The 144179-nt window shown below is 40.2% G+C and overlaps 2 protein-coding genes and 1 long non-coding RNA gene across 5 annotated transcripts; 1 reads left to right on the top strand and 2 right to left on the bottom strand.

Annotated features, from left to right (window-relative positions):
* Positions 1–37690: 37690 nt before the first annotated feature.
* On the bottom strand, positions 37691–59601 carry LOC146545626 (uncharacterized). 3 transcript variants are annotated; one of them, XR_014880723.1, is made up of 5 exons: positions 59495–59538; positions 58078–58306; positions 41201–41410; positions 39989–40078; positions 37691–38752 (listed from the first exon to the last, which is right to left on the bottom strand). It is a non-coding gene; the product is annotated as an uncharacterized LOC146545626 (long non-coding RNA). The 3 variants fall into 3 exon arrangements; XR_014880724.1 differs by lacking the exon at positions 39989–40078 and having other exon boundaries at positions 59527–59601; XR_014880722.1 differs by lacking the exon at positions 39989–40078.
* A 12-nt stretch (positions 59602–59613) lies between these two features.
* On the top strand, positions 59614–115019 carry UXS1 (UDP-glucuronate decarboxylase 1). Its single transcript, XM_010728139.4, has 15 exons — positions 59614–59819; positions 72266–72293; positions 75198–75246; positions 77085–77128; positions 80513–80573; positions 85500–85680; positions 91919–92023; positions 93271–93330; positions 94235–94356; positions 103359–103478; positions 107538–107581; positions 108709–108769; positions 110141–110198; positions 112552–112655; positions 114194–115019. The coding sequence occupies exons 1-15, from the start codon at positions 59723–59725 to the stop codon at positions 114323–114325; spliced, it is 1266 nt and encodes a 421-aa protein (XP_010726441.1). The 5' UTR covers positions 59614–59722; the 3' UTR covers positions 114326–115019.
* A 6600-nt stretch (positions 115020–121619) lies between these two features.
* On the bottom strand, positions 121620–124801 carry ECRG4 (ECRG4 augurin precursor). The gene is made up of 4 exons (XM_010728130.4): positions 124581–124801; positions 124164–124211; positions 123531–123688; positions 121620–121997 (listed from the first exon to the last, which is right to left on the bottom strand). The coding sequence occupies exons 1-4, from the start codon at positions 124669–124671 to the stop codon at positions 121836–121838; spliced, it is 459 nt and encodes a 152-aa protein (XP_010726432.1). The 5' UTR covers positions 124672–124801; the 3' UTR covers positions 121620–121835.
* Between the last annotated feature and the right edge of the window lie 19378 nt (positions 124802–144179).

Raw genomic sequence — 144179 nt, 5'->3', positions numbered from 1 at the left:
GCTGCAGGACTCCACACTTCCCTTGGTTGAATTTTGTGAGGTTTCCATCATCAGTCAGTTTCTCCAGTGTGCCAAGGTCCCTCTGCTTGGCTGCATGGCCCTCTGGTGAATCAGCGACTCTCTCAGGTTTCACAGGGGTTTTCTTTCGTTCTTTCACTTGCTCCAGAGTAATCTCCTCTTACAAAAACAAATCCAAGCCTCTTGAATGCTTTACAAGGTTAATTTACTTGTACAAGCAATTCATAATCTTAACTAGCAGAAATTCAGTCTCTGCTATGAAATCTTCCCAAAGGACTCAACTTGTTTTCTGTCTGATCCTGATTAAAGCATACAGTGCCTTGTTGCTACACAAATTCTCATAAATATGTTCAGTAAGTGGAAAAAAAAAAAAAAAAGAAAAAAAAACACATTGGAAAATAAACATATCAGAGTTTTCATTTTATAACAGAAACTATATAACCATTTCAATACAAATACGCTATTTTTTACTTATCAGTGAGAAAACACAACCAATATTAACACACTCCACCAAGCAGAAACAATGTTATTTTGTCCAAGTTATTAACTTTACCTAAGGTGTAATAAAACTCTCGCCTGACTAAACAGACTTCTTATTGTTTCCATCCTAAATAACACTCTTTTATGCTCCACCAGCTCTTTCAGAAGCAGTCCAGCATGCCCTCACCCCGTTCTGCCTTCCTTGCCCAAGCTTCAGATAACGTCATGCTCTGCAGCAGAGCAGGAAGCTAGATCAAAGACCAGATGTTCCTTCAGAGCCTGCATTCTCTGTGCTCACTTCTCCGTTGCAGGTGGAGATTATTAACATTTGCCAGGTTCATAAAGAGGATGCAAGCAGCCACACTGTAATCTCTGAGACTCCCCAAAGAGGGGACATAGAGCACATCCTTTCTTCTCCAAGGAACTACCCAAAAGACTCAGGAGTTGCACATCTTCATCTTGTACAGCTTGTGCCAAGGAGGTCTAAGTGGAAACTGGTGTATGTCTGTAATGAGGACTGTGAAATTCAGCAGATGTGCCAGTCATTGCATTGTTCATCTTAATTCCTTAGAGAGTTTGATGTCTTTTGATCTAATACCTCAACACATTGAGGTTGTACAGGTTTCATGGTTACAGGAAAAGTCATAAAACTACAGACAGTAAACTCTGCACTGAATCTGATGTCTGTTGCACTTAACATCTGCCCCACTGCAGGCATTCACTGTGGTGATGCAGTCACAGGGCTGAATGGTGGCATTCTCCTATATAATTTCATTAAGATCTGGAGAAGTTAGCACTGCTACCTCCACACGCAGCCCTGAGATGTCCCTGACAAAAGGAGAGAGAAAGAATGTAAACATTGTCTCGCAAATGACATGCAGCTGTTTCTTCCCTTTAAGCTGAAACTGCTTCTCTTCTGACCACAAAGGATCAGAATTGCATGCAGCCAACTTGCCTGGAGATTGCACTCACATCAGGGAGCCTCCACCTCTCCCATGAACATCAGTGTCCCACTTTCTGAGGTCTTGTAGGACAGCAGATGTCTAAGGATGCAAAAATAAACAGCAATCCTTATATATGCCAGGGACGGTGGTGATGTGCCAGCTGCCTTTCAGCCAGCGCCTGCCTTTGTTACATTCTCCTTCTTGCTTCATGCCAATGTTCTTAATTAGGATACACCTCATTTTGGCTTAAGGATCTTCTCTCGAGCAGGATAACCTGATGGTGGTCATACAGGAGCCATACTCCTACCTCCTTCCTGGGCACTTGCTCCCAGAGCTGAGTGTGAATCGCAGCAAGGACACCCATATAGGGCAACTCCCTCCACTCTGGTGGCAGTGGCAAGTCTGTCCTGAGGAGACTATCTGTCTCTGACAGGCAGCAGCACCCAGAATGCTGTTTTCCTCTGTCTTCCCCCGTGCTTCTCCTATTTCTGCATTATTCTCATCCTTCAAGCAGTAGTTTTTATTCTCTCCCACTGTTACAGATCTCTACACTGTATTCCATCAGGTATGGCATACACTCATCAATTTTATAAGAGATGTTAGGAGCTTTTATAGGTGATCAAATAATACACATTTGAAAATATAAATATCAAATATCCTTAGCTTTTAAAATCTGTTAGGATCTCATATTTTTAAAGCCTTTTTTAGTTTGAAGATAGAAGCAATCTGACAGATAAATTCCCTTGGGGACCTGCAGAATGCATTTTAATTAGTCAAGAAATGTCATGCTTCTGCAGAGAAATCATTTTGTATTTGAGAAGATTTACAAAGCCTCTAGAAACTAAAATAATTTAAATCTTTGTACATTGATTTCAGTTTCTGTGTTTGCCTATAGATCTGCACTGTTCCTGATCCACAGAGATTTTTCCTCTCTCTGCCATAGACAGAATAGGAATGGCCATAATTCAGCAGCTGTTGTTCCTGAAGCAAGAAGAAATTCTACTCAAAGTGTAAGGGGAGTAATATTGCTATTACACACAAAAAACCAACACACATAGAAAATCTGAAAGTAATAGTAAAATCTAATCAAAGAAGAGAAAGGCAGAATTCCCTCTCCAGCTTCAGAGAATCATGGCACAACTAAATTTTTTTGGTTGCCTTGCTTGTGCTTTTGTAATTAAACATACAATGGATGTCTCAATAACCAAATAATAAAAAGCAGTGAAGCTTTCTATAAAATGCACTGCATCTTACAGTAAAGGAGGCAAGGTAGTACCTAAGACGCTCCACTGCCATTTGAAGCATTTACTATTTTGTTGTTGTTGATTAGGTAATAATTAATTTGAAGACTTTCTTTAATTGTGCATAGATCTTGTTACATTTAGGACTGTTACTAATTCTCTTCAGTAAGACACTTTATTCCCTGTTCTATATGCATTCTATACGATGTAGTTCTATAATTGTACCTCATAATAACATCATGCAGTGTTACCATATATGCATATCCTGCATATGTCCCTCTTGCAGTAGAAAAAGGAAGAGGATAGATGGTCCTCAACATGAAATTAGGAGGTTAAGCTGTGGTCTTTTGGGCCTACATATTCTAAGGGCTAAAATGAGTTAAATTAAAGAGATATTTTGTCCCCTTCCTTCCCCCAAAAGCCACTGAGTTTTGGGCTACGTATTGGCATTGCTTTGGTAATAACACAAGGACTAAAATGCAATTGTTGGTGCTACATTTTAAGATGAGTGTAAAGTAAAAGAAATTCTAATTACCCTTTCTCATGACAATTTTTTTAAACTCTTTTTGTTATTGACAGGCACACCACTCCATGTGCCGTCATTGCAGACCTTCACTGTCTGAAGTCAGCCCTATCGAGGCACAGACCAGTAGGATAACACCCATCCAAATCTTCTCTTCTTCGAAGAAAGTTCCAAATGAGAAGGACCCAAGTTCTCTGAGGACTTCTCATGCACAGATTTTGCATAGCAGTTCTAAAAGACAAGGCTGAGGAATGACAAGATAAGTGGGACTTTTCCTGAAGTGATATCATTTACAGATCACTGTTTTCCATCAAGCGAACAGAAGGAAAGACACGTTTCTTATTTAAATGAAGCATGACTGCTAATTTGATCTGTAACCAAATTGTATTCTGTACTGTTTTCTTTCTCTCTTCACCCCTCCCCCCCTCCCCCAATTCTGCATAAGCATAAAGATTTTTTGGCAGTTTTAAACTCTATGTCTAGGCACTTTTTTGAATTGTTAATGATGCATGATTTCTGTGCTCATGTCTGGAAATCCACACAGTCAAGAAAATTATGCAAGTTTTATGAAATGTGTAATTGGAAATTAAATACCAGTGGGTTGGGATTAAATCAAAATCAGTATTAAGCTGTATCTACCCCCTTGAAAATTCTTCCTATTATTTCTTTCAGATTGTGTTGCAAAACAAGAATGACATTTAAAGATCTTTCACAAATAGCTGTAGCCTTTTGTGCAGTTAGAGTAGGGTTAAACTGCTCTGTTTGTTTGCTTTTGCTATGGTCAAATTTTCCATTTTTGACCAGCAAAGAACAAGCTAGTTTATGTAATTGTTTAGAATTCCCTTGCTTAATTGATCTGCCTCTCTGACAACCATTTGTCTTTAGGGATTATGCCTGTTCTGCCACTAAACCTCTATCCGTTTATTGCTGAATGTCCCGTACAAAGATAGCTAACCTAAAGCAATCAACTTGAAACATATTCTTAAAAATATTACCTTCCAATTCATGTCATGAACATTTATGAAAGCCATAAGTTTTGAATGGGTTTGACAAAGCTAATTCCCAGAGCCATAAAATATGCAGGAAAGATGTTATGCATTCGGAAACCACTGTTCCAGCTTTTAAACTGAAATGACATCAGCTCACATGTTGGCACCTATACAAGCATCCCAGATGCTGCTATATTATTGATAATTAAGACTACTTTTTTTTTCAGTGATTTTGTTATAGTACGGTAATTCACGTACACAGTAACATAAACATGAAGGTAAATTTGATTCCTAAATAACACTTCATTTATCAAAACGTGTTTCTAAGTGGATTTTGCAATTGTATTTACCATTGTTATCTAAAGGATTTAGAGGTAGCTAGAGATTTCTGGAATTTATTTTTCTGCTCGCAGAACAGCATAACAACAATGAATTTCACTCAGAAACAGCAAAGGCAGCACAGTTGCCACTCTACTGTCTAATCACTGACCATGTTGTTTATCAATGTTTTATGATATTTGAGCACATAATAGCTGAAAATACATACTCTCAGCTACTCTTCTCTCAAGAACGAGCAAGGGATTATAACAGTCCATAAGATTAAAAGCCTAAACCATGATAGCAGAACTGGAAGGAATAAGTGAGCCATTGCTTATTTCAATATGATATTACAATTGGTTTTGCAAATTTAGCCTGCTGAAGTGGACAAAATATCCTGACACTCAGAGATGGCTCAGCAAGCTTCCTTCTAAGCTTTAAAAATAGAAATAATTTCATATAGGATCTATGTAAGTGCAGTGAATTTAAGATTAAAACCCTTTTGATGATGTGAAAGCAAGCTGTTGAAATAAAAGTTGTTCTGACCCCCTCGCTACAGAAACATTTGCCTCTGGTGCCTGTTCTAATAAAAAGAATTGCCTCATGCTGTTCCTTTGCCACTGCTCTTATTCACCCATACTTTACCTGCACATTACAGCCAAGAAGGTGGATGGGTCTCCCTGTATTCAGCTCCAAAAGGGTCTTATCCATGCTCTGCTTTTGCAAGCTGTGTGAGTCATTTATTGAATAAGATATCATTAATACTAGCAAAGTTTCTTGACCCTACTGTTCCCAATAGGATACCACTTCTAGCCTTTCCTTACCTTAAACTCTCATTAAACCTACGCTAATACCACCCACTCAACTGCTCTGAGTGTGGCCTTCATTGTGTTTACTATTTAGGCTGGCCTGAAACCATTTTCTGTTCAGAATATGATCAAAAATGCTCCTTAACATCCTTCTCACGAAGTGGAAAAAAGGCATGACTCCACAGGAAGAACAAAAAGCACTTACGACCTTGTTTTAACCAAGCTAATTTAGACCCTGTGAGGAATCCAACCTTATCTGTATGGGTTTCAGTTACAATTAAATAAGTCAGCAGTTACATAGGCCCAGAAAATCACTGCCAGCCATGGTCCACTGGGTTAGAAATAGTCTGAGTGCACATTTCTGGGCAGCTCTCACACCTCCAGCTGCAACATAGAAAGGCTCACAGGACCTCTGCTTTCAAGGACTCTTGGTGCTCGCTTCTCAGTGCCTTGCAGAAATGTTATTTGTTCAGTTACTCTATTATGTATAAATACAAGAATGAGTTCCACTTTTAGAAGTTTCTGACAAAAATACTGCATCTGTGTTATCATAAGCATATTCACCATCATCCACCAGCTACCACTACTCAGTTCTCTCCGGCCTGGTGATGACAACTTCTGCTCTGTGCAGAGTGAGGAACTACAAAGCGTTAAGTAATCACGAATCGCAGTTTCTGTCATTCAGTGCTGGTTTTGTATGAGTAAAGGCATTGCCTTTTATTTTTTTTTATTTTTGCTCTTTGCCTACCATTATTTGGTGTTTTTTTTTTATTCTTCTGCCTTAGGGCAAACAAAAAAAAATTTTGCAATGTAAATAATAATTAACACCCAACTCTCCCCCCACAAACCCCCCCCCCCCCAAAAAAAAAAACACACCCTAGCTTTTGGAGGAGAAAGAGGAGAGGAATTCACATTTCTTTCTTAGCCTACGTAGCCTACAGCCTACTCTCATATCAAACATACTTTCAAAAAGTTGATACTGCTGAGCTGAAACTTCTGCTTTTCTACCTCTGGGTTCTCTTGGCTCTTTTATCAGAACTGTTTGATTTTTAAAGGGGAAAAATTAATCTCACCTTCATAAAGAAGCTGCAGCACAAACTTTTTAGATGGATTTACCCTGAAGAATTCATGATACAGTTCTTCCTGTCACTGAGAACAGGTCTACCTAACCTACTGCTGGGGAGAGGTTCTTCATAAAACTTCAGGGTCTTTTTTTCCCCCTCTCTTCTTACTTTAGTTGAAAAATATTTTCCAGATAACTATTTTTAATAGAGGTCGTTCACACATATTTTTTTACTCACAAAACACAGGAAGTCAGTGATATGTTACTCATTTGAATATTTCCCTTTGACCTTAGGAAGACTTGTGCTATCTCAAGTATTTTTGAAACTGTATTCATTATAATAGGACAGGAAAACCATATCACAAGGAAAGTGGGTGAAGATAGAATAAGTACACTTTTCTTTTTCAAATTTGCACATCTTCATGTCTTCTTTTTCACCTCAACAGTTGCCGTTTTGTTTAATTATGTACAATAGCATGCCCGAATCTGGCTACTTAGCTTTTGTGGTTTTGGTCCAATACCCACTAGACAGTGGGCTTTTTAGTCTATCTACAGTTATCATATAGTTACTTATATTATTCAAAGCCCTTTTCTTCTATATTGGCTGAGAGTTTGCTGTGAGTTGTGGAGAGCAAGAACTGTGCTTTCTTTTGGTTGAAAAGTACTTAGTATGCTGTGGATGCCACCACCAACAGAGAAATAATAACAATCTTCCAGTCAATCTTTCTCTCCAGCTGTGTAGTTTAACAGTTTATCCTCCAGAAACTTAGAAAACTAGGATTTTTTTTCTCTTTTTACTCCTTTTCTATTGTAAAGTCTGAATTTCTGAGTAACCAATGGATGTTTCTGATTCCAGAAAATCCAAAAATGAAAATGAGGAACCTCTTTATCATCACTCACATCTGAGGCCACGGAACAATGACAGCTTCTTGCTTCAGAAGACCTCTACAGTTCTCAAGTTTATGGCATACCACACACTTACCAAATTTTACCAGTGTCTAGGTTTTTTCTCTCATGACTCCAGTCACTTTAAAATTACACATGTGAACAAATATTCTTTTCTAGAGTCAACAGGAACACATATAATATTCCAAGAAAAATGTCAGTCACCTCCCACTAGATGTCTAAACTGAATATACCCAGTTACCTTCTGGAGATTATCTAAATTTCAACACTGACTGAAGTTTTATAAAGCTCAAAAGAGTTGAAAGAAGGTGATATGTTTAGATGACCTAAAAAGAAGTTTATCTCACATAGAACATTAAGGAATGATTTTGTTCTGTTCAGAAGGAGAGAAAGATTTCCAAATGGATACCCCTAGAAATGAAAAATACCGTTCCCAGCAATTCTCTTTCATTTATGCCACTCCTAAGTGAAAAACCTGCAAAACTGTTTTCCAGTACGGCCTCGATCAGAAACTTCGGTGGGAAAGTTGGGTAAGAACTTTCACTGACTTATCACCGTGATTTACTCTCACTATGAAAAACTAAGGATAGGAAAAGTTTCAATGAAATGTGTTTGTCAGGGTCTCAGAACTTTCACTGAGCTTTTGCAATACAAAGTTCAAATGCTTCAAAATGCAAGTAGGACATTTGACCTTCCTTATGATGATGAAGTTATTATTTGTGAGAATCATAGAATCATTGAAAAGGTTTGGGTTGGAAGGAACACTTAAGATCATCTAGTTCCAAACTCCCTTGCTATAGGCAGGGATACTTTCCACAAACCAGATTGCTCAAAGCCCCATCCAGCCTGGAGCCCCATGGCAATCTGCATCATACTACTCACATACTGTTATTCATCAGTATTTTGGGTAATGTTTTGTATTTCTATGAAAGTCAGCAGAAACCAAGAGGATGGAAAAGATGCTCAGAATCTACATGAGCTCATGGAACTGACCTTAAAGAAGGAAGTATGACTTAAGTCCTGCTTTTTATATTAGATGGCAAAAGCAGCACAACTGCTTAAGAAATGTCCTTAACAAGGCTGACATTGTAGCCCTTTTTAATCTGTTAATTCTCAGTGCAATTAGGCCTCTTGAGAACACAAGTGGCAAGGCTGGACCCTGCTTGTATATAACTTTGTGGCACTACAGAAAAATACCCATTGTCCTAGTTCTATTCCATAAAGTCGTTCTGCAAGCACAGATGGCCAAGCTGCACACATTGTAATGTTCTGATGTTGGGGTTTTTTTTAGTGTGTATGTGTCTTGCAAAATACACGGTACAATGAGCAGACTGTGGGCAAAGTATTCCAAAACCTTACATCTCTGCACTGTTTTCAAAGTCCTGTTTTTCTGTAAACTATCACAAATATTATAAAAATATATTATTGATAAGCACAAAAAATAATTCAGTTGCTGTCAAGAATTTATTACTCTATGCTGCTGTATACTGTAAATGGGACAAGATGTTTGATTGTGGACCTGCATTTTGAAGAGCTGTAACATATATTTCCATTACCTTCTTTAGACTGTAACCTTGCAGACACAACGCTTTTCATCAGCCTACAAAGGCTCAGCCCTTTTCCCACTGTCACTAAATCTTCCCAAAATACGTGGTTATGGAAAGCCTGCAAAGCATTTGCCTGTTAGACATTTAAAAGACCAAATTACAAATGTTAATGCATTTACAACAGCAAAATAAATACTAATCAATTTTTAAATTTTGTAATGATCATTTTCAGTGTGGGTCAGCATTTTTGCCAGTTAAATTCTATTTAACAAGGGGGTTGAGATTATTTTCTTTCTTGGGATAATAATGAAAAGCAGAGAAAAACACAAAAGCAGAGGTCTGGAGGCCTACTTTTGCAGAATGACAGGATGATAAGCAACAACAGCATTGTGCTCAATACAATTAACATCATGGGGCTAAAATACAGCTCCCCAGGCAACTTCACCAACTTTCTCAAAGAATTTGCCTGGAAGTACTGTCTTCTCAGCATCTTCTGGAGGGAGTGATCTATACAGACACAAACACATTTCTTAAGTGGTGTTTAAGTACTATCAATGTACTAAGAAAATGCACTGACAAAATCTTTGCACATCATTATCACCACACACTTAAACTCTGAAGGATGTTTGAATAGTACTCAAGATACACTCTGTCCAGAAGTGTTGCAAATCAAGGAATGAGGAAAACTCACTCTCAGTGGGCAGATGTTCTTGGTGAAATGCAGTAAATACGGAGGGCCCAATACATGGCTTGAGAATCAGAATCTGAGATACTTTTTTATAAACCAGAATGTGATACTGGATGATGCTAGATTATAAACTCATGCTGCTGCAGAGTGCTGAACAGTGCCATGTAACCAGTTTGAGATCGTCTTCAGAACTGTTAACATAACTTCTTTCAGAGCATTTAAAGTCACTTTGGTTCTTAATTTACTATTTGTCCTCAAAGCCTTTTTAGTTTCAAGGGTCCTGTCCTGTTGACACTGATGAAGAGATGACTTTATTTGTCCTCATTCACTTTATGTAGCTCGGCTTCCCTGAGCTGTTGTCACACTGTGGAGCAGCTTTATATGACACTTGCCACTCTGTGTGCTTTGCACCACAGAATTACAGAATCACGGAATCACAGAATGGCCCAGATTGGAAGGGACCTCAAGGATCACAGAATCACAGAATCACAGAATGGCCAAGGTTGGAAGGGACCTCAAGGATTATGAATCTCCAAGCCCCCTGCCACAGGCAGGGCCACCAACCTCCCCATTTAATACTAGACCAGGCTGCCCAGGGCCCCATCCAACCTGGCCTTGAACACCTCCAGGAATGGGGCATCCACAACCTCTCTGGGCAGCTGTTCCAGCACCTCACCACTCTCTGTAAAGAACTTTCCGCTGACATCCAACCTAAATCTTCCCTCCCTCAACTTAAAACCATTTCCCCTTGTCCTGCCATTATCTACCCTTGTAAAGAGTTGACTCCCCTTCTGTTCGTAGGCTCCCTTTAGGTACTGAAAGGCTGCAATGAGGTCACCCTGCAGCCTTCTTTTCTCCAGTCTGAACAAGCCCGGCTCCTTCAGCCTGTCTTTGTAGGTGAGGTGCTCCAGCCCCTGATCATCTTTGTGGCCCTCCTCCGGACCCTCTCCAACAGCTCCCTGTTTTTCTCATACTGGGGACTCCAGACCTGGATGCAGTACTCCAGATGGGGCCTCACAAGAGCAGAGGGGGACAATCAACTCCCTGTCCCTGCTGGCCACCCCTCTTTTGATGGAGCCCGGGATACTATTTGCTTTCTGAGCTGCAGAGAGCACACTGCTGGCTCATGCTAAGCTTTTCATCCATCAGGACCCGCAGGACAACCAGGTTCTTCTCTGCAAGGCTACTCTCAAGGACCACTCCTTCCAGTCTGTATAGTATTTTCTACAGTACTACCCTTATACAGCTTAGGAGTTACTTTCTCAGTCTCATCTTGATAGACCTCCAGTTTGAGAATTCTCATCAAGTAGAAGAGGAGTCACAGCACTAATGAAATATTATGCTTTAGTGCACAAATAACTCTCTTGGGAGACGGCTTTACAAATCTTTTCAGTTTTTGCACTGCATAATCTTTCTGGGTGAATGCACGATTTTTCTGACACGGGTAGTTTAGGATAGAATTAGAATGCATCTCACATATTGACATCACTATTTCTAGTATAATTTTGTACCAAGAAAACACCACAATTTGTCATATAGGGAACTATTTGTAGCTAAAAATGTATAATAATTCTTCTTTGAGTGGCCTGGTCATTCGATGTTTCACATTATTTTTGCCTATTTGTCAAAGAAAAGGAGTAACACCAATAAGATTTTAAGAAATTAAAATATGAGCTGTCCAAGTATCAGCTCTTTTCATACACACAACTTACAAATTCTATTCTAATGTTTAAAACTCACAAGTTGATTTTAATTAAAAGTCTCAGTGACTGTAAAAGATAATACATGGAGATTCAGTCTTAAGAGAGATGCTGAGCGCAGCTCTGCATAGTTCTTACGTCATTTACATGGGGATAATTGGAGGTTATGAAAACTTCTTCATGGAAATGAACGACCGGTGACCACAATGAATTTTAATATCCAAATTAAACTTTTGGTCTAATGTGGTAATGATTTACTCATTTGTTATTCTTTTGAAGAAGTAGAGCTACATACAGATGAAGTAAAGCAGGGTTTAGCCTTAACTACCTTCAGTGAGCCCATTCGCTCTGTTACAGATGCGTTGCTACTTCTCTGCTTTGGTAATTACTGTGTATGTCTACCTCAGGTGCTACTGACACCTTTCTTTTCAGGTCTTCAGTTTCATTCTCTCGTTTCTTCTTTGTTCTCAAAGTTAGCTAAAAATCTCTTAGCCTTTGCTATTATTTCTTCTTCTGTTTTTGTTTGTTTTACTGAATCACTTGGGTTCACTATAAAAATAAGATGAACAAGTATTAGTGGGCAATCAAGTAGCAGGAATTACAATTAAAAGTACCTTTACAGTCATAGACTATAATCCTATGTGTCCCCTCCCTTTTCCTTTGTAAGGCAGTTTCATGCCACTTACTTGAAACTAAGCCTAGGTGAGTAAGTTTCCATATGGTTAAGGTCTAGAAACTGGCTTCAGACACATCCAGTGGCCTGCAGAAATGTGCTGACAGGAGCACAGGACATAGCCAGTGCCACAAAACCTCCTGTGGCTCAGTGCCTCCCTGTAATGCTTGAACAATTCCTCCTTGCAAATGTAATCCCAGACTTCAGAATGCTAGACAAATGTGCTGTTCTCAAAGATTTTGTGAGACAAAGTATAGGGGAAGGTTATGTCTTCTGAAGCCCATGAATTGCCAGTCAGCCTGCAGGTAACCTCCAAGTATATCTGCATTCAGGCATTTTTGTAAGAGATGCAGCTATGAATCTCTTAAAAGCAGACAGTGACGGGGAAAAGATTTTTAGTCACTGCTTCCATCTATTCACCTGATCGTGTTGGAGTGATAATGCTGTGAATGCATATTGAGCCATGTAAATGTCATCCTTCATTTGAAAGGGATGGAACAATATCTCTGCAGGTTACCTGCATTCAGGTCTGTGCTATCAGCTATTTGACACTCGAAGAGATGACACATTTTTGTGCAGCTGGAAACAAGCTTTTCTTGACTTAGAGCACAGGTTAACCTCTTAACAGCTTGGGATAGGAGGTCAAATTAGGCAACCAAGTTAGGAAAATTTTCATTGTGAGGGTAGTACAACCCTGGCACACATTGCCCAGCAGGGCTGTGACACCTCCATCCATCCTTGGAGCTTTCTGGTTAGACAAAAGCACCTGACGTACTGCTGGTGCCAGGGGATTGGAATAGATATCACCAGTGGTTTGCTTGCCATGACCACAATAACAGGTGAGTCCGGAAAAGTTTCTCACATTTCCATACCCACATGGTATTCCTTCTCCTTATGATTAATCCAGGCCTTCGATTCTGGCTGTCTCAGGCAGGAACTCTCTGTCTGGTATTTGCATGCACAGTGCCTAGTGCTCTATCATTGAAATCCTGACCTATTTTTAAGTTGAAGTAACATAAGCATAAGTAACCAAAGATTTCACTCTACATCTCACAGTAGTTTTTTGAATACTGTAGTTGCCTTTGCTTATTTAGCTGTCTTCATTGCCAGCTTTTTTCCTTGAAGCAAACTTCCCTAAGTAGACACTTGTAACAAACATATCAATCACGGAAGCATAAAATTGTAACGCCTTTATTTTGATTCTTGACTGTTAATTCGCTTTTTCTAGAAGGGTTCCAACAGTCAACTTCTTTTTTCTTCTCCTACACAAAGTTTTATACTCACAGGCAGCAAATATTTATGAGTGAGGCCCTGGCATCAGTGAATAGGGCATCAGAGGCGGTAGGAAGCTGCGGTCGCCGTGTGACCCCTGCTGGCAGCAAATAATTAGTCAGGAAAAGGGCAAGGGAAACGGGTTTGAAATGAATGATTCAGTATAGTGCATAAATCAAAGAAAGTCAGTAGAAATAGAGGAAATAAGTAAAAGGCCCTGTCACAATGGAACTGGAGACACAAATGAGTAAACTGTGATCATTAAAGGTGTCTATTATCTACTTCATTTTATCAAGAAGCTGAGCCCTGTGCTCTAACCTGCAGTGGCCACTGATGTTGCTGCGTGAGAATTTCCAAAACAGCACTTAAAGGTCATGTGGAAGTGACAATCTTCTACCAGGTTCCTGCAGTTTCCTGAGATTTTTGGTGTTACTGCTAGGCACAATAAATCCAAGCTTCAGTGCCACAGAAGCACACATTCCAGCGCACTCCAGAACAGTCCCCTGCTTCCCAGAAGGATCACACACTCATCAACAGTGCATCACGGTGCATTTCCCAGTGGACATTTTCTTTGAGATAAATAAAGCTTAGGAGACACAGAGCAGAGAAATATGCAACAAATTATCTGTGGTTTTGTTATTCAATCACATAAGTGTGTAATAAATACCTTAATTTGAATAATACAGAATTCCCCTTTCAAAATGCCATTGATTTCCAACACGTTTTCAGACGTGCTTGCTGATAGTGGCTTGCTGATAAACAAGTAGTAAGATTCATTCATTCATTCAAAATAAATAAATAAAAGCTACACCAGGACAGGCACTAGGGGTGGGGTCTCAATCTGCAATCAGCTTAGGTTCTCTCTGAATGTGTAATTCCTATACTGCTCATTTAGCTCATTCAAGCTGCTATGTGTTTGTCATGCTAAAAGCATACACACAGTTCCCCTCAACTCATATAGAGGGAGTTTGCATGTTCACAGATTATAAGTTATGTCCACATCCTTGTTATCAGCTTGATTCTTCAAAATCATTCTCCATTTTACATGTCAATTTCATTTTACATATCAGCATATCAACAATTTTCTACATCTTCCAATCTTAACTCATAAGAAGTGCTCCCCACCACATACCTGTGTTGCAATGGAGACCTGAAAGACGTAAAATCTAGTTCCTAAAGACGATGCCTGTGAGCTGAACCAAGCTATGTGGCAGGCATGAAGCAAGAGCGCAGAGAAGAGAACAAAAGAAGCTGCTTCTTTTCCATTAGGTTATGAAACCCAAGAGTACTCTGGCTTTCAGTAGGGTTTCCAACAAGCTTCTTTAATTGATCACCAAAGGGCTGATCTTAGGTGAGCATCTTGGCCTGACCATCTTACTTTCACAAGTTTAGGGAAATTCTGATGCAAGACAGAAATTACCTGTTACCAAGAAACTCCTGACTTCAACCACTACAAGACAGATGATGTACCATATGGAATACAGGTGAAGGATACTATCAAAGCCATCTCTTCCCAGCAGAGTCCCAGAAGATGGTGCATTAATTTAGATGCACCAGATTGCATTCAAAACAGAGATAGGCCTTTGCTGAGAGAGATGGATTTTGATTTACTTCTAAAGTGTTCCCCTGCTTCTGCATCTGAAGTTAGATCTATGTGCACTGATCAAGTGCTCTTTCCATAAGGAAACAGAGGCCTTTTCAGAAGGATGGCTAAGGAAGATGACTTTTGTAATGGATGCAAACGTGTACTGGGAAATAGCTGGCCTTTAGATGAAAGCTAAAGGCTTTTGAAGAATTGTAGCATTTGGTTTTCATGTTGTGTTCAACCAGCTGTCGAGTAATGTTCTGACATGCTATTCATAGAATTAATATTTCAGGGGACAGGCAGGACAAGGGGAAATGGTTTTAAGTTGAAGGAAGGAAGATTTAGGTTGAATATCAGGGGAAAGTTCTTTACCAAGAGAATGGTGAGGTGCTGGAACAGGCTGTCCAGAGAGGTTGTGGATGCCCCATCCCTGGAGGTGTTCAAGGCCAGATTGCATGGGGCCCTGGGCACCCTAGTATTATGGAGGTTGGTGGCTCTGCATGCAGCAGGAGGCTTGGAGCTTGATGATCCTTGAGATCTCTTCCAACCCAAGCCATTCTGTGATTCTTTTACTTAAACCTTAAACACAGAGGCAAAAATTTTGCAGATTTGTGCATCTTCAGACCATGATTGTAATTGGTTGTCTATAGTGTAACCTTCAGTACCCAAGATCCTAAATATTTTAATTAACAACAACAAAAAAAAGCAAACAGAAATTATTTTTGAGCAAAACCACCAGGACACTTAATTCAGTCAGCGTTCACAGAACAGATGTAGCTTGACCACTCATAATTTTACCAGATTTTTACTACAGAAATTGTTGTTCTTGATCCAGAATATCCCGAAAGAATAAAAATAGATGTAAAAATGTTTTGTGTATTGGTAGGCAGAAGGAACCTTCTGGCAAATGAGATCATCAGGACAGATCTCTATTCCTCAACAGAAGGAACTCTGCCTGACAGTGTGGACAGGTCACAATCAGTGCGCAATGTGGACACTGATGACCACAAAAGCCCTGTGCCAGGAACTAGTCAGCCGTGGCTTCTTTATTCTCTTTTCTCACTTCTCACATTATGCTTTTACAAATGACTCAACCCTCTTAGCTGTTTTTGATGTTTTTAGCACTTCTTGTATCGCAACATTTCACGTTTCCATCCCAAATCAGCTCTACTCCTTTATACTGGAACCTCTCCTCTTGTAACCTTTTCTTTTCAGAATGAATTAAGATAAGCACAAATGGGCATATCACTCTGGGAAAGTGTGTCTTCACATACATCTAATCAGCAATAACTTCAGTACATTGAATTCACACTTGAAGCAATTTAAATTAAATTAACTTTCAAGTGCAGCTATGCTTGGAAAACATTTTAGTTTTACTTGCAATTATATAATAGAAAATACTTACAACAGCAGCTATCTTATCATCCTTTCTCTCAAGAAGGTAAAAATTTAAAGCTATACTGAAACAACCATCAGAGGGTGCATTTACACCATCAGTTTGGTTTTTTACTTATTTTACTCCCCGGTCCTGGTACTCTGGCTGCCCATTCTGTGCCCATGCCAGATCTTGGAACTCCCTGCCAAGCTCCGCTGGGTCCCTCTGGAGATTCAATCCTAGCTGTAAGGATATGGATGTCTCAAGGGGCAGCACTTCCAGCTCACAAAACCTGAATGGAAGTACTCAAACCAACCCTTTCTTTAAAGGGGGGAACTTATCTTTAAAATATATCGATAGTTCCACACATGAAGGATATTTGCATCTTTGCTGACTCTTTGAGATAAGAATGGACTTGCAAGGTAGAAGCAAATTTTGACTTGCTTCTACATGGCCCATGAAAGAAGGAATCAGAGGAGAAGCTTTTAAAATATAAATGTGGTGATAATTTAGATTGCCATGGTGCCAGTTCAGGGAAGCACTTTTATTCAGGCTGGCATTGCATGTCTCATTTAAGTTAGTGGGTTTGCTTAAATCAGGATATAAAATATAAAAAAGACTAATAACGCACACTATTTATACACAAATTATATTTATACACTACATTCTAGGACTGTTAAATATGAGGTTGTTAACGGAAGAATAAAATGCTGGGAACTTTGGGACAATTATTTTCCACTTTTTTACGAGTAACACACAGTAATTAGTCATCTTGAACTTTGTTAGAATACTGAAGAAAATTATAGATACACGTGTTTTGTATGTATGTACGTCTATACCTACCTCCAAACATACATGCATATAAAAAATAGAGTGACTGACAGGTGCCTTATGATTGAAGATTTAAGGCACTTGCTGATTACTGAATGAACAGCTTGATAACCTGAACTTGTTCTCAGCAGCAGCTTGACAAAATCCATGCATTACAAGGCCTAGTCAAAGCTAGAGCCAAATTCTCAAGCTAAAGAAAAACAAAACTCTGTTCCCAGAGAAATTCTCCTGCCTTGCATGATGCTAACACTACTTTCAGTGCAAGTAGCCACCAGAAAATTCTTAAATTCTTTACAGATCATTCCTGGAAAGTGAAAGACTACAAAGGAATCATATTCATGTATGTCTGTGTGATGGTTTACATACCTCCCAGTCAAATGTTTCCACTCACAAACAAAAAAACCTTCTGTATTAAAATTGAATAAATTGAAACTTTCAATCAGGAGAAAGAAAAGAACTCCTCCAAAAGTTAAAATGGGAGATTTATGATTCTGAAGCTGTGGTATTTCTCATGATTATTGATTTAGTTGTGACTATTTCTATGGATATTAAAGAAAAACAGTCAAATTTGACTGCTGTGTAGTCCTCATTAAGATAGTAAGATAGCCTGTCCAGCTATGAAAGCTGCAGAAATAAGGTATAAAGTCTTATATCATATAGAAGGAGATAGAAATTGAACTTGGATAAGCTCACTGGCACATGAGCGAATGTTCCTTACCTCATTTCACAATCCTGTTTCCCACGATTAAAAGAGTTATAGTCAGGTCAGAGGGGAAGAAACATAGTCAGTTCCATCTTCAAAGTTTGGCTGCCTTTCAGTTATGGCGGCCAAAACACAGTGAAAGTAGCATTATTATGCTGGAAAGAAAAATACACTTTTCCATTCCCCTTCTAATTAAGAAATAAATAAATAAACTGAGGGTTACAGTTACTTGTGTTTTTCTAAAGCAATCTGTTCTTGGACTGAAACCAAGGTAGAATGTTGTAACCTGAAAAGTAGCGACCTGAGAATTAAGGGCTTAAACTTTAATTCTTAATACCAGTGGAAATTCCACTTCCCCATTCTGACACCAAATTATATTCTTTGTGCTGAGTTCAGCACAACATGTTAGGCAACACTTGAAGACAGACTTGTCCTGAAGTGCTCTGCTGAATGGGATATTTTCATATCTGTAGCCTATGTGCAGGCCCCCACTGCTTTATCCTGTTAAGCACAGTCATAGAGCGATGCCTGGAAGTAGAGTCTGACAGCAGGAAACATGTATTTTTATAGCAAACACAAGATGTAGTAAATTGTAATAACGGGTTTTATCAAATGATTTGCATCACAGAATTGCTGAGGCTGGAAACCACCTCTGGAGATCATCTAGTCCAACCTTGTGCTCAAAACAGGGCCTACTAAAACAGCTGAACTCTGCAGCAGAAGGGCTTGATTACTCTCCAAGGAGGGAGATTCCACAATCTCTCTGAGCAATGTGTGCCAGTGTCTGATCATTTTCACCAAAAAAAACGAGCAAGTACACTACAGCAACAACAACAGTGTTGTTTAAATGGAATTTCCTGTATTTCACCTTATGCTCAGTGCTTCTTAGAATCATAGAATCACTAAGTTTGGAAAAGACTACTAAGATCATCCAGTCCAACCATAATCACATCCCCATCATATCTACTAAACAATGCCCCTCTGTGTCACATCCACACATTTGTTGAACATCTCCAGGGACAGTGATTCTACCATCTCCCTGGACAACCTGTTCCAATGCTTGTCTAGACATTCTTGTCCTGTCCCTGGACAACACTAAGGAGAATCTGGATCTGTCTTCTCTACTTTCCCTCATCAGATATCTGTACCCATAAATAAGATCCTCCTGAGCCTCCTCTTCTCCAGGCTGAACAGTCCCAGCTCTCACACTATCTCCTCATAGGAGAGATACTCCAGTTCCAAATCATCTTAGTTGACTGTCGCTGGAATCACTCCAGCAAGTCCATCCATATGGAGAAGTCTTGCACTGGACCCAATCCTCCAGCTGTGTCTCACCAGGGCTGAATAGAGAAGAAGGATCGCCTCTCTTGACCTGCTGGCAACACCCTTACCAGTGCAGGTTGGGATGCTGGAATGACTGTACAGTTTTCTGATATTTACAGTATTAATCTCCCACAAAAGTTATTCAAAAAGTCAGTGTCTTCAGATGTATTTGATTATTTTAACAGAAAAATCAACTGCTTATGTACCTAACAGTTATGCTACAGAAGCTAAAAAAAGATCTCTGCTCAAGAATGAACAGCACAAAGAAAAATCCAATCTCCTCAAAAAAAAAAAAAAAATCCTTTATCTTACAGCGACATGGAAAACACAGAAACTCAGACATCTTTAGACAACAGCATCTCATTAAAAAAGAAACAATAAAAATCACAGGTAATCTAAGCTAATCATAGTATCTAAGATAATACAATTGCAGAAAAAAATAAAATAAAAAATCAATCATACGGAAACAAAGATTTTCTCAGTTTTCCAGTGTATTTCTGAAGCTGTATGGTAAAACATATATTTTCAATTTGCTTGAATGAAATTGGAAAAAAAAAAAGAAACCATCACCTGTAAATATGGTCGGAAACATCTTTCTTTTGCTGAACGCAGATATGGTACAGTATGTACTAATAACTCCCTGTGATTGATGGTAATGCTTTCTGTATGTGTTCTTGGGTATTGCTTCTGCGATGTGCAATGCAGAAGTATCCTGAAGAGTGACAAAGGCTGTAAAAACCTCTGTCCTTAAAGGTTTTTAGGACTGAACTGAGTCCTGACAAACCTGGTCTCATCAGATAGTTGATTCTGCTTTGAAATGTGGTTGGATCAACAACACCCCCCAGTTTTCTCCAACCTGAATAATTCCATGATTCAGTGGTACAGAGATTATTAGATTTCTTATTCTGTTATATATACCATGTTTGGAGACTTGAAAGGCTATGCATTCCTATACTGAAAAGAAACACTTTTTGCAGCTTTTTGCTGCATCCAAAGGAGCAAGAAAAAATATCACTTGAAAGTGGAAATGTCATCAGAAAAGTAATTGCAATCAGTTGTATTATAACTATTTTTTTCTTTTTCTCATATATGCCAGCAAAATAGGAATAAACTCTATGATGACCAGCTGAGGAGATTTTCAATGTTTGCAACCTACCAAAATGAGATATGGGAAAATATATCAGAGCATTATCATACAGGACATAAATATTCTCTCTGTGTTACTGCAGTAGTATCACACCTCCTGAATTTTCCACTGCCTTTGGAGTTAGGAGTTAGGTTTATCTTTCCCTGCACTCTCAAATTTAGAAAAGTACAAAATAACTCCAGAAAGAGAGGTAGCTTCTTTGTTTAAAACATGTGCTTTCCTAAATCTGCTTGCTCTCTGGATAATAATTTCATAAAGACAGAATGCAGAGTTTCATACTGTGCTAACGATTTTATGAAGCAAGCACAACTGAAAAGCTTTGAAGAATTAGGTGGAATAGGAAGGTGTCCACTTCATAGAAGAAGGTATTACATAATAAGAAAACCTTTCACAATGCTGTCCATAGCCAAACAACCTGTATTTCACTTGAAACTTCACAGTCTTCCCTTCTAAGTGTTCTGCAGAGCTCTAACATCAGAAAAATAATCTCAATACAATACTGAGTAACCTTTGGATGAAAAGAACAGGGCTTAAGTTTGGAATCGAAGAACCATCACTGCTTTCATCAGTTTTTTTGTCAAAAGTGAAGTTTGCAAAGAAGTTTCCTCTGAAATTTTCCATTAGAAAATAAGTTATTTTCTGATTTAAATTGCTTAGATAAGAAAAAAAAAGATTCAAGAATTTTCTAGTCAACTGAAACTGCTCAACTTCACATACAACTTTGTGTGTAAGCCTACTGAGCTATTATCCCTAGTGCTTCATTTTGTTTTCTTTAAGGTCTCCTAAGTGTCTGGTCTGCAAACCAAACAAAATAGTGAATTACAACAATATGAGTAAATTTAGAGGTAATGGAAACAATTCAAAAGGCAGACTGAAACACTCAATTTGCTAACTACAAAAATTCCAAAGAAATTGGGAAAGTTAAAGGATTTTTCTCCCTTTTGTGCCTTCACATGAAGATGGTTCTGACCTTCTGCCACAACCTCCAGCTCCACCAGCTCTCTTCTTCTCAGGAAAAACTTCTTTACAGAAAGGGCTGTTAAGCACTGGCATAGACTCCCCAGGGAGGTGGATGAGTCACCATCCCTGATTGTGTTTAAAAACCATTTGGATGTGGTGCTCAGGGACACAATTTAGCGGAGGGTTGTTAGAGTTAGGGTAGTATGGTTAGTTTGTGGTTGGACTCGATGATCTTTAAGGTCTTTTCCAACCGAGTGATTCTTCGATTCTATGATTCTTTCTCCTACTTGCCAACCATTTCCCCACAATCCTTACCAAGTGAAGTAACCGACTTCTGACCAAAATAAGGCTGTGCACATACAGTCCTTTTTCAGCAGTTTAACTATGCCTATTGTAAAAGCCCATTAATTGTTATATGAGTGCATTTCTGTGTGCCCAAGCTTTTGCAACCAGCTATGAAAACTGAAGTAAATAACAAGCAGGTGAAGCTGCATCAAACTCTGCTGCACATGTTCATCTATTCAGGACAATAACCTACATTAGCATTTTTGATCTTCATTACAGCAGTGTCATTTTCATCCTCTTAGTCTGGAACAGTGGAATTGACACTCAGCACCAGCACTCACCAGTTGCAGTACTGTAGGCAGACAGAAGAATTAATATATAGCACTTATCCTTTTGACAGGTTTATCTGCAGACAGCTTAAGACAAAGTACATTTAAGTACTGGTGTGTCATTTCTAGGCCTCCAAATGGCCTCTGAATGAGGGAAATCCTGTGAGGCCTGAGTGAAGTGGCTTCCAGCATATCAGCTCCTTCTTGACATCCCTACTGGGCAAGGATTAAGGCTTTTACACCTTTATTTCTGCTTTTATTTCTGAATATTCGGGTGCTTATATGCCTTATGAGACCTCCAGTCCCTTTAGAGGCCACATTTATGTCAGTGTCTATGCCATAGGCAGAGTCTGTGCATACAGACTGAGAGCAAAATTATTTACAGAACAAAATCTTCCTTCTTCATCAGTGTTTGCACAAGGAGCTCAGCCAGGAGGACTCTCCACATCACCTCTCACCAAACACAGTCTTGCTTTCCAGCAAGGCAGAGCTGTCACCCCAACACCCACCTTGGGCACCATGCTGCTGGGTGCAGCAAGATGGCCTCTGGCAAGGCTCAGGGCTGAGCCTCTGGGTTCCTGTGCCAGAGATCAGGAAGGTGAGCACGTCTGGGTGCAGGACAATCAGGAGCAAACAAGTCTCTTGGGGAACACACAGTTCTTAACAGCGATTTGCAAAGCCTCCCTCTTCTTATTTATATCTGGAATGACAGAGGGCAAAGACTAGAAGAGAGAAGCGTTGTGAAGCAGTGACTGGAGACCAATAAATTCTCTGCATTAGAAAGCAAACAAGCCAAAAGAAGGTGCTTTCTGTTCTGTGAATATTCCCTGCAGGTCTCATTAACTGTCAGAAATTAAACAAAGATATAAACATTTCCCACAGTTGGCTCTTGCTGCTGGGAGCACTCACACTGATGTTATCATTTCTGAAGTGATTCAGAGCAATGTGCAGGCAGCACTCAAGTGAGCCATGCACTGACAGCAATGTAGTCTGCTGTCATTTTACATTTTAATTACGCTTCCTGTGTGCCACAGCCACCAGCCTACCTGACCTTCCTGGTACTGGTTTCAGACAGGCATGGTTTTTATGTTTGGTTTTGATGAGTTCTCACAGTGACCTTGCTCACCCTGGGGAGAAAGAGGCCGAAAGTTGCCCTTTGTTGCTGTGACTCTTTAAACTCTCTGTCGGCAGCTTTGGCAATCCTATGGTAGACAGTTCTTGTTTTCAGGACTGTCTCATGAAGCTCAGCTCTTCTGGCCCTGGAGTAAGAGGAGAGCTATGCTAGAATACCTCTTCTGTTTCACGCTTCTGAGGCACAGGTACTCAGAATTATGTCAGAGGCAAGCTGCCCAAACATTCTCAAAAATACAGATGAACTGGGGAAGATAAACACAGGAGCAGAAAGAAGCAATTCACTTTGCTTGGAAGAGAGAAGTGATAATATGTTAATTGTAACAAGATAGAGATAAAGAAAAATTAAGGTAATAAATGCAACATTAACAGTATTCCGTGTGGTAGGGTTCACAAGACTCTTAATTCAGAGTATTGGAGGATTCTCAAACTAGTGGTGTGCCTGAAAATTTCCTCCCATTAGAGCTCTATATTCACTCTTTCCAACAACATTTTGGCTATAAGCCGACAAATGCTGAACCTCAAAGATTCTTCCCTGAGAGGCAACCGAGCCCCAGGATCACAGCCCACCCTCATCCTGCAAAGCTCAAAGGGTTCTCAATTAGGATTGCTACTTATCTGTGGGATTCTGGGGTGATTGTCTTCTAGTAGAATCAAAAGATGATTGACTTTTAGTCAGTTATTTTCCATGATTCAAGTTTTTTCACCTTTTTTTTTTTTTTTTTTTTTTGCTATGATTCTTGTTGTGCAACCCCCCACCCAACCCTGAACAAATTATTGTGTCTTTGCCAATTAAGCACATCATAGGAACTCTGGATACAGTCAAGGGAGGCACAATCATCCCGTGTCTTAAGGATACTGATAACCAGGCATGATGCAGGGTCAGGTTCCACCACACTCTTTAGATAACAGAGGAACGATGCCTTGGCGACTCTTCCCTGACCCATAGACTGGACATATAGATAACAGCAGTACTCAGATAACAGCAGCTCAGAGCTGCTCTACCACACACACATTGGTCTAGCTGAACACAGCTGTGAGCAGAGGAGTCTATCCTCTGATCAACAAGTCCCTCTTAGCTTGCAAAGGGAATGCTCCATAAAATCAAGAGGCTACCAGCCAAGCTGAGAAACAGCTCAACAACTGTGGTTTTTGTGGCATCAACCTCTGACTCTACCTGGCATTATTGCTCTGTAGGGAAGTCAATCACAGAATCACAAAATTGCATAGGTTGGAAGGGACCTCAAAAGATCAATGAGTCCAACCTTCCTGGTAAAGCAGGTTCCCTACAGTAGGTTGCACAGGTAGGTGTCCAGACAGGTACTGAATATCTCCACAGAAGGAGACTCCACAGCCACTCTTTGCAATCTGTTCCAATGCTCCATTACCATTACCCTATAAAGAAATTCTTACACATGCTTGTACAGAATTTCCTATGTTCAAGTTGTATGCCATTGCTCCTTGTCATACTGCTGCACACCACCTAGAAGAGCCTGACATCATTCATTTGCCTCCTACTTCCCTTTAGATACTTATTAATCAGATCCCCCCTCAGTCTTCTTTTACCCAGGCTGAATAGACACAGGTTATTCAGCCTTTCCGCATACAGGAGAAGCTCCAGGCCTTTATCATCTTTGTGGCCCTCTGCTGGATTCCTTGTAGGAGATCCCCATCTTCTGTGAATAGGGGAGCCCAGAACTGGACACAATATTCCAGACGTGACCTCACCAGAGCAGAATAGAAAGTGAGGATAACCTCCCTTGACCTGCTGGCCATGCTCTTTTTAATGCATCTCAGGATCCCATTGGCCTTTTTGGCCACCAGGGCACATTTCTGGCTCATGGCCAAGCTGTTGTCCACCACGATACTCAGGTCCTTCTTTGCAAAGCTCTTCTCCATGAAGTCATCTACTAACCTGTACTGATACATGTGGTTATTCCTGCCCAGGTGCAAGATTCTACACTTGCTCTTGTTAAACCTCATCGGATTCCTCCCCACCCAATTCTCCAGTCTATCCAGGTCTTATTGAATGGTAGCACAGCCTTTCAGTGTGTTAGCCATTCCTCCTATCTTTGTATCATCAACAAACTTGCTGAGGGTGGACTCTGTCCCTTCATCCAGAGCGCTAATGAAGAAGTTGAACAAGACTGGATCCTGCATCAGCCACTGGGGAACACTGCTAGTTACAGGTGTCCAACTAGACACTGATGACATCCCTCTGAGCGTTGCCAGTCAGCCAGTTCTCAATCCACTTCTATGCCCACTCACCTACCTCACACTTTCTAAGTTTCATAACAAAAATGTTACAGGAGACAGTGTCAAATGTCTTGCTGAAATCAAGGCACACAGCATCCACTGCTCTCCCTGCATCTACCCAGCCAGTGATGACATCGTAAGAGGCTATTAGGTTCGTCAAGGACAATTTCCCCTTGGTGAATCTATGCTAACCACTCCTGATAACCTTATTCTCTTCCAATTGCTTGGAGATAGTTTCCAGAACAAGAGGTTTCATTACCGTTCCAGGGAGAAAAGTGAGGCTGACTGGCCTGTAGTTCCCCAGATTGTCCTTCTTGCCCTTTTTGAAGACTGTAGTGACTGACTATCCAGTCCTCAGGCACTTCTCCCATTTACCAAGACCTTTCAAGGACTGAAGCAAAGAAGGCATTCAGAATCTCTGCCTTCTCAGCATCCCCTGTTACCAGGGCACCCATCTCATTTAGCAGGAGACCCACATTTTCCCTAGTTTTACTGTTGGCATATTTCAAAAAATCTTTTTTGTTAACCTTTATCTCCTTTGCGAGGTTTAATTTCAAGAGGGCCTTAGCCTTCCTCATTGTATCCCTACAGGCCCTGAATAGTTTTCATCTGCAAGAAGAGAGCAGCAGGATTAGTAGCAAGAATCTAGGGCTCTAAGTCACTGTGGATGAGATGAAACAAGCAGGTTAGTTTCTGACATGCTTGTTCTCTATTTGCTTCAAAAAACAGGATCAGTGCTGTTCCACACATTTCTAAAAGGAAGTAAAATAAGTATGCTGAATTTCACCATTGCGGCAGTGTTACAATTAATACATCAGCTCTGCCATATCAATCAATCTATCGTAAGCAACAAAAAAAAATATCTCCCTAAAGAATACAGTTAATCTAATCAAAATGAATTTTCATCACAATGGTCGAAGAACTTGTTAAACAGGACAAAACCCAAATATAATAAGGTCAGCTTATATCTTAATATGGGCACCATGCTTTCACCAGTCCGAAGGAGAACTGTGTCCCTCTGATAGCTTTACTGTGCATGCATCACTGCAAGTCACACAGACAAGATTAGTTATTCTTCCATGAAACAATAACTTAACAAACTCTGTGTGTGATATTTAAATTGAAAGAGGGTTCCTGAATGGGGTACCTGAACATAACTGCAAGAAGAAGTTCAGAGAAAATACTAAAGCAAATTGACATCTCTGCCTACAGTCTCCATTAGCTGTCAAGAGATTTGCTTTTGTCTGAAAAAGCAAAAACAAGTTTTTAACATTTCAAAATATAAAATAAGTCTTCAGTCCAAATCTGTTTCTGAATCCAATCTAAAGCTTTATAAAGCTCTCCTGTAGTATGGCTTTATAAATAATATAGCTTTAGAAGTCTTAGAAGCTCTATGCAAAAATAGCTTGGAATTACTTCTTTCAGAACTAAATCTAATTGGATATAACACATATTCTCTGAACATTTTCTCATTTTAAGCAAGTAAGAAAAAAAAAACACGGTCAGCTGGCCAGCAGCTCAAAGTAAAATGAATACAATTTCTTATGACTGCAAGTTAAATCATAGAATTTCACCTGGTCACTGGTTCCAACAGCTATTAAATACAAATAGTCACTGGAGTCAAGCAGGAAATTCCATATTCCAGACGTGTGGAGTTTACCTGTGTACAGTTTGTGTAAGAAAGAATTTAACACATTCTCACTGCTCAGCTCTGTGTATACCAAACAGATGAGTGTTAAGAATGCCACCACCTCTGAGGAAGGCACTCACCAGTCATCTTTCCCAATACGGATCAGTACTGATCCTCCATTTCTATCACATGCACAGTCATAGTTTCAGAAGCCCGGTTAAATTCATCTCAGTCTGCCTCTTTCAATACCCATGTCTCCTTCCTTCACCACGCTCATTTCCTCCATCATACAACATCTGTACACCAGTGCTCTCCCTGCATTGGAGTGGCCATGTTCAGCATAGCCTTCTCCCTTCACAGTTACATTTCTTTAATGCTGAAAAAAGAAATGAGAAGAAAGAAAGAAAGAAATAACAGAGATGAATAAAGTTGGATTTTGTTGCTTTATTTCCTCAAGAGTCCAGATTTTTCTCAGGAGCTCAGGAAAGAGGTCTTTACTGGCACAAGGATAACATACTCGGCATACAAAGTCCACAGAGTCAGGTATTTCAGTAAAATATTTTCCTCTAAAATAACAAGAGACATGATATTTCTCCTCTTCTCGTGTTCATAAATGAAGAAAATAAGGACAGACATCTTGCATGAAAGTATGAGTTCTTACAATATCTAGGTAAAGCCTCAGTTTGCGCATAAGGGACCAATTTAGTAAGGTAATGACAGGATGAGAGCACAAGGATAAAAATGGAAAGAATAAGAGAAAAATAAGGAAAAGACCAGAATCATCCATGGCATAGGCAAGCACAAGACTACATCATGCAGAAGGAATCGCTTAATCAGGTCTGTTTCCAAAAACGCAGCTTATTTTCCTGTCCCTGAACACAACCAGTCCTCTTCTATCTACTGCTTTTTGGTGCACAACTCCTAAGCCAAGATGCCAAAATCATGTCCTCTTGGAGCAAAGTGGTATCTCCTTTCCAGCTTTCTTCCAGACCTTCAGTACAGACTGGAGCTGATGTGAGACTGCTACATTCTTCATGACACTAGAAGTGAAGCCATGATCAGAAGTTTTTCTTCCATGATGCAGCCAAAGAAAACAAAACCACACAGCTGCCTAGTGCGTGCTGACAGGAATATCCACGTCTGCACAAAAATGTGATTATAGACAGAAGAAAAAGAAGAAAATAAGGTAGCACACAGTTTTAGCAGGGAAAGAACAGTCTATGTGGAAGTAGAAAGCAGTAGTATGCAGGCACACCTACTTGGAGACCCTGTACAAAGGCAACTCCAACTCAGAAGGGTTAAAGCAAAGCTATTAATGTGCATGCACTCACAGGGCTAAAAATCTAGACCACCAAGTAATCCAGCACAAAGGCACCAGTGAGCCTCTGGAAAATTTCCATCTATTGTGTAATACAGTGCTGGCGAGACAACTCAGTCATGCCTGAAAAGGGTTGGTGAGGGGATACAAGCATACAACTGTTCTGCAGAGAAGAGAAACACAAGACTTGCAGCAACATTTTAGAGCTAATCTGAATACACAGAGCAGATGATAAGAATTTGCTTTTAAGGTAAGAAAATATGCAGTACTGGTCAAGATTTTCTTCAGCTTCTGTTCCAGTACTGGACAAACCTACACATGACACGTTTTTAAAATGAAATGAAATGAAATACTATGGGAAGCTATAAATAGGGCGTTCTATGAATGTAGAGGCATGAACAAGAGTGCTAACACACAAAATGGAACCAGAATAAAATTCTAAATGATTGAAAAGGGAAATGAAAACCTCAGACACGAAGAATAAAACAAAGGTGTCAAGTCATAAATTAAATGCATTCTTATCAAAAATCAGTTGAAGATGTGCCCCTTTTGAGACCCTCAGAAGATGGATAAATATGTAATTATATGTTGGGAACATTCAGAGGTATGATATCTAATAAGAAAAGAGGTACAGATGTGCTTCCAGAAGTAAACTGTGCTTCCCTGCTTTCTAAATCCTGGGGAGGTTGTGCTGTGATTGTCACAGAAGCTCGTTTGTCAACTTTCACAGTATTTCAGTGTTTTTGGCATGTAATTCTAAAAACACTTGAAAATCCCAACCGGATTTTTTAGAGGTTCTGAGTTTAGAGGTTCTGGAATACTGTCTCAGAGGCAGGGTTTGGGGTATCTGTAGTTAAAGTGTCCCGGCTTTTAGTGATGCTTCCATGGCTTTACAGCATATTGGTGCGAGGAATGGAAAGGAAACAAGAAACTAATTTCAAAGCAAAATTGTTCCAAATAATAGAAAGCTGAAGAATAGAAGGATTTTTAAAAAGCAATATCTGAAAAATGTGTTGGTTTGTGGGTTTCTTTTTGATTCTTTGTTGATTAATCTATTGCTAATATTCACAAGTGTTTACATCCAACTATCACTGAGGTTAGCTCACTTTGGCATTTTAAATATATTTAAATTTTGCAGTCACTGCAGTTACATGGTCCAGGCAAAAGAAAGCTTGACAAAAATAATATTTATTTGGAGAACTTGTCTCCCAGAAGAGACAGTTTATTTACAGGTTGGCTTAACCTTCTTGTATTGAGCACTGTGCGTGACAAAAGTTATGCAGAGCCCACAGTTTTCATTGGTAGGATACTCCTTCCATAACTTGAGCCAGTTTAGAATTACAAGTTTTCCCACCACCCTTCTGTCATCTAACTATGAATTATCCTTTCATCATGCACATTGGTTTCTAAGATGATAAGCTTTCTATCAGATAAAAGAAATGCCTTCTTTCCTTTTTGAAGGCAGGGATGCAGTCAACAATCTTCAACAGGAAATGATCCAGCAATCTTTGGCAGGAGATGAGGAGTGGGACCACAGCCAAAAGAAAGCTGTTTTGCAGCACAGGTCTTCAGCAGCTCCCCTTTTTGTGACAATGAATAGCACAAAGGTTAATGTGGTTCACAAGCAGGGAACTTACAGACCTTTGCTACTCATTTCTCGTGATGTTCAAGAACAAGTGTGAGGACAACAGCGATGCAGTACTGGGCGTGAACAGGCATAGGGAGGTCTCAGAAGCTGTTTTCTGGCTGAAAAAGGCAGAGAAGAACTGAAATAAAGTGGGGCATTTGAAGTAACAGAATATCAGATTACATAAGAAGCTATTAATTGGCTATAACCCATCTCCTGATCTGAAAAATAGGTGCCCAGTGTGAGCTGGCAGTTTAAACACTTCCTCTAACCAAGAGAGAGAGATTGGCACCTTCAAAAGGCAACATCCAGTTATTTTAGATACTTATCCTAAGACGATTAGAATTGTTATGAAGATTAACAAAGATTAGCTGCCTAAATCCAGCTGAGATGAATTCCTCCTTTCTTCACGAGCTGAAACCACAAAGGCAGCTTTTGTGCTTACATATTGACTTGCTGGACAGCCTCTCCATGAAGAGTGGAGATTCCTGCCAAGCGTTTGTGTAGTGAGGTAACATTTTGGTGCAGACCTTGCAGGCTGAGAAAAGGAAACAACAGGCAGCATCCATCAGTGTATGGTCTCTTCAGTAAGAAATCGCTTTGACAAACTAGTAACCTAACATGAAAGTTCCTACTTGAAAAAAGTGCTCTGTAGTGGTACTTCAGTAAACTGTAAGAAGAGGGCTATAGATAAACATATAAAGCAAATTTTGCTCAGGCTGCCTGTCAACAGTTTTGATGGGCCTAGTGAGAAGAAGAGGAAGGGCTGCCTGGGATAGAATTATGGAATCATGAAGATTGGAAAGACCACTAAGATCATCTAGTTCCATCACCAACCCATGCCTGTGACCGTTCTAGACCGTATCACTCAGTGTGACATCTACTTTTTTCTTAAAAATCTCCACCACTGACCTGGGCAGCCTGTGCCAGTGCCTCAACACTCTTTCTGAGAAGAAATTTTTCCTAATATCTGACCTCAATGTCTTCCTTGTAGTGAGGGTCCCAGAAATGAACACAGTATTCCAGGTGCTGCTTCACTAGCACTTGAATACACCAGGATGACCGCCTCCCTGCTCCCGCTAACAACATTGTTTCTGATACAAGCCAGGATGCCACTGGCCTTCTTGGTCACCTGGGCACAGTGCTGGCTCATATTCAGCCAGCTGTCAGCTAACACCCCCAGATCCCTTTCCTCCACACAGCTTTCCAGCCGCTCTGTCCCAAGCCTGTAGTGATGTATGGGGTTTTTGCAACCAAAATACAGGACTTGGCACTCGGTCTTGTTGAAGTTCATACATTTGGACTCAATCCATTGATCTGGCCTATGAGGGATAGGATAGGAGAGGGATAGACAGGAAATGCTGTGCATCTGAAGACAGAATATAGACCAGTAACTTGGTGAGCTTCATGTTTCCTTGGGGGAGTGAGGATAACACAGTTGATGAGAGGCAGTGACCACCTGAAGCACACCCAGCTGCCCCCGCCTGGGCACAACTGAGCAAATGCTGATGTTGTCACTTAGAGTTTGTTTGAATCTTGATCCTCTTCCCAGTATGATTTCTTTTCCTCTTGGGATGGCAATTCCTGAATTTCCATTTGGAGACCTTTTACAGAGGAGTGGGACTGAGTGTGAATGGAAAAGCAGTGCAAGCAGTGACTGCCAGCAATGTGCCATGAAGTCAGACAGGGGAACTCAGGTCAGTGTCAGGCACCATCCAGTGATCATCCAGCAAGATCCTTAGTAACAAGGCAGGTCCAGGGTCAAGCCAGGAAGCCAAGCCAGCAGGTCTTGATCAGAAACAAGCTGCCATTATCGGACAAGTAAGCGAAGTCTCAGCTTGAAGGCCAGGAGAAGGGAGAGGCAGGCTCTTTCCTCTTTTTTTCTTCTCAAGAGATGACCAAGGTTCAACACTGTAACTCTTCAGGAGGGAAATACTTTGCTCTTTCTCAAACAAACACAGGTATGTTCATGCTCACACATTCTCTGCAAAGCTCCAATGCAGGCTTTTTTTCACTTTTGTAGCACGAGAAACTCACAGTGGAGACTCACAAAGACAAAGAGGCAAACCATGTACATGTTTTCCTTACTATCTAGAAATATCTTTGGGCAGTGACACATCAGTTAGAATATACGCAATTTTAAGTACAAATGGTCTTGGCAGCATACATATTCAAAGGATTTAAGTCTCAAAACAAAGCTCTCTCTTCTATGTGGGTCCAAAGTACACTTACAGGTTGAATAGGAAGTGAAGGCAGAAAACTGAAAGATGTTTCTTGTTCAGTGTTGTACCACTGAAGTTTGCATCAGTGCATGAATGTTTCCATACAGCCTCTAAACAAACAAACAAATAGTAATTAAACTGCTGTCTTTTTAGGGAGCTCTGAGGCATTAAATAGATTTGGTTGGAAGTGTTTTGTTAGTGCAATTACATTACGAGCTTCCCATCTGGTTTGGCCAAGATGATAATCTACATCTTGAAGAAACTCCTGCTTAACTAAATGTCTTTTTGTTCCATTATTCATTTGAGCAGTCTTATTAAAAGCTTCAACATTTCTTCCTCTCTGAAAGACTTGGATATATATAGCCTGAAGATATGGCACAGCTTACAAAGTGGATTAACTAAAAATATATGGTATTTTACCCATTCTGAAGAACATTACTTGCAGCAGGCAAAACTGTCTGAAACAACAACAAAAAAAAGACCTACAATCTAATTCAAATTCCACTAACTTTTTCGGGCCCACAGTATCCCAGTGACTTTTGACTGCAATATTAGGAGTTTATCCCACGCTGCTGTTATTAAAAAACTCTTTTGATCCAATTTTATAGAATAATTACTACTGATATTTTGATATAGAGAAGACTCATCGTGAAAAGCAGCTGTTCCTATTACCTATGGAATGAACAAGTAGGGATGTGAAGAACTAATTAAATTCCAGTTGAATGTAAATAACTCCAGCAAGATGGTGCCGTAGTATCTGAGTGTGAAGACAACAGTGGAAACGAACAGAATTCATTTGATACAGAATAGGTACTTTTGTTTTTCGAGTTGACTCTGTCAGTTCAGAGAACTATGAAAGAGCAGGCACAGCCATTATAAAGACTGGGGCTGATTTTCACCAAACATGAAATACATTCTGTTTCCTAGTTATCCAAGAAAAAGAAGATTCTTGGTACACTGGGTTCAACTGCTAAGAAAATTGATATGCTTTTCTGAAGAACTTAATTGCTACTTCACTAATACTTCTAGGGATGGGATGTTCTGTATGCTGAGCTGATAACAAGGAGGTATATCTCCACTAGCTTGACCAGACCTACTTATGCTCAAAGATTTGGATTACTTTATTATTTAAAAAATATTGAGTGTTGGAATTTTTTATACAGCAAGTCTTACTATAAATAGTATGTATGCCAGCAGAGTAAGATCAAATAACAACCTCTGCTAGCTTAATTATGCAAAATACAGTGCTGAGTACTGTGAGCCAACAGTGAGGATCACAATTATGTAGATCTTTATATAGGATAATGATATCGTGCACTGTGAGACAAGCTTTTCATAAATCTTGCTTGTCTGTAAGTATTCTGCTTTGGTTGTGAAAGTTTAACTACTCACATTAACCATTTGTGCAAGTTCATTACTTAATGTTATTACCCTAAAAGTCATTCAAAGAATGAAGTGGTGCAGGTGCTTTATTCTGTATTATAATAATCTTACATTCCAGATGTCAAAATCAATCATTCATGCATACTCTGGGTGATTGCAACTGATTGACTCAGGTTGGGATTTTGAAAATGCGCTCAAGAGCTCAGGCAAAAATAGATTTTGATGACACATTGCTGAGTTATAAGTACTGTTTGCAGCTTTTAGGATGCCGTGCAAATACCTTAGGATAATACATATTCAAATCAACTGTAAAAACTGAAGAAATATTTGAGTTCTACCTCAAAGATAATAAATAGGTTCATTTGAAAAATTAAGTGAACTAGAAATTATCGTTAGGAGAAAGATACAATCTTTAGCCAGTCTGGCACCACTAACACAACAGAATTTCCTAAGACTGATTTAAAACTGTTCATTGCAGTGTGAATTACTATATGTACCAGATGTTTTGGTGGCTGATGTGAAGGCTGGACATATTGTAAGGAACCAGCATAGGTCTTATATCCCCTCTGGTCCTCATTGGTACATGCTGCATTAAGAGCATACACTGCTTTGTATCACTCTGCTCTCTAGATTTTAACACATACAATGCAAATTCTGGTACATGTCTAACACAAGTTTTCTGCCTCCTGTCCAGCCACTCTGATCTGCATTCTGCCACCTGGCAAAAAGGACTGGATAGGAAAAAGGCTGTTCCATAAAGGTCATGGAAAGATATTTTTTGGATTTACATTTTGGGATGAAATAGTACCCATTTCTCCCCGCAATTCTCAAAATAATATTAGGATAACAGCATAAGCAGTGATTTTGCAGGAAGGAGTACAAAAGTCTCATAGAATGACTAATGTTGTGAATTACAGCAAGATCCCAGAATATTATCACTCTAGATGGTAAGTGAGGTGAAAGAATAAATCTCATAAAGTATAACCACAAATATTTTGTCTCTGGTACTGTAGAAAATGATATTTTCTCTTCTCTTCTCTCCCTGGACCCTTGTCTAGCATTAGATACAATACAAAGCTCGCAATGCTAACACTGCAGTTCCAGTGAAGGGAGAGAATTTTAAAATTACTGAACTATGCAGAGTGAATCAAATGGAAAACAAAACAAATTCTTTCAGATGGGTTCATACGTTTCCTTCCTGGCTGATGCTGAGAAATATTGAATTGCAAATTCTGTTTTTACATTTAGATATACTTATGGTTTCACAGTACCTGAAGTGTTTCACGGAATGAAAGGAACACTGCAATTATATCCCTTAAGAGTTTAAACTTTGCATTTTAAGTGTGTATGAAATCAGAATAGATTTCCATAGCGTGGCTCTCAGATGCCCTATTGCATTAGAGGGTTAGAATTTTGCCATCTAGGCCATTTGGTCAGGCCTCTGTTGGCTTTACACTCCCTGTGGACTTTGGGTTTGGCACATGATCACCCAGTCTCAGCAAAATCAGGAACAAAAATGAAATGAGAAGTACAATTAAAAAAGCTGTAGGTTTTTTTAAGCAGGTAAACTAGAATTTGAAGATCCCTTCAGATGCAAGTTCAGTGCTGGTTTTCCACTATTGTTTATACACAAAGATTAATGTTTTTGGAATATTTTTTCCCTTCTGCTCCCATTGGCAATAGTACATAATCCAGTATAAAAACTAGAAAAAAGCCCAGATTATGTTTAGCGTGGTTGTCTAAGCAAATAAAGCTTGTGGAATTGTGCTTTATATTTGGTGCTCTCTATTAGATACTAAAACTTCATGCAGTGGTGAAGAGGAAGCAAGGAAGTGATGAGAAGGAACAGCCTCTGGAAACTGGGTTCCATCAGTTCTGTTGCACACCGAATTGCTTGTTCCTCATGGTTCCTCATTGGTAGATGGTCTTACTGGACAGCTTTCTTCCTGAATGAGATTACTCTCACACTTGTGTCTTTGAAGATTTAGTTAGAACTACACCATTGAAAAACACATTTTTGGAACTGAACAACTAAGGCTGTCTTTGGATCATATCCACCTACTTCTCTTTCTGAGGTTTTTTACATCTCTAAATCGTCCTAAAGTATCTGTGTTCTCCAGAAATTACAGGCTGAGGTGAAGAAAGATTCAACCCAGCACAACCAAAGCAAGACCATCTAGTCCCTGAAAGTTGATCTCTGACCCCTCAGGAAGACCAATTGTGCAATCTGGGGGCAAGTGGCTGTCTGTCAGACTATGTCATCAAAAACTACCTTGAATGATTTATGGCCTATATAAGCTTGAGCATCCTGCAAGGGAATTCATCAAACATCACACTGTATCCATACTCCTCTTTTTACACAGCTTGTTTATCCAATCAGTCTCTTAGCAGCAGCACTTTTTTGCAGTGTTTATCACTGATGTGCCATGGCCCAGTGTTCACAACACAGCTCTGTTCATAACCTCCATATTGCTGCCAGTCGTTGGCAGAAAGACCACACCCTGGCATCTAATACTTACTGCACTGTGAGGTGGGATAGAGACATTTATCTCTTGCTCATTTGTATGACAATTGTCACTGCTAAAAATGCAGTTACAACAGTCTTGTTTGTCCAAGAAAGCTTTATGTTTCCCTCTTCTGCGGTGGCCCTTCTGAGTGGCTGCAGAGACACCAAACTACGTACCCTAAAAACACTGACTGCTGGCACTGCCACACACCACTTATTCCCTGCAATGGGATCCCGAGCTGTAGGGACGGAACAGGACACCTCTCACCCTACAGAAGTAGCCCTCCAAACAGTATGAGAAGGGGCTCCCAGGCACTCCATGCTTGTCAAGGTGAGCAGGGGACAGGTAGGGCTGCTAAAGCTAGGCAGCTGTGTCTTTGTGGACTCTCCTGCTGTCAGATAGCTAGGACACGTAATGTTAGTGGACAGTTTGATCTGTCCCCTCGTGTGGCACCACTCACCTCATGCTCCTGACCAGGCTCAGAGGGTCTCCTATTGAAGGAGAAGTCTGCAGACCTTCATGTGGACATTAGTAGACCATGAGGATATACATAAATAGTATCCTACAGTGAACGGCAAAACCCTTTTTTTTTTTAAATAATGACTCAGAAGACCTCATTCCTCTGCTCTACAAGGACTCTACCTCCAAACAAACAAACAAACAAACAAAAAAACTACTGCTGATGAAACGAACTCATTATATTCCACCTAGAAACACTGCTATATATCCTTCCTGCCAATGTCAGAACAATCTGACAGGTTCCAGTTGTATCATACTTCACACTCTCAAAAACCCAAAGAACACTCACTCATAAAAATGGAAAAATACCTAGTCCTTCTTCAGAGTATCAGCCCCAGGCAACGATTCCATGGCATAAAGTAGGAGGCAAAGAGAGATGAGTGGGACAGCATCAATAGGGGAAAAGTCATACACCTACAAAGAAGTAATAAATAACACTCCCATTTTTACGATAAATTTAACTTAGTTCCTTGCCCTTTGCAGTGAAAGGAAACATCCTCTTGATGAATTACCACTTACATGTATTCTCTGCCTTTTAAACTTGGGTGCCATTAGTTTTCATAGAGGATGATAGTCCTGGAAAGCACTCAAATAAAGCTGTTTCCACCTCCAAAGTGCTGGCTGGGCCTGCACAATTTCTTCCTAATGTTAATCCGTTCAGATTGCAATGTTACCAGGATGAAAAGCCTACTTGCTGCCCTTTGTTCATCTCTTCAAGCAGCACTTTTCCTCGTGAAGAAGGAGAAGGAAAATTTCCATGAGCCATCTCCAGGGTGAATTGACTCCTTTCCACCAGGAGAAATGGGCAGAGATCTCCCTCCTTGCTCATCAGATGCAAAAAGTGGCAGCAGCCAGCTCAGCACCATGCTGCCTTTCAGTGCCTTTCCCAGTGGCCCAGCTACATTCCTTGGGTGCCACAGCTATCCTCCTGGCTGCTACTGTCACCCATCCCAGGCTCCCCACCCGGGATGGGGACATGGGACAAAGGCACTGGTGCTCCAAGATCCAAATATCATAGAGATCTCCATATCTATTAAAATGCACTGCATTAGGGTGAATATACACATTTCTTATTGACTGATTCTGTCAGTTTAAGAGATAGAAGCTATTAATTTTAAGTGAGTGGTCCATTAATTTCTTGTTATCCTATCTCTGTTAAATGAAATGTGGATGCTAATATTTGCTAATGAATGCACATTGAAAAATTACCCTCAGCAGGATTTAGCAGGTCCCGTACCTGCTGTTAAATTCTAGTTACCAGATAAATATAATATTTGTTCAAGATGTAGAGTAGCAGGTTTGTATATGGGCATGTGAATGTTTTTTACAAACATATAGGCAAATAAAATATACAAATAAACCACATTGTTCAATTTAGTCACTGAAATGAATTTGTCTTTTTTCAAGCAATGAGAATTGATCAGATTAGCATACAATTAACAATTAACAATAGTAAGAGTTTAAAATAATTACTAACCCTTCTACATATCTTGAAAACACTGATGTCAAACTGAACATTTCATTGTTTTCAATTAGAACTGGCTCCAACCCACCAGTTCCTGGCACTCCAAGGAGATTAGCATGCATAAAAAAAGAAGAAAAAATAAATTAAGACTTAGGTTTAGATTAATACAAGGAACAAAGTTGGATGTTCAAGGGGCAAACTGGAAAATTCAGAGATGCCATCATGAAAACAGAATGTAAAATGTGGCAACATTCTGCTTTTCATAAAACAACTCAAAAAAATGCTGTGCTAACCAACTAATTACCATCTACTTTTTCCTGAAGTGTTTTTTCCCATTCAAACTATACATCTGTGGGTATTTTTAAGCTACTACTTCAAATCCATTCAATTGCATGATAGCATAAGTAACACGTATAGCAATGTAGTTGGCATTAAAGGGAAAATCAAGTTCAGAACAAAAGTTTTAATTCGATTTAAATGTAGAAATATAGTGCACAGTAGCTATTTCAAAAGGATTTTGAATGATCAAAAGTTAGTCGTCAGCATAACACTGATGTGATCAAAGGGAATACAAATGTCCCACTGTACGTGGATCAGCAATAACCCACAAGTAAATAAACTATTGCGCTCATTCTATACCAGCCTGGTTATTGAAAGCAGGTTCTTAAAACACCGTCTATGTTGAAATTATCTGCTTCTACATAATCTTGTCTGGATGAGTGAAATACTAAGTATTTCAACAAGCTATCAATGCAGGTGGTGCAGGTGGTGCAGGTGGTGATTCAGCAAAGCACTTAGGTTGGAAAATCTCATGGGGTTTAGGTTCCTTCTGAAGTATTTTGCTTGCATTACACAAGGACAAGTTTCTCAATCTGTTGCAGAGCTGATCCACCAAAATTTTGACAGTATTTAGATGGAGGTGATTGTTGTATTTCTGATTTCAACTGTTTTTCTCAAAGGAATCCCGGGATTATCCACGATGTTGCTGAGATGACAAACGACAGAAGAAAAAAAAAATACATGCTATATATATAAAACATAGATATAATTGTCATATATATCAAATATAACATACATATTATATATGCATGTATATATCAAATATATATATAATTACTATGACTGTTATTTGTCTCTTCCTTTTTTGTCTTAGTAAATAGCTTTTATCTCAGTCTACAAGTTCCACCTTTTTTTTTTCCCAGTTCTCTCCTCCATCCCACTGGCAGGAGGGGGAGTGAGTGGGCACCCTTAAGTGAACATCTAAATGAGGGCATGTAAAGGTAGTCAACACACCTACAAACATAGTAACAAAGAGTTTCTTCTAGACACTTCTGTCTTACAGTTGATGCAAAATATTGACCCCCATCTATGTGAAGGTGATCATTTTTCCCAATGTAGGACAAGGGAAGAAGGCAATTTATAAGCAAATGGCATCCCTATCTTCATGCTATTCCACTTAACAGGAGCATTCCAAAGACTCTAAGGTGATAGTGAAAACCTTCCAGGAAGGATAAATGAGACACAATAAATTATGTTTATACACTGAAAACTGGAGAATTTGTTAGGCCACTGTTTTGTGGGTTTTTTTTTTCCCAAGAATAAATCAGAAAAAATATGGTATATTATGGCAAGGAGTTGGTGTATTAGGGGAAAAAAGAAATAAAGAGGTACTTAAGCAATGAAAATAAAAAGAGATTAAAATACTTCATAGAAAGTGAAAAGTGAGAGACAACATCAATTTTAGCAAGTACGTGGTATAAGAAAAGGAGCTCATCAGAAATCAGGGTTTTGTCTGATAGAGATACAGGAGACAGTGGACAGCTCTTACTTCAGATCACACTTCAGCTGTTCCCCTGGCTGCAGACCAAACTTTCCCAAAGGTCCATGAATAGTTTTGACCCTGAAGCCTGTTAGGGGTTGCAATGCAGTTGATGCACAGCAGGAACACAGCTTCTGATTTTACATTCTTCAAAGGGACTTTAGCTTTGCACACAGCCAACAGCTCCACAGGCCAAATAGCTAAGTGCACACTGACAATAGCTGGAGGAATTCCCTCCACAGCCTCAGTTCTGTACTGAGGCAAAGTCCTATGTCAATGTAGCCATAGATCCCTGTAATACACACTTTGGCAAATGTCAAGTAATGTCATGTAAAATCTGCTTGTCTCTTAATTAGGAGAATTAGTATGGAACCATAAAAAAAGTGGAGATTGAAACACAACCTTTTGATGTGAAATGTTGGTCATTTGCATGTTTGGCAGGAATGTAAAATATTCATTTCAGAATGAGGAGCCTCTCAGAGGAGGAAGGGACTGTGGAGAGAAATCTCATTACTACTTTCAGCTGAAGATAACAATAAAATTAATACAGCTTTATGATCTCGCACTGATTTCCGGACAGACATCAAAATTTATGTAAGTCACACTGGATAAAAACTTGCCAGCAAGTTTATTTAAAAGCAGAATGAACAAAATCTGTGAGGAACTGCATAACTCTTTAGCCATGTTTCTCCTGGTTGAAAAGACTTAGATGTTATACCCCCTTCATGTCACATCAGAAAATAAGTAAATTCCTTTTCAGTCAGGTGAGAGTTTTTCCAGGCTGAACTTCCTCTTTTCAGCAAATATTCTCAGCCTGGAAACAAATCACAGTCTATTCCTCCTATTAATGACCACAAAACAGATTTTTGCTTCTCTTCAGGAAACTTCTAGAGAGATGTTGTGCATAATTAAGATAATGAATTAATAAAATAATAAAAAAAACCTTTGAATTCTAAGTAGAACTGGCAGAATTTCAGTCTCCCCACTGGAGACAGCATCACAAAGTCCAATATGTGTGCTCCGTTTATCTTTCCATATGAGCTCAGGATCAGAGAGTATTATCAGACTTTAGGAGTCACATTGCCCTTTGCATTCAATAAATGACTTCAGAGCTCTTTCAAATTATATTAAAAAATCTATCAATTAATTGTAGTCTTAACCAGTCTATAGAACTGGTATAAAGTAAGGATTCAAAGATACACATATCTAGTTTCATAACCTCTCTTTAATTTGAATAATTAGTTCCACATAATTACAGTTTAAAATACATAATCAAAATTTCTTTACCATTATCTGCAAAGCTTCAGAATAAAATTGCTAAGTAGCAGATAAGAATGCTGCCTAGGAAAGATACATCAGTGAGTGGCATTTGTTGCTTTCTGTTTCCTCTCAGAATCAGTATAGCCAAATATGCTGAGAAATTGACGCCAAATCAAACAAGGACAAGGAGGAAAGTGGAAAGTAATGACAAAGCTGCAAATGCTATAATATCTTATATGAAAAATGGTGTGCTATCAATTTTTCAGGCTTATTTTGTTTAACACGTTTTCCAGCTGTCTACCAAGGAACGGAAGACAACCTTTCAGTTTAACAAATAAGATAAACACCACTTACCCTCAGTCTTCTATCAGGAAAATAAAACCAATGAGCATAGAAGCAGGTAACAAGTTACCCTCAGGAATATCAAAAAGTCAGTGCTGCTAATCATCACAGATACTTCCCATTGACTGAAAAGAACTATATGAAAATGTTGAAAATAAAATTCAAAAGTTTTCAAAGTTTTCAAGGTTTTGAATGGCAGCAAATCTGTTTTTCTTTATTTTTCTGAAAACAGAAAAAAAACGAAAGAGAGAGGTTAAGTTTTGCTTTGTTTTGATTTTTTTTTTTTTTAAGAAATTAAATATTCCAGCAATCAGCAGGGTCTTATTTACGAAAGTATAATGTAAAGCTTCATGAGAATTCACTCTCAAGTACCATTTTTCTTGTGTCAGAATCCCAAGCATGAGTGTTTTCCAATAGGCATTTCATGTGGCTACATCAGTATACACTCTGGTGATTAATTAAGACCATAAAGCATATCTGGGGCTTTATTGGAATCAAGGAGGCTAAACTATATAGGAAAACATGGCATGGAGAACACAAACAAGAGTTTCTATGGTACCTCTGAAGTAATTTTTTTTTCTTAGTATATTATTTCTTTTATTTCTGAATTTTTGTCTTATTCCTCTATGGCTTTTAAAAACAAACCTACCACCGAACCAAAACCACACTAATGAAATTACAGGCTTAAAATAATAGAAAAAAATAAGTTGATGTTTGTCAAGAAATCATTCCATTCACAATATCAGGTAGGCAAGCACCACATCCAAATAATCTCATTTTTTAGTTTCCAGTGGTGTAATTTCACAGCGGAGTTCAAAGAGACACAGTAAATCCCGAAGTAAACAGAACACAGTGTAGATGTTCTACAGAACACTGACCATTTTACTTGACAAATCTTCTCTTACCTTCTATTGTTAGGACTGGATCTTAAATCCTAGTATATTCCAGAAGCTAAATACTACAAGATTTGTTATTTGTTGACATGTACACTACATTTCCTGTGAGTTACTGGGAAAAAAAAAACAACAAAAAACAACCATGAAGAAGACAGCTGATGTGGGAAGTGCCTCATGGTGGAGGAGAGAATGCGGGTAATCTGTAAAAGAACGTCACTATTCAACCTTTGAATGTTGTCCTCTCCATCATTTTACTCACCTTGTCCATTCACTCATGCTAAAATTTGAAGACATCACGTTCATAAAAAATTGATGTGCATTCCCTCATTCTGAAAGACATGGCCTACTCAAGTGTTTTCAGCTGTAAATCTTTCTCCAGAATATACTGTTTGGACAAAGTAAATACATAAGAGATCATTGCCAAGCTGCAATTATATGTAACAATTGCCTATGTTCTGAATGCCTTAAAGAGAGAGCTCACGTGAGCTTTCTGAGAGGAGTCATGGTGTGCTGCAGACGAGCTCCAGAGCTTCCTTCCAAATTCAACCATTCTGTGATCTTTAAAGATAGAAAAAAGAAGGAGAAAAAAAAAAAAGAGCAAACGTGCTTGTTTGAAAATATCTTTAGGCAGGAAAAGTCTTATTCTGAAACACAAATCCTGTGTTATAAGGATAGTCACTAAGGGAGTTCACTCCCCTGCCTAGCAAAACACAGATACATGCACATAATCACCATCAAATGCCAGATTCTCTCAAGGTCGAAATATTATGGATTCTTACCTGTGAAACATCCTCAATGAGGAGAATACAAAATGTAACAGCAGCAATTACCTATTTAGTGTTCAAGAATGCTTCAGAGACATGTGAGCTCTGGAACAACCAGGTTCTGAACAATTGAATCTAGTTGTGGGTGTCCCTGTTAATTGCAAGGACAAGTTGTACTAGGTGACCTTTAAAGGTCTGCTCCAGCTCAAACCATTCTATGATTCCATGATACTATGATTCTCATCTATGATTGAGCTCCAACCAGCCTGCCATGGGCAGAGTTGCCAACTACTAGATCAGGCTGCCCAGGGCCCCATCCAATCTGGCCTTGAACATCTCCAGGGACAGGGCATTCACCACCTCTCCAATCAATCTGTTCCAGCCTCACCACCCTTACTGTAACGACTTCTTCCTTATATCCAGTCTAAATCTCTTCTTTTTTAGTTTGAAACCATTTCCTGTTGTCCTATCACAGCAGACCCTGCTAAAGAATCTGTCTCCTGCTTTCTAATAGCCCCCTTTTAGATACTGAAAGGCTGCTATCAAGTCTCCCCAGAGCCTTCTCCAGGATGAACAGCCCCAGCTCTCAGCCTGTCCTTGTAGCGAAGGTCTTCCATCCCTTTGATTAATTTTTGTGGCTCTCCTCTGGATGCACTCCAACAGGTCCACATCTCTCCTGTACTGAGGACTCCACATCTGGATGCAGTACTCCAGGTGAGGCCTCACCAATGCAGAGAAGAGGGGCAGGATCACCTCCCTGTACCTGCTGACCATGCTTATTTTGATGTAGCCCAGGATATGACTGGCTTTCTGGACTGATCAGATTATCAGTTGGCATAACTTCTGGAGAGGAGGGTTAAATTATGGTAGGCATGGTTAATAGTCTAAGATTCTTGTTCGGAAGGAAGTATTAAAAATATGAGGAAAAAAAATACATTCAGGTTTTGTGTTCTCTTACAATCTCAATAAAGAGTTGGGAAAATGGCGTGATTGTTATATGGTACATAACTAGAAACAGACTGATCAAGTATAGCAAATGAGGTCATTCTTCATATTGTTTGAAACACTTCAGTTTTGCAATTCGTTGATGTTTGATCAGTGTTAGTTTACATTCATTTAATTAAACACCAGAAATACAGTTGGTGTGAATCATTCAACACCTACTATTTTAACTAAATGCTGAATAAAGCTTTGAGCAAAACTACAGGAGACAAGATTTCTTTTCCTGATATTTCTAACATTATAAACTGAAGCAGAAAGAAAGTTTGGGAAGTGCACTTTGTCCTCTTGTTATTTTGTTGTTGCCGTTTGTTCTTTTTTAATGAGAACTGCTAAACATTCTCCTTTGCACATCACCTGTAGTGAAATAGTATGTACATCGAATCATCAAATCATTAATGTTGGAGAAGACCAACGTCATCTAGTCCAACCATCAACCCAACACCACCATGTCCGCTAAACCATGGCCACCAGTGCCACACCTCCATGCCTTCCGACCACCTCCAGGGACGGTGACTACACCTGTTGCAGCAGTTCAGCCCACAGCATTCTCATGTGCCAAACCCATTGCACTTGACCTAGTGGCAGTGAGAATTTCCATGATACTTTTCTACCTTTCTGCCTCACTGATCCAAAGCCAGATGAATCTGGATTGAGAAGAGAGCACTATATTATTTTAGCACTCTAGTGCCATGTGGAATAGTGCCACAATCCAATGATGTTGATTAACCTTTTCAAAACAATTGATACATTTATTCTTTCCAGCCATTTGATGAAAATGTTCTACTAAATATAGTTAAAACCATTTTAAAATTTAATTATTCCTCTTAATTTTTAACATGATTCAATTCTGTGACACAGAATAAGCATTAAGAAAGGAAATAACAGACATTAGTTCCAAGAAGCATACTTACAGTATGCCACCTATTAATACCCTGCAAAGCACCTTCACAAGTCGTGACATTAGTGTTTACAAACAGGAAGAAACTATTATTTTTGCTGTTGTACAGTACATGGCATGGATACAACTCACTACTTCCCACTTCAGAATAGCTCAGGAGAATAGCTAATTTTTAAAGAATCTAACAGGGGAATCCTCATTAATAATCTCTAGAACAAAATAAAAAACATTTCTGTGTCAGAGGTCTCTGGTCCAGGAGGCAAGATCTCTCTTTTCTATATTGAAAGACAAACTGGTTTCACTTAAGTTCTCAATGTAAAGAATACATAGCAAATAAAGCCAAAATGGATACAGAGCCACATTCCAAGGCCTCCAGTTTTTTTGTGTTTGGCAGTTCCTTCAGCAAGCCAAGGGACAGGAGATGAAAGAAATAAGTCAGAACTGGGACACAGAAAACCTTAATCCACCTGAGTGGGTGCTATAAGGCATGTGGGAGAGGACAGGCTTTTATTATGTGGGCCTTCTTGTTATTGCTAGCATTCAGTTTAGTTTCAATGAACATATGAACATGCAGGGAAACTAAATGTTGGTACTGGTAGTCTCCCTGTTCAAATCCATGTATTACCAGGCTTTTACTTCCTTGCTGAATTTGTCCTGCATTCTGGATTTTTCATGTATTTCAGTTCCATCTCTACGACATCAACAGAAGAATACATTGTCAGGAACTCAAAACAATCTTGTGCTAAGCTGTGAGATGGTACCAGTAAAGCATATCAAGAGGATAAATATACTTAGAACGACATGTTTAATAGCCAAAAATGGAGGGACAGGGAAGCCAGCTAACTGCACAACAATGCACTTGCTGGTTGGCAAACTGCATTCCTTAACAGCATTCTTATTAAGTTGTTGCTGCCAAATGTTGTTTGCTTTAGTTGTCAGAACTGTCTGCATTAATAATGACCAACTGCATGGAAGCTTCTTGCATCAGGAATGTTTTCACGTCACTGCCACAGACACTACTTCAGGGCAGATGAGAGAGCACCTCGTGAATGTATTCACTGAACCATCCTTTTTAAAGCACTTAGGCTGGGACAATGTCTCTATGGGTCCCACTGGTCTGACCTGCAGCATCTCCAGGATGTAACCTCTAGACCTAACACACTCTGCATCTGAGTTGCCTGAGATCATATTTGCACTATGTGCAGTTGAGTTAGCTCAGCTGTAAAGGCAGGCTATTAGCAGTACTTATGAAAGCAGTGAGCTGAGGGACTCGGGGGAGACCCTCCAGACAAGTGTAAACTTACTGCCCTCACATAATATGGTCCCAGAGGGAGAAACTTCTTGGTACATGAGGAAGGCTTGCAACACAGAAGTGAGGTTTCTGGTAAGCCTTGTACAGTCTTCCAAAAACAACACTGTTACCAGAAGAAATAAAACAAAGGAAAATGTCTTTTCCTGCAGATTCTCTGTTTTTATCTCACATGTATTGCTGCTTTTATTTCCCCTCCATCAATACCAGCTATGTATGCAGAACAAGGAATACATAATTCAGAGAGTGTCTGACAGGGAAATTTCTATCATGAAGCTGATTTGCTTGCAGTTTGGTACTGTGATTTAGTCTATGTGAGTTCTGGCTATGGCTGGGAAGTTGCTGCCATTAAAACTGTGTGAAGGACTTCTTGCAGAAATGTAACTCAGTAACTGTTGGTGGATCACTAATATGTCTTTTCCAGATAAGGTCAGAAACAGATTTAGTCCTGGGCAGCTAAATTGCTTTTGAGAATGGCAATCTCAGCTTTTAAGCAAGAACACTACATAGGATGTATTAAAGTCCATCTCAGCTGTAACAAGGTATTACCAAGATACAGGTTTAAAAAGTGGAAGAACGATGTAGTGGTAATGAGAATTAAAAGGGAGAGGAACTCTGTGATAAGACTACAAAACTCCAAAAGGAGAAAATGTCAGTCCCAACAGGCTGGTCAAGGTTATACAGAGTTGTGCAAAAGGGTAGAAAAGAGCCTTGCTGGCAGCAGTAAAGCACTGACTTGTCCCCAGCTGTGTAACCCACACTTGGGCCCCTCTGGCCCATTGTCTCCACTGTGAGACTTGTCACCTAGTTGCATTTGTGCATCATAAGGACAACCACTACTGAAAGCTGTTTTGAGAGATGTGGAAAAAAAGAAGAGATCCTGCATTTAACTCCAAGTTTTGCATGCTTTATGTAGGAATGAGGCAAAATCATAGGTAATTCAGGTGAGGGACAAAGCAAGATCCTCAGTTTGAAAGAAACTCTGGAAGGAGTGAGGACCTCCAGCCAAGCACATTCCATTCCTTTCATCACCGGAGTTCTGCTCACCTTGGATGCAGTTGGCCCTAAGCCCAGGTAGGCATATTCCCAGGAGGGGAGGAGGGATGTGCCAGCACCCTCTGGACTCCTGACATCAGCATTCAGTGTGGGTTCTTCGTCTAAATGGTGATGAACTCTCAGAAAAATGAGAAGAGAGTTGTACTTACAAGTGGAATTATGCATTTTCAGGAAGAATGTGATATGCTTTAAGACCAGTTATGATTCTGAGTGTTGCCTTTGCTCTATGGTCACAAAAAGCAGGCAGCTGCAAGGATTCTCGTGAACCACGTAGGATATTCCTTCTAAGAAAAACAGGAAAGTGAACTGATACACGGCTGTGCTTAAAAGTGAATAAAGATTGTTACTGTTTAGGTGGCACCTGTACTATTTGTCAGTGACACATAGAAAAAATGTTCATTTATATAATCAAAACCAGACAAGCCTTTATTCTGAATGCTGAAACCAGAGACCTTGTCAATGAAAAACTTTGAACCGGCATGTGAGCTAAAGCTAATTAGCTAGCTAGCTACACTTTGTGGAAATAGAGAATAATAGTTAAGCCATCAAATTAATTCAGGTGTAAAAATTACTTAAAGATTGAGGAAACAGCCCTGTTACAAAGTCCATGTAAAATCTCTAATAATATATAGTCATTCCTCCAGACTTACAGAAACCACCCTCAGTATTTCAGTCCTGTAATATAGACTTTGCTAGTGTTGTGCAGCCACTCCAACCTGAAGCACCAGGGTACCTTAGGCTGCTCCAATATTTTCCTCTTTTTCATGAAACAAAAGAGAAGATAGTTTTGATCTCATTCCATGAAGATAAATGGTATAACAGAGGGAAGGAACAGGCAGAATGAAGGATGTTCAGAAGAGAACTGGTTTCTCTGGGAACCTGGCAGCCACAGTGCTGATACAGGACTTAATCACCCAAAAACTGAAGCCTAGACAGTATAACACTTAGATGTCTGACCCCAAAGTTGAACTTATGCTCCTGTGTTGCAAGTTGCTTACATAATTTATGAGGAGAAAGAGCTAGCTTAGGGTAGAATCCATCTGCACAATGAACTATAAGGTGTTTCCAGTGGCCTTGGCATTGAATAAGTCATCTTTCCAGTAAGCTCCGGACTTCCTTTGTATCTCCCTATATCACACTCATTTAATATAATTTTTCAGTTTGTTAGATTCCATTCAATCCTGCAACATAGTTATAGCTAAAGTGGGGTCACAAAGAATACAAAACAGTTTCGAGAAATGTTTACATATGAATTGAAGATATAGCTGTTAGTAAATACAACTGGCATTCATAAATACAACTAGCATTCAACGAATGCATTTTACAGCGGAAAGCATGGGATACCAAGAGTTTCTGGAAAAATTATTTGGATTTTCTAACTTTCAGTTCAAAAACAGGAAAAAATCTGCAAAAGTGACTCAGTTTCCATCAAAACAGCAAGACAACACTCACCTTAAACATCCATGAATCCTTTGGTCTTAAACCCCAATCCAGAGTAAAGTTCAGGACCTATACCAGTTCATCTAACCATTAAACGTGTGGCTTAACACTGCATTTATAACAAACCACTTTTTGTGAGTCACTCTTTAGAAATTTACTTTCTTTACTTTCCTTGCTTTTAACTTGGACCTCAAGAAATTCACATGATTTCTTGTATGAGGCTCTTTACTGACTTGGCACTGACCCATGCTAATAAAAGCCATGTCTTGCATATGTGGTTCCCATTAAATTCACAGAGAGTAGGTAGACAGTTAATAAGTGTATTCTGGAAAAGGATCAATGTATTAAATATTGATATGTCTTATTCTGAATAGCAACCCCTTAGCTACTGTTTTCCTTCTCTCTGAGTAAGCTTTCATCAGGAAGACTGGATAGAAACAGTGCTAAAATATTAAAAAAATATTTCTATATCTAAATTGAGCAGTGAGTAGGCAGGTTATAAATAGACCTTTCTTAATTTTATCAGATTAAAGTAGAATTCTATCAACTATTTGATTCCTTCTCCTTATGGAAGATTTTTTAAATAACATTCTTCTTGCTCTTACGAGGAAAACTGGATAGCCAGATAATAATTACCCTACTTTCATCTCAAAGTTTTTGCCAGAGGAAGCTGAGCTATTGCAATCTAGTAGTGATCAACACCTCATCAAGCTCAAGAAGCAATTAAACCACTGAAGTTTAAAAAAAAAAATCAGGCATGAACACTTTCTTAGTGACTTGCATTAATTGTTTCAAAGGCTTTTAGTCACCTTCTTTAAATCATCTGAACTGTAAACTGGGAAGATCTTTCATGTGATAGTAATGGTAGCGCATTAAAGGATTCAAAAATTTCTCTAACTACCTGTTTTCCAATGAAGGATTTCAGAGGATACATCTGAGTTGGTATTTCAATGGGTAACATTTTGCCTGGTTTACTATATTCAGAGATCTACTTTTCCATGCAGTCCAGGATTACAAAGAGGAAAGGTGCTTCATGAAGGAAGTGTATGTGCATTTGGTGGAAGATTAACTCTTGAAAAGCTGAGGAATAAAGCTAAAGCCATTAAAAACATATGTATCATCTAAAGAAGAAAAAATACCTATGGACAGGCTCAAGACTAACAGTAGAAATTTGCACACAAAGTCACTGAAAACACAAATTTGACATTATAAAGGACCATTGTACCAAAACATATCTCCTATCACTCTATCTGTTCTGCCTCCTTTTTTTTATTTAACTAATGAATCTCCACGGCTTGCAGAGCTTCCAGGCCAAATGGAACAACAGATGGGAAAGAAGTATTTACAGGAGCAGTGAGATGCTTCACACAGGCCTACAGAAAGCCTTACTTCCTCTAGTCTGATATTATAGCCATGCCCCCACTGCATGTCTGTGAGTGAGCATGGACACAGATCATGATGCCAATTCTACAAACACTTATCAGTATCACACGCCTTCCCATGGCCCTTCTCCCCTCCCTTATGTGCACACCAGCTCTGTATCTTACAAAAAAAGACCTGCTTTTTTTTTTTCCCATCTTTGCCAAATACCTTAGCCTCACTATATGTGGAGAAGATGAAAATTTTGGCCAGATATCAAACACAAATCTCTGGACTATTGCCCTCCCCTGCTGTTTGACTGTGGCATGCCCAGGATCTGCATTCAGCAACCCTGAGCCACAATTGTGTGTACTTGAATCCCTTACCAGTCAGTAACAATAGCAGAGGGGTGTGCTAGATTATAAGTGAGAGATGGGAAATACAAAGATTTTTCTGCTGTTGTATCAGTTATTGCCTGCTAACTGTGATTTTATGTGTGGCCTAAGACCCAAATGACAGTCAGTAATTTGGTATTAGGGAGCCCTTCAGCTCCCAGTGAAGGACATCAGAATTATAGATAGTAGCTCAACTAATTGCAGGATGCAAGATAGACTGCAGCTACTGCTAAATATATGAGATTTCTCTGTTCCTGGTGGTGAAGTGTAATTACATCCCAAAGCAGATGACAATGTTGAAGGGCATTGTTTTAAAATCCTTAACATATGAGTTTTTAATATAGTTTTTATTTGCATTTGTTTGTATCTCTATTTAGAGACCACACAGAGTACCTAAGCCCTGAAGCATAAAAGCTTTAACTGAAGCTGAAAGAACATGAAGGGTTCCACCTGTAAGAATATTACGGGTTCTACAGACTACTTGACTCAAAAATTGAAATAAATGACATAGGTAGTGAGGAATTTCCTATTAGAATGACTGTAGAAGAGCATCCTAATCTCTGATCTCTAGACAGAACTTGCTGATGCAGTCTCTCCATACGGTCATTTTCTTTAAAACAAAAAACAAAAACAAACAAAACAACAAACAAACAAACAAAACAAACAAAAAACAAAAAAACAACTAAATTCAGAAACAATGCATTTCAAATACTTTTTCTTATGACAGAACCATACAGAAAGCAACTGAATGGTGTGACAGATGGAGTATAAAACTTGTTCTACTTGCACTTGCTCTTTGGTTGGCTAGGTTTAGCAAATGAAGGCTTAATGATATACATGAGTAATAGAAGTCTACAGCCAAGTTCAATTTTAGGTGAGAATGGGGGGGCTGAGCCAGTGCACACTACCAAAGTGCCATTCATGTGGATGACACCCTTCCTTCTCTCCTCATGCAAACAACCTCCTCTTTTTGTAAATGCCAGCTAATGGGATCAAAAGGGCTCAGAACTCCACTGTAGATCTTCATTGTCGGCATCGTTCTCAATATTTTGAGGAAAAATGTGGATGCTTAAAACTTCTGCTTTAAGATATTTAGACACAGATTTTTAATTTTAATGGAATGCTTTCTTTTCGTTTTCTTCCCATATTATTCTTTATCTTGTCTAGATTTCTCTGCTTCTGAGGCTCTGCTCATTTCTCAATGTTAGTTGGTACTTTGCTCTCAAGTTTTGTAACAACAATTAATAACTCCAGAAACAGAGGAGCTAATGAAGTCTAGTTGTAAAGGAATCTGTCTTGTAGTTGGATTGTTTCGTATTTAATAAATTTATCAGCTCTGATTGAAGTTGTCACAGTCCATCACATCCTGTCACATCCTGTTGAATTCCTTGCTACTTAATTAGACTTGAGCTAACCTCTATCTTTTCTATCCAGCCACCATCAATACGTGTATAACAAAATATCACCTTTGTGGTCTATGCTGTTTCAGATGAAACAAGCTGATTAAAAAATTACTGAGGACCAGAGAGACAGGGAAGCAGAGAAAGACTTCAAGAGCCACAGACATACATACATGCATGCTAAAAAAATCATAGCCCCCACCAACACAGAGATTAGGGCAAAATGTATAGTAACAACTCATTTTATCGATGCTGCTTGATTCTTTTCAGGAAACTGGTTTAAGCTATCTTCCAAGAGATATATTTTTCCAGTAACATCTGTATGGGCACAGGAAGTGAATCCAGTACAGCTTGGTTGGGAAATCTTTCTGTGCGTGCAGTAGGCAAGCTCCAGAGCCACGCATTTGCTGAAATGACTAGTAACTTGAATCGGTATAATGATTTACTTTTAAGAGGCACTAGTTTGAGATTCTGTTCCTACATATTCAGCCTATCACACGTGCACAGGAGAAAGGTTTCCATGCCTTTTACTTCTACAGACCCCCTACACTTCAGATGTAAGCCTCCTGATGAAAGGCTTCTTTTTCTCAGAACCTTTTGCAAAATCCTTCAAAGCACTTAAAACTTCAGGATCTAGGAGTACTTTCAGAAGTAATTCAGGTGTATGTTTTGGCTTTGCCTCCACCACATTCCTTCCACAATTCACCATTCACTTCACAGTATTGTTTCCACAGGAAAAAGGGAGGGTTGAATGAGCCAGTAAGGTCATAGTCTATTGTCTAAGACTGACCTAAACAACTTAGCTTAATTGCCAAGTTGGAAGCCCATGATAAATGTAAGCCTATTTATTTATAAAACCTTTCCATGGAAGCACTGGCATAACAGGAAAGGATATTTTTTTAATAATTATTTTTGATCTAATGTTCAAACACAGTATGCCTTAATCCTTTTGTCTATTGTTGGTTGCTTTTAATATGTATTGTAGCAATAAATCTTCAGTTCCAGTAGCAGGCACAAGGTAAAAATACACACGTAAGAATTACCACATTTTTTTCTACAAATAAGTTTCATACTCAAAAGTTCACACTGCTTTTACATGCGTTGGAGACCTGTGGAGGTATTGCCTTTACCAGGAATTAATTTACAATGTGTATAACAAGAACATTCAAGGATTTGTTTATTAATTTTGTTTGTTTGTTTATCGGACTGCAACACAATTTGCAAATTCATTTAACAGGTATTCACTGAGGGAATTTATTGTTTATGTAAGACTATGATTTAACTTTGGAAGGCAATAATGAAAGTTTATTTGGTCAAATCTTATTAGCTGCTGTAAAACTTATCTGGAAATTACTAATCCTCCTGACTTCAAAACATAAATTTGATACTAAAATTATCTTGATCATAGGCTATAATTCTAAAGGTGGAAATTACTAAAGAGAATAAGGGTACACAGAAGGCTGTTCACTAGTGATTTTATGCACATGAATATTTCTATTGAGATTACTAAAGTCAGGTCATATGTGCATTCACACGGTTTTGTATCTATTCAGCTGTATCAAGGAACAGAACAAGAATAACACAAGGACACACAACAAAGGAAAATGTGCTTTTGTTTACTTCGTAAATACAGAATTACAGAATGGCTGAAGTTGTCAGAGACCTCTAGGTCCATTTGGTCCAGTCTGTGCTCAAACAGTGCCACCTGAAGCAGAGTGACCAGGCATAAGTCCAGGCAGCTTTTGGAGATCTTTAAAGAGATCTTCACGCTGCCTCTCTGGACAGCCTGTTCAATTCTTCAGTAAGTTAAAGCATTACCTGATGTTCAGAGGGAGAATCCTGCATTCCAGTTCATGCACATTAACTGTTGTCCTATCACTGGGCAACATTGGCTCTGTCTTCCTTGCACCCTCTCTTCACATATCCACCCTGAGTCTTTCCTTACCCAGGCTGAACAGTCCCAGCTCTCTCAGCCTTTCCTCATAGGACAGTGTTCCAGACCCTTAGTCCTTTTCCTGGCCATCCATTGGACTGTCTCCAGTATGTCTATGTCTTTCTTGTATAGTACAGACCAGAATTGGACACAGGGCTCCATGTGTGGCATCACTTGTCCTGAGAGGAAAGATCACCACCGTTGACCTGCTGGTCAGATTCTGACTAACAAAGCCTAGGATAATATTGGACTTCTTTGTGGCAAGAACATGTCTGTGAGATTCTGTTTGGACACATCTCCTCTGCATCACTCCATTCAGAAGGAAAAATAATTTCCTGTTGGAGAAAAAGGAAATATTTGGCCCTGATGAAATCCCAGATCTAGAGTACACAGGCACATCTGTGCATAGAACCTATGCTTCCATGGGTCACACAGCCCTCTGCTGTCCAGCTATTAAGGAGCCTGCAACAAAAAGCTGTTTTGTTTGCAGCTGTTCTAGATCCCTCTTCATAAGATCATGCAATTTTATAGCTACAAGTCACATAAACTCAGTAATATTTTTACATTACATTTCCAGAAATGTGTGAGTGTCTGTCAGTCATCCTACCTCTCTGACACTACAGCTAGGGAAATTTGTAGAAGAGGAATAATACCAAGCATCAGTAGGAATTTGAGCACTTCATATACATTTCAAGTGGGCTGTGATATAGACTCTTCCAACTAGTGCCTTTCTATCAACCTTACAAGTTCTCACAACATCTTTAATGATGTTTACTTTCTGCTTTATTTGTCAGTAATGTTTTGTGATGAACAGCGCTAAGATTCTTTCCTGCCTCAGAGGGAAATGCCATCAGTAACGTCTCTAGAGTGCAGAGCAGATGTGCTCTCCAGTCTCTTGCAGCCCAGCTTCCTCAGTTACTCAACGTTATTCTTTACTCACAATTAAATTGATAATCTTCACATCTGTATAATGCAGAATCGCTATCACTGAGTTGGCTTGTAAATCACCTGCCTGGAGCTCACATGAGGAAAGGAGAAGAAGACCTTTTATATATTATACAGCTAAAATAGCTATAGTCACATCCAATCTGCATCATTACAAATAAAGATTCCAAACAGCTTCCCTGTCCCAAACGTTGCAGCAGCCAGCATGGACTCCCAGTATAACCCAAGAGGATTTTCTTAAAAAGCCATTCTAAGCCACTACTTCGAGTTCACATTATAGATAGATACATAACTGATCCACCCCAAAACAGCCTTTTATTTTTTTGGGCTGGGCAATGACATACTGTTATGACTTTGAAACCAATCCAAAATAAAGCCATTCAAAGTCACTGTTTCCCGCATGCTATAGGGAAGAACAACGCCAATTAAAAATCTCCAAAGGATTCAGGGAAATAATGAAAAGTAAAAGAGGAGTGAATGATTAACGTGCTTGCTGACCCAGACCAATAAACCTAGCCTATTTGATGGATGATTAAAGAACTCTGAGGAGCAGTGCTTTCAACTGCTCACAAGGTTCTGCAGTTTAACCACTCTCTCTGCTACTTCATTCTTGTTCAGTTATCTTCTGCACTTTCAGAATAGATACAGCATCTCACAATCTTTTTCCAACTTTGAACATGTACGGGGTCATCATTGGTTACCTTGGAAAAAATGTGTCATGAAGAACAAGTACCTTCTGTAGGTAATGCTTACCAGACAATTTGTAATTGCTGCTTGACTTTTATTTGTCTCTCTACGCTATATCCATTTCAAATCCGGAGATGGAAACAACTTTTCTAAGAGCTTTCTGTGTTGGGTTTCTATGTTCTTGATACAAAAAGGAGTCTCTCAGCTTTCACAGAATGACATCTTGGGACTAACAGAGTACCCCAGGAAACTGATTAACAAAGTAGATGGACTACAAAGATTTTTAACATACAATTATTTGCTTGTATGTTATAATTCATTCTTTGCGAATAGCTGATTAAATAATGAAATGATTCACCTAATTTCTGCAAATTTGTATTCAAGCAGACATTTCCAAATTTGACACCCACTTGTTTGTTTGTTCACATTCTCTGGATGGCCAGCCTCCTACTTTGTATGCTTTTGAGGTCTAGGATTGACTCAATTCTGCATTCATGTAATCCTAAGGGCAGCTGTGATCCATTCGTATTTGAAACTGTTTATCGCCATCCCATCCAAATATTAAATAATAACTCTCCGAAGCAGTTTTAGCAGTTTTTTTCTCTTTTGAGATGCTAATGTTAAAAGAATTGACACAATTCCCAGAACTGCATGTTCCCTTTTCTTTTGTCTTAGAAAAAAACCCACAAACTCTCTAACTTCCATCTTTCCCTAAAAAGAAACACTGCTAGATTTATCTCAGACCTTTTTGTCTGAATTCTCCTCACAATGACCTAACAATAGGTCATAACCTATTGTTAAAAGTAGACTTAATTTAAAAACAAAACAAAAGACAACACTTGACATTTCAAACTTTGTTGTAAAAACCTGTTTCCATGTTTTTACTATCTGAACAGGGCCAAACGCCAATTTTTTTTCAAGATTATCTAGGCCTCTGTACAACTGCACTGTTGTGCCTATGCAGTACAAAAGTCCTATTCCATAGAATAATCTATAGCTTTCCTAGAAGAAGATAAAGGTACCAGAAAAATTCCTTCAAGGAGTGTACCACTAGCCTGTAGATGAAGATGGGCTGCGAGGGAGGACAGAGCTGTCCAACTCAGTCTTGTCTACTTTCAGCCTTAATTGACTAAGAGAATAAAGTCACAAGAGATGATAGTAATATGGTGGTAATAGCCTGTTTTTAGTTTTGCATTTTTTCAGTGCTTTGCAGCTCATTTTCTTATCTCAATCACAGCAGTTCTCTCTGCTTGGGTCTCACTGCCCAGAGAACATTTCTGTTTGGCAGATCATATTGTGGAACGTGATCTCTTGCAGAAGCATGACTGGGACAGAAGCACAGGATCTTCTCTATTTCCATAGGACAGAACAGCTTCCCTTATATAACGTCATGCAGAAATTGTTCATATCACAGCACTCCTTTTTCTTCCTTATTCTGAAACAAAAGCTGGGTAATTGCACAGTTCCATAGTTCTGATTTGGTCAGGCTTCAAAGAAAAGGATGTTGCAGGGGTGTTGTTAATTCAAAATTCATACCAATCATTCAGGCATATACAACTGTGCCTTCACATTTTTAGTTATTAAGGAAGACATAATTATAAAGCAAAAAACATCTTAAAAAATTGACATAATTTCACAGGCTGTGTTTTAGTGAGAAATCAAAATGCTCTCATAAAGCACTTTAAGAACTAAGGATGGAAACTGTAACATGGGAGACAGGGTTTATTGCTTGCAAACAAGCCCTGAGAGGTTTGCCATTAGCTGAGGTCATACTGACAGCCTCGCGGAGATAATGACTTAAGGCAGATGGATGCTTGCTTCCTGATGCATAGCAGTCTCTTAAGAGGCAGCTTCCAAAACCATGCCATCCCTCAATCTTTCTCTTGACACATTTAGCAAGCCACTACGTGCCAGAATCTCTGCTATTGGTGCCAGTCTTTGGCACAAGGTTGTGGGGGTGACCAAACACATCCTGAAATAAGCACCCTACTGTTGCCTACTGTTGGACTAGAGAAGTTCATAACACTTAAAATATACTTGCCTATTGTTATAGTTGACATATAATGGACTTTTAAGCACACTCCTCTGCAGCCTATGTTAAGTTCAACATGCTATGGATTACTTGCAAAAAAAGCATGGATACAGTCAGATGTTGCATGTAACAAAGAGCTGGCCCTTAAGGGAGCATAGTTAGGCTGCTTCCATGTGGTTCTAGTCTCCTCCATCACGACCCTCCATGGAGCACTCTGCTTCCTTACTCTGCTTTTCCAATCTTCATGGATTGCAGACTGTCTCAATATGCTTCTGCAGCAGAACTAGCCTGAACACAGAGCATGGATGGCACCAAGCAAGATGTCTTACACAAGCAGTCCAGTGGACTGTGCAGTTGAGCTTCAGGCAGGGCAATTGTTAAAAATGTCTTTATCCCTAAAGGCCTGTGGAACACGAGTCGAGCATGTGAGTACCGTTATTCAAAATTCTGACTGAAAACAATGGGAACCTGAGTTGCAGGGCTCACCTTGTAAAAGGGATGCAGTAATAACTGTAATACTCTCTAGCTTTCATGCAGCACTGTTCAGCTGTAGATTTTTAATGGCCAAACTTTCTCCTGGTATAAACTGTTACTATCTGAGTGATTGCTCTGCAGATAAACTCAGTGCAAGATTGTATTTTAAATGATTTTTATGTTTATACTCTCTTCTTCACATGTCTATAAGCAAGTGGAATAAACATGCAAGTAAAGTATATCAAATACAAACCAAAAGAAACAAAAGTCAAGAGGAAAGGAGTTGGCTTTATACTTACAGCACAGGAGTAGGAGATAGGAAATTTTGATTCTCAAGGCTTCCCGAATAACATTACTGCCACTCTGGGCCACAATGTGATATTCTTCACCGTGCTGAATGGCATCTTACTGCACATTATCCTTTGAAGATCTACACTTCTTCGTGACTTTTCCCACATTTTACTCCTCGTAAGGAGTTAACTGGGCCTTTGCTGGACAGAGGTCACAATAAACAGCTGTCCTTCTCTTCTGTAAGTAAATAATTGAAACGAGTCATTTAGTTCAAGAACACTTATTCTTGCAGTATTCTCCCGAGGGAGATGAATATGAAAAAGAATATTTGTCTGAAACTATTTGAAGGTCATAATACTGAAACGGAATGCTTTTGATGGAAGTTTTCTTTTCAGATTGCGTTTTACCAAGAGAAAAATACTTTGACACATGATAAAGGTTTCTATCACTCCAGACAAATACAAACCAGTGGTTTGCAACAGGCTGTAAGGCCTTCAGATAGAAGTTGCAGTGAAACTGTAAGCGATTTTTGAGCAGTTTAAATTTTATTATCCTATACAGATACAAATTAATAAACTATTTCTTTCAAACAGGAAAAATGCCAGTAAAGAAACAAACCCATAGCACTGTACAGTCATCATAGCAAAGAGATGCATGGAGAAACAGACAGAATAATAGGATCATTAAGGTTGGAAAAGACCTCTCTGATCATCAAGACCAACCACCAGCCCACCCTCAGTCCCACATCCCTCAGTGCCACATCCACACAGTTCTTGAACACCTTCAGTGATGGTGACTCCACCAGCTCCCTGGGCAGCCTGTGCCACTGCCTCACCACTCCTTCCGAGAAGAAATGTTTGCTAATATCCAACCTGATCCAACCTCCTCTGGTGCAATTTGAGGCCATTCCCTCTTGTCCTATCACTGCTACCTGGGAGAAGAAGCCAACCCCCACCTCGAAACGACCCCCTCTCACGTCTTTGTAGAGTGTCAAGTCCTCCCCTCAGCCTCCTCTCCCGTTTGGGCTGTGAGGACTTGAAGACCGCTCAGTTCTAAGCCCTGCTATGGGCAGGGGTACTTCCAACTAGATCGGGTTGCTTGCACTGAGGCAAATGGAGCTTTCAGGACACCAGGCACTGACTGCTTAGAAACAAAGCGTGGCACACGTGTGAGGTGTTTTTTCGGGTGTGCAGCTTTCCTGTGACCAGCAGGACACCCAAAGGCCACTACCGCGGGAGGCAACAGGAGACAAAGCCACACACACAAAGCAGCACCGTAAAAGACCGTGTCAGTGGACCAGAAAGGCAGCGGGAGCCTCAGGCTCGCTTTGTGGAAGGCGGGCGCCCCCAGGCAGCCTGTAGCCCAGAACCCGCGGCTTGCTGTGAAGGAAGAACAGACAGACACACGAACGAACGGACTCATCACCTCCGCCACCTCAGCGCTCCGCCCACACCCACCGTTTGCAGTTTGTCGCGAACCGCGCATGCGCACTGCCAGGCGGCGCGGCGCCGCCGCCGCCGCTCCGGCCGCCTAGCGCAAGCAGAGCAGGGGAAGGAAGGGGAGGGCGGGCGCCGCTGCGCCTGCGCGAGCGGTTCCCGGGCAGCCGGGCGGGGGGAGCCGCGGGTGGCGTGCCCGGCTCTGCGTGCCCTGGGCATGGTGAGCAAGGGGCCGCTGCTGCGCTTGCTGACCGCCATCAACCGCAGGAGAATGAAGCTGCTCGTGGGGCTCGCCTGCATCGCCTACGTCGCCTGTGAGTGAGCGAGCGAGCGAGCGAGCGAGGAGGGGGCTCCGCTGGGTTTCTCTCTCGCCGCCCCGCGGAAACTTCCTCCGGCTCGGCGGGGCGGCTCGGCGCGAGCGGGCCGCGTTCCGCGGGGTGGTCATGCCGGTGGGACGGGGTTCGGGTTGTGCCTGTGTGCCGAGAGGCACAAAAAGTACTCGGGGAGATCATAGAATAGCCGCTGAGTGGAATGTTTACGGCGTGGGTTACAGGCGTGAGTCAGGTAGACCCTGAGATTTACCGTGCTGGGCTGTGAGCACTCTTCCCATTCTCGTCCCTTTCGCACATTTAGCGTTAGCTTGTTGTTGTTTCAGTCTTGTGTGGATTTTGTGTGGCCTGCACGTCAGAAGGCGGGATCGTGGAAGCTCTGTCAGCATCGCTAGATGCTGTCGGTGCTGCAGGGCGCGTGTAGGTGAGCTCTCCTTGGAGATGGGTGTGTGCGAGGGCCGCTCAGGATCCTCCCTGTGCATTTGGCAGGGCTCAGAGGTACAGCTTGGGCATGTTGGAGGAAAGATGGTGTTTCCTACGCCAGAACTGGAAGATAGGAATTCCCATTGCCGCCACATGTTACTGTGTTTGCAAGATCTCATTATTTAGTCACTGTTGAAATTGCTGAAATCATATACCAGCTCTCACTCTTAAGACAGTTTCCTAGTATCACTGAGTGGTTTGAGTTAAAAGGGATTTCATATCCCACCCATCCCAACCCCTGCCATGGGCAGGGCTGCCCCTCACCACCTCAGGCTGCCCAGGGCCCCATCCAACCTGGCCTTGAGCGCCTGCAGGGATGTGGCACCACAGCTTCTCTGGGCAGCTGTGCCAGCGCCTCACCTCCCTCTCAGTAAAAAATTTCCCCAGCATTTAACCTAAATCTCCCCTTTTTTAGTTTATTCCCTCTTGTCTTGTCACTACCTACCCATGTAGAAAGTTGATTTCCCTCCTGCTTATAACCTACCTTTTAAGTATTGGAAGGCTGCTCTCAGGTGTCCCCTGAGCCTTCTCTTCCCCAGTTTGCTCAAGTGACTTAGGGTGCCATGCGTAGTAAAGCTGGAATTGCTTAATGATGATTCTTCTGCTTCTGAAAGAATTTGATATTTTGCAAAAGAGAAAACTTAATTTAGAAAGCAAAGCTATCAGGCATTGGGATTGCGTGGCAGTTGGTATGGCTGCTAGGACCCGGCTATTGAATATACTCTGTGGACATGATCATTTTTGCTGTCTGGGTAAAATCTAGCCTTAAAGAAAAGGAAAACTGCTGTATTATTTTTGCTGTTTGGGCTGCAGGTTATAGAAATCTTCTCTCCCTTGTTTCTGGTCATTCTTTGAGTTTGAAAAAATCAGGAGAGGACTGCAGATGGGTGTGGCAAAGGGCAGCTTAAAAAGAGTATCTGGTGGGTGTATGGTTTCTGCACATCTGCCATGTCCAGTTGCTGTACTATTCCATCTTTTCAGTAATAGGGTAGCGGAATCATTAGTTTTTGTCCTGGTGTCTCCATGTAGTATGTTATTTTGGCAGATGCCAGTGATGTAATAGATTGTAGAGAGACTATCTTTCATTATCTTTTCTGTGAGAGTGATTATGATTCCATCCCCCTATCCTGATGGTGTACTACTTGCAATATTACTGAATCATCACTGTGCTCTGCATGCTGTCAGATATTGCAAGATTAAAATAGCTTGAAATTTGAGAAAACTGAGCTGCTCGTGTAGGTGTATGTGCTGGCACTTCTTACATTTTCTTTCTCAAGTGCTCTCCAAATGACTAAGTGTTTTCAGGCTGTGTAGCCTCCTTCCAGTGAATTTCTGTTTGGCGTCTAGTGCATGGGGAACCAGAGTTGGAGCACATTGCTTCAGGGAATGGAATACTTGGAAGTATGTGGAGTTTTGGGTTGGTTTGTTTGTTTGTTTATATGAACTAGGAGATATGATTTTTTTTTTTTTTTTTTTTTGTTAGTACCATTTTGTGAGTTTGCATGTGAAACTATGGGAGAATATTTGGAGAGTATCTTTTGGAAAAATGTTTTATTTCATAGAAAGCTTCTGCCTTTGAATGTATGTTAAAAATGTCTGAAGAACTTATTTTCTGGAATCAGTAAACCAGAGGAAGAACTTATCACAGGCTGTTGACAGACAAAGGGCTGAGGCCCTCTCGTTCTCTGCAGTCTTTGGGTGGCTGTCTTGGTAGGTTCACAGCACAAATGTTGGATAGCTAGGCTGGCTTAGGCATCCCTGTTCCACATCTCCCTTTTCCTACCAGTCCTCCACATACAAGGACTTAAACTGCTGTCCTGTGAACCAGCTAACGGAGGTCTGGTGTAAGATCACTTGGTGAGAAGTCAGCTTCCTTTTTAGGTTCTTTACGACATAGGTATTCAGACAGTTGTTTTGGTCCAGCTGAGGAAGTGGTGCAGTGGGAAGATGGGGAGCTGTGCTCATTGGTTCTACAACTTGGGTCTTATCTAAGGAGCCTTACTGAATTTGGTTAAAGTACCATTGCGATGTGAGGTGTGCAATAAGGCTAATCAGGTTTAAGATACCTTGGGTTCTTGCGGACTTAATTTCCCTAGTAACACTTAAAGTTAGAAGAGTCCTTACTTTCAATCTCTGTTTGAATTAGCGATATTTGATGTCTCATTTTTCTAAATGTAATTTGTATTAATTTCAAAAATCATTGTTCATTTAAATCTGGTGATACTGTAGCTAGTGAACTGTCCAAATCTCTCTGTAGGTGGTATTGTTCGTTTGTTTCCAGAAATAGCTTAGTTAACTCACTTGCATTGCTGTCTGCATGGCTGCAGTGTGCTAGATATAATGGGGAGCCTTGACCAACGTGTTACATCTTTGCTCTGATTTAATCTCCTGCAAGATGCTGCAGATGTGGTAGTGTCAATGAAAGAATAGGGACAGAGTGTGAAGGTAGACCAGAACAAACCCTTTCAGTAACAGGCTGCACTTCATCATCTTGGAGCCACTGTGAAACCGCAGCTTAAGAACATGAGGTGATTAGAAATGCCAGCAAAATGGGTTTAATTGATTTTTGTTGTCCACTGCAAGAGAAATGCAGACAAATCATAAATGAGCAGCCAATTTAAAAGGTACTGAAAAAAATATAAAAATATCTGGTATAATATGCACATATTTACTGAATTTAAAAAAAAAAAAAGCCTGTCTTTTTGTGGTTCAGTACATCAATAAATAGATACCTTGAATTCCTTTCCTTTGAGGTTTTAAGTATTCATTCTGCTTTATACAGGCATACTGAGGTGCTTCAGTGAGACTGTTTTTGTAGAATTGGGTCCTTATGGAAGTTGTTGGAAGTAGATTTTTGAATGTTGGCTACAAGATTTTACAGACCAGAGTTTGTCCATCTACATGGCTTGCTTTAATCTTGATGCTGCTGTGAGTAATCTGATGTCTTGGTGTAACAAGGGAGTTGCGTGATCTTACTGAAAATAAAGGAAGAGCTCTATTTCTGGTAAAGTAGAACACTTCTCTTTACTCATTCATAGATCAAATAGTTCTCTGGAAGTATGTCAGTAGCTTTGCTCATTTTCTAAGGGAAAAACGAAGGAATAGTAGGGTGCTGTCATGAGATCCAAGATTAAGACTTTTTTCTTTTATAAAAGAAATCAAAGAATGGCTGCTAAAGCAACTTAAAACATCAAAATAATGTGAGTAAAGCGTGTTTTGCAGTGTAGGAGCTTGATGTCTCTGAGCACTGTTAATTTCAGTGATTGCTAGCTGTTATTTTATAATGTTAGCCGTTTTTTTGTCCGATTTCCATCAAGTAGGAAGAATGTTGTGTCCCCTTCTCTCAAGATAACAAGGCATGGGTAAGCTTCTAGGCTTAAATCTTACCAGCCTCTTGTACCTTGTGTGTTCAAACTAAGGATTGAAGGAAACTTATTTTTTATTCTGATAAGCTTGTAATTTCATTTTTCATAGCAGAAAAAATAGCTGTGAAATTGTTCTTGTCTTACTGATTCAAGCTAGCTGTCTGGAAGTTATTTGGCACTGCTTTTGAGAATAGCAGGAACAGTTCTTCGTTTCCTGATTGTTTTATGAGACAGCAGCATTGACAGGCCAAGGATGATTCAGGAGTGGTCTGATGTGACATCAGGCTTGCCTGCTTTTTGTACCAACATGCCACAGATTCTCTACCAGAGAAGAAAAAAAAAAAAAATCCAAAAAACAAACCCTAACCATTTGTTTGCTGGCTTTGAACTAGACATTGCTGTGTAGCTCATGAAAATTTGACTGAGCTCTGGTAGCAGTTTGGAGTTTAAGTCGGGAATAGCTGGTCAGCAAAGCAGGACTAGAATCGTCGTTGTTCAAGGTTGTTTTGTGAAATTTTTTTGGTATCTTGGAGAAATTCACTCATACCATTCCCAGTGTATCTCTGCTTAGGATTTGTCTTTACTGTGGCTTGTGCAGGAGGTGGTGCTGTCGTTGTTCCACTGCAGGACAGGCACTCTTGGAGCTTTCATCTGCTTCCCTCTCTGCATTTTTGCAAAGGAGTGATGTTTCCCTGTCATTTCTATTGCCCTTCTTTCTTGAAGGTTGGTTGGCCAAAGCAGAGTTTGAACTGGTGGTTTTCAACTTAAGGTCTTTGGGCCCTTGGGAGGGAGATGTAGGGGTTTCTGCGTCAGCTTACTTAAAGGGGTTTGTAAAATGAGGTTTTTTTCAGCAGCCTCACAGCATGCTACAATGGCCAGTACCATAACTGAGAAAATCATAGCAGTAAATAGTAATCTGTAGTGTTTAATAGTTTGGCTTGAGTCATGACCCTTTACTTGATCCCTATCTCTGATCTGAATCTTGCTGTCTCACATGACTGCTCAGGTTCTGGGGTTTGTAAAGTGTGTATCATTTTTATCTGTAGTGTAGAATATTCTCTGCCTCTCTGAGCTTCTTGAAGAATGTTTCCCCATTCTGTGACCATGTCTGGGGGAGAAAAGGTGCTTGGGCACAATCTGTTTTAATTTACTCCTCTTTTTAACAACAAAACCAAAAAACATCTAACCCTTTGCTCAGCCACTATAAATCCTTTTCCCTTCACTGTTCTGCATGACAGTTTACAGCTTCTGAATGACTTGCATTTGATTTATGACCTGTTGAAGCCGATTTGTAATGTTACTGATGAGGTCATCTAATAATTAACCCAGTTACCTTTTGCCAGACCCCTTCAGGTGAGTTGACACAGTGACCCCTACCTTTCCTTCCTTAGAGTCCGAAGGCCAGAAGTTGAAAACCACCAGTTAAAACGATACTTTGGTCAGTCAGCCTTCAAGAAGGAAAAAATGAGCTTTGTAAAAGAGAAAGGAAAACGCTTCCTATTTGCAGATATTTAGGGAGGAAAGTAGATGTCTTGTTTGCTTGAAACTGCCTTCCAAGTTCCTGAAATATATTAAATACCTGTGCATGCTTTTATAGTGAATGTGTTGGAACTGCATTTAAGTGTATTTCAGGCTTATGTGACACATTCCTAAATCTGCACCTCTCTGGGGAAGAAAGCAACCCCTTCTGCTTTCTTTCTTGCTTTGTTTTCTTTGCAAGTTAAAAACAAAATAGTGTTGTGTTAAAGCAGAAGGAGACACTGTTTCTCAGCAAACTTTCTGCATTTCAGTTGTGTAGATGAGGTCTATCAAAAGATAAATGTCATTTTGTAAGGAGAAAGTTGTTGGGTTTTTTTTTTTTTGAGTGAAAGCTGCTGTTTGAAGAAAGACAGGATTTTCAGTTCTTTCACAGTGGTGTTAGTAATTTAGACTGCTTAGATTTCATATTGCCAAAATAATTCTGACCTTTTCAAAATATAATTATTGCACCGTACTCCAGTTAGGTATAGGTGAAAGTCTCCTCAAAGAATTCCTACTTTTTGTAGAGAATCAACCTATGTGCAGACCACTGTTGTTATTTTGAGGCAATAACTTCAAATCTGAGAAGTTTCACGATGTCCAGGCACACTGAAGTGTACAGAGTGATGAAAACAGAAGATCCTGATTGGAACTTCCAAATTGCGTTGAGTTCTTTGGGGTGAAAATCAGATGCATTCTGTTGTTGTGTAGTTGCTGTAAGTACCACGTGTTTATGTATGTGGTAGTGAACAATCAGATAGCATTACCTTGCTTGTGGCAAAACGCAGGGTAGACAAAAATGATACGCTAAAGATACAGGAAAGAGTAGAAACACTGAACAGAGAACTAGGGAGGGGGGAGGGGGGGGGAGAGAAAGACCTGGAAAGAATTTCCTAGCAATGAAATGAAGAACTCTGTTCAGCCTTTAAGTGATGATGTGAACTGAAATGTTGTAAGCAATAAATATGCAATAATAGTTAGGTTTCTATCCAGTGTGACATCCAGTTAACTCTTGTAAAGAAAAAAAAACAATTGCCTGATATTGTATCTGACAGCTGTAGGAGTGTAGCAGTTTGGCACAGTTTAAGTGTTCCTTTTTGAGAGAAGGCACGAAAACATTATTTTGGCAACTGCTTTTCCTTTGCTGGAAGATGAGTAGCTGTGGAATGGCGTACAAGGATGTTGTTAACCATTTTGAAGCCCCATTAAAAAAAAAAAAAAAAAAAAAAAAAAACCCCAAAAACACTGTATCCTGATGTCTAGGTTACTTCCCATGAGGGGAAATCTGAAGGTTGTATCTTCTCTCTTTGGGGCAGGAACTTTAGATCGGCTAGGTCCAGCCACCTGCAGGGCTGCCCCCTACCAGCTCAGGCTGCCTAAGGCCCCATCCAGCCTGGGCTGTAGCACCTCCAGGGATGGGGCATCACAGCTTCTCATGTCTACCTGATCCCTGTGTGCAGTGAAAGTTCCTGTCCTCTGCAAAAGTGGATATCTCCATTCGCCAGCTGCTTGGATTTCAGCTTTCTTCAACGGTGATTTTTCCAAGGATTCCTCATCATCAGCAAATTAAATCCAATATCACCGAGGATCATGATCGTACTACTTATTCTTCACATTCAGAAGAGCAGCTTTCACTTGGCTGCAGGACTGTCATGTCTCCAGACTGTACTGAGATGCAATGTTAAAATCTCAACCTCTTCATTTTCTCCATTAAGAGTTACTTCAAGATTCCCAAGCGGTTGCTATTTCTTCCCTCCCCTTTCCTGTAGCTATTTGCTTTTAGAGCCCACAATATCTTTTTTGAGCTTGTGCCAATCTGAGTATCAATCAGGGATCCACCATGCTATAAACTGAAGGTATTTGATAAGAAAACTCCTGTGCAAAGGCATGAGATCCCAAATCCACTTCTCTTACAGGTGTGCTGAATTCTTTTCACCAACTCCAGTGGGAGTTGGACGGGGACCTCCATTAACTCAACACCATAGATGATTTTTCTGTAACTTTTGACTACAGTCAAGCTCACATTGAGCAAGGCAGCGCTATTGGGCTTAAATATCAGTGTCAGCCAAAGGCAAAGAGAGATACTTCTGGAGGAGCCAGAGCATACGGTCAAAAATGTGTAAAGGGAGGAAAAAGAAATAGCACTTTCCTGTAGCTTCCTTTATATCACTACATATGCAATTGAGATCTGCAAAATAATATAAGGCTTTTTCTTTTTTAATGAATCTGTAATCAACATTTTGAACTCCCTCTGCTTACTTTTCCATTCTGTCAAGTTTTCTCTGAAAGGAAGCAGCTTGTTTTTTAACCAAGAAACCAATGCTGCTGTGTAACCATGGTGAGCCTGATTTAAGAAAGAGGAAAATAAATGCATAAATCCTGTTTTTAACATCATTGCATCTCTCTGAAATAGGTTTGGCTGAAGCAATTTGCTCTGAGCCTTCAAAGGTTAAGATTTTGTTCTAGAAGTTCAGGTAACAACTGTATATCAATTCAGAGTGTTCTTTCATGCTGTTTCTTCTTATAGCAGAATCTTTTTGTAACAGACGTTGGTTTTATTCTCTCCTAATCTGAAGAACAGAGGATGTAAGGAGGGCAGTACAGGGAAGAAAATCCTGTGTTTTGAACTAAATCTGCTTGGGCAAAAGTTTGCATAAAAGTTCCTTTAAGTGCCTTGGAAATGCGAACAACATAGTCATTGTGAAGGAAAATGGTTTTAAAGGAACTGCATTCATTGTTGCTCAGAATGCAGTTGAATCTTCACGAGCTTTAGGATCCTGCTTTTTTAAAACATTAATTTTAAAATGCACATGGTGCTGAAACTAATGAAATTGTCTGAAGCAGTCTGAAATGACTGAAATTATCTCCAATCATTTGAGGTTCAGTGTTAATTACTGCAGTTCCCTTGTGATAGATGACTTGATATTAATGTCATATTCTTAATACCAGAGAAGAGGGATCATCCTGGGGAAAAGGCACCGATTTCCTTTGAGATTCTTTATTTTCCTACCTTTAGAATGATTGTGCTACTCTTCTGGTTCCCCAGCCTATTATGGATGAGCTAATTAAGACATGCAAGGATAGTAAGCTGTGTTCTATAAAAAAAGCTATACAGCAACTATTACTGCAGATGGCAGACTGAAAGGGCGTTCCAAGCAAAATATGCATCCTATTCCTACATTTTCAGGATATAAATGAACGACTTTTGCCTGCTGTGAAGTATAAGTGGTCAGAGCCAAAAGTCTGTCTGGGTTAGGTAGGGAAATGTGCATTTAATAGTGGATGCTGAACAACAAATAGCTTGGGATTTCTATTGAACTTCTTTGTACTTTGATTTAATAGGTTTTGTTTTTCAAATCAAGCCAGCCCTGCCTGCGTAATGTATCCAAAGAATTGCTCTTGAAATGTGCATTTGGTGAAAATAGCTCAATCATTGCACTGCTTTGCATCCAATGTAATTTCAGAAATGGACTTCTGTAGGAAGACTAAACGAACTGCTATATTTATAGGAATATACATGTATGCGGTAGGAAGATAGCCTTTCTTTTACTTATTCTTGACTGCCTGTCTTTTTTTTTTTTTTTTTTTTTGAAGTAGTTTGAAGAAGTCTTCGAGATCTGCAACAGTTTTATGAAATTATGCTTACCACATAGCTGTAGCTTTATCTTTTAGGGGCAGGAGGAAAACAAAATAGGGAGGAGGGAGGAGTAATTAATGTTTAGTATTTAAATTCAACCAGCCTCTTTAATAAGAGTGCTGTGACCAAGGCTTTAAGAAACAAAGTCCCCTTTTTTCCTGGAACAATAGCTCTTTATCACTTCGTCAAGTTATGGCATTCTTCTTCTTTGAAGTGTGACATCTGTGAGAGCTATTACCGACTCTGATGTATTCTTAATCTTAGTGGTATTTGTAATTAATCCTTAGATAACTATTGCAAGAAAAGTGACTGTTACTTTACAGAAGAAAAGCAACGGGGGAAAAACATCACAGATCAGATAGAGTCAAAACAGAACTGCACTTTTCTCCTGCAGGCTATTAAACCTGGTTTCCCCGTGTCTCTGAGCAATCCAAATACTCTAATCTCTTCACTAATGGCCACATATTATACCTTAATGAATCACTGGGCGAGGTTTAAAAATGGTCTTTTGAGAGAATAAGCAGAATTTCTCTCCCTTCTCCCTTGTAATGAGTGTCTTAATTGTTTGGTTACAAGTCATGCACCTGTCTGTCTAGTCCAGTTAATGATGAATTCTTCACTTCCACAGTTTCAGTAGATGGCAGGAAGGCTGTGCATGCTCCCTAGATGGATAAATGCGAAGTTCTTCAGCATATGCACTGTGTGCAGCTGTGGAGGAAGACTGTTAAATGTCCAAGGTCTGAGTGTTGGCATAGGACTGTTACACCCATAAATACTTCTCTGTTTCAAAGTTTTGGCTTTGGTTTGTTGTTGCCATTCTTTTCTCAAAGACTGACTTTTGTGATAAAGTCTCAGTTATGTTAGAGTTTGCTCAGATTGGGTCTATTAGAGTCTGATGCTTTTGAATGGGTTTGCATGTGGTGCCTGATTCATGACCTTGTAGTTAGGGAAGCATTCCTAACCATCCACACCTGCAGCTTTTGGTTCAACCTCGTCTTGGTTGGCATGGGTTCTGAGGGTTTTTGTCTCAGATTTAGGCTTGTAATTCTGCTTGTAAATCTTTGCTGATTTGGGCCCCTGGCCTCTTAACCTGTGATCCCTTCGACCTTGATGTAAACTATATGGAAATACACAGTAATCAAAGAGAGCCTTCCTTAGAGCTGCGCATTCAGAATCCTTTGTGAGGACAGTATGTCCAAGCAAACTTCTGTGGCACCTCTCTGTATGGGATACACTTTGGTGTACTTCAGGTTTTTCCATACAGAATTTCCCTTGTGTTTCATTTTGCAGTTTCATTTTTATGTGTTACAGAAGCACTCAAGCTTTGTGGAAGTTTCAAGAAGGTAATTTAGTCCTACAGAGTTCTTAATATCAAGCATAGTGTATTGAAAATATATGGATGCTTTTCTGAGTTCCCCATCCCTATTGTGGAACCCGAGCATGCCCGGTTAGCCCATTTTCTTTAGCAAGCAGTTTTTTTGTATGCTATGTAGCTTCACTGTCTTTGTTGCAACAAAACTGGTAGAGTGGTGGTTGTAGAGCAGCTGGCAACTTGTTTTGTGTCAATTCCTGCTTCCCCAAGCAAACCCAGATGTTTCCTGCCACTGCACAACCAATACCGTACATTGTGTGTACGAGTTTCAGCAGCCTAGAAAATGAAACAATAGTATTTCTGAGAGATCTATGGCTTGACAGTTGTGTACCTGTAGTTGTCAAATGATATTCATTCACGGAGAAGAAAGAAAAAAATAAACCCTTCTCCACTAATATTATCACAGATAATTCTGAAATCCTAGCCAGATGGTGAATAAATGGAATGTAACCTTAGTGCTCAGTGCTCTATCTCTTTTCCCCACTGAGAGTCTAATTAATGTAAAATCCGCGGTGTTTCTTAGTTCAGCTGGATTTTATTGATCATCTGTCCAAATGTGAAGCTCTACCTCTCTCCTACCCCAAAGACTGAGGTTTTATGATACCGCTGCAGATGCTGTCGTGCCCTCCTTCAGTGTGATGATCCGTCGTGGATTCATTTGTATTACTTGGCAGCGCTCAGTAGTTTAACACAGTTCAGTGGCTTTGCCATCCCCTGGAGGGTGGAACAGTAACTGCATTACTGCGTTCTCATGTGTGTTTTTTTTCTTCTGATGCCTGTGTCTGCAGTTGCAATTTGTTCTCATCTTTATAAGACCTTACTGACTGCTTGAGATCAGTAAATAACGGTTGTGAGAATGTATCTGCAAGGCCTGAATGCAGACAAAGTACTTAATTCAGCTGCTACTTGAGGCCTGAAGCTCTGCTTGCTAAAACTGATGTTGCCTCAGAAACTTTCTATGTGCATAATAATACCATAACTATATACAGGCTACTACTTCTAAAGGCCCAGGGTACCCAGACTGAGCCTCGTCTCTTTAAGACCAACTGTGGAATGATTTATTGAAGATATTCTGCGTATATTTTTTGGTTCCTATTGTTGCAGAGTTCCTTACATAACTGTCCCACATTAACCTTATTTATGTTGACAGTGTGAAGTTGTCGACTCTGTTCTGCAGCCTGCTTTATAATGTCTTTTTTTTTTTTTTTTTTTTGACTTCCAGCTACATTCTGTGTCCTAGTTGAAAGTGAAAGTCAGTGTTGTGATAGTCTTTAAACTCTCAGTAGTTTCAGATGTGTTTTCAGGTAAAGAATAGACTTGGAGCAAATGGACGCAAAGAGCTGGTACCTGTTTGCTGTATCATTTTATACTGTTGTCTTCCTTGAAACTGTTTTCCATACCAAAAGTACAAGAAATGAGCATTGCTTGCTTAGTGAGGCATTTGGTTATATTATTAGGTTTATTTTGAGTTTAAATCACTGTTATAAATAGTGAATAAGCATGCACATTAGCACATGCAACCGCCTTTAATGCAGGACTGTTGTGACACCTCTGAACTGGCTCAGCTGTTACCAGTGGGGACCACTTTTTATTTTTACTGTTCTGCAGTTTTCAATCTCAGTGGTGCAGGTGCATGGGGCTTCCTTCTTCTGACGTTTTTTTCAATGTATTTAATAAACAAGCTTAGAACTCTTTTTAATGTGCGCAGTGACAAATTATCGTTAGTGAATTCTTGTATGTTTTATGTAGTATAGTTTGGGGACAGTGATCAGAAATGTGGCTCTGCTATCAGAGAACTTAAGATGTGCACTGGAATTGTCTTCTTTAAATCATTCAGTTTTCCTCCTTTTGTCATCTCATGTAATCATCAGAATTCCTCTTGTACTCCAAAACCACATTCTGGACACTTGTTTTGCATATGTATCCGCCATGTATGCAACTTAATTAAATCATGAATATATCTAGCATTGTTTTAATTTCCTTCTGATGATGATACGAAAAAATTAACCTCATACTGCTGTTACATGACTCTAATGTTCTCCTTTTTATTTTCCAGCTGTCTGGGGCAACTTTGTCAATATGAGGTAATGTATGTATTTGTATTGAATATCCTTATCTGAAATAAAACTGTTACATTTATCACTGTACGTCAAGTAGGAAGAAAACAGAAGAGTGGCTTGAGCTGTTGCTGGATGGTTGCTAAGCAGCTGATACCATCTTTTAAATACAGTGTGTTCAGTCACAGAGCGGCGTGTGTCTGCTCTAATTCTCACCCAGGGTCTTCTGCCCTTCAGCGTGCTCCCTTACACATATTTTATCCTGGGAGGTGGTTTAAGGCAAGTTGCTTAGCATAGTTGAGCACATAGGCTGAAATTCTTCCTTCCTTCATCACAAACCTGACCCATATCTTAGTGGCAATGCAGGCTATAGAACTGGAAAGTAGCAGATCATCTGCTTACCGTAGTTATGCTTCTGTGCCTAGAATTGGAGATGGTGTTTTGAGGACTTCACTCCCCACACTGCCCTACCTCCATAGTTAATTGGGAGAGAATAAGGTGGTTTAAGTACTGAAAAGCAGAACATCCTGTGTTGTGTCCCCCATAGTTTTTGCCCTTGGAAATAGGATGGCGTAACATATAAATGCAAATGATGCACATTTCACAGTACTGCTGCTTACATGTGAGTGTCATGTGGGAATTTCACAAGGAAGTTGTGGCTGGAAAAGAAGGTGAAGAGAATAAGAGGACACTGTTCCCTAGAGCAGAGTCTTTGTGGATAGGGGACAGAATGTTTCACAGAATGGCCAGGGTTGGAAGGGACCTCAAGGATCATGAATCTCCAACCCCCCTGCCACAGCCAGGGCCACCAACCTCCCCATTTAATACTAGACCAGGCTGCCCAGGGCCCCATCCAATCTGGCCTTGAACACGTCCAGGGACGGGGCATCCACAACCTCTCTGGGCAGCCTGTTCCAGCACCTCACCACTCTCTGTAAAGAACTTCCCCCTGACATCCAACCTAAATCTCCCCTCCCTCAACTTAAAACTATTTCTCCTTGTCCTGCAATGTTTCACCTCATTGTTCTGCTAGTGAAGGACTTAGTTACTCTGTTACCATGCTCGCTGGCATGGAATGAAGGGAGTTTGAGGCAAGGTAAGAAAATCAGTGAATTTTCTGTGGGCTTTCATTTACCCAGAATAGCTTTCTATGGGAAAGCTATATGCCAAGCTGTCCACTTTACCCTTCTTGCTGTTTCCCACTGTTTCTAGAAGCGTTCAGCTGTTAGTCCAACAGCTGCTGAGTTGCTGTGGTTTGCAGACGGACTTATTTAAATTATTTGTTAACTCGTGATCATCCAACTATGGCAGTTCAGCAGCTGTTAGGTGTGCAGCTAAGCGTTTCTGGAGGAAGGACAGGACCTCAGGTGTTTGAGGAGGACAGGATGGGTCATGGGATCCAGCACGTTGATTCCCTGATAAGCTATCCTTAGAAATTGTCTGCATCAACCCTCTTGTTTGGGGAGACCCTTACAGAGCTATTTCTGAACATCTGATACTGACACTCAAATAATAACAATGTTAGGAGGAAAGGCTCATTAGAAACTAACCTGTTTTTGAATAAACAGTGGTTTGAGCTGTTTCTTTGGGGACCTTTTGTTGTTGGTAAAACATTTGAAGCATTCACACAAATTTCTTAATGGTTCTTCATAATAAATTCTTACTATGTTAACTGGAGTGTTGTTTTTTTTTTTACTTTACTATTAAAAAAAAATGCAATTCTTTGTGAAAAGATGATTCAGAGTCTGTGTGTTGCAGCCTTGAAATGTACTACACTGATATGACAAAATTCATCTACTCATTGAGATTTTTGCCTCAGTAGTATAACTGAACTGGCTTTAGTAACGGAGTTTTACAGGAGGGTATGAAGGGAATCATTGCTCTGGCTTTGAATAGCATGGCATATGTGTACCTGTTTAACAAAGGGCCTTCTGTTTCCTTAGGTGTAATGACTGCAGGTCCCAAGTAAAGGAGCTCTGTTTTATTTGAAAGAACTCCATTTTAAGTTGGATACCAATGAATCCTCTAGTATGCAAAAAATTAGTACTGTAAGGGTTGATAAATAATTCCCCTTTCAGAAGCTTTAGTTTGGGGGAGGAGAGGGGAAAAAAAAGAATTACACAAACTTAAGGAAAATCATATAATTAGATTCAAGAGTTAAAATATTAAAGTGTTCTATGTTTACAGAAGTTCACGTAAGAATGAACACAACTAATTAAGTTGTTTTACACAACAACAAGTCCACACAGATTTATGCAAGGAGCCAAATCCTAGGCAGTCCTGTGTTTTTACAAGTTATCATGACGTCTTTCATTCTTCTGTGTACAAGCCTGGCATCATTTCAGAGAAGTACCATATGTGAATAGTCACTGTTGCCCATCAGCTGATCACATAGTTTCAGTATAGGTTTTTTCCTTGTTCCATGGAAGTTAAAATTCAGAGCTAGGGACATATACTGTGGTTTATGGTTGTGTTTTTTTTTTGTTTTTTTTTTTTTTTATTAAAATTACAGTTGTGGCATTAAGAGAAAATGTTTTGTTAGCATGCAGTAAATGTGAGCCCACAAAAAGTTGTCTTAAGCATTCACATAATGGAACTACACTTAAAAATATTACTTCTGACTCTCTGTGCAATGACTCGGCACTTTTGTACAGTTAAATTGATTTTTGTCTGTAAAATAAAGCTGTCATCTTTAATTTTATTACTTTTTTCCCATGGGTGTGGTTCAGGTTTTGACAAACTTTGTGACAAGGCTGTAACTTTTTTCAGTGGGAACTGAACCAACCAACTGAACCAACCACTTTCATTTTCTCTATTAAATAATATTTTGGATAATATAAAGCTACTGTTTCAACAGGAAAGGTATAATGTAGGTGCAGTGGAGCAAGCATTGCTTATGAATAAATTATGTGTTTTTTTTCTTGCCAACAGGTCTCTTCAGGAAAATGGAGATCAGAAGGTAGAAAGTAAAATAGAGGAGGTTAGTTTTCTAATGGCCGTTTGTTCTGCTTTAAAGACTCAATTTTGTTCATTTCATATTGTAAGAGATTATCTAATTACTCTGTGTTCCACTAAAACCATTCAAATCATTATACTTGTACGTAACAGTATTTGAACTGTTATTCTTTGTAGTGGAGTTACTAACATAGATCTGCGACTCTCAGCTGTTTGGTTTTTTTTTCATCTAAGCCTTTTTGGGGAGCTGTAGCAGTAGAGGTAGTCTCATTTGCTGCAGTGGCTTTGTAGATCACTCTTGAGAACTGACTTGAGTTACTGAATATTGGACATATGCAGATCTTTCCTCTGTCCCTCTTCCAAAGTGCTTCGGTAGGTGTTTGGAACCTCACAAATACGTTTTGCTTTAGTGGTCGACTAATGAACAAATGTAGCTGTGTTGATTGCTGAGACTAGTTTGCACTAAAAATGCCTTAAGGACAAGTGCTGGTAATTTCTAGAGTAGATATTTCAGCCTCAGTTTGTTCTGAAATACTGTGAAAATTTACAAGCAATCCTTTTTCAATATGCTTTTAGACTTCCTATATAATAGCAATAAAATAATAGACATAAATGTATTTGAGGTGAGTACTTCCACTACTTTCATGTGTGTTTGTGTGAGATTATACTAATTTACTCCGATCTACGTAGTGTCTTGGGTTCCTACAATTCCTGTAGATGCAGTGAAAAGCTTACTGCAGTTGCTTAAGGTCAGGAGAAAGACTGTTCTTAGGTCAAGTCTTCTGCATTTTCTTTTTTTTTTTTTTAATCTGGAAAACATTGCAACAAGCATTCTGAAAATCCCAGTTGTTTAAGAATGATTAAATACTTGAAATTTGCTGGGTAGATCAGAGTTGCTTCCCTGATAAGTCAGGCACCTCTGGTTCTTGCTTTTAGAACTTTAGCTGTATAGTACTTTAAACTATTTGAATGACTATGACTTTTTGGGAGCTGTTTGCTGTTCCACAGAGCTAGATGCTTGAAGAGTAAATAACAATAGTGTATTTCCTCTGGACGCAAATGTGCAGCTTATTTCAGTTCATTTCTTAATTTTCTGAGTTATTTGGCTCTAACTGGCAGTATTTGTAGAAAACAAATAGGGGTTGATATCTATTACTATTTAATACCATTTCAAGTGTTAACCTTCTGATAGCTTTCCATTTACATATGATTGTAGGTGGTAAGTCCATTGTTGAAACTTGGCAGGACTGTTAGAAATTCAGGTCTTGTAGTAAAGAACCTGGAACAGATGCTGACCTAGGTGCTTTTCATTCAATGCAGTGAAAATACAAACAGAAGCATTAGTAGATGAGCTATATTTTTCTAGCAACTTTCCTTTTATCAATATTTTTTAAAAGACTTAGACATATTTTACATTGTTTAAGTTTTTTTCAAGTGCGGTGTTTCTTTAATTTCACGTTTTCTGAGAGAGTTACAGCTACTGCTCTGGACCTAATGCTTCTGTATTTATTTCTGTTTAAGTCAAGTAAGAATCATAATGTTAGATATTCTTATCCCCAAGACTGTGGTACTCATAGCCTTGGATGCTCTTTTGAGCAACTGCCTTACCTCTGAATATGCTTTGTTTTCAGTGCTGTGCGAAGGGATTTCATGCTATTAGATGTTTTTTTTTAATGAAAATGATTTAAGGATTTTTGACGTAAAGAATAGTTTGAGGTACAAGTTTCTAGGAATGTCTTCTCTGAAATTCTTCATTAAAGACTGTTTGCCGTGATTTTTTGCTCCAAAGTCACTCTATCTGAATGTTTTGTGATGTGAACCTTGTCTGTTCTTCAAAGTTTAAATATTACTCATTTATTTTAGGCTGTTGCACCTCTAAGGGAGAAAATCAAAGATCTAGAAAAAAGGTATGTCATCTTTTCTAAGTTTGGGAATCAATTAAAAAGCACAGTTTCTGCTGTGTAGCAGTCAATTCTGTAGCTTGTAGGCTTGAGATTCATGTTTTGCTTATGCCCTCTATATTTTTCAATTTTTATCATGCTTAAGTGAGGATGGGCCCTTGAATGCCAAAGGACATTAATGCTGAAGATAATCAGGCTGATTGAATCTCACTGAAGTAACTGTGAGTGCTGAATTCTTGTAAAGCACAGATCCTGTGAAGGAGTATGCAGGTTTTAGTATTGGTGAACAGCTACTGTAATTACCTAAGTTCAGTACAGACTTGTACTGAAATGTACTGGTTTCAACTACAGAAAGCTGGAAATGTTTCCCATACTTGTGATCATTTACCATGGTCCAGATAAGCTGCAATAATTTGCTTGTGAATCTTTGTGCATGTGCTTTGGATGAGCCCAACACACTCATTTTTCTTAGGACTTGTAAGGGAATGTGATTGCTTGAATTAAACTAGATAACACAGCAGAGGAAAACAGATGAGCTTTTTGGTGAACTGCGGATGTTAAATGTGGAGGACTCTGTGCTGTAGTTTCAGGAGCACCTGAACTCGTGAATTATTATTATTTTTTTTTAATAATTTGAGTTTCACTCCCTTGTCCCTTTCTGTTTTGTCTGTTCTGTAACGTCATTTCCTCCCTAGGTGAGAATGCTGCCTTACAAGGGGCTAAATCTAGCCTTTTCTAGGCAGTGCCACTAAGCCTGAACAGTTTCATGTGGCGTACTGGTGGTGATGTGCTGTTCCTCTGGTGAAGGTGCAGAATGACATTGCTCTTGGTCAGAGGCGTGCTTGACAGTGTTTGGAGCTGTGTCTTGTCAGTGAGCAGTTGACCCTTCTGCCTGCTGCCTCTGTGGTGTAACAAACAACCAAACAAGAAAAGCAAAAATATGGAAGGGGTCACTTATGATACTACTGCACCAATCATAATAGCGAAATTATGAAGAAATGAGTTCAGGTTACATTTTTGATGTACTCTATCTGTTAATTGACTTGTTTAACCTTAACTGATAGTCAGTATGTCTTCAGTTTCGCTTGCTGGTAGTTCAGGTATTTCCTTCTGCCATTGTGGTAGGAGTGTCTGATCTTTTTTTCTATTTAGTACATTTTTTCCAAATAAACATTGAGTTGTTAGGTGTAACAACTTCTCAGGAGCCATCAGACAGCTCATTCCATTTTGACTAGCACACGCAGAGTGCTGATGGCTCTTGCTACGAATGTCTAGCATTGAGCAGAAAGAGTCAAAATATATTTTACCTCTGTAAGAACTGAAAATATAATTCCATTTTCACAAAATATGGGCTTTTGGGCTGCTAGGGCTCATACCAAAACAGAGACTTACTGTTCTAAGGTTTTGTTAAACAGTGCAGCTGCTTAATTCTGTTGGCACAACTGCACGTAAGATGTTGCTGCTAATAATTTTTAGATGTTGCAACTATATAAAGTGATGGTATGTAACTACTCACTCATCAGCCTGAAGGCTGATCCTGCTTGAGAAACTTAATCTGTAATTTCACTGGTTATTTGGTTGTGTGTTTGTCTTGTTTGTTTCACCTTATTAGCTGATTAAAATCTGTAAGCAAACCACCTTCTTGCTTTTGGGAAGCAGATAAGTCAAGAATTCCTAGTCTCATGACAGAAGGCTGTTTAACAAGCTAAAATTGGAAAGTTCTTATTAATAATTTGCACAGCAAAAAGCATTACTAGGCTAGTGTATTCATCAAAGCATTAGGTCAAGGTAAGCTTGAGTTCTTGCCGAAAGATGAGTGTTCTCTTCAGTCAGCTCTGGACTCCTACAGGCTGCCCCCGAGCCATTGCTGGCCTAATAGAAGGTGCAAGAATGGTTGGGAAATCCCTTTGGCAGCCGTGTCACTTTGTGCCAGGATAATGTAGCTTGACCTTAAAAGTGAAGGAGTTTGACTTTTATATCAAATTATTTGACACTTTTTAAAAATAACTTCATAAAATTTCAAGATGTCTTTTTTTATCAGTGGATTTGCCTTTCTTTCACAGGAAGGCTGCTTTACTTGTCTGTATTGTGCTTATGCACTGCTATTTCTCATTGCTTGGTCTTAAATCAAAGAATTAAGGTTACTGTTACCAACCCCTGTAGCAATACAAGGCAGGTGTTGGTAGCTTCTGATTTCAGTCTTCCTGTACGGATAATGTTTGAAGATTCTGCTGCCATATTTCCCCTATCTATGAAAATGGCTTTTACTCTAGGATGAAAAATTTGTCATAAATACAGAAGTATGTCTGCTTTGTCTCTGAAAAATTCCTGTTGGGCCAGTACTGCGGGGTACAACCAGGCAATTCAGGATCAGAGGTATATAGAGTGAGTGTAGAGGTGTGTAAAAGAAAACGTAATCTCAGTGTGAATTCCTGACACAAATGCTTTTTGCTTGTTACAACCAATTGTATGTCCAGCATGTGGACTGCCTGGAGGAGAAGAGTAATCGTAGTTTCAGTTCTGGCCACTCTCATATTTGGCTAAGAATAACTTTAACCTTTGAAATATTGCCAGGACTAAAATGCTACTTACTTTAAAATAAAATAATAATTCACATCTTCTTTCACATCTTCACTTGGAGAAATTTGCCATATGCAGAGTGCCAGCCAATGGGGAGGGTGAATGATTCTACATCCGTAGAAGCGTTTGTGGTTCTGAGCATCAATTTTGAAATTGAGAGCACCTAAAAATACAAATGTTATAGTTTCATTCTTAGGATATTTTAGTTTTGATTGAATTCTTTTGGGAGGGAAAAAAAAAAAAAAGAAGGCTCAAAAAGATTGAAGTGCAAATGGTTTGCAGACCATTAAAATAATGGCAGTGTAGCCAGTTTTTGAGAAGAAGGTTAAGATTAGCTTTCAGACTGAATAAAATTGCGTTGTTTGTTGTTTTTTTTTTAAGTTGAAGCATCATAGTAAGTTGTATGTAAGCATGATACTGATTATGTTGAAACTTTAAGTATATTTATTTGAAGTCAGTGTGCTAAGTTAACAGAAGGTGTTTTTTTTTTTCAGAATGTTTTAATACATTGCTTGCTTTTTAAATTTTCAACTGTTAGAAGCTGAGTGAATCACACTAGAAAATCAGTTAAACAAAAGTTTAATGTGCTTCTTGCAGATCAGGTGTTATTTTTCACGTGCTTTGACAGAGTGCAGGTAATTTCAAATGTTGGTCTAGATTCTGTAGGAAAATGGAGTAAACATAACCTTAGAACTTCAAGAATTGGAGGTTGTTAGAATAATGTTTTCTTTTTCAAAGACAGTTGTCAGGAAGAAGAAGCAAAGCTCCAACTTACGTATTTTTTCTTCTTTGTTTTGGAATGTTCTTTAGTTTTACCCAGAAATACCCACCAGTGAAATTTTTATCGGAAAAGGACCGTAAAAGAATCCTGGTAAGTTTGTATTTACTCGGGGGTTGTGCTTGGGAAATAAGAGTTCGGTGGAATGTGATCAGTTTACATACATAATTCAAGTTATGAACAGGAGTAAAGTAAGTCGCTTTTGTTATCATATGTGCTGCATGGAGTTTGGGCGAATGCTTCACTTATCCACGCTATGTGCTCAAGCACAGCGAATGGTTATTAGACTTGGGCTCTGGTTTGGAGGTTTGACTTGTTGATTAAGCTACTGTACTCTGCTTCTAACATCATAGACTTGCATTCCTAAATGATCTTTGTGTTCTCAGATGTGTTAAACTTGTAAACTGGGCAACTTCTTTCGCACATCATGGCGGAAAGGTTGTGTGATTGAATTGGACAAAATTTAGTCAAAAGGCTGGAAGTCTGCAGTTCTGTTAAGGAGGTGTAATTAAACTTAAGGAGTGTTCATTTCCCTGTTATTTTATCTATTGTTTGTTATTTTGAAGCATCACAAATGTTTCAGGGTGGAAAAGGAAAGGAGGTTAAGTCAGGACAAGGAAATTCAAATTTCATTAGTTTAATTTCATTCATTTATGACAACTTGAGAGAGATAGATTTGTAGGCTCTTTCTTTGTTGAAATTGAGATGGGCAGAGAGGAAAGTAGCGTAGAGCCTTACTCTGAAAACTATTTAGTTGCTCATACCTGCAATTGTAACAATGTCTCCTTAAGGTTCTTTTAGAATAAGTGAGTAGGTGTTTACAAGAAAAAGCAGTGTATGCTGATAATAGAATCAGAGACTCATAGAATGACCTGGGTTGAAAAGGACCGCAATAATCATCTAGTTTCAACCTTCCTGCTATGTGCAGGGTCACCAACCACCAGATCAGGCTGCCCAGAGCCACATCCAGCCTGGCCTTGAATGCCTCCAGGGATGGGGCATCCACAGCCTCCTTGGGCAACCTGTTCCAGTGTCACCACCCTCTGTGTGGAAAAAATAGGTTATAGAACTCTTAATACTGAGTTTTAAACTTCAGCACTTGAAGGTACTGGATGGAGAACAGAAGGTATTGGAAAGAGAGTGTTTCTGCTGACCTGGAGATAAATACATTTTTGGTGTCTGCATATTGTAGAGATTAAATTACTACAGGGAAAGCTGCCCAAAAGCGTGAATGAGTCATAGTCACAGTCATGAGATATACTCATTTTTTCTATATTGCATTTGGGAACTACTTCAAAGTAAACTGCAAACTCAAGTGGGCAGTTTTATTTAGAAACTTGCTGTTATCGTGTAGTAAAAATGTTCTTCTGAGTAGTTAAAAGTCAGCATATGGAGAACTTGTATAAACTTTGAATTTTGTCAGGAGTAAACAACAAGAATTGGCAAGCCAAATGAAGCTTGGTAGATGACTTGCTGCATATTTTGCTGACTTCCCTATACTATTCTAAATTCTGATTTTTCCCTGACCACAAACTCCGACTGCAACCTGGAGATACCTGCAACACTGGCATGATCAGACAACAATTCTAGCAGTCCTTTGCTAATACTGCGTACCTGTTTGCAAATAATTTCTAGTAGGGTTGGTGTCTCAGCTAAGATGAGGTACTCTGGGATTTTGATTCAAAAGAGCTTCAGTCCGTTAAACTTCATCCTGTGGTGTGTGTTTTATCTAATTTGCTCTTAAGTGATCAGCCACTATCAGGCTATCTTATACCAGAGAGGGAATTATGCAGTATTATGGATGAAAGGGCTGACGCAAGCTCAATCTGTTGTGTATTCTTTTGTGTGTGTGTTTTTGGTGTTTTTTTATTTCTTTATGAATTCAATATTTTAGACCAGTAGAAGCACAGAATAATTTGATGTAATTTCCAAATGGGATGTTAGATGTTTTGAATCTGACTGCAGACAACAGAAATGAACCTGTCGAGTAAATAGACAAGTATTTAAGTGTCTCTATTACAGAAAATTTAGTAATATTTGTGCTTTTCAGAAGATGCTGAAGTTACAAGGCATATTGGCACTCTTAAATAATTAAGTACATATTTTTTTAATGAGGTCTTACTAAAGAATGTCTCTTTAAGCCTCAGGTGCTAATGCTTCAGTTCTGATATGGAAATGATTCATGTACAGTATATGATTTTGGAGATTAATATGTCACTGTGATTTGCAGGAAGTCATATTTAGAAATGAAGTATATTAACCTTGCTTTTATAAGTGATTACAGGAAGGTTATACAGAGAGCTCCAATGAAAAATTATCTTTTCTTTTTTTAACATAGCCTCAAGTAATGATAAGTAATTTATACAGTTCTTTACTTTTCCAGGGGAAATTCAGCTCCTTTTCCAGGTAGTTCATTATCTAATACCTGTAGAAATCATATGTTAATAAAGCTAATACAGTTCTATGATAAAACTAGAGTTCAAGTACTTGGAACTTCTTTTCTAGGAAAATTGGCTTGTGCTTTTTTTCCACTCCTTTTTTCCCTTTTGCTTGCATATAATGTGAAAGGGTGCTGCAAAACAGTGCTTGCTTTGGCTAGGAGATGGGGAAAGAGTATAGCTTTTGATGCTTTGCTACACTGAAGATAGATTGCAAGCATTGAATTTGCCTTCTCTAAAAACCTGGAAGTAAAAATAGTGGGAGGGAATTTTCATAGGCCTTAGTTGAAGGAATAGAATTACAGAATCTTCAGAATTAGAAGACACCTTTAAAAATCATCTAGTCCAACTCATCTGCAATGAATGGGTATCCACAGCTAGATCAGGTTGCTTGGAGCCTGGTTCAGCCTGGCCTTTAAAGTCTCCAGGGACGGGGCATCCACCACCTCTCTGGGGAACCTGTTCCAGTGCCTCACCATCCTCACTGTAAAAGACTTTTTCCTTGTATCCAACCTCAATCTCCCCTCTTTATGTTTGAAACCATTTCTTCTTGTCCTGTTGCAATAGGTCCTGCTAAAGGGTCTGTTCCCTTTTTTTCTATAGCTCCCTGTTAGATACTGAAAGCCTCTACGAGGTGTTCCTGGAGTCTTCTCTTTCCCAGGCTGAACAGCCCCAGCTCTCTCAGCCTGTCCTCACAGGAGAGGTGTTACATCTTTTGAATCATTTTTATGACCGTCTCCTGGACACACTCCAACAGGTCCACATCTGTCCTGTACTCCCCGTCTGGATGCAGTACTCCAAGTGAGGTTTCACCATCACAGAGTAGACAGAGGATCTCTTCCCTTGACCTTCTGACCTCACTTCTTTTGATTTAGATTCATATCCTCTACAGGAAATGTTGGTCCTGATCACCGCAAAAAGACAAACCCCTTAGAACGTGCAACAAGGCTGCCAGTTGTGGAATTCCAAGTCAGGACAAGCTTATGGCAATAGATTTTCTGTGTGTTCATTTTTCCTTTGATAGGTAGTGATACCTGGCAAACGACTGTTCTCCCTCAGTTATTGCTCTTCTTTCCTTGCTCTTAGCATTCTGCTGTCTCTTATGGGATAGTGGGAGCCCTAAGATCATTGCTTTCTTTTAGAGAGGGCTACTCCTAAATCCTCTTTGTCTGTTGTATTGGCAAGGAACTGAGTTGCATATCCAAATCTCATGCAGGAAAGCACTGACAAATGCAAAGGAATACCAAGTAGACCAACTAAACGTTTCCTTTATTAACTTGGTACTTATAATACCTGTGGCACTGATAGTTTTAAATTTTGAATGTGAAAAACGTGTGGGAAAACAAGAGTTAGAAAGCTGCATTTTAGAAAAGAAAGCCAATGTCAGTATCTTTTTGTTGTCTTTTTTAGTTTGTTAGCTTTGTTTCTTTCCTGATTTTTAAAATCAGAAAAAATATTCTCATCTGTTTGTTTGTTTGTTTGTTTTTCCCAGGAGGGAGGGGGCAGGATAAATATTTAGGCTTTGATTAACACAAAGTGGAAGAACTTTGGACATCTACATCCTTCTACACACAGTGCTTTGTCATCATGACACTCCATCCATGTGTTTGATTGCTGTTTGACAGCTTCACCATGTCCTTATATTTGGTTAGTTGTCACTGTAATTGAAGAGTGGAAATCAATAGCTGAATCACTTTTCCAAAATATGAATTTTATCATGCAGTCGTACAGTGTATCTTGATGCCACACTGGCCTTTTACCTTTGTTCCTTCAGAGTGTTTGTTACCTGTATGTGTTCTTGAAAGGGCAGAGGAAGTAATTGCTTCCATATTTGTGTGGATGTGTCACACAACTTGCAGTACTACTACTTGTAATGCTGACTGCTTGAACACTGTGTTAGTGGTTTGTTTTTCTTCAATGTTGTTTAAGTGCACAAAGGGGAAGAACAAATTGCTTCCTTGATTCCTTTTCTCTCTATCATGGAAGAAGAGCAGAAGATTTTAAATGATTTACTTCTGCTTGTTGAGCTACTGATGTGTGAGGCTGAGAACAGAATAATAGGATGATTTTAGCAGCTATTTCAGATGAGAGGCCTTTCGCCTCTGTGATGAAGTAATTTGTAGTGCTTAGGACATACAGTGTGTTTTCCATTTAATCCAGTCAGAAGCTGGATTTAATATTTCTGGTATTACACGAAAATAATATGAACTTCTGCCATCTTTTTTTTTCTCCTCAGAAATGGAGATCGCAGGGAATTCTTTTTTCTGGGTGTATCTTAGATCTTGCTATGACAAAAGGGCACAATCCAATTTGTAGGACAAAAAAAAAAAGAGGAAAGGAAGAGTTTTTACTGACTTGAGTAGTTAGCTGAACTTTCAGGTTGAAAGTGATGAAGCATATGTCTCTCAAAATTATACATACCCTAAATACTGGGTAAAAAAATTGAACATGGAAATGGAGTTGTTTCCCCTGGGGTAAGCAAGGATCTGAAAGCTACTGTTCTTTTGTTTTCATGCTTGTAGACTTTGTCTGGTGTTTCTGTAAAAAGAAAAAGAAATTTATACCAACTGTCCTAACGCAGATAACTGGAGGAGCAGGGTTTGTGGGTTCTCATCTTACTGACAAACTAATGATGGATGGCCATGAGGTTACAGTTGTGGACAACTTCTTTACGGGCAGGAAAAGAAATGTGGAGCACTGGATTGGTCATGAGAACTTCGAACTGATAAATCACGATGTCGTTGAGCCCCTGTACATTGAAGGTGAGTAGCCACTGCCTTGGTATCTGTACTTGACTGTGCTTTATGTTGATAAGCATGTTTGTAAAGAAATGAAGTTTATGTGCCGACTTCTGGATTGGTCTATTACCTGTATACTTTGTTTATTGTTCTAAATTCTATGAGCAGTGCGGGCTGAGAGCTGAATAACTCTTGTCTTTGAAATCGGTTCTTTTCAATCAGAATTTTCATCCTTTTTGATTGGGTGGGAGAAGAAATGTTTCATGTTTCCTTCACGTGACTGATCTAGTGAGAAGGCAGGTTGGTGAAAGATCAGTCTGTCCCATCTGTTGTTTCATATCCCTTTGTGCATGCACGTGCTCACATGCGCAGAATCTGAATCTTGATTTGGCATGGACTGAGAAGCTTAATTTAAGGTTGTTGGTACTGTGGATTGTGTACCTCCTGCAGAGGAATGTAACCTCTTTCATAGAGAGAGTCATCGTGCTTTTCTGAGTTACCTTACGTTTTTTTCTATGGAAAACAATGTGCCTGGTTTAGGTATGAGCATTCTTCTGCCCATGGATTAGGAAAATGTCAGCACTAAATTCCAACAACAACAAAGCAAGAAACATTTCACTTCAAAGATGTAGGAGTAACTGATCCTCTGAACTATCATAAAGCCTCAAACTGTTATGCCAGTTTGTAAACAGCTATTTAAAAAATACTTATGCATATATAGGCTTTGGGAATGTATCAGTGTATAATGGATCAGTGAAAAAGTTACTCTAATTATGCTGGAGTTTTTGTAGCAATCTTTTTTTCATATTTGAAACAAAAAGTGAATCTGAAGCTGTATTTTTTTCAGTTATTACTCAAGCTGAATTCTCGTGGGCCAAATTTCACAGGAAAAATCTATAGTAATTGCATCTCCTGTGCTATTGCTTGTGATGAATTCCTGACAGTGCTGCTGAAATAGTTTTGCAAATGTGTTCCTTCTCTGTTCTGATAATGCATTGGTTCAGTTACTGTCCGTTACTTTACTTGAAATTTGTGTTTTTGCTGACAGGATAATAGGACTAAGATCTTATTAGTTGGCTCCAGGTAGTAGTAGCTTATACCATAGCTACATTGGTTTGTCAGCTTTCTTAATCTTTACTCCATTACTTTTGTTCTAACTGACACTTAAGAACTTTTCAGAGAATTATCATCAGTTTCCCAATTACTAAGCACAAAAATAAAGGGAATTCTGTGATCCTTTTGCTACCTGTCCCATGTTCTGTGTAATTAAGATACCAATTCTCTACTGTCTGATAACAAGTTGTAACGTCTTGCAGCATGTAGCTTATTGAATTTCTTCTCTTACTCCAGCAACATAAATGTAAGCTGATGTGGGTAAATATTAAAACAAAATTGACTAAGTATTAAGAACAAAATAAAATACATAGTATGGTAACATGGTAAAGTTTTGTTAAAGTTTAAAAACAATGAAGAGTTTGTGTCCAGGAAGGAAAAGTGGGGAGAAAAAAAAAAAAAGATGAGAGGAGGATGGGTAGGGAGTTATTGCAATAGATTAAAAAGTTGTTTTTTTCCTTCTGACATGGATCCATAGCTCTTAATTTAGTCCCATTTAGTCCTTTTCATTTGAAAATGGAAATGGAAATGGAAAATGGGAAAAGTCTTGAGAAAAGGAGGTTAGTATTTAAAGAATTCCTGTTTATGTGCTGTCCTCTTTGAACAAGGTCATGTAGGGATGTTTAACACTTAAATGTGTAATACGTACTTTATTTTGGATGGAGACTTAATTTTTGATCTAGGAAGAACGATGTTTGTGCTTTTGATATGAAAAGTGAGTGTACTCTCAGGATGTGTAGCTTTCACTAAATTTCTTGATGAATTTTTTTTAACTTCATAGTGAGACATAAATACAATCTACCTCGTGTGAGTCATTAACTTGATCTGAATTGTCCAGAGACAGTGATAAATGGTCAAAATGCAAGTTTCATTTCTTAGCCCTGTGGCTGTTCACTGCAGTGGTGAGTGATTTTATGCAGTAGAATTTCTGTTGCTATAGCATTTAGGGAAGATATCAGCAGAAATTGCACAGGGACACTTAGCTTTCATTTGTGCTTTTTCAAGAAGAAAAGCAGAGGTACTGAATTTCTTAATGGAACGAAAGTACTTGAAGGGTAAGAAACAGAAAATCTGAAAATAAAATTTCTATGAACTTTTTTTATTGTATTTGAGTTGTATGTTCTTAAATTACCTGGGATTTTTTTTATGTCAAGGTTTAAACCACTAATAGATGTGGATTTTTCTAGTCCAACAAAATAATTTTCTTTTCTAAAGCGTGAGATATAGAGAAAAGAATCTCTTTATTATTATTATTCGACTTCCTACCTCTGATTCTTTACATTCTTTAACGTTACAACCTCCTCAAGTTGTTTACTTGAGAGCGCTTTGGCTCATATTCCTATAAACTTTAGTGTGAAGATTCATAGATACAGTTTGGAGAACAGAAGAGAATGAATGCTTGAGCTGATGTTACTGTGACCTATCCCACTTCTTGGCAGTAGAGTTGTGTTTAAAACTACTAAGTGAAGTTTTGGATTAAATGTAGAAAGGGCAGAAATAATGTACTCAGTTTACATAGTAACTTGAAAATGAGTGCCATAGAATCATAGAATGGCCTGGGTCGAAAAGGGCCACAATAATCATCTAGTTTCAACCTTCCTGCTATGTGCAGGGTCACCAGCCACCAGACCAGGCTGCCCAGAGCCACATCCAGCCTGGCCTTGAATGCCTCCAGGGATGGGGCATCCACAACTTCCTTGGGCAACCTGTTCCAGTGTGTCACCACCCTCTGTGAGAAAAACTTCCTCCTAATATCTAACCTAAACCTCCCCTGTCTCAGTTTAAAACCATTCCCCTTGCCCTATGACTATCCACCCTTGTAAACAGCCAAGCCTCCTCCTGTTTATACACTCCTTTCAAGTTTCCACTAGTGTTGACTGCATAGGGAAAAAGTGTTTTTTAAACTTGTAAAATGTATTTTTTACTTTTTTTTCCGTCATCCATTGCAGTCTGTGCAATGCAGTTTATGCTGTGAAATGTCATTCTACCTGCATAAATGGAGCAGGGCAGCCAGTTTAGAAGTGGAGTTATAAGATTATAGTCATACCACAAATGGGGCATTTTAAACCTGTTAGTATCTGTCTTTATGACTGAGATGTGGTTATCAGCTCCTATTGTGCACAAACATCTAGTTTGCTGACACTCTTAAAGATGCATGCAAGAGCACTGCTTAGCTTATTTAACACAAAGTGAATGTGAAAAGAGTCCGGCTTTGTCTCCCCAAAACATGTTATATGAATATTATAATAAATGAAAAATAAAAATTAACACAAATGCAAGCGTATAGAAACTTAAGGTTAGTTTCAATTCAACTAAACACTTTCAATGGAATAAGTGCAGTTTCTCTGAGGTTTCTAGTTTGTTGAGCTTCTATTTACTTGACACATTTGTAGTTGAATAATTTGTGTGTTCCTTTGCTTGGGAAGAATCTTGCCTTCAAGAGTTCTAAACTCGCCTTCAGTTGTCACAAAGTAATCCGAACTTGTACATGATAAACAAACCTCCAGTTTAAGCCTTTCCTCTTTACTTAAACCTTTCCTAGTTACTTAAATCTTTGCACATTCTTTCGCAGACTCATTTTCAATTAATTGCACTGTGGCTTAATTGCAAAGCCAGCTTAGAGCATACAGCGCTTGTAGTCAAGCTAGGTAGAAGAGGTTTCCTCTCCCTCTGTACTTTTTCTGTTTATTTGAGCACTTCTTGTAAAAGAAAAGAAAAGAAAAAAAAAGAAAAAGTTGTACAATTCTGAGGAATCTTTGTGGTTTTGTATTTTATTTGCGTTTTGTTTCTGGCTAGCAATCATATGGCCATTTGGATAATCTTATGCCTGACTGTATCTTGATTGCAGAGAAAGGAAAGGTAGATTTTAGCACTGCTCATCTGAATAGCCTTGAGCCTTTATGGGAACTGTTCCTTTAAGAGAGGCTGTGCACTGAAAATTCAGCGTGTATTTTTAAAAAAATTGCAAAAAGATTATGGATGAAGGTAGAGAGGCAGGAATGTGTTCACTTCTCCTCTGACAGCATAGGTCTAGACAGTAATTTATTCATCAGTGCTTTTGAAGTGATGTTTTCGTTTTGCAAACGTTTCACTAAAGCCTGTTGAAAAGTAGACATAGAAAGGGTTGTGAAGGACTGAATGGAAAGAAACAGAATAAAGCTAGGATGACAGTTGGAGTCTGGTGGCAGCTGGTGACTTTACTTGTCAGATTGTTTCCTTTCTCTGAGCCACCTTGTTGGCAGCAATATTGATGCTGCCAAGAGCAATAGTAAATAGCTTCTCTAACTGCTTCTTTCATAAGCTTTCAATCTACACCTTTTCTTTGGTGTTGTGATCATACTCTGCTGCAGAGAGAGTAATACTTAGGCATGAGTTGAGACATTTGTATATTTTGTTTGTATTAGGGATGGACAGCATCCTCAGTGTAGCATTAACAATGGGGGCAGGGCTTTGAATAAAGATTCAGGCCCCAACATTCACGGCGTCAGACCATCTTGGATACCATTCCTGTTGCTATTGTAGGTTGCATGCTGTGAAAAGCTCTCTTGATACTGCACTGGAGTAGTTAGTGAATGGAAATAACATTTTCTGTTGAGAAGAGAGTAAATAGCAGAGAAGACTGCTACAGGGAATTGTATTTCTCTCCACTTTTTAATGTGAGAATTAGTACTCACCATTGTGACTGTACTTGCCAAAATTGTATTCCTTCGGCTCTCTGGCCTGCTTTGATGTTTTGTAGGCAGCTGGTCATTGCTGTTCTAGTTACTAACGACTGCACGCTGTAATTCATGTTACGTAGAAGTCAGAAAGACACTTCTGTACTTACAGTTGTTATATTACGAAGGGCTTGCTATTTGGGGTTTGTTGAGCATTGGATCCAGCTTTTATTGTACTGTTTGTATTATAATTAACTTTTCTACCCACCATCTTCACATCCTCTGGTAGTATCTCCAACCTTGGATTCTTATTTCATATGATGATATTTGCAACTCCGATATGCCAAAGCTGGTCTCATGGTTAGGATTTGCCTTAGATTATAACTAACTGTCATTAGTTATGTTATGTTTATATCAACCAGCATCTTGGGATTCTTTCAGCTTCCATGTTTGAGTGATTCTGTTGCTCTACACAACTTTTTTTTATACTTTAAATTTTCTGGAGTGAGCTGTTCTTTTTGAAATTCATTGTTGAATATATACTGACTTTTTTGGTGGCCTGTTACGAAGCCAGATTTGAGCTGATGTCTGGTGTGCTTGCTTCTTTGTATCAGATTCCATTTATGATATCTGTATCTGTCTTCTGAAGTATGTCAATAGAGAAGATTGCCATGCTTGTTTTTGAAATAATCTGTTTTATTAATATGTGGATAAGTATCTGGAAATAGATGAATAAACATGACTACTGGATAAGGAGACAGCAAAATAGAATTCATTTAGCTTAAGGTAGAAATAAACAGCGGCTGAGAAAGGTGGAGAGAGAAATTCTCAATTAGTTATATAGAGCTTTGAACTTAAAATCTGCTGAAATAAGAGTCCTGATTTTCGATGTAGTCTTTACTCACAACACATGATATAACAGTCTAGCTTAGTTACACTAGGCTCTATTTTTGCTGTTGGGTGGAATGTGAATTTCTTGACAGTAGTTTGAATCTTTGTGTTTCTACAAGCTTCAATGACAGAAATGCAGCAATGTAAATTAGTTAAGATTGGGACTAGCATTAATTACCTGTACAATCTCTTGCCAGTATGCAAGCTGTCTTACTATGAATTAGACTAGACATCAGTATACCTTCAATGATGTTAAATAATATTCAATGTGATGGTAAAAATAGATTCCGTAACTTGAGAGTGTGGAATATCTATTGGGAATGGCATTATTTTAAGTGAAAAATCTCCACCTGAAAAAAGATATGTGTTAACATTGTTGATGTATTTTTTTTTGATGTAATTGATGTAATTTTGTGTTACTGAAAAGCATGTCTTGCTGTGGCTTACAACAGGTTTGCAAACACGTGTTGTATAGCATATGAGCTCCAGTGATAGGAAATGCAGAAAGAATACTTGTTTTTCAACTCTTATGCTTTCTCTTTCCATATGTCACATGGAAAAATATTAATGCTTCCTTTCCTCCCTTCTCTGGCTTTCTGTAGTGGACCAGATCTATCATTTAGCATCTCCTGCTTCGCCTCCAAATTACATGTATAATCCTATAAAAACATTAAAGACCAACACTATTGGGACATTAAACATGCTGGGTAAGTAGAAATCTTTTTCTTAACAATATTACATTGCAATATGATCTGGAAAGAGTTCATGAGGGGGAGGATGGAGCACATGAGTCAAGAGCACTAAAGAAGTTGCTTCTTCAAGAACAGTGGGTGTTTTTTTTTCTGTCTTAGAAAAGTTGTTGTACTTTTCTCTTAACTATACGTGCAGGTGAGCTCTGACAATATGGAAGCTCAGCTAGCAAAACAACAGAATTTCCATGCCTGTAGCTCAGCTATGTAGTAATACCTATGCAGTGATTACAGAAATCACAGAACAGCTAAGAGCCTGAACTATGTGAAACTGCACTACTTCTGTAAACTCCAAACATCAAGATCCATCTCATGTGTGCTTTGGCTGGCAAAAGTGCTGAAAGGACATTTACTGTCTAGCTTCATACTAGATAATTACAAGGCAAAATTTTCAGTTTTTTCTACTGGTTTTGGTGCTGGGAATAAGCTTGTAAAAAAGAAGGCCTTAAGCCATTACTACTTTTTCCTCTCATCTTTAATCCGTTTGGCATATGCTGCAACTTGTACTAGCTGTCAGAGATCCTGATGAGAATGAGAGTAAAAAAAAACCTGCTGGATTCTATTCCATCTCTCATTTGGTATGCAAGTGAGTTCAATTAAGAGAATTGCATGATTTAGATGCAGTGTGATATCAGACATTTGTACAGCATAGATAAGTGATTTCTTTGAGTGGCCATGCTAACTTACAACCCATAAGGTCATTGAAATGTTGAGAAGAGTCATCTCGAATTGGGTGCAATCATTCAGACTGTTTAACAGGGCAGTAACTACAAATAGTAGGAAGAAAATGTTTTTGTCCTATAACATGTTGTTCTGTACAAGTTTGTTTATGTAAACTAGCTTTCTGTTTCATTAGCCATGTTGCAGTGTGTTGTTTCAAGATTCTCATTTAGTATTTGGAATGATTTATGCTTTCTTGATCTTTACTTAGGTGTGATATATTACATTATTTGGTCTTAGTTCAGTTTAACTTTTAGTCCCAGGACTGAACACATCGCACATGTAGATGTTGTTCTGCTGTTTCTCAAGTCTCCTACCTTGAGATTAAGAGCTACAGACACAACTTTCAGCTAGATTTATCTACTAAGAGAAATTGAATTTGCGTTCAACATAGCACAAACCAGGATCACATTAAAGCAGTTAGTGTCACTGAAAGGTTCTTGTGCTTCCTCATGTATGTTCTTTCACTGTTTCCCAAAATTTAGGGTTAGCCAAACGTGTCGGAGCACGACTGCTGCTGGCCTCTACATCAGAGGTGTATGGAGGTAAGAATAAGTGTTAAGAGCTCTTGAGATGTAAATACTGAAGGGTATTTACATGCCTTTAGATGAACAGTAGATATTTGTCACTGTCTTAGCTTGATTTCTTCTTCAGATGTACTTATCAATTAAAGATGAATTAGTAATTGCTTTAAGTCTCTAATCACAATGGCAGAAGAAGGGTCAGACTGCTGTTTGTAAGTTCCCTGTCTTTTTTTATGACTTTTTTTTCAAAGGCAGTGTTGTGTAGGGAGTTTACAAGTGCTTCATAGAGCTGCATCTGTCAGAGAGGAGACAATCTGTGCTGATCAGCCAGGCTGCAGAACCTTTTGGTACTTTTGTACAACTCCTGCCAGCTTTTCCAATCAATGTAAAGAAATCTGCATTTTTTTTTTTCATTGCTCTGTGACTCTTGTATGGCATTAATTCATCCATAATCATGTCTTTGAACAGCATTAAGAACTGGAAGGAGTTGATTAGACTTATCAAAGTTTTTTCATTAGCCTGTAACATTTGCAAGTTCCATGGTAATATATGCAAACTTCAAACCCATTTATAAAGGAAAAGGCAGCACAGATCAATAGCAACATGAGGATATGTAACAAATGACTAATTGTATTTAACCCTCTTTTCTCAATCTCTTATTGGAAAGCCACTGAAGGCTGTTGTTTACTTGTACTCTGTTATCTTAGTAGAAACCTGTATCTTCTGTAACTGTTGTTTTCATAGTTGTAGTGAATATACTTTTAATGAATTATGTTGAAGCTTGTGTTGAAGCTATGTGGTTTTTAAATGCATAACTCAGAGAGATGTTGATAAACTGTCTTAATATCAGTGATCTGCCAGAATATTAATTATATAATTACCTTTTTGACAGAAGATTATATAAAGTGTTTCCTTTCCCTCATAGATCCTGAAGTTCACCCTCAAAATGAGGATTACTGGGGCCATGTGAATCCAATAGGTCCAAGAGCCTGCTATGATGAAGGAAAGCGAGTTGCAGAGACCATGTGCTATGCATACATGAAGCAGGTATCACATTTGTATCAAATTCAATGGATTTTCTGTAACGAGGAAGACTGAATTAATGGAAACTCAGTTACTTAGGGGTTGGAGAGCATAGGAGAATGTCATGAGTAGAATTCCTAGTATGGCTGTAAAATCTGTGCTTTCTTTAATGCAGAAGTTTTATTGCTCTCATCTTTTGTTATTTCAGATGAGCAGTGTTCAAGAAAATGTGTTTTAGTCTTTGATAGACTTATTATGTCTCCCAGTATAATAGTTTTTAGACTGATTAAACTAAGGTGACCTTATGAATCAGGAGCCAGATAACAGATTGCTTTAAGTTGGTCTTGTACTAAAATAATTTCCTGAAGACAGCAACTACTGATAAATGTGGAACATCTAGTGAGCATAATTGAAGTCAGAATATGTGGGTATAAATGGGGAAGTTCTTTAATAGATACTAATATAAAAGCAACGCATTCTAAATTGCTTTAGAAATATCTTAAAAATAGGTAGGTACAAATATAACCCTTAATGAAAGATATGAATCCTTAGTTATGTAATATACTTTCTTCAGCCAAGTACAGTAACGTGAAGATTAAAATGCAATTTAAACACATTTTTGCAATGACACAGGCCAATTTCCCTAGGTTTTATAATACCAAAGAGAAACTCTTAACTAAGTAACCCAGCAGTGACTCTTTACATGCATGCGAGTCTTGTCTAATTAAATTGCTATTCTACTATTCTCCAGAAGACTATTAAATTATAAAATGTGGCACATTAAGGAAAGTCATCTCACTGCTCTTGGTATTTGCAGCCTTAATTTACAAAGGTAAAAATCAATCAAACATAATATATTCTGTAGAATTTTAAAACTTGAAATAATAAAATCCTAAGTGCTTTTAAAAAACACGAAGACAAAACTGAGCTTAAAAGTGAGGAATTTAGGGGTAGTGTTTTAGTACAGAGGATGTAGAAATTTTCACTTAACTCTTCTGCCAAACAAAAGGTAATTCTTAAGATTCGTATCTGCTTTATTCTTTTTTAAATAATTGAACGTTTTAAAATCATTAACCATTTTAAAATAGTGAAGTTTGGTATGATTGTACTGTTCATGTCTTCTATATTTTACTGTAGCAAATTACCCTCTTGGGTTTGGAAATGTGGTTCACAGTTGAATATTACAGTTGTTTGTTTTTTTTTTTTTGTGAGAAATTCTTGTGCTTTAGGGTATTGAATTTTCTGTGAGTTTATGGTATACATCACAGCATTCTTTTTAGAAGGACAAGCTAGGTCATCTTGAAAATCATGGGCTTGCCTCTTAAAGCCACAGAATAACTTAATCCCTTAAGATTTATGCAGGATTTACAATGACTTGCAAAGGTTTGTATGGTGGAATTGCTGTTTGCACATGCATTAACTGAAAACACATGGTGTGAATAAGCTCTCTGTCCTATGGGCAGCTCTGTCAGATGCATCTTGTTCTTGGATTAAGAAAGTCTGCCCAAATTTGCTCCCACCTTCCTGTATATTCCAAAACACTGAGTTGGTTTTTTTCACAGTGCAGATGTTATACTTATTAGTGGAAATATTATCCTTTGTGAGGAAAAGGATTTGACTTCTGCTATGAAAATGAGTACTGTGTTGTTTTGGAAGGAGGGTGTCAATTAGGAGTGTAGTAGCCCAAAGAAATTGGGTTACAGGATTTCACAGTAAAGTATTTCTAGAATTTTCTAAAAAAAAAAAAAAAAAAAAGACAAGGAAATTTATTTATCATGTCTTAAAAAGTTTTCCTTCATTGTATACATTCTCAGATACCTTAAATATCTAATCATCCTTCTAAAGACAGAGAATAAAAACTAACTTCCACATTTTTACTTCCAGATAGGCTGCTTGAATCAGAACAGTTCTTGAATTAATTCAAAGAGCAGTCTTTATGGAGTTCCTCAGTAGTCTGTCCTGAGTAGAACATTTCTCTTCACTGCTTTGACCCTCTGAATTAAACAATTCTTGACTTAATCTCCTGTTCACAACTGCCAACTTCAGACATGCTCTGTGCAGCTTCCTTACCTTCAAGCACAGCAGTAGCATTCAGTAAGATACGAACATTTTCTAGAAAGCAAAGGGTTGAAATGTTTGCTGGAGAAATGCAGGGCTCAACGAATGCAAAGTGTGTACACTGGGTCATGTCATCTCATGGGTCATGTCGTCTCATGTGAGAGGATGTTTACTCTGAGCTTCCAGGATCAGATGCCCCTCCTTAAATTTGTATGGGAGCATAGATCAGCCACTTAGATCAGGCTACACGTGGATGTGGAAATACCTACTTTGCAACTTTTCTCAGGCTGTGGGAGGCTTTAGTTCCTTTACCTTGTTAATCTGGAATTTAAGTTGCATCATTTGACTGAGACTTCAGTTTCCTTCCCTTCAACTTTTTTTTAGTTCTCTCTGACTCTCCCCCCAGGAAGCTTTATTTCAGCACTTAATTGCCCATAGAAGATGTGGTGCACAGTTTTGAAAATCTCTTAAAGCAACAGCTTTTCTTCTCTCCTTGATTCATACCTTTTTTGCTGTTCTGCATATCTTCTGTAATCCTACCAGTGTTTTTTTTGGATAAACTTTATGCTGGTGAATGACTTAAAGCGTATGTGATGATTGCATGGCTGGCGGTTTTCCTTCTCCACAGAACTTAGTTTGCTAGTTAGTGTCGTACCAGCATTTTCCAGAATGAGCAGAGTTCCCTAAACAACCAGTAAGATCGTCCTGAAAATGTGGGGGTTTGAAGTGGAAAGAGGTTAGAGGGGGTGAGGAGGAGTTTAAACGCGTTTTATTGCAGTTTGAATTCTGGGCTTTGTTCAGGAGTTGCCATTCAATATGCTGGTAGCTTCAAAAATCTGTGGTTAGAATTACTGGTCTTCCTAGAAGACCAGAATTCATGTACGCTCAGCTCTGTGACGTAATTTAAATACTAGTCACAATCTGATGCTACCTGCATGATGGGAATCTGGTATGCTTAATCGTGTTGTAAACTTGGACCTTAGTGCATTAAGGACGTTTTGTGAGTTAGATTTAATCTCTTCTTATACTGTTGGTCTATTAGGAAGTTCTCCAGACCTGAAGCAGTGCTTCTGCTCAGCCTGTAATGGCACAGGGAAATTTTTAGTTTTCTTCCACTGTTTTCACCCCTTCATAATGTCTGTATAACTTTACAAGCTTCAGTGGTAGCAGATAGGCCTAACTGTATGTGAGACAATGATTTTCAAATTGCTTTTGCATACCATAGGGCTTCCAATCAAGAATTCCGTCGGGTGTCTTTCTTAGCGTGTAGAAGTGAACCGAGCAATGATAACCAAATATTAAATATAACTTTAGATGGACAAGGGTTATGCTGTGCATTACAGAATATTCTGGAGTCAGGAGTGCAAAAAATCAAGGTGCCAAAAAATTTTAACAGGTAGTGGAAGAAAACAAAGGCAAAAGAGGAATGAAGTTTGTTTTACTAATGAGAGGATAACATAAACAAACTGATGTTGAAATCAGTTAATTATAGAAGTGCATTACAATTGCAGCCCTAGGGTGATTTCCTGTTGCATATTGAGTTACGCTTTTATTTCTAATCTTTAATTCACAAAATGAGTTGGTTTCAGTAATCATGAAAAGCCTTGGTGTAAAATGTAGGGGTAATGAAAACTTGATTGAATTGCAACTGAAAGGGCAATCAATACTGAATAACTGTAGTTATTGAATAAATAGGTAGGAAACACATAGCTGTGTTGGAATAAAGGAGTTTCCTTCTAAATGTCTTCCGTGTGCTTATCTTGTATTCTCTAATTATTGTTAGTTGCTTCCTTGATACATTTTTTTAATCATTCAACGTTCTTTTTAGTGTTGTCATATGAAGTTCTCAAGCAGTTTGCCTAAGAGGTGATGCAGAATTGGTGCTGTTTCTGGATGGATGGAGTTGGATTATCTGTGGTATTAGCAGAAGAAGAGAAGAAGAGGAGGAATTGCATCTCATCAGGGCAATAGTTAAAAGAACAGTTCTTTAATGCCACAGATAATGGTTACTTTTGGGACGCATACTAGGCCAAAGCTAAGTGGTAGTGATAAAAAGTATCTCAGAACTCTAAACTTTTTTAGGAACCACGTAGAGGAGTTTCACATGCAGGAATAGAAAGAGGCGAGGATTGGAGTAGGAGTCTATAAGATGCTACAGACAAAATCAGCACCTCGGGCACTGCTTGCATTGTAGGAAAGAAGAGATAAGATGCTACAGCCATTCCCTCTGCACTGCTGACTGAATCCTTTAATGTGCAGGTGTCATTACCACAGTTAGTGTTCTGTTACATGAAAATCAGGTAGAAGGGGTTGGGGGGAAGCAAATACATTCACAGTTCCTCTCCTCTGCAAAGTTTGAGAGCTTTCACACTCGGTTGTGTTAATATTCCCCATAAACATGGCAATTCCATTGAAAATACCAAGTACTATTTGTTGGTCTCTTCTATCTTTCTAATTATGTATTCCTATTTTGAATGAGGAAACAGTGCTGTTTCCAGCAGTTTAACTTCATGAGGAAAGCGAGGCAAAAACGGGAGGAGGAGAACTCTGTAATGTCTGAGGCATTAACATAAAAATGCAGTCTATCTTTTCATTGGATCATTAGTAGTTAGAGCCCCTCTGTAAGTAGAGAGTTCTGCTGTTAGAATGCATTCCTGAATCGCGTTGTTGATTTATCTGAATTGTTAGACCTTCATTGTGCAAACATAGCATGTATACAGTTTAAGGTTTTCTTCTGTCAGTGCAGCGCTGTTTTTTCCAAATTATGTGAAGATAAAGCAGGAAAAAACTGTCTGGTCATCTTGCCCCTATTCAAAATGGCCTTTTTGTTGCTGAATTATCTTTAGTGTTTCTACCTGCTCTTTGCTGGTAACAATTATGAAATAACTTTGTACTTTAGACAAGGTCAAACCTGGGACTAAAGGAATACGGGTTTCCTAAGACAAGTCTGAAGGCTTTCTGTAATCTCTGTGCTCAAAGTTTTGTTGTTGTGTTTTTCAGTTTTTCCCTGCTGTGCTATAAGAAATCCCATTTTCTGATTTTCCCTCAGGTAATTGGAGAACTTAGTTCCTTTGTTCCTGATACCATTTGTACTGTTGTGTGTAAATTGAATTCTGAAGTCAAGAAGACTTTGTGCTTTTTTTATTCCAAGATTGACTCCCTTTTTTTGGTTTAACTAGTGTTTGAGTGTATCTGTAGCAGCATTCATCTGTTGATGCAAAGTGTTATTTCTGATGTTTTTCTTTTCAATTTAGTATGCCTCTTATTTTTGTCTGTAAGATGTGTCTTCCTCATTCAGCCATCATTGCTCTGAAACCTTTGAGAAGGGACTGCCTTTTACCTCTAACTGTTCTTTTCATACTACTCATGAGTATAGCTCTGCAGAACTCTATCACACAGAAGACTAAAATTGTTTGAAATACATAATGTTGGTTGTTTGGGAGTATTTCTGGCCCTTAATGGAAGCTGTGTTAAAGTTCTCATTCACTGGATTTTATTACACTGTTTATGTTAACTGCCTCCTCATGTTTCAAAGCTATGCTGTTCAGTAAAGTACTGAAGTTAAAATCCCTGTCTGAAGGGGGTACCCTAGTAATTCAGGCATAGATGCACTTTAGTGGATACACGTCTTCCTAATGGCAGTAACTCCCATCCAAGTGCTGGAAGAACAGACTTGTGCCTGTTTCATTGGCCATATACAACACTTATAAACGAGCTGAGACAAATGCTAGAAATAAAACATTTTAGCAGAGAGATCAAAGTAATGGTATGAAGAGACCTTGAACTGATATGATAGCTTCTCTAATCTGGGAAGTGTTGAACTATAAGCAAGGTAATATTCAACCATAAGATGAGAGTGCTGGAGATATGCCTGGATTGTGTTCAAGAACCTGCATTCTACCGAAAGTAATCAAGACAATTGTGATTGCCCTTCTTAGTGTATCTAGAGGCATTTGTGAAACTCAGACATCAACATCACTGTGTGTTTGCAAAACAGTTCAAAAAAACTTGATAGATATATAGATAGATATATATACAGTGTGTATATATATGTGTGTGTGTATGTGTATATATACATACATATATGAAATACCTCAAACTGAGCCTCAGGGTTAGAATACTGTAGCTTAAAAACATGTTATGGATGGATCCTGATGTTACTGTGTTATATGATTACAATTCAGGACTTGGGGAAATAAAAATCATAGTTAATTAGTGATCTCATTAATGAAGAATACAAGTCACTAGGAAGGTTACTAATACAATGAGGGATGCAAGCAGCAATCTTAGTAGTTTTAGCTGAAGCACTGGTAAAGATTTGTATCAGGTCACAATGCTATCCATGCAGCTGTCTGGGCGTTCCCTGCTAATTTTTTTTTTGTCCATGAAATTCATTGTGTGTTGGAAAACAGACAATTGCAGCTTTCTCTTTCCTGATTTTACGTGCAGGGAGTTCTAATTCATTCCCGCTGTTTAGATGCATCCACAGACTTTACAAGGAGGAAATGTTTAGCACTCTTAATTAGTAAGACGAATTCGCCTGAGATCTTTATGAAATATGGCCACAGCTTATTATGTTCATACTGGTAAATAAGAGTGAACTGAAGTGTTTTGATAGCTCACAATGTTGCATTTTTACTAGCTTGCTTCCAGTCTCTTCTTGGGCTGCCCGAGGAACTTTCTCCCTTAAGCGGTGAGGACGGAAGTCAGAAGACCACATCTGATCTCATCAGGGATTAGTCACAAGCTCTCTTTTGTTGAACAGTATAAACATAGGACAGAGAAATTTCCTTCTTTCTCCTGGGCTATAATAAAAAGGTTACACCTGCCTTACTGCCAGAAGTCCAAGGAAGTAATCCACTTTGCTAGTGGGAGTATTGTGAAGGTGGTCAGTTGTAAGTAACGCATTGATATTCAGAGTAAAGGGTGTAGGTAAGAGAGTTCCAGTAGTACTTGTGGCAGTTAACAAAGGAATCACCTCAAAGGAGATTTTCATGAAATGGTAAAAGGAAATGTAGAACAGTTATTAGAGTATTGGCACCAAGATCTATTTCTGGAAGAGTTTCTTTTGAGAAGACAGATCACAGATTTACAGGCACAAATTGGGAATTTGCTGCAGGGAAAACAGATTTTCAAAGCAGGTTGCTGCCTAGAATAGCTTTGCTAGACAACTCTATAAATAAAAGGTTAGTGATTTTTAAAATACAACATTACAGGTTTTTGCAGATGAAATAAATAAAAGGGAGGATAAATACTGCATTCACTGTGGTGATGAGTAAGTGCTTATACAGCATGTACTGTTTTTCTTTTCTAGAGCCCTTACTATTTTCCAGCCAATGCTGGAAAACAAGGCTGCTGCTGTAGCTTGTGCAGTACAAGAGAGGTTTTTTGGTCAGCATTGTTTAATGAGTTATTTTTATCTTGAGTACTAGCTTCCAAGTGTCTCATTTTCAGTACTTGTTATTAATGGCAATGTCTGGAAAGCCCACATGAAATACAATCCCTCTCTGGAGGAGTCAGTGTCCTTTTAAGCTAGAGTGCTGGGGAAAACAGAAGAACAAGAAACTCTGCCAGAGTGTATTTTCAGATGCAGAGGAAGCTTTGGGAATGGCTGTGTGATATGCTGCTGGAACTGTATGTTTGACATGCTTTTTTAACTGCAAATGAGGAGCATATTCCCAGATGATGCATTTTGCACAGGAAGGAGCTTCTGCTCTTCCCGAGGTTATTTTTCAGCTCTGTGATGGACACAAGCTTGGTGTATGAATGATCCAAGCTGTTCAAGTGGCACAAAGGTTATCTGCCTGGTTAATGTTAGCTTACAATATATCTGCAAATATAAATAACATTTGGTCATGGAGTTTAAAGCCTTACCTGCATGTAAGCAGAACTTAATATTGCTTGGCCTTCTCCCTTCCAAGGATGTTGGGCTCTACCTTTGCTACTTGGTCTTTCCCATTTGTCAACACCGTCTAATACCTGAAGTATTAAATGTGCTTTTGCCTCTCTCACTTGCACATCTCTAAAATAGTAATGCTACTGTTTTCACAAAACTGCTCTGAGGATTCATTTGTTTATGGGTCACTTGGAGATCCTTCCTCTCTGACTTATATCAATCACTCACTTGCTGCTTTAAGTTCATCCAGAGCCAAATGCATGCTTCAGCTTACGAAGGCCAAGCATCCTTCTTACGGGTTTTATCATCAACTGTGCCTTGTCCAAATGAGTCAGTGTCAATAAACAGGAAGTATTTGGAGAGATTACTTTGTCCTGCAGTCTTCCATTGTTAAAATTCTTTGTCCAGACGGTTTCCCAGTTTCACATTTGTTGCATTTTACTTTGAAACTTTGCAGAATATCCTCCTGTAAGACTCTGAGGCAGTGACAGAAATGCTTCTTGGTGAGAAAAGTTAAGGCATTGAAAGACCTGTACTATAATCCATGAATTTATGCAGCTTAATAAGTAGCAAGGAACTAAGAAACATAATGATTGTGGCTACAAAGCCTCTTTATAGCACTGGTGAAGACACTTATCTGAAACATTCAATTCTAATCACAAGAAGTGCTACCCTGGTACTACATCTAGTGATTGTGAGACTTATCTTAAAAAAAAAAAAAAAAAAAGTCTCCTTAAGCCTTGGGTGGAAAAAGTTCTTGTTGAATGGGTACTACTGAAAGTCTTGAAGCTCTTGTTAGAGGAAAATGCTTGTACTGAAATCATCAGCTGTTCTAGCACTGACTGCATTACAAATACAGAGAACTAGCATTATCTTGCTGTATGTACTGCAGTTTCCAGTAGCATTGGTGAGAGAAGTTAGAAGTGTTTCATAGTGGGAAAGTAATGCGTTTTAAATCTGCCAAATGAATTCTTAAGAAAGATTTTGGATAGGGAAGAGTTAATTTGCACTTTTGTCAAGAAATGCTTACTAAGGTAGTAATGTGTTGTTGTTTTTTTTTCTTCACCTGCAGGAAGGAGTCGAAGTAAGGGTTGCCAGAATATTCAATACCTTTGGTCCTCGAATGCATATGAATGATGGTAGAGTTGTCAGTAATTTTATCCTACAAGCTCTCCAGGGAGAACCACTAACAGTAAGTAATGATTTGTCACTGACGTGAAGAGTTGTGTTCTGTATATTCTGTGCTCATGTGTTATGATGGAGCTTGGATTTTAGAAAACACTGAGGATTTCCCCTCTGTAAAGTTAAAAAAAAAAAAAAGAAAATTTTGCAGTATATCAAGGTCATGTTTATAGAATTGTATGTGCAAAGGTGTGTTCTGTTGATTGTATTGATATTGCATCATAAGGTAGAAACAAGCTGCAATCTAGGAAAGTATTTTAGTCATCCTAAACTTGAATCTCTTGTCTGCCGCAGCTCTTCCTTGTGGTCAGGTTTAGAGTACTGTGGCTTTGTACTACTACTTGTTGAGGAACTTTCTCTGAACCATTTTTGAAGTTAGGCATCTAGCTGTCTTCTTGCAAGCTTAGGTATCAGCCTAACTTTCCGTGAGTAGCATAACATTAAAGGCCTTCAAGCTACGTCGCATTTTAGTAGATAAAGCAGGCCAGGAGTGGTTTTTGTTGCCATTGACAGCTGGTGTGACATGGCCCACATATATAACAGCTACATTTTTCTGTTTTCAAAGCAAGTTGGAACATCCAGATTGTTTGCTCAGAATGGTTCTTGGCTTTTGATGCTACTTAAACAGTTTTACAACATCAGGAGAGAAAGTGCTGGCAGGGGCCGAAATTCTGCCAAAAATGCTACTGATAGTTTAGCAACACAGAGAGTACCTGATTTATGTACTAATCCTGGTTGGTTTGTTACTGTAAAATAATGAGTACACATAAAATAAATGGTAGGAGTTATCTTGAGACAGAGAGAGAAGTACTTTGGATTCTAAAATCAGTTGTGAGCTCATGGAAAAATACACAATGTATGTGACATGTAGCAGAATTTCATATGAAAATTTGTTAATGTTGCCTAGATTAGAAGAGTGAAGTGCCAGGAAATCACTCAAAGGACTCTTGTTCTGATCAGCCAGTAAACTGCTAAATAATATATGACTGATAAAAAGCAAATAAATGACAAAAAAGTTGCCCTTCCAGGGGATAACTGTCTTGAGACCGAGACAGCACTCCTTTTACTGGAGACTATAAAATACACAATTCAGCCAAGACTTCCTGTAGTATCTTGAAGACAATCCCAGGAGGGAAAGGATGAAAATTCTGTGTCAACTTCCACTACTGTGATTCTTGTGGGGAAAACCTGAAGCTGAACAGAGTGTTCAAGAAAGGAATATTGTCTTACGACTGTTCCCTGTCCCAAGGGATTACCTACCTTCAGCACAGTGTTTATTTTTTTTAATAATGGTCTTCTCTATAGTTAAGCATTTGCTTTTTAGCTTGCTGTTTGTCAGTGGTAGTTCTCTCAAGCAAATTTATTACTATTTTTTAACATTACCATCAGTGGATGTTGTCAACTCTGTTACTCTTAGCTGCTTCTGAAGGCTTATTTCAGAGCAACCAGCCTGTGAGTGTTGTGTGCACTCCTTAAGGTTGTTTTTCCCCCAGAGATTTACTTTTTTTCTACAAAGCACTGACAGTGTTCAGGTGTATTTGTGAAGAGTGTGGTGGCAACTGTGTGATCCTGACTGAGGCTGCAGATGCCAGGGCTCAGTCTGGAGCAGGTGAGAAAGCCAATGAGCCCAGTATGCTGTGCCTGTACTGACAAGAGTATTTGCAACATTGAACAGGCTAATTGCACAACCGTGTGTGTTCAGTACAGGTTGGGGGAAAAATAATCCTGCCACATAAATTTATGCCCTACCTGTTGGGAAATAAGCATTTGCCAGTGTAATTTCTCAGGAATTCTGCTGCTTCTGTGCTGGAGGGGTGATGTTAAGCCATCAGAACAGAAGGAAACATCATCTGCTAACGGTCATGAAAAATAAGTAGTCTCCTCTTAATTTTTTATTTGGCTGGAGTTTTACATTTTGTACTGAATGCTCATGTCAGGAGACCAACCCTGGGGTTCTTTTGGTTGAAAAATGGCACTGAAATACAATGTGTTAAAGTGTTGTACATCAACAATAAACTCTGGTTTCCTCCTCAGATCCTGGCTAGAATGAAGTGAATTACTTTACAGTGATGCTCCATTTCTTGGCTGTACATTAGCACAGCTACTGTAGTTTGTTTGGAAATAAATGTTTTTTCAAGGCTGTAAATCTACCTAGATTGCCTAGACTGGGGGTGTGTATTTATTAATAAGCTTTGGGAATAGAGGATCTGTTAGCAAGGCTGCCTGCATGGAAGAAACTATAGGGATGTTTCTTTTTTTTATACTTGTTTGCAGTATTTCAGATTTCATTCTTCATGTCCCAGAAACAGCTAGTTATTGATGAAAAATGCAAGGCTTTGACAGAAATACGCTCTTCAAACATGAACATTGCCAACTGCTATACAACTAGGGTAATTAGTTGCCCAGATACTGCTTTGTTCTTTCCTTCTATTTGATGATGCCCTAGATTTGGGTGTGATTTGCAATGCTTTGTGGGATAGAAAAAATACATGCAAAAGGCAAGTCCCTGACCCAGTCAGTCCTCTCTTAATGTGATCCTTCTGACATTAGTGCTGCAGGCAGTCCATTAGACTTCGTATCAGACTGCTCATAAAACAAAGCAAGTGCACAGGAGATTATTTTATGAATGTTTTTCTTTTCAAAACATTAAAAAAAATTCGTGTTGAGTTTCATTTTCTTACCAGTAAGCCATCTCCCAAAAGCCACGGGTTGAGGCTAGTTCAGTTTGTTGCAAGGCAGTAAGCAAATGGAAGCAGACGAGATGGAGCTTCTTTCTTTGAGACTTTTGGATCCACACAAAATATGTGTGGATGTGTAATTGTATAATAATGGGTTATAGCACTGTACACTACTTCTGTTGCTTCCAGGGTGGTATACTGGGGCATGAAGTCTTGAGCCTCTACATGACATTTGGAAAACTTATCTAGCCTATAAAGTTTGTAAAGGGTCAGAAGGTCCTTCCATCTGTTATGTTTGCTGCCCTAGTGCTTGCAGTGAGCTTTTGCTGCATTTGGTCTTTTATTAAAAATAGTCCTCCGATCTTCTGGAACTAAAACTGAATGAAAACACTAACTAGAAATTCTGTGAAAACTTACTCCAGTATCAAATATGGAGTGATTATTGTGTTTTAAAATGTGCAATCCTTGGGATATTTCAGAACATCAATAAGATAAGTCCGGAGTCAGTGCTGTTCTGTGAGAGGCAAAATTAAAAGCTTTATTTTTCTTTTATAACAGCCACACTGTCTAGACTTGATTATCAAGAAAGTAATGAGGGATAACGTAAAGGATTTTGCCCAGCATCTCTGTTCCATAGGGAATAACTATCTACAAGTAAAAATGACTGGAAATGAGAAAAGAGCTAAGGGGAGAGTTGTTTGGCTAAACAGGTCGAATAAAATGAATTATCAGCAAGAGCAGTAGTTGAAATTTAAAAAATAAATAAAAATTTCACCCTTGTATTAACACAGAATTTGGCTGTCAGGACTACCTACCATTGACCTCTTCAAAATATAACTGAACACAAGTTTTCAGTCTCTTGGTTCAGGGTAGTAGTTCAAATGAAGTAAATTCATCTCACAAAGTGAAAGGTGTTTTTAGTTAATTTTTTTTTTTAGGGATTGTGAATGTTTGGTGGTCTTTTTGAAGTTTGTTGCTGTTAAAGAGCAAACACAAATTGCCCATCATAACCACATCATAGCATTCTGAGGTTTGCTTTAGGTATTTGGTGCTCTTTTCTGGCTGAGTGCCATGCTGCAGCCTCTTTCAGTGAGCTGGGAGAGGACAAAGCATCGCTTTGTCTTACACCACTAAGAACATTCCATACGTCCAGAATTCTAGATTAATTAGTCGCATAAGAGTATATTTGCTGGAGAAATTTCCAAGAACAAAAAGACCTTCAAAGAACTGATACTTTGCCAAGAGACTGCAAATACATCTTTTTTCCAATCTTGTAATGCAGAACCTGTGTCTTGGGTGCTTCTCCCTGGCACTTCTTATAGGATAGTGAGGAAAAGACAATTGAGCTAGAGAAGACTCTTACATTTCTGTAACTTTTCATCTGGTTTTAGGTCTATGGACCTGGAACTCAGACGAGAGCTTTCCAGTATGTCAGGTAAGCCTTGCTTGTGCTTTCTGATACTTGCTTACTTTATTTGCTGATTCTTTGAGCTTGGTCAGTTAGTATGAGCTTCATTTTAATCCAAGAACTATTTTCATTCTTAGACCTTTCAGAAAGGAGACGCTGAAGTTTTTAAAAATACCAAGGAACAACACATTAGTTGGTTGAGAGCTCTGAATTAAAATATTGTGGTGGTCTACTATCAGGCAGCCAGTGCCTGATAACAAAGTTCTTAATGCTGCTTTGAGTCTGAACACTTTTTAACTCTCTGCATTTTAATGCAATGCTGCCACCTTGTGTCCTGGGGCTGCTGTGGACAGAATTGTGTTCATAGGGGAAGGAACAAGTTGAAGGGGGTATTGCAGCAGATGATGTTTGTAGTATAAGCAAGACCAGAATGCACTTTCAGTAATAAAAAGTCAGTCTGGTCCTTAGAATCTTCTGTTCTCTTTTGTTAGCTAAACATCAGGGCCAGACTTCTGGGTTGTTTTAATCATAATGTGCTTGGAAAAATGCTGTTCTTTCGGAAGTTGGAAAGCAGTAACAGAGGTGATGGAAGCCACTCCTTTAAAGATGGTATTCTGTAATGAAAGAAGTCTGGATTTGTATGTCCAGGGACGTGCTGATAACTGTGTTATTTTTCTGTGGGGAGGTAACACCAAAACACTCTTTTTAACAAACTTGTCTTAAAATTTTCAGGAAGAGAGATGGTGATTGAAATAATAAACTGAAAATCAGGTGTTGGTGATGTCATCTGAGATATGTGGGAAATGGGCATTTAATAAATGTGTGTAGGAGAGGAAAGATGAAGTTTGTTGTTTTTTTTTTCAAGTAACTGGGTGTTGTTTTTTTTTTTTTCATTTTCCTCAATGTGCTCTGAGGGATTGTAACCAGTATATCTCAAAACTAACCTTCATTTCAATGTATCTTTCAACTGTGACTGTATTAAAAAAAAAAAAAAAGCTATGGAGACATGCAGTCATTAAAAAAATATGCTGTAAATCTTATTTCAGCCTTTCTCAGTTGACTAATCTGCTGCTCTGGGGAGGCAGCTCTCCTTTTGGAGGAGAGCATTATTTATGGGGAAGTGAAAATTGCCTCAATCTGTTCTCTTTTTATAGTGATCTTGTGAATGGATTGGTGGCGTTGATGAACAGCAATGTCAGCAGTCCTGTCAACTTGGTGAGTATGAGTGCTTCACTCTATTGAGTTTTTACTGTGCAGTTTACTTCACCTGTATTTTCCTTCTTGTCACTGATGCTAATTTCTAGAAGAAATAGATGCTGATTTCTAAAAGAAATAAATAGAATAAAAAATCTCTTTAATCCTGCATTTTCTGCGTGAGTAAGAAGATTAAGCACCTAGGCGTTAGGATATGATAGCTTCAAGAACAAGAGAAATTTTTTAGAGTTTTTCTGTTTGTATTAACAAGAAGATTCATGTAACTGGAATATGAAATTGAAAAGAAAAAGATCAGGATGCAAAATACACCAATTACTTTTTAACTACAATGAGGACTGAAAGGGATACTTAGCTCTGAATAAATAGAAATCACTTAATACTGGCTTTGATTGGAAGAAAATGGGTTTCTTTTCGATGGGGTAATTTTCTAGTATTGATTGAGATTCTTAGAACCTTTTCCACTAAGGTTTTTACTTTGTCCATTTGCTATCACCTGACCTGTAGCAGTGAATATAAGAATAGGAAAAGGGTGCACATGTCAGATCATTTCTGTGTATGTCAACTTTTGCCAAATCAAGTACTCAACTCTGCAGGGCAGTTGACTAGTTTGGTTTTTTTTTCTTTCTTTCTTTCTTCCTTTTTTTGTGGCTTTAAGTTTGTTTCTGTGTTTCTGTCTGAATGCTGATATTTTAAAATCCATCATGTGTTTTGCCTCTAAACTAAGCATTTAGATTTGTGTGTAGATAAATGTTCAGCTGTAGGTCAAACAAGATGTAATAAGAGGCATATTAAAACAAGGAATGCTAGGGATGGAGGGAATTGAGTCTGAAGATGAGCTAATGCTAGCAGGAATCTTTCAACATTTTATTCTGAAATGCTGAGATTTTTTTTTCATGTGCAAGTTTGCTGAAAAAATGTGAGTTAAGAAAGGAAATATTGTATAGGAAAGCAGGTAGCCTGTATATGTATTGGTAAATTTGTAGACGTGGTAAATTTGGAAGTAATCAACTGCAGCAAAATTGGTTGAATTTAGTGTACTTATACATATGAAGTCCTTATTATATCATCTGTCCTCAACTCATCAAAGTTGTTGTGTACAAACTGAACTGATGATGTGGTTGTGTGTGCTGCTGTATTGGGGTATGTAATTTTATTGTGATTAAGGGATGCATTTTATTTATTTATTCTTTATATAATGGTCTTTGGATACCCCCCCACATCACTCTGAATTATTTTCATCTGAGTAAAAATGAGGATGAGGTATAATGTTCAGTTTTTTCAGTTTAACATCACTGTATTAGAACTGTCTAATGTCAGAAAGCTAACATGTTATAAATTATTATTGTAAAGAGTATTCCTTTCCATTTCTAGGGAAACCCAGAAGAGCACACAATCCTAGAGTTTGCCCAGTTAATCAAAAAACTTGTTGGTGAGTATAAGAAGTAATTCTTCAGTGGATCTCATGAAGTACTTGTTGTCTTTAGGTGATTTTGTTTTGATTAATGTATGTATTATATAGATAGTTTAATTGGTCTTTGGATTTCTTAATAACTTCATTAAAGTCAATTGTATCCTGGTCATATAATTAAATATTAATCAGCTAATCCAAATCCATTGAGCTCATAAAAAAACTGCATGAACAGTCAAATGAATACATTCTTTCAGTGTATCTGCATGATTTATGTCAGTAATTTTATATAATGTTTATGCAAGTTACTAGATAATTACCTGAAAGTGAAGTTTTCCTCACTGCATGCTGTAAAAACATCTTACATAATATCCTAGCTGAAATACAGATACTTTAGCAAGGTGATTCTTCACAATGGTGCAGGCTGTTCTCCTTCAATTACCTTTAAAAAGCTTCATGCTGTGGTGCCAGTCTTTCTCTACTCTTCTTTGATCTACCAGTGATTCCTGCAAGGGCTGCCAGCACCTCCCTTGAATGTGGCTTGGAAGAAAACACTTTGACTTCCCCTTTTTCTGATATCTGTAGCACTTCAGAGCCCTCAAGAGTAGAAGTAAATAGCTGTGCACAGTCTTGTAATGTGGCTTCCTCATGAGATGAAACATGCTGGTGCCCTTAGCAGAGGATTTTAGTCTGTAGATTCCATGAGTGCTTCTGAGAGATCTGTAAAAAGTGGCTGAAAAAGACAAGTTCAGACATACACTACAGAAGTTAATGCGTGTGGTGTTTCAAATAGAGAACCATCCCCACTGAAAAGCATCTGTAAATCCACAGTTCAGGGAAGGGATTGAAAAACACAGCACCAAACCCATCTGGCAGATGAAAATAATTGTTACCTTGTCTGTTTGTTCACAAACAACTTGACCTGTTTCAGTCTGCCTGGAGTGGCAATTTAGTTCTACATCCATAAAATCTCACAGTAAGATGACATATAAACTGTTAGCTAGATTAGATTAGATAAACTGTGTTTTCATGAGGGAAGATAAATACTATGGGTATTTAACAGTCGGACTTGAAAAGTATGGGCAAAGAACAAGCGAAGTGCTTTTGCAATGGAAAAACACTAACAGAAATGTAGAACTGCTGAAACTGACAAAGATCTCCGTGTTGCTCTGGCCCAAGCCCTGCTCAAGCAGGGCCACCCAGAGCAGAGTGTCCAGGGACATGTCCATGCATCTTCTGAAGATCTGCAAAGAGGTGACTGCAAAGCCTCTGGGCAGCCTGTGCCAGTGCTCTGTTGCCCACACAGTGCGGAAGTGTTTTCCTGGTGTTCAGAGGGAAACTCCTGTTCCAGTTTGTGTCTGTTGTCTTTGTCTTGGCACTGGGCCCCACCGAAAAGGGCCTGGCTCTGTCCTCTTGGTGCTCTCCCTTTGGGGATACGCGTAGGCTGAAGAAATTCACCGTGTAGCTTCTCTTTTCTAGGCTGAACAGTCCCAGCCTCAGCCCCTCTTCACAGGACAGGTATTCAGACCCTTGGTCTCTTTCATGGCTTTTTTTTGGACTGTCTCCAGCATGTCCATGTCCCTCTTGTACTGGTGGACCCAGATCTGGGCATAGGAGAGGAGAGGAGAGGAAGGACCTCTCTTGATCTACTGGTAGTACTTTGCCTAATGCAGTGAATAATACCGTTGTCCTTTTTTGTTCAACTTGGTGTCCAGCAGCACCTTCAGGTCCTTTCCTGCCAGGCTACTTTCCAGCATGCCCTGGTCCTTGAGGTTATTCCTCTGCAGGTACAGAACTCCGTAATTCCATTTGTTGAACTTTGTGAGATTTCTGGCAGGCCATTTTTCCAGTGTGTCAGGATCTCTTTGGATGGCAAACATGGCCTTGGTACTGGTGTACCAGCCACTCACATTGGCCCAGTGTTGACTTCTGGGGTACACCAGTAGTGTGGGCCTTCAGCTGGGCTTTGTGTCACTCATCACCACCATCTGGACCTGGCTACGTATGGTCCATCTAGCTTGTGTAGATGAATTTAATGAAAGACAGTGTCAGAAACCTTGCTGAAGTCAATAATATCCACTCTCCCATTGTCTACAGAGATGGTTGCTTCATCAGAGAACGTTATTTAAGTGATTAACATTACTTCCCTTCGCGAATGCATGCTGAAATCTTCATGAAAGGTTTTGTGATCCGTGCTGTTCTAGGACAGCTGGTTCGCTCAGCTGTTGTGTGCAGTACAGCTGCATGGAATGCTTTTCAGTGTTGGAATTATGATGCAGAAACCTCAAAATCACTTAATGTTTCAGTAGTAGAAAAGATTAGATGCAGCGTGTGGTGAGTTGCAGATAATAATGCACAGCCTCTTGTTTGATAGGCAGCGGGAGTGAAATCCAGTTTCTCTCAGAAGCACAGGATGACCCTCAGAAACGAAAGCCTGACATCAGAAAAGCCAAGTTGTTACTTGGATGGGAACCTGTGGTATGTACAGCTACGTTACTGTTGTTGTGCCCAAAAAACATGGGGAGGACCACATAGCAATGGTATCTTTCAGTTTTCAAAGTATCTGCTTAACGCTGTCTCCAAGACAGTTTTAAAACGGCTGTAAAGTGCCAAGAGTCTCTCGTACTGTTGCACTAGCTTATGATTCAGGAACTTCTGGATAAGATTGCATGGTTTGTGCCATACAGGAGAACAGATTAGTACTGGCATGTGTGACAAACTTAAGTAGAAGACATTTTTTTAATAGGCTTTTCAACTTTTTCACATGCGTATTAGGAAGTGGCTACCTTTCTGTAAGCCTGCTGGATTCTTTGAAGGATGTTAGGCTCTTTTAACTATGTACCACAAGTTTGCTGTTGCTGCTGTCTTAGTTCCTGCACAGCTGATATGCACAAATTGCCCATGATGACATTTATTTTCCTTTTCAACCTTAAGATGAAGATAATTGCAAGTGTATGACCAAACAAAGCTGATGATAAGATCTTGCTTATTTGGGGAGGAGAGGCCTATATAATCTATGGAAAGAGCACAACTTTCTTAGCCAGCTCCTCATTCTAGCCAGCACAACAGTTTGTTGGCTTTTCAGATTTACAGAAATCTTGCCAGGAAGCCTGCAAAAACCCATCTAATAAATGCAAGCCTATTAATAGAAAAATGTAGTTCCAGACCCTTCTGGAAGGATTCAGAGACAGCAGATATTAATATATTATACGTTAGAGCACAAGGGGGATGTTGTATGATCAGAGAAAACTTCAAAAAGTTAACTTTATGCTACTGACCTTCTATGTTTGGTGCATTCAGTACTGAAATTTGCTTTGAAGTACCAGTGCAGTATTGATACATTGAGCTGTAGGCATGTAGCTTTTATGCTGCTTTTTTATTCTCCTGTATTGATGATACCAGCAAACATGTCAGAGCTCGTGGCTCTTGAGAAAAGTGGATAATTCTGTTGTTGCTCTCTACAAATCAGTGTATAAATATAGGAATAGAATATGAAGAATTACAATTACTTCTATGGGATTTAAGAATGTTACATAAGATACTGAAGGATTATCTGTATCCCTTTTTCTTTATATTGGTGCAGACAATAATAAAATAAAAAAAACCCTACCAGCTTTATACCTTTCAATGGCATACACCATTCTAAGATTCTGCAAAAGATGGTTCTTAATATTAAAAACAGAGGGGGCTTAAATTTCTCTCTTTCACTGAATTCTTGAATTCTGAAAATCTGGTTTTAACACTAAGTCGATCAAACACATCTATCTGATGCTTTGAATTTGTTAGTTTTTTTTTACTTGCAACATCAGAAAATGCATCTGAAGTTTGAAAGCTTGAAGTTTGATGCATTAGCAGTGCTGAGATGTAACCAGTATGTGGTGCTGTTAATACTTAAATTGGCAAAGAATTAAATGACTTTCTAGCAGTCTTTTAATAGCTGTATTAAAAAAAGTTACTGTTGTGAAAAGAGCTGATGTCAACTCAGAGTGATACGATTCTCTCATTTTTGGGAACAGGTCCCTCTGGAAGAAGGTTTGAATAAAGCGATTCATTACTTCCGTAAAGAACTTGAATATCAGGCAAACAATCAGTATATTCCCAAGCCAAAACCTGCAAGGATGAAAAAGGGAAGAACAAGGCATAACTGAAGACTGTTGGTTGGACAGGAAATGCTCTGCTTTGACATTTGATGGATGTAATATTTTTCTTTTTTTTTATTTGAAAGAGACTTTGAAACAGGTATCATGAAGAACAAACTGGAATTTCATTCTGAAGCTTGCTTTAAAGAAGTGGATGTGCCTAAAAATAACAAATATTCCCCTTCCCCTGCAAATCTTGCCTTGCACTTTTTAAAATCTGTCTTTTTATGTAAAAATAGAGTAGAAGCATCTTTTAGTATCTTCAAGTTTTATATCTTGCTGTGAGATCATTTTGTTGTGACTGTCCTTGACAGTTTTATTTACTGGTTTCTTTGTGAAGCTGAAGATAAACACAAATGGGATGGAAAATGCCAATTTATTTATAAAAATGGATACTATAAAATATGAGAAGTTCTTCTATGCATAAGAAAAAAATTAGTGGTATTGTCAGATGGGAGACACTGACATCAAATATAGAGGAGTTTAAAAGAATTCTGTATGAGAGCTTTATGTATTCTTTAAACGAGAGATTTTTTCAAAGGTTTAGTTTTAGTTGTACACTTGAATTTGAGATATTTTCATTGATTACCATGGATGAGGATATTTTGAATCACTACTGTGTTGTGCGTGCTCTGGGAATAAAGTTAATGTATTATTGGTTACAGTGGTTGAATATGCTATTTTAATAAAATATTGAAACTTCTATTTAGTTTCAGCGTTTCACTGTGGGCACTTCTCTGGCATTACGTGTCTGTGTATGTATTGTGTGTTAATTAGAAAGTAACAGTCCTTGCATACTTGGCTCAAGGCTAACAGCATTTCATCCTGCATTGTTCATCTCTTAGTAGCTGTATACGGAGGGATGCAGGATGTCTGTTGAAACAGACTGGACAAAAGCATCACGATTTATTTCAATTCAGGCAGTTGATAGTGATGCAGAGTCTAACTTCAGCATCTCTATCTTGAAGAAATGTTTCTATTTTAGCATTTGTTGAATTACCTGTAAATGCTTAAAAATTTTCAGAATTATTTCTTCACCCCTTCCCCAAAAAAACCTGAAATAAAATCACACAGTTCCACAGTGCCGCATACCAAAGATTGAATACCTAGAAGGAAAAATTGGCAGGTTTTTAAAAGGCATTTTGGTGTAGGGCCGCTCAAAGTTGAAAATCCTAAATCTCATCAAGAAAAGTGACTTGATTTTACCTCATTGAAACATGATGTTTCATTAGCTTTTGAGGAATGGGTTCTTCAGGTTTTTGAGGTCTGCAGGTTGATGGTTGAAGTACAAGTTAACTGTGGAGACATCCTGACCTCCTGGTGCTTGCCAGGCTTGGAGATTCATCCTGGGTGTTTCCCAGGACTTTAGGAGGATTGTAGGAGTGGTGGGGCTGCAGTGCTCACATGGGTATTCTATGGGCCAGCTCCGCAGTGATCTTTATAAAACATGAGAGTGTCTTCCCTGGTCACACGCACAGGTTTTCTTCCAGTGGAATTCTGTGCAATGAAGATGGAGGGCCTGTGGGAGCGTTTCCCCCTCTGGTTGAAGAGACAGCAACTTGCCTAGAATTTAATTACTATCCATCGCTTCCATAATTTCGCAGCCGAGCAGCTTGGGGTCTGCTTTTGACTTGAAGCCTTTTTTTCTAGATAGTTGATCTGGGCACTTTTTCCGTATTAAGTTGCCTGAAAAGTACACCATGGTATGTGTGCTCCGAGTGTGCATAGTCCAACCTATAATTACCAGTACAGTCACAAATCACTGCCTCTCTGTATGCTCAAAATCACAGCTGGATATATGTGAAATTAGTGCCCCCTCCTTTAACAGTTCTGTGTCAAGAACTACAAATCACCTTCCAGCACAATGTTTTTAACCCTTAAGGGTTAAGACTCAAGTTTAAATAATCTTAAATAAACATAAACTTTAGATTATTTTGTGGGTAAGATACTCTTTCTCCTTGTATTGGATTTGAGGAGGTTGTACACAAGGGTGCAACACAGCTACAGCAGCCCTTGAGAATAAATGGGAGTTGAAGATACCAGCTGTTACTTCCAGGACTGTTTTTAATTTAATTCAGTGACTTTTGTGCAAAACATTTAAGTTGTGGTGGAAAAAGCATACTCCTGGAGGTTAACACGAAATGTGCATTTTTTGAAGAAGAATCCCTCTGGAAGCCTGTATGTTTGGATACTACAGATAGGAATTTAAAAGCCTTTTAGATTGCTTCACAGCCTGATCTCCATGATAGAAAGAGCAAATCAGGCAGAGGGCAAATGGCTGGCACTGATACAGTCGATTTGTTCGTATGCAGTATGCCTCCCAGTGGGCCTGAGTGACAGACCGTATTGATCTGCTGCTTCCTTTATATCACCTCCAGCTTTTGTTTCAGTGATTCCTGGTTCAGTTCACATATTCTTTCTGTATAATGTCTTCTAGGAGCAGCAGATGAGGTGCTGTTGCCTTTTGTGTTTTAAGCCAGTGGCTGGCCTAGCCCTCTCAAAAGGCATGAATTAAAATAGAGTCTGCTGATTCTTAAGCACTGAATTGGTAATTTTGGGATGGGGAAATCTGAGAATTCGCATTTACTGCTGTCACCTAGGCAGGCAGGGTAATACTAGCATGAGCAGACTGGTGCCTGTGTAATCACAGTGATTCACATAGAAGGGCCACTAAGCCCACGTTAGATACAAGTCCCCTTGTTGCAGCTGGTAACACACAGTGGGTATGGTGAATGGGGCAGCTTGGTGCTGGCAAGTGAGATCTATCTGGAAGAAGCGGTGTGCAAGGCACTCTCCGCTGTGGGTTCCTCCAACCTCACAGGGAGGACCACTCTTACTGCTTGGAATTTACCACAGCAAGAGGGACCTGGACAGTCTTGAGGGGTGGGCCTGTGCCAACCTCATGAAGTTGAACAAGGCCAAATGCAAGGTCCTGCACCTGGTTTGGAGCATCCCAAGCACACATACAGGTTGGGTGGAGAATGGCTTGAGAGTAGCCCTGAGGAGAAGGATTTGGGAGTGTCAGTCTGTGTGCACTTGCAGCCCAGAAGGCCGACCGTATCCTGAGTTGCATCAAGAGAAACGTGACCAGCAGGTTGAGGAAGGTGATTCTGCCCCTCTGCTCTGTTCTCAGGAGGCCCCACATGTAGTACTGTATCCAGTTCTGGGACACCCACCACAAGAAGGACATGAAGCTGTTGGAATGGGTCCAGAGGAGGGCCATGAAGATAATCTGAGAGCTGGAGCATCTCCCCTACAAGGACAGGCTGAGAGATCTGGGGTTCTTCAGCTTGGAAGAGAAGGCTCCTGGGGGATCTTATAGCAACCTTCCCGTACCTGAAGGGTCCTACAGGAAAGCTGGGGAGGGACTTTTTATAAGGGCAGGTAGAGACAGGACACAGGGAAGTGGCTTTAAACTGGAAGAGGGTAGATTTAGACTAGATATTAGGAAGGAATTCTTTACAGTGAGGGTGATGAGATAGTGGAACAGATTGCCCAGTGAGGTTGTGGATGCCACTTCCCTGGAAGCATTCAAGGCCAGGCTGGATGGGGCTTTGAGCAAGCTGGTCTAGAGGGAGGTGTCCTTCCCTATAGCAGGGGGGTTGGAAAGGTGATCTTAAAGATCCCTTCTCACTCAAACCATTCTATGATTCTAAGAGATCCACTGTTAGATTACTGCTTTTTCTACATAATATACTTCTATTTCTATTTCATAGGCCTGATCAGAAGCTCTGTAAAGTACATTATTTCTCCAGGCAGCACTATGAGGCATGTAGATGCAATTTAAGCAATAAGTTGCGTGATCACACAGACTAGAGAAGCCTTGTGTCTTATCTTTGGGTTAGATTTTTTGCTCTGGGGGAAAAAAATAGTCATCTGACAGTCTTTTCTTATGTCTGGGGCATTTGCAGCTTCTCTATGATTCTGGCTAAGCAACCACTGAGCTCACTGCCCAGGGGATACTTATGAATGCCTCTGTCATGATTTTTTTCCAGAAACTTTTAGAAATATATATTTGACCAAAAAAAAGTTCACCACTGTAAAAATATGTTTGAAATCAGGTTTAGAGTTGAAGCAGGCAAGGAGAAATGACAAATGCAGTTACATAAATTCATTAGCCCTAGAGAACAGGCTAAAGAGCAAAACAGGGCTGTGATTAGTGTGATGGATTAAGCTGGTCCCCAGGCCTTTATTAGTACCAAGCTCAGTGCTACTTGAGGCCAGGAAGTCCCTGTACATTGTTAGAGGCTGCTCAGAGATTTGTCCACAGAAAAAGGATGCTTTGTTAACAGTAAGGGAAGTGTATACTTAGCATTGCAATTCCTAACATCCATACATCCTCCCCCTGAAAGCAGGAAACGTAGCCACCACAGCTTCATAGTGGCTTTGTTCTAAACATTTTCCACTGCTGTCATGGCATGGAAAAGATCTGGACTTCAGTGGGACTGCTGGCATACAGACAGCACTGTGCACTCATATATGCTGGAGTGACCAAGATGGAAATTTCCACCTGAGTCATGGGGATGTGGCATTGTGAGGCTGTGGAATGTTGAGATATGGGCTGTGGCCTGTTTATCACTGTTCTGTAGAAAGTCACAATGAACAATGCCACTTTTCTGTCCTGGTGGAGAGGTTACATGGTGTCAGTGCTGAGTCAGCCAAGGACGATGATGTGATGCTATCTGTGAGCAGAAGAGAACAGCTGGGAGAGGGAGTCTTCTGTTTGTGTTTGGGGACAGAAATACTCAGAGAAAATCATTAACTTGCTGAGGATACGAAGCCAGGAGTGGCTGACACACCAGAAGGCTGTGCTGCCATTCAGTGACATCTAGGCAGGCTGCTGAGCTGGGTGGAGAGGAACCTGATGAGGTTCAACAAGAGCAAAGAGCAAATGTGAGGAGTGTTAGGAGAAGGACCTGGATGTCTTGATGGGCACTGTGTTGGCCATGAACCCACAGTGTCACCTGATGGCCAAGAAGGCCAATGGGATCCTGGGGTGCATTACAAAAAGCGTGGCCAGTAGGTCAAAGGAGGTGATCCTCTCTCTATCCTGCCCTGGTCAAGCCAGATCTGGAGCATAGTGTACAGTTCTGGGCTCCTCAGTTCAAGAAAGACAGCAAACTGCTGGAGACAGTCCAACTGAAGGCTACAAAGATGGTGAGAGGCCTGCAGCATCTCCCAGTTGAAAGGCTGGGAGATGTGAGGCTGTTCAGCTTGGGGAAGAAAAGGCTGAGGGGAGATCTTATCAATGCTTATAAATATCTAAAGGATGGGAGTCAGGTGGATGAGGCCAGGCTCTTTTCAGTGGCACCCAGTGATAGGACATGGGGCAATGAACAAAGGCACAGGGAGCTCCATCTGAACTGGGGAAAAAGTTCTGCTGTGAGGGTGACAGAACAGTGGAACAGGCTGCCCAAAGAGGTTGTAGAGCCTTCTTCTCTGGGGATATTCAAAACCCACTGGACACCTACCTCTGCAATCTGCTGTAGGGAACCTGCTTTAGCAGGGGATGGACTCCAGAGGTCCCTTTCAACCCCTACAATTCTGAGTGAGTTTTGTGAACTTTATTAATGTGGTTAACTTAGAAGCACTTCGTGCATAGGTGACAAATAACAGTTCTTTTGCACAAACCTGTGATGGCTCATACCCGCTCGCTTGTTCTCAAGACAATTTTAATCACAAATTCCCAACACAGCACCATGAAGTGCTCATTCCATACTCAGCACATGGTGGGGAACTGAGCACAGTGTAATGGAAAATATTTGTTTTTATGTCTTGGAAAACCCAGATTTTGTGGGAGTGTGCAAGACACAGCTGCAGGACTGAGTGAGCCTGCAGGAACAGACACAGCTTGCAAAGGCCTACGGATGGATGACATTTATTTGCAGCACTTTTAAAACTCTTCTTACTCTCCAGGTCTGAATTCCCAGTTGCTTTATATTCTGGGAAATGATGGAAATTATCAGTGTGGTTCAAACACTGCCAAATTCTTTGCACTTTTTCTTACAGGGCATAAAATAGAACTGTGTTGCTAGGAATAGGTGTTTTCCAACTGTGCAAAGAGAGTGTGCTTGACTCAGAACATGACTATGCTATACCTGGAATAAAGAGTCTCCTTTCCTGGGAAACACAGCAGTTTAAAACCATTAAACTGGCAATGAGTCTACTGCTTAGTGCAAGAGCTCCAAGATGTAGGGGAATGCTGGGTCTCTGAAGGACTTTACATGAGTGTGAGTGCACACACGTGTGTGCAGAGGAGTGACTGACATGCTTGTTCAGTTTGGCTCCCTTATTTTGTTATTTTACTCCTCTTTCAAGCTGGATCTCAGCTACTGCTTCTGAAGTCCTGCTTGCAGCCATTGCCCCAGAGGATTCCTTCCTTTGACAGGCTCTGGAGGGAGGCAAGTTTTTCTGCACTGGGAGTAGTATTCGTCTCCTTGCCAACAGGAGCTGTTAAAGCTCCATGTCACTCAAGGCTGGGTGGAAAGGCTGCATGCAGTGAGTATGGCAATAGCAGAGGAGGCAGCACGGCAGCAATTCAATTGAAAGGACTTTTTTCTTCTTTTCATAGAATCAGAATCACAGAATGGTTTGAGTTGGAAGGGACCTCACAGGCCCACCCAGCCCCACCCCCTGCCATGGGCAGGGCTGCCCCCCACCAGCTCAGGCTGCCCAGGGCCCCATCCAACCTGGCCTTGAGCGCCTCCAGGATGCCTCATCAACCTCTAAGTAAATAATTTCCTTCTAACATCTAACCTAAACCTGCCCTCTTTTAGCTTAAAACCATTCCCCCTTGTCTCATCACTCTCAGACCATGCAAAAAGTCTGTCTCCCTCAAGTACTGGAGGCTGCAATGAGGTCTCCCGAGAGGCTTTTCTTCTCCAGGCTGAACAAGCCCAGCTCCCTCAGCCTGTCTTCATAGGAGAGGTGCTCCAACCCTGTGATCATCCTCGTGTCTTCCTTTGGACCTGCTCCAACAGCTCCACATCCCTCCTGTGCTGAGGGCCCCAAGCCTGGATGCAGTACTGCAGGTGGGGCCTTTCAAGGGCAGAGCAAATGGGGACGATCACCTCCCTCTCCCTGTTGTCACCCCTGAGGAATAATTGGATTTGTCTGTTGATACAAAACTGAATGAGTAAGCACATCTGAAATGAGTTGGGTTATATTATTTACTCTATGTGCCAACCTAGATGATATGATGTAATTTCTTGATTGAGTGTAGAAAAAGTAGCGAGAGACCCTATTAAAAAGTAATTTCTAGTAGTATGGCTTAATGAAATTCACTGTTACAGACTCTACTAAATAATGGGAAACTTTATCAAAAAAGCTTTATTTCTGTAACACTTCACATATCGCATACTACTAAGTAACAATAACAAAAGAAAAGTCATGTTTCTTTCTTGGCAGCTCCTTGGCTCCTGCTGTTGTACATGAACAGGAGGGAAGCAGAGACATTGACTTGGGGAGGGCTTGGCTTTGCCCAGCCCCGTGCACCCCAGCTGTAGGAGGACGAAAGCCATCAGTAATCATCATAGTTGACTCCCGCCCCGTGCCTGAAGGTGTGTGGGTTCCGGGGGCCGATGGGTGAGTCCTCATCATAGTGGTGCTGGTAGTACCCCCCGTAGTACTCGTTGCCACCACGCCCCAGGCTCGTCCAGTAGGACATATCGTCTTCAAATTTCTGCCAGGAAGAAAAGAAGAGAATGAAACAAAAAGGAAAAGATGGAAGAGGGGTTCCCTTTGTCTCACGCAAATAATTCAGATCTGGAATTTTCTTCTCAGAAATCCTTCACCTGCTTTACAAAACTCCGCATCTAAGAGACTTTCTCTGTTGAGATGTACCAGTCTGGTTTCACAATTCCCCATGCCTGTAGTTGTGGCATACCTGAGTGCAAAGCGGGTGCATCGCCCTTTGTTTTATGCCTGTTATTTTTCTCTTGTAAAATCATAAGGCTCTAGAAGCAGTTCAGTCCTGCTCACGGCAGCAGTGGAAAAACAGTATGCAAGGATATCGAATGCTCGCCAAGACAAAGCCTTTCCATCTGAATGGCTCTTTGGAAATATTTCTGGCTGAGATTTGTAAAGAAAGTTTTGCAAAATACACAATGGGTAAGCACAGCCTAAGTCCTTTCTGAAGCGTTGCAGAAACTGACAGTTATCTCATTGTTAAAGCTTTGTCTTAATACTCCACAAAACCTGCTGAGTGGACTCGTTGTCTCCCACAACAGGCCTGGTTTCATTTGTCAGTGCACACAGGAACTTGTAGAGAGGAACCCATCTTGTCTGCAGGTTTGCCCTTTCTACTTCTTACTACATGCACTCAGCCTTCAGTTCCTGATTCATAAAACTGCTTTTGTTAATATCCATATTGTGTAGATTCACTGTTAAATAGTCACTTTTATCTGCATAATGTCCAGGAGCAACAAAAAATGTATCTTTCATTATTTCAGTGCAAGCAAAGGATTTTTTTTTTAATTGTTCCAGCTTTGAAAATGAGTGCATTCATCTTCTAAGCAATCCACATAACGTGAAGGTCTAACGTGTATTCCAGCTTGCCTGTGCCAATGCAATCTCATTAAGCACACGCATGCAGCTGTCAGAAGCCAAGAATCCAGCATCTGTGACTATTTTTACCTCTTATTTATGTACGGATTACTCTATGCATGGGACTGCAACTGAACACAGTGTCTGCTGAGCAGAGCTTTGTGCAGTGTGTGTACCAGCTGGGGGCTCCTGATCCTACCTCGGTGTTGTTACAGCTTAGAAATATACCCTCATGGATCAAAGGGAAGTTGGCTGAACGTTACCAGGCAGTGTTCTTTCCTATGCAGGGTCACAGCACAGTTGTGAGAGCTGCACACACCGCATCAGGTAGGTAACATTGGTTGGGAAAGACCACGAAGATTACCTAGCCCAACCACCAGTTTATCCCCACCATACTCACTGACCACGTCCCTCAGTGCCACATCAACACAGTTCTTGAACACCTCCAGGGACGGCGACTCCACCCCCTCTCCAGGCAGCCTATGCCCTTGTCTCACTGCTTTTTCTGTGAAGATTTTCCTAATATCCAACCTGAACTTCTCCTGGCACAACTTCAAGCCATTCCCTCTCCTCCTATCACTGTTACCCGAAAGAAGAGGCCGATCCCCACCTCACTACAACCTCCCACGCCCACACCTGACCCCACAGCATGGGGAAGCCCCACACTCACCGCCTCATCGAAGCCAAGGTAGAGGAACTGCTGGTACCACTGCTGCACGTCAGGCTGGCTGCGGTCCCACAGCTGCCGCCGCGGGCGCCTCAGGCTGCGCAGGAATCCCTTGGCTGCCTCTTCCTTCAGTGACACCTCTGGCTTCGTGGCAATGGGGGCTGGAATGAATCCCCCCCAAAGAGAGGCCGAGAAGTGCTTAATCAGCCTGAATTCTGCCACATTTCTGGTGTTATTTCATCATCTTTGTGCTCGGCAGAGCAGTGTGTGAAGCAACAATAAAAATAGGGATTGCCGATACGATGGCCTCATAGCTATCCCTGTTCTCTTTGCTTTTATCACAGCTAGCCCAAGCTCAAGACATGTTACACACGGAATTTAAATACACAGTCCAAACGGAGAATGGGAGCCTAGGCTCTGTGTGCTGCAGCTGCAGGAATGGGAGGGACGCGTGGCTGCCGTGTGCGCTCATGGTGCAGCAGAGCTGTGCATGGTGGGGTCTGCTTGGAGTGCTTACACAGCGCCTGAGTGCTGTGCTTCCTCTGGGACAGGGGTACAGCAGCAGCACCCTGAGAGCTGCTACGGGTGGCAGCTGAACCAGCAGGGAAGCGGGCAGGCAATTGGTTGCCTATTTACCTTCTCGTTTCTGAAGCATCCGCTTAAGTTTATTTCCTCTTGAAATATCTAGAGAAGTAAAAATATAATGCATGCTTATCTATCCACTCTTATTTGGTAAGAAAGAAATAACAGTGACAAAAAGACTCCTTCCTACCAAGGAAAACCTGGAGCCTGTTTCCACCCGCACCTCCCCGTGCCCCCATTTCCCCGCCTCAGTTCAACAGAAGCTGTAGGGAACCCTCCTGCACCCCAACATCCTTTCCCCAACGCTTCTTGGGATGGATCCCCATGCCAGCATAAGTTGCCAGCACGCCAGAGCCGGGCTCCCCATCAGGCTCCCCACAAACCATCTCCCGGCGGAACGACTGCAAACAAAAGAGTTATAGGGGAGAGATGCTGAACTTGCGACCGAAAGCTGAGCCCGCGCTCACTCACCGGGAGCTGCGCAGAGCAGCGGCACGACGAAGAGGAGGAAGAAGAGGAGGAAGGCCCCGGGCAGGGCTCCGCGGGGGCACGGTGGCGGCATGGCTGGTGGGTTCCCCGCCTCGACGGGACGGGACAGGATGGGACGGGACGGGTCGGAGGGAACGGAGCAAGGGGTGGCCGCGCCCACGCTCACGTCGAGCCCGCCCTCACCCGGCCCGGGGCCCTGCTGCGGGGGGAGAAGAGCTAGGGAGGTCCCGGTACCGGGATGCTCTGGAATGCGGATGTCAGGAGCGGATCCTCAGCGTGCAGGCACCACTTCTTAAATGGGATGGGATGGGATGGGAATGGGATGGGATGGGATGGGATGGGATAGGATAGGATAGGATAGGATAGGATAGGATAGGATAGGATAGGATAGGATAGGATAGGATAGGATAGGATAGGATAGGATATTCTGGAGATATTCAAGACCCTGGACACCTACTTGTGCCACCTGGTGTAGGGAACCTGCTTTGGCAGAGGGGTTGGACTCTATGATTTCTGAAGGTCCCTTCCAACCCCTACGATTCTGTGATTGTGTGATTCCGTAATAGGATAGGATAGGATAGGATAGGATAGGATAGAATAGGATAGGATAGGATAGGATAGGATAGGATAGGATAGGAAGAATGGCTGAGGGAAGCGGGGTTGTTCATTTAGGGAAGATGAAGCTCAGGCAAGACCTTACTGCTCACTACAATGACCTGAAAGGAGGTTGTGATGAGGTGGGGATTGGCCTCATCTCCCAGATAACAGTGATAGGATGAAATGGAATGGCCTCGAGTAGCACCAGGGGAGATTTGGGTTGGACGTCAGGAAATACCTTTCTGGAAGAGTGGTCAGGCACTGGAAGCACTGGAACAGGATGCCTGGGGAGGTGATGGAGTCACTGTCATGGGAGGTGTTCAAGTAACGTTTAGATGTCATACTGAGAGACATGGTGTAGTGGGAAAAACTGGTGATATGTGGTCTGTTGGACTGCATGATGTCAGAGGTCTTTTCCAACCTTGGTGATTCTATGATTCTGTGATAGGACAGGATGTTTTTGTGGCTGCACATAACTTGGTATTAGCAGGCAAAGACTTTGCAGCAATTTGTACTGTTTGTTAAAGGGAAATGAAAAAAAAAAATAGCTGCAGTGTGTCATTTAATCTTTTTCTACATCTTAAATCAGTTTGTCAGCTACTTGTAGTACTGGACAAAAGTGAGGGCTTGTTTCAGTGGGAAAATGAGTTGGAATGAACTGAAAGTGGCTCTGTTCTGCTTTTTTCTCCTTCAGATCCTCTCCTTTCATCCCTCACACCTCAAAGTCCATGGAAGGCTGCAGTGCATTTTAACTGAGCTGCTTTGAAAAACACTGAATTTCTTTTTCTGCATGTAGACAGGGTTAGCCTGCAGCATGAACCCATGGTCCAAGCCCAAACTCTCAAACAGGACATCCTTGCTCAGCAGGATGTAGCTACTCTGCATTTTCCTTTTTCAGATCTAGGTTTACCTCCACAAATTCAGCCTCTCTGCTTCTTCCTTTGTAAATGTCAGAATTGCCCTGAATTGACCATGCTGGAGGGGGACTAGAGAGAGGAGCAGGGCTCTGTGAGCTGTCATGAGAAGACAAGGGATGTTTCCAGGCAGACTGGAGTCACCATTCCTGGAGGTGTTCAAGAACTGTGTGGATGTGGCACTTAGGGACGTGATCAGTGGGCATGGTGGCCCCTACCATATGCTGATGGTTGGACAAGATGATCTTAGTAGTCTTGTCCAACCTTAATGATTCTATGATTCAATCTGCACAATGCATACAGGAGTTGTGCATTCCTATTTATCACGTGTGCATAAATACATGCATTGTAGCAGATGCAAGGACTGCTTCTGACCCACAAGATCTGCATCCATTGCCTTCCTATGGCGTCCTCAGTGGCCTGCAACCTAAAGCTCATCCCAGGTGTACTCCCTGTCAACTCCCATGCAGCTGAGAACCAAAGTTATTGTCCATTCCATCACCACCTGTGAGTGCTTTTTCCACATTGCTCCATGTTTCAAGCATCATCTCTCTCTGTGCATAATGCTGTGCTGCAGCAAATCCCTGTTCTTCAGTATCAATGTGTTCTTTAATTTGGCTTAACTTTGACAATCACTTGACTAAAGTCATTTGGCTTTCTTTGGAAAGAAAGCTGCAGACTGTAGCTAAAGTGACACAAGAGGAATGCATACCTAAGGCTGCATGAAACACCCATGATGCAGATAATTTTTAAAGCAGGGCAATACCTTGTAGATAGTTACCCCATTATATCAAACTATATCAAAACTGGTCACTTTGTAACAAACTTTGTGTGCAACACCATCCTCTATAGGGTTCCAGGTAATACGAAGCAATACAAGGCACCAAAGTTCATCAGTGTACCACATATATCATCGTGGCTCACAAAGCCACTCAGATGAATGTTATCTTGTGAAACCCAGAGATATATTGACTCGAGTGCATGGCTATTGTAGAAAATCATTGCTGTTGGTGGAAGAAATGATTGACGGGCAAACATCTTGCCCAAGGTTAAACTGAGCACAGTGTTTTTCCAAAAGAGACAGAAGTTTTGAGCATAAAGTTAAAAAAAAAAAAAAAAAAAAAAAGTTGTTAAAAATATAACACTATTTCTTTTCTAAGCCAGTGGTGAGAGGTGATTGGCATTTTCCAGTAGCAATCTGTATTTCTAGCCTAGGTTGTTTTGAGCACTAAGATGTTGTTCCCTGGTGCTGCAGCACTTTTCTGCTGAGCTTGAGACTACTGAATCATTACTGGAAGCACATGAGTATGTTTATTGATACACCTGTGGTGATGCTTTCTGGTGTTTGCCAGTTAAAAATACAGTCACTGCTGCACACTGCTTTGAAACTGTGGTGTTTTCCAGGGTTCTCTCCATTAACAGTAACATTACTCTCTTTAAGCTGTCTTTTTCTTGGTTTGGAGGAACACTGGTCATCTCCTGACTGTCTGCCTGGTCCTCAGAGCACTTTGCACATCCTATGCCTTGCTGGGGGTAAGCAAATAAGGCTCCATCACATTTTTTATATGGTTCCACAACTCACTCTGTGTTCTGAGCACTCTGATTCATCTGTGTGACCTCTACATTTATGCTCAGTGTTTTTTAAGCCCAGTGGCTTCTATCTGAACTGACACGAAAATCTCTCTGCCCTGAAGTATCACTGACTTCTAAAGCATCTGCGTTCCTGTATTATTATTGTACATTTGGACTGAAATTAAGTACAGAGAGATTCATGAATAATAGAGGAACACCTCTGCTTTTGTATCTCATCACAGCAGCTGTTGAGAGAACGATTACCTTCATTAAAATGTAAGAGATACCATCAGTATTGCCATTCAAGGATATCCAGAAATTCGAAGTATAGAAAAAAATGTACATATAGAAGTTAAAAAGTTGATTTTGGTTTCTTTCCTTTGTTAGGCTTCATGTTTTCAAGATTCTCAACACAAGTATGTTTTAAAATGCAGTGCAAGCTTATATAATCACAGGACCCCCGAAGCTGGATTTTCAAGGGGAAAAAAAAAACACCAAGTATGATGAGACATGATAAAATAATGAGACCTGGCGTCAGCATAGCTGAGCAGATAAACAGGAGAGCTGTATGCATACCAGGGACTGAAGGAGCCGACACTTCATCTTCTGCAAAGAAGAACCATGAAAATTCTAATGATCCACTGAAATGACTTGTGGGATCCAGAACATGGCAGCACTGAACTGTGCTCCTGATGTACAGAGAGGTGTCATATGGATGCCCCATCCCTGGAGGCATTCAAAGCCAGGCTGGATGTGACTCTGAGCAGCCTGATCTAGTGGTTGGTGACCCTGCACGTAGCGGGGGGGTTGAAACTAGATGATCACTGTGGTCCTTTTCAGCCCGGGCCATTCTATGATTCTATGATTCTCAGTTAATGAGTTTTTCACAAAAAGTTCAGACCATACTGCTCTGGTAGCTGGCTGTAGGCTTGGCACTCTGAGCTGTTCCTGCTCCCTGTTCCAAGAAAATCACAGGAGTTGTGTGTTATTTCCAAACAGAAGGAAGAACATTGAATTCATGAGCCAGCTATGCCCCAAACATTTGAAGTTTCATACTACTTCCTCTCCTGCTCCAGAGCCCTCCTGACAGTGATGGGACCCAAGTTCTGTCTGAAACCCTCTTGCTTTAAGGGAAGTCTATTTGTCATCACAAGTTCTATTGACCTTGATGCACAGTCTGTGACTGATAGGAACAAGAATATTTCATCCATCACATTTTTTCTGGTAGCAGCATTACTTTGGTCCCTATTATAAATAAACAGCAGTGTTAATGTTTTTTCCTTACCTTGAAGTGATACAAAAAACCTCTAGGAAGTCCTTTTATCCTTCCACTGCTTCCAGTACATTTTCGCAAGTATATAGCAAGTCTGCAATTAGGTCTAGCAGGAAAGGAGAGGTATGGTAATACGTTAATACTTCTCTTTTTACAAGACATCAATTTCTTTCAAATCACTCTGTCTTTCACTGCTGTCTCTAAGGGCTCTTTCAACATTTCTTTAATGTTTCAAAACTTTTTTCTGAACTCATATTTCTGAGCTATTTTTGACTTGAATTTGTTCCCTTTCTTTATTGTATACATACGGAATGCGTGCGTGCATACTGCCTCAAAAAAAAAAAAAAAAAAAAAAAAAAAGGCTGCAAATGATGAAAATGTGAAGAAATCTTAAAAGTCTTAATTTTAGCAGCTTGGCTTTAGCATCCCCCTCTCTGCATGTCATAATTCACTTAATGGTTTATACACACTTTCGCTATTTCACCCAAGCTCTAGACTTATACATGAGGTGGCTGGTGCTGCCTGCTATGGTCTTCCCATTCTCTCAGGTCCCCAACCAAAACCTCACCTAGAGATCATTATCTCCTCCCTCTTGCTTCACCAGAAATCTTCAACCCATTCTTCTACCTGGCTCTCTCCTTTCCTTCCAGCACTGCCCCTTCTACTTTTTGGAGCCAATCCAGTGTTTACTAAACCAGTGGGACTGTATTCAGGTTTGCTATTGCTGAGTTAGTTGTCATAGAACCATAGGATATTCAAATCAGAAGGAACCCTCAAGGGATCCAGCTCCTGGCTTCACACAGGACAACTCAACATTCAAACCCTACATCTGGGAAAGATATCCAAACTCTCCTTGAACTCCAGCAGCTCAGAGCTGAGCCCACAGCCCTGGGCATCCTGTTCCATGCCCACCGCCCTCTGGTGCAGCCCCTTTCCCTAACCCCCAGCTGCCCCTCCCCTGACAGCTCCATGCCGTTCCCTCGGGCCCTGTCGCTGTCACACAGAGCAGAGCTCAGCGCTGCCCCTCCGCTCCCTGTGAGGAGCTGCAGCCGCCATCAGGCCTCCCCTCAGCTCCTCTGCTCTGCGCTGAGCACACCCAGGGGCCTCAGCCTCTCCTCACGCACCTTGCCCTATAGACCCTTCTCCATCTTCGTTGTCATTGATTTTGCTGTCCACAGGACTAGGAAGTTATGATGTTCTAGGTGGCCAAGCAAGGAAGCTCTGTCCAGAAGTGGGAATGGAGTGAAACAGGTGAAACTAACCTTCTCCATTTTACCATTTTTGGAGGGGCTTATGTTGTTCACTCCACCCCAAAGAACCGCCATGATGTGGGCCCCATTCACAGCCACAAGCACCAGCCCAGGGGCCAGGCACTGCAGAAAGGATCCTTAGAAGTATCTAGAGCATCTCAGTACTGAGCGTGGCTCTACGGTTATCAGAGCAGAAGTTTGTCTTCCCAGTGCTACCACAAGTGATCTTATACCCCTGTGGTTTGCTCTGCTGCCTCCTTCACCAGTTCTGCCTCATCTCTGTGCTTCCAGCTTTACCAGCACCTGCCCAAACCCTCCCTACAAATGAGGCCATGCCTCTGCCCATTTGATGCTGGATTACATTTCTGATTTACAACTCAGTTTGTTTCCAGGAGAGTGCACCTTTTGTAGCCTTCTCGTGTTGCTGCTGAGTAAGAGATCATGGCATCTTTAATCTTCCAGCATGAAATCCCTCTGCACCCAGCCATGCTTAGATGCCAGCGGCTTCAAAGGCTGCCTAGCCAACCTAGCATCGCAACGCTGCCAACTGTGGGTGCTTGAGGGGACATTTTTGCCTGTTGTGATCATTTAAGTACTTGTCCTGAAAATATTCGTGCACATATTCAATTTGAATCGTAAGAGCACTGTGGAATCCCATTCATCTCGGAAAAATTAAATTCCAGTCTGCTGCTTCTATGCCTGGATCTTGCAAAACGTAGTACAGAAATATAGCCCCTACCTGAAGGCATGCCTTTCTTCCTTGGCTCTTTGCTGTCATGTGTTGGCTACACATACATATGCTAGTAGGGCTGCACACATTCTGGACTGAAGATGCTTTTCATTCACCCAAGCAGAAGAACCTGCCCACCTTTATCATGTAGACAAGAGACTAAAGTCCCTGTTAGCTCCTCTTAGCATAGGCATAATTGCTGTTAGGCACTGGAGCTATTGTCCTTGGAAATGGTTGCAGGATGGAGGAATTGCTATCCATCTCCAGCATGTGATTTCCTCTATATCAAAACTGTCCTAGTGAAAAAAAAAAAGCCCTTCTGCGGGTCTGATCCCTCAGCTTGGGGCCAAAATTAGATACAGTTTAACCTGAAAGCTAATGTGTGTCAGAAACACATATTGGCTGAACTGTCACAGAAACTAGGATAGACTTAAGCCAGGGTAATTGTACAGCAGTTCTTCAGCAGTAGTGATCTTTCTTCTCCGTAGGTGTTCAGATTGGTGTTTAGTTGTACAAGAGGAAGCAAAGCTGCAGACAAATCCTTGAGGAGTCCTTGTACCCTGCAGAAACAGCACAAGCACAGCAATGACAGTATGGTAGAGCAGGAGAGGCCACTTAGTGGTATAAGATTTTTATTCAAGTTGTAACTGGGAGTATCTTTTCAGAGGCTATCATTTAGTTTGCTTTTTTCTACTGATTAATGCAGATGTGGTGATGGCAAGTGATACTCAATATAATGTTGTTGTTTCAAACACTTACTTATTGGAAAAGGTAAGAGAGGATGCCATGCCTTCTCTCAATGAGGAGAAAACAGAGTGTGCATAGGATGTACGTACTTTGAAGTAGTAAGCACTCAACACAAGAGCACATTTTTTTGGAGACCCAACCTGGTGCTCTGCTCAGCAAATTCTAGGCCTCTGGAGCAGAATCCATGTCTTCTGATTCAAAAGGAACATTTGCCCTTCGTTTTAGCAAGGTCAGTCATTTTATATGAAAACTCCATTGTGCGGTTTGGGTTGGAACTTTCGTGAGACATTCTTCTACACTTTTAAAAATAAAAATAAAAAAAACCTTACCCCAAAATAGCCAAATCATTACAAAGCCACTAAATATGCCTATGGAAAAGTTTTCCATAGCAGTAATCTTATTTGCCTTTTTTATTTGTGCCTAAGACAAGCCATGCTGAAAATTTTGGAAAGGGAGTGGAGAAATACACAGCAGGGAGAGGCATTTTTCTTTTTATCTGATAAAAAAAACAGACTGCTGTTAGATCAACATTTTAATAAAGAAGACAACACCACAGTTCCCATCAAACCTACAGTCTCAATATTAGAAACAATCCATCAGTCTCCTCTAGGAAAGCTCCTGCTGCCCAAGGCACAGACTCATTTACCTGTAAGAGCACAGACAACTCCAGATTAGGCTCATATCTGAGAGAGAAAGGTAAAACAAAGGCTGACACATGTTTTGGTTTCATTATGGACAAATTCCATCTCATCTTATTTTTGTCAGATGTTCCTCTCCCATTTCCTTCTCTGGTTTCCATTTAAACATCACATATTTTCATTTAAAAATAAACTCTCACATACAGAGAACTAAACTAATATATACTTGAGTATATATATAATACAAAATAGAAATACTACCCAAAGATCTAAGCACATTCTCTTCGTAAACCAACACTGGAAAATATATCTGCCTTTTCCTTTTCCAGGGTATACAAACAGCTTAGGAATAAATTATCCAAAACTATCTAAGGATTAATTTGTGACAAGAAAAATGACAGTTAGGGAATGTGCCTGTTTTGTCCACTAGTATTAGGATTCTGTGCACTGGTGATGAATGTAAAGATAGAGATACAGATAGAATCATTGTAATGACTGCAGAGTTTAACTTCAGAGAGAAAACATCAGATGGGAGTTAATGAGTGTATAGAAGGTATGATGGCTGCTCCAAAAGTAATGCTTCCTGTTTTGCTATGTTGACACATCAGAGATGGATGTTGGTGTCATGGCAGAAGAGGTTGAACCTTCCCACCAATGTTCCATTACGTATCATTGCCATGTGGCAGATGGGTCACTCTGACACAAAGGCATTTGACACAGAAGTCCATATGAAGCACAGGTGTGTCATTGAACTCCTCCGTGCAGGAAAAAATGGCACCCACTGATTTTCATCTACACTTGCTGAATGTTGATGGAGACAAAAGAGTGGATGTGAGCACACTGAGGTGGTGGTGATGTGCTCCAGCAGTGGTGACAGAGATGTGAAAGACAAGTCACGTTCTAGTGTGACATGCAGGCTCTTGTTTATCGCTGGTGAAAATGCATAGCTAATGATGCATTGATGATGTCAAAAAAGAGAGTTCTGTAATGAGAATTTGCTCTATCAAACAGTGTCATTGTGCTCTTTGTACCTGCTATCGTTTCCATGCAAATAAAGAGGCATTGCTTTCAGAGTGGCAGATGTATAAGACAACATTTTTCTTGGGTAACACCGGAAGAATGTAAGAAGGACTGCGTAGGAACAGGTGGATCTTTCTTAATCAAGAGGAGATTATTTTTCTTTCCAAAAGATTATCACTGTCACAAGTGCTCTTTATGATCCAAAAAGCTGAATTTTCACAGGGATGTCAGAGGATCTGAATTATGCAGGTGGTCAGACCAGACTGATGTCTTCTAGTCTTAAAATCAATGTATCTCATTCAGATAGAAAGGAAGGAAAAGACAGGTAGTAGCACAGAGTTTATACATTTACAAATCACCTACAAAACTGCTTGTTTGAGGTTTACACAGAAATGTCAGCCAAAGCCAAGTTCCTTTCAAATCAGTCGTTACCATTTTCCCTTCAATTGCACAGTAGTTGCATCAAGCAATATCTGAAAAAGGACAGTGGCTGATTACATGTTACAGTGAGCTGAGGGTCTACAGATAGGCAGAAAAGCAAGGAAAAGGGCATTACAGATCAGAAGGACTAAGGAGCAGGAGTGAAACACAATTGCATGAGGTCTTGACAAATTACATTTACTCCCAGAAGCAAAACATTTGTGCGTGTGCCACCTGCTGAGGATGAAAGCTGCATGGCAAGTAGTAAGAAGAGTTCTGTACAAGCACAGACTTTACAGAGAAGGGTAAAAGGGATGCGGATTTTCCCATTGCTACACTGAGAACCAACCAGCAGGCTGGCTGACTGCCACAGAGATACACTTGCCTACAGGCTTACCCTTCCTCTAACTGAAAATCCAAGCTTGACCCATGCTCTGTTAACTGTTCAGTTCCACAAGAAATCACGCTTCACAATCAATGGTTTCAAAGGTTATTGACACAGATAAAGGAATCTCATCTGTGCCCATCAGAGGAGAGGTTTTCATCTCTATATGTCATTATTAAGAAGAGGTTGGTTAAGAAGACCTGCATTAGCATTTAAGGCATGAAGCTGTATTAAAGAAAGGAAGGCATTGAGTATGAGATCTCTAAATAGGACCAGAATGGATTTATTAGAGTGCCAGTGTGTTGCAACACTCAAATGAACATTTAAGGGCAGCCAACAGAGAGAAGTTGCAGTAAACATCAGACCCTGCACAGTTTCTTTTAGACAATCTTTCTGTACTTCATTAAGTTTTGCCTGTGGTAAGCCAAGTCAAACACAGCATGAAAACATCTCTGTATTTCAGCTTGTGCTAAATAAATGTGTCTTCCTATTGCTTCTTTAATGACAGATGCTTTCCTTTGGATCTTCATTGACTAGCACAAGTCGTTCTACTGTGGGATAAAAGTTCTGCATGTGTGCATGGGAATGCATGTGGATAAACTGTGGTGTTCAAATCTGCATACCAGTGAATACACATATTCCATATTTCTTAAAAAGCTGCCTGTCCACCACTATCCTTGGTGACTGGGGACATTTCTTGTATAGGAGTCAAGCTCAAGAGCCAGGCAAACACTACACTAGGAGGCTGTGGATGCCTCATCCCTGGAAGCATTCAAGGCCAGTCTGGATGTGGCTCTGGGCAGCCTGGTCTGGTGGTTGGCGACCTTGCACATAGCAGGGGGTTTAACTAGATGATGATTGTGGTCCTTTTCAACCCAGGCCACTCTATGATGATTCTATGATGATTCTATGATTCAAAGCAGACATTTGTAAAAGGCACCTGAAGAGAAAATTAGGAAACACATGTGCCACATACGCAAACCTTTCCTGTCAGATTGCAGGGACGTGTTCTTGCTTTCTTAGGTTCCTGTATCTCATCTTCATCTCAGTTAAGATATGGATAAATCACAAGATGGTAAAGGCCAGCCACATATCTGTGTGTATGCCTATGTTCCCCTACTGGAAAATGTTACAAAAAGGCTTTGTGTTTCTTTGAATGTACTGAAAATTCAAATTCCTGATGATCTACATTTCTGCAACTATAGTTAATAAAATTGCCAAAGGAGAGCAAGAACACTTGGAGCTGCCAGTTGGCTTCACAGATGATCTTCTCTTAAAGAGCTAGATTTCTGAATGTCATGTAAGGGTAGGGTGGAGAAGCACATTGTCCCTCAGCGAAAGCAGAGCCAAAAGGATGGTGAGTGTTGGGCATACGTGAGCAGTGGCTTTGGAGAGCCAAGGTCTCTTTGGCTGGACTCCTGCTACAGCATTCTCTCTGCAGCCGTGTCATCTGGGGACATAGCAAGATGTCGTCTCAGATCCTGTTAACCAGACCCGTGGACATCCCACCTGATGATGCTCAAGCACAATCCAAACTGAGAATGAAGAGGATGCTGTGGACATTGCCTTCAGCTTTCTTTCAGGAATCGGACGAAAACTGAGCAACTTGATGGTCAGGTTTTCTTTTGTTAAGAATACCTTTTGTATTTTAAGAATACTTTTGTATTCTTAACAAAAATACACTTTGTTCCCAAAACATGACATTCTTAATTGCATTCATAAAGTAAATTTGGTCCTTTTATGTAGAAGCACTCAAGGCTGCTGCCTTCTAAATCTAATCTAGCAAAACTATAGAAGCACTAAATGTATCTATCTCATCAATAGGATAACAGGTAATGGCCTCAAGTCTTACTGGCGAGGTTCAGGTTGGATGTGAGGAGAGATTTATTCTCAGAAAGAGCAGTCATGCAGTGGCACAGGCTGCCGAGGGAGGTGGTGCAGTCACCATCCCCGGAGGTGTTCAAGAACTGTGTGGATGGGCACTGAGGGACGTGGTCAGTGGACATGGTGGGGATGGGCTGATGGTTGGACTGGATGATTTTGGTGGTCCTTTCCAAATGTAATGACTCTGTGACTCTATTCTATAACCTGCAATGGGACAGCACATGATGCTTTCATTAATATAGGGATTTTTAGCTGTTTCCTTGCTGGTCAGCTGAAACAGGGAAAATAATAAGAACCAAACAATAGCATCACCAGAGAATCTGATACTATTCCTCTGTGTCCATACACTTTCCTTGTAAAATTTTTAGCCATTTCCGTGGCTACAGATGTGCACACAGAGTGTGCATTCACACAGCCATGCACACACACACACATACACATGTATGCATACACTGACAAAGAGCCTGCTTATGGCCAGAAAAAGATCCTATATGAGCCCGCAGACAACTGAAAGATAAAATATTCCTTTATAACACCCTGCATGGTTGTTGTCATGGCAGAACTATATCCTCAAATAACATTTTGTACAGTAGTATATAAAGACATGTTTTTGACATTCCTCCTGCTCCTTCAGCAAACAAACATTTTATCAGTTTACCTTTAAAATAACGTGCTTCCTGTCTCCCTCTCAAATGCCTAGCCAGAAGAAGTGACCGTTTTTCCACCACAGAACAAGTTTCTCTTTATTTAAGCATTTCTCAGTCCCTGAAAGTAGGGCAAGGAGCGTGCAGGACTGTGAGCACTGGGGCAAGCAGGCTGCTGGGGAAGTGCGGCTGAAAGGCAGGCTTATTCTGCTCCTCTCCAATCCTGGCCCCTCGGCTGCAAATGCTGACCAAAGTGTGGAGAATCATGTTTCTGCTTCTACAGGCCGGCTGAGTGGGGAACGATGATTGCAAGCAGATGTACCCATGTTCTCATGCAAAAGGAATTCAGGATTTTGTAGAGGCTGAAGGATGCGCGGCAGGCTCCTGGGAGTGTTTCACCCTCCCTTAATTCTTTGCAGGTGTTGGAAGTCGGTGTGCTGTGGGGTGTTACATCCTCACCTCGCCATCCAGAATACATGGGGAGGAGCAGCATGGCAAGGGATAGCAGAAGGGCAGAGAGAGAAGGAATGTCTTGCAGTGCATGGCAGGTTTGGTTAAAGGCAGAAATACGGCTCTGTCTTGTAAAGTCTTGTGGATGTGGGACAAGTTTTAGTAACTCCATAGGTCAGGTTGATGGTTGGACTTGATGATCTTGAAGGTCTATTCCATCCTTGATGATTCTGTGACCCTGTGACTTGTATTCCTCGTAAATGCCAGAATCACAAAATTACAGTATATCCTTAGTTGGAAGGGACCCACAAGGACCATTGAGTCCAACTCCCAGTCCCACACAGGACCACCCAACATTCAGACCCTGTGTCTGACAGTGGTATCCAAATGCTCCTTGAAATCAAGCACTTGGGACTGTGCCCACCATCCTCTGGTGCAGACCCTTTCCCTAACCTGCAGCTGCCCCTCCCCTGACAGCTCCATGCATTTCCTCAGGCCCTATTGCTGTCACAGAGAGCAGAGCTCAGCGCTGCCCCTTCGCTCCCCTCGTGAGGAGACTCCTCAGCCTTTCTGGGCTGTTATTCCAGTGCTCTATTATCCTCAAAGGAAAGAAGTTCTTTCTCATGTTCAGATGGAGGTTCCTATATTCCAGTTTGTGCCCACTGCATCTTGTTCTGTTGCTGATAACTGCCAAAAAAGAGCCCGGCTCCATTAATTTGACACCCACTCATTACACTTATTCATAAGCATTGGTGAGATCCCCTCTCAGTCTTCTCCTATCCTGGCTGAACAGCCCCAGGTTTCCCAGCCTTTCCTCGTACAGGAGATGCCCTTAACCATTCTTGTTGCCCTCCACCAGACTCTTCCTAGGAGATATCTGTCTTTTTTGAATTGAGGAGCTAAGAACTGGGCACAGTACCCCAGGCCACACTCTTTGTAATGCACTCCAGGGTCCCATTGACCTTGGCCACATGGACATACTGCTGGCTCACGGCCACCCTGTTGCCCACCGGGACACACAGATCCTTCTCTACAGAGCTCCTCTCCAGTAGGTCAGCTCCTAACCTGTACCAATGCATACCATGATTTCTTCCCACTGTACATTCACCCTTGTTGAACCTTGTCCAGTTCCTCTCCACCCAATTCTGCAGCCTGCCCAGGTCTTGTGTGGTGGTAGCACAGCCTTTTGGTGTGTTAGCCACTCCTTTCAGCTTTGCACCATCATCAAACTTAGTGAAGGTGGACTCTATCCCTTCATACAGGTCATCTATGAATGAATCATTCATTCTGAACAAGATTTGGACCCAGCATGGAACCTCTAGTTACAGGCCTTCAACCAAACTGTGCTGCTGACATAGTGTCACAACCCTCTGAGTTCTGCCAGATAGCCAGTTCTCAATCTACCTCACTGTCCACTCATCTATTCCATACTTCCTCAGCTTATCTACAAGACTTTCATGGGAGAAAGCATCAAAGAAGCTCTTGGTTCAGTTACAGCATTTGCAGCTGTATTATGATGCCACTACTGCAACTTGTGTACTGTGCAAAACCCAGTTTGTCTAATGTAGTCATCTAAATCAAAAGGAACAGGACCTGGAAACCTTCAAAACATTTTTCTGTTGGTTCATTGCTGACTTCTCCAGAAACATCAGTGCTTACATGAGGAGATCCACTCTTTAAGATAATGAAAAATTATGTTCAAGTCTGACCCCTGCGGCTCTGATTCAGTGAACACCTTTTAACATGATGATGGGTTAAACAATCCCTGGCCAGCCCTTTCCTTCACCGTTGTGTTTTCCCACACAGTTCTCCATGCAGCAATCTCTGCCAGGAAAGTGACTTCAGCTGATAGCGCCCCAAGCTTTCAGCTCCCCCCATAACTTCACCTGGATCCAGTCCACAGAATCACATAATCACAGAATCACATAATCACAGAATAACATAATCACAGAATGACCCGGGTTGGAAGGGACCTCAAGGATCATGAATCTCCAACACCCCTGCCACATGCAGGGCCACCAACCTCCCCATTTAATGCTAGACCAGGTTGTCCAGGGCCCCATCCAACCTGGCCCTGATCATCTCTGTGGCTCTCCTCTGGACCTTCTGCAACAGCTCCCTGTCTTTCTTGTACTGGGGGCTCCAGACCTGGACACAGTACTCCAGATGGGGCCTCACAAGAGCAGAGTAGAGGGGGACAGTCACCTCCCTGTCCCTGCTGGCCACCCCTCTTCTGATGGATCCCTTCCCATAACTGACCAAGTGATTTGTCAACATAGTGACCCAGAGGGCAGGAGGAAGAAATGAGGACAACGTTAGATAAGAATGAGTCCCCTCCCAGCTGTATCCTGAGGTGAACTCAGAGGCACATTCAATAAACACAGGACAAGGGAGGCCATGGAAATGAGCAACTGAACTTGAGCAATGGGGTATCCCAAAACAAGCAAACTGTGAGGTTGTTTTGGCTGCCTGGTAGAATATGGTTCTGAGCAGAAGAGGCAACTTGAGGAGTAATGCCACCCAGCATGGCCATGCAGCCACAGAAGCAGCTGATGACGGTGAAATCAGCAGCCTGATTCCATCCTTGAGTTAACTGTGGGTGGTAGCAATCAGACACTTTGTGATAAAGGCTGTACAGCACACAGGGAGACACGATACCACTAGCTTACAGGCATTATTTAAGAAGCCCTCATGACTCTTCTGCCTGGCCAGTAGGGAAATGAAGAAGCTTCTGCAGAGATGCCTTCTCAAAAGCCACTTCATTTCAGCTCCTTCAGCATTTTGTCCTGCAAGGACTTTAAAATCCTGGCCCTGTGTCCTGCCCAGAGGACTTGCCCCTTTAAGTGAGTCACATCCCTGCAGCAGGACATGAGCTGCAGCCTGTACAGGAAAAACCAGCTCTGTGGAGGCTTCTGGGCTGACAAGAGAAGAGACAAATCTGTCATTGCCATCAGCCTTACAGCAATGGGGACAAAAAGGCACTTCATTGTCTTGGTCACTTTCTAATGTCTTGCTACCTCTCACTTTAGTAACAAGAAGATGGTTTGTCTCTTTGTGTCCCCAAGCACTAAGCTTCATGCAGCTTCCTGTTTGAGGTACAGGAGGTAGATGTAGATACATACAGGTACTGAGAGGCTGAAGATGGTGCCGAGCAGTCACCTCCATGGCACCTCAATTCAGCTCATAGAGACACTCCAGTGTGGCTCCGCAGCTGGGGGCTCCTCTGGTGTATTGCTTGTGGTCCTCATGAATCAGTCATCATAGAGAAGTGTATGCTGAGGACATCCAGCCCTTTGCTTTAGGTCCTTACATATAAGTGGTCAAGCTGATGACTCTTCTGCTGCATCCCATGGTGCTGTCACCCAACCAGATGTGATAGACGGCATCCCAGGTTGCCACATCCAGGAGATCAGTGGGACTGAAAGAAGCCATTTTGAGGTTTGTGGGGGTGAGCAGCCCCAGCACACTGCCTGAATCCCTCTCCTCCTGCGGGATGCAGGGCAGCTCTTCCTGCCTGAGCTGTGGGTCACAGAACAGCTCATCTCAGACAGAAACCCAGTTCCCCACTCTGTTTAGACAAATCACAGACAGGTAGCAAAGCAGGGAAATATATTCTGCCATACAGAATCCCAATTTGCAGCTAAACAAAAATACTGCATAAATGTATTTCTGATTTTGAACACATCAACTGTTCTCGTAGTCTGTGACCTGTTTCTGCATTTTCACAATCAAAGGTTCCTGTGTGGGACAACAGTTGTAGTACAGGCACTGGAACCAGTTTCCCAGATTTTTTTTTTTTTTTTCTAATAACTAATTAAATAAGGATTATGAGCACCATCATGAGACAAATCAAGTACGATGGTGAGACTTTTCCTTAGCAAATAGCATTGTGTTATTAAGCCAGCAACTGGAGCAGAAACTACTTCTAGACAGATGTAAAAGAAAGGAAAAAAGGAGTTGACGAGTCATTAGTCTGAATTATTGGAGAATGGGCAGCAAGCTGACAGGTAGCTTCCAGCAAATTTCCATGTAAAGGTTTAGCAGCACCTCCCCAACCAAAGCTTTAGGATAAGTTTCATTCCTGATCACTAAGAAACACACGGACATTATTAGCCTGGGGGAACACTGATATTTAGAAATCTGATGAGGCAACTGTGATAGGGAAAAAAAAAACAGCATGCTTTTGGCACCACAGGAGATGGGCAGGAAGGGGAGGGACACACGTCCTGCTCATTGAGATATCTTATTTCACATTTCTTGGCCCATATTATTTAAATGGCACGTCAGCCTAAATCAGAAAGAGAGACAGTTTATTTTTCACATTTGCGATTTGGCTCCGTGTTGCCTGTAATAGCTGTACACAAATCCTTCATTTACTGAGCTGCCCAGTAACTAAACAGGCTATTTTGGGTGAAATTCTTCCTGTCTTCCTGTGGACGCGGCCTCTGTTGGCTGCCCCCGCTGCCTCCTCACATTCCAGCCGCAGATCTGTTTATACCATTGCATTTCTCAGCCTGTGTACCAATAACTCCGGCTGGAGCCCTGACGCTGTGCATCTCTCTCCCTTCTGCTAAAACACTGCGCTGTGAGTGTCCCTTCTACAGGGGCTCCTGAGGGCTCTGCAGGCCGAGCAGTATTTTTGGGAAGGCATCAACACACGGGTACTCTGGTGCCTGATTTATTCCATCAATATCTACAGCTGCGGTGTTTTTTTTTTTGGGGGGGGGGAGGGGAGAACATTCTACAACCCCCTTGTCCCAGTAAAAATGCTGAATTCCATCAAAACCCTCCTCCTGCTCAGACTTCAATCCTTGTCTAAGGCAGATGGCCCCATAAATAATACATCCGAGGCAACCCGATCATCCATCCCCGGGACGCACTTGAGCTCCTGTCTCTCATAATATCATCACTAGATTAGCCCTGGGAATTCTTTTAATTTAATCCTTTTAACAGGTCATGTGCAGAAGGGGCGGTGATGGGGAAAACAGACATGTTCAGCTGGGCTCGGCCATCCCTCACCAGGCACTGCCAGGCCTTCTTAGAGCCGCATCTTCACGGAGAAATGTCATGGATACCCAGCCTTGGGGAACCTGGGGCCAGGGCATGGAGTGCTGCTATGGAAAAATTTTCCGTAAGTGTATTTAATGGCTTTGTAACAATTTGGTGGTTTGGTTCTGCTGGGGTGGGGCTTTGCTTTTTACCTTTGAAGTATAGAAGTATTTCTCACGAAAAGCCCAACCCAAATGGTACAGCGTAAGTTTCAAATACAATGATCATGGAGTGTCTGCTGCCATTGGAAACACCATGTTTGTTTTAGGATGGAACACAGAAATCCATATATGCCATTTTCTGTGTCTTTAGTGCTCCCTGGTTTCCCAGATCGCTTGGTATCTGGCAGGTGCCCAGTGATGCCTGCAGGTTTTATTCCCACCCCACCCAGTCTTGCTCTGGGGACTGTGCCAGAAACACCAAATGTGGGTAATGTAGTGGGTCATTCTCACAGTATCCAGCAGTGACACTGGTCTCAGAGCTTCCTTTCCTCCTCCTTTCCCCACCCTGCTACAGCTGGAGCTCCACATAAGTGGGCAAAATGAGTACATGGTCCTTTGCAAACTGAATTTCACTGCCCAAACCTCTGCTGCACTGGGAAAGGTGTTGACAGCACTGCTCCTACTGCAAAGCTGGACTTCTTCAAGGCCTTGGCATTCAGAGCTGTGTCCTAATTTTATGCTCACAACGCAAGCTGTGATTTAGGACAGGAAAACAGTGAGCAAGGAGTGAAGGGTGGGTGAATGGATCTGTTCTGAAGGATTATGAATGTGTCTGTACTCAATGATTTCCAGGCTGCACTGGTAAAGCTGCACTGCAGACCTGCACCCTCACATTGCACTCTGGGCAAGGTTCTGGGTTAAAGACAATCAGAAAGGCCAACAAGCTTTTTTCTGCTGCAGGCCATTTCCCCTAAGTGATGAGCACAGAGACAGAGCACTGGAACAGGCTGTCAAGAGTTGTTGTGGAGTCTCCTTCTCTGGAGATATTCAAGACCCATCTGGACACTTTCCTGAGCAACCTACTGTAGAGAACCTTCTTTAGCAGGGGGCCAGACTCAATTATCTCAAATTATCTCCCTTCCAACCCCTGTGATTCTGTGATGAGGAAAGCACTCTGACATTGTTTTAGTGGGATGCACATCATGGCGTGGGCAAAGCAAAGAGACATTGTCCAAAGGGTTGTAAACTTCTCCGTTTCTTTAAAAAATGAGACTGGAAAAGATGGACAGGGATCCTTATCTGGAAAGGTCTGCAGGATGTAAATATTTTAAAATAGTACTGATACAACAGAATGACTTTTAAATCTTAACAAATTATATTTTGTATTTCGGTAATGCCTTTCATCCTATTTTCTCTTTACAATCATAAACACATGAAGTTTAACAACACGTCTGGCCAAGCACTGTGCCATATGAGAGCTCTCCTGTCCCAGCTCAGTGGATGAGTGAGCCCACAGGCACTGCAGGGACTCACCGCTCTGCTTCAAATGGTTCTCTGTTGCAGAACATGGACCACAGATCTCCTGGTGTTTGTAAAGAGGCTGGATCACAGATCTGCTATGATTAAAGATAAAATATTGAGGGGGTGGAAAGACTGCAGGGGACAAAATAAGCACCACTTTCCCAGTTGTCTTCTTTAAGCTCTTCAGCATCTACCCAAAGCATTTTCAATGCTGAGATGTCATCTCATTTGGATTTCTGATTCATGCATAGGAGCTTGGTATTGTACTAGAAACTGATTATCAGGAGACACATTTACTGTGTGGCGAATCAGAATTTGTTATTATCACCACCCCATTAATTTCCACACACATCTGCTGGAGTACTTGTTTCTGCCTTTGTCTCGCATTTATCTTCATCTAATCCACTTTTTACTGCCCTTGTCCTAGTGCCAGCAACTATCATCAGGCATTGTAAACACTCGTTAGTTAACTATTTGTGATCGTCAGCTCTTCAAACCCCCCTTTGTTGGGGTTTAAGGGCTGTAGGATTTTCTGTGATGCTGCA

This window comes from Meleagris gallopavo, chromosome 1 (genome assembly GCF_905368555.1).
Source record: "Meleagris gallopavo chromosome 1, MGAL_WU_HG_1.1, whole genome shotgun sequence".
Classification (NCBI taxonomy): Eukaryota; Metazoa; Chordata; class Aves; order Galliformes; family Phasianidae; genus Meleagris; species Meleagris gallopavo.
Note: the sequence above shows the minus strand (reverse complement) of the source record. Positions and strands in the feature narration are given on the sequence as shown.

What these genes read in the sequence shown, in the direction of transcription:
- UXS1 (XM_010728139.4), top strand. Translation starts at nt 59,723, where the DNA reads ATGGTGAGCAAGGGGCCGCTGCTGCGCTTGCTGACCGCCATCAACCGC. An exon ending in TAGAAAGTAAAATAGAGGAG is followed by an intron (nt 75,247 to 77,084) that starts GTTAGTTTTCTA and finishes CATTTATTTTAG; the next exon opens with GCTGTTGCACCTCTAAGGGA. An exon ending in TCCAGGGAGAACCACTAACA is followed by an intron (nt 103,479 to 107,537) that starts GTAAGTAATGAT and finishes ATCTGGTTTTAG; the next exon opens with GTCTATGGACCTGGAACTCA.
- ECRG4 (XM_010728130.4), bottom strand. Translation starts at nt 124,671, where the DNA reads ATGCCGCCACCGTGCCCCCGCGGAGCCCTGCCCGGGGCCTTCCTCCTC. An exon ending in GATGCTTCAGAAACGAGAAG is followed by an intron (nt 123,689 to 124,163) that starts GTAAATAGGCAA and finishes GATTCATTCCAG; the next exon opens with CCCCCATTGCCACGAAGCCA. An exon ending in ACCTTGGCTTCGATGAGGCG is followed by an intron (nt 121,998 to 123,530) that starts GTGAGTGTGGGG and finishes TCTTCCTGGCAG; the next exon opens with AAATTTGAAGACGATATGTC.